Raw genomic sequence first — 116,719 nt, forward strand, 5'->3', positions numbered from 1 at the left:
TCATTCACCTCATGGTCACGAGGGCTTAAAAGAGGAATCAGACAGACCTATGCCATCCTCATAAAGGGCATATTTACAATTTCTAATTCTAAAAGAAATGCTATTTATTTACACACATATTATCCCAATCTTGTGTTTAAAACATTTAAAATTATAAACAAAATCATAATGAACAAGTGAAGGACACTATGCCGCATCCTGGCTGCATAGAGATTCAAGTCCCTCTCCTGGGGGCTGCAGAAGAACTAGGGAGACATGACTTGCATATCTAAAAGGCATAGAAATGGAACATGAATAGGAAAGCCAGCCTCACCCTACTGGTGAGAAAACCTTTCCCGAACCAGAAAAGTTTCAAGACAGACTTTAACAAAGACAGGGTCATGACTCAGCAGGCAAGGGCTTAGGCAATGTTTTATTTCCATAATGAATTAATCTCCAAAAAGGACATTTTTCACACTGGTAAATACAGTTTAAATGTCTCAAGAACTTTGTCTCATCACCCAAACAAGACTACCAGTTCCGTAAAGCATGGAATACGATCCTTATTTTACATTCATTTTAGTATATACCTCACAGAGGTAGCACAGACCTCTGAGCATTTACCAACAAGATTAAAAAATAGCTAGACATCTAAATTCTAGGCTAGGTCCACAGCCTCAGGGCCACTCAATACATTCGGTTATAGGAATAACCCAAACTTCCAACAGGGTTTGTGGAAGCCATCACAGGGCGGGACTAGATCTCCCAGGGGCAAAGTGAATGAAAGCCAATGTTCATTTTGTCCCCCACCCTAGTGAACTTAAGAGCCTGACCCAGCCTGGTTCCTACTGGTTTGAACCTAATGGGTTGAGACTCCAGAAGGATAAGAATGTCTGAGAATCTTCTGCAGCCCCCCACACTGCCAAGTCCCATAACAGACCTCTCCTTGAAATCCTATTCACAGCAGAGACGTGGTCAGCACACACAGAGGGAGTGAGGCTGGGAATCCCAAGTTCTGACTCCTCGACTGCCAATGTTATGTTTCACACAACAGGTGAGTAAGGAATACAGTGAGCTTTTTAATTCAATCATTTGCAAATTAATAAGGAAGTAATATACCAACATAATATTTTGCTGTACAAGATGACAATCTTAAAAAGAATTTGTACATGTATCATGTGGAACATTTTTATTCCTAATTTATATTTTGAAAGATATCTGACAATGTACAAAGAATACCCAGTTCTAGGTGATGACTGTTTTGTGTAATCATTTATTTACAAAATTTCACCACATAATAGGAACTACCTTTAAAAAAAAATCAGCATTGGTCCTATAAAGGCCATTAGGATAAATTCTTAAGCCTACAAAAGACGCCTTAGTACTACTGCTCCCAGGCTCAATATCATTAACTAAAATCTGACTCCAACGCCCAGGTGTAGTTTCTAGTTCCAATTCTACAGTCATCCAAAAGCACATCTAACTAGATTGACAAGGGACAGTAGAGGACCCAAGCAGTCCTATCAACCTCTATAAGAGGTGTACATAAGCCTACTGCTCATACCCTTCTAGCCATACCACCCTTTATTTATAATGGGACACCAGGTCATCCCATTATGCTAAAACATGGTTGCTCTGGGAAAAAACAAGGCTTTCTCTAGACCAGCTGGACTGGCCAGGAGGGAGAGTAAAAAGTGGCTGTCGCTAGTGAAAAATGGTTTCATTTCTTCGAACTTTTTCCTTTTCCTTTTCTGGGCTCCTTATCTTTTTCTGGTTTTGAAGGCTTTGAAGGTTTTGTCTTTTTCTGTTAGGGGGAGGGAGAAGATAACAAAATAGTTAATAGCTGTGTTTATGAGTAAATGAAATAAGTTCATCTCTACAACAAATCTAATCTTTACCTGCAACTTAATTAAAGAAGGGAGGCTGCAAACATCAAGATCTTGAACTACTGTGACCCATGAAGCGCTTACTTTCAAGCGACAACTGTGCTACTTAAAGCCTTTAAAAGCTGGCAGTAAAAACTGAGAGGGTATTTAGAATTTAGAACTAAGATCTGTTCCCCATGTAAGGCAGTTTCTTGGATTTAGAACAGAGGTATACTTAGAAAAGACAAAATAAGCAAGAGATAATTGACAAATAGGGTAATGTTTAGATGAAGAATTTCCTCTTCTTTCAGTTTCAGATTGGAGGTGTAAACACAGTCATTTTGTGAAAGCAGAAGAGAGGGAGAGAGGGAGACCACCCCTTAGGGTCTACATGAGCCACAGTGAAGAAGGCCACTATTCCCACTCCTGCATATAGAAAACAGAAACGAAGGGCAAGCAGCACCCACACCCAGCAAAGGACAGAGGAGGATCGGACGAGGTTCCTTGGCTCAACCAGCTGTAAACAGCAGGCTGATACCACAGTTGGCTTTCATCTTTCCCATCAAAAGACAAGAATGTTTTGCTCTGAGAAGCTTCTACAAAGCAGTTTAGTGGCTATAGCAAAACATACACAACAGAAGAAACTGTTTTGTTAAAAACATTTTTCTTGAAAGCATATACCAATGGCCAGATAAATAAAAATGGTACTTCTTCTAACAGAACATATGGCCGTCAAAATCATGGCCTGTTTTCTTGCCGTTTGGTTCTTCGACTACTATAAGAAACTGTTTATAAAAATGAAATCTCTACCTTCTCCACCCTCAACCATGATGAACAAAAAAACTTAGAAGTATTTTCAATTTATTCTGCCACGTGCTGAAAAGGCCCTATTATTCACCAGGCAAGGAAAGATCATCTATTTTGAGGTTCTCCTGTCAGTCGCTTAAAATACTACCTTGATCATGGCATCAGTTTCTATAGCATCTTGGTCTTTCTCATCAGATTGAGAGTCATCTTCATTTAACTCTTCATTGTATTCCGAATCCAGGGATGGGCTTGTGCTGTGTCTAGATGCCTTTATAGCTTGAAGTGAATATGGAGTAAGGTGGGCTTCCTTATTGTAAGCTCTTGTGAAGGCTGCTTTCACCTACATGAAAGGAGTAGACGGAGTTTTTAAAAATCTAAGTCCCAAACAATTATTTTAAACTCTGGAAGCCTAAAGAGACCGTGAGGGCCCCCTGCAACTGTTTGCAAAGTATTTATGTATATACATGTAAATCTAAGTATGTGCATTTTTCTATGGATAAGTTCCGTATTTTTCGTAACATTCTTAACAGAGCCCATGACAAAAAAGACTGAAGGCCGGCGGGCTCACACCTCTCCATGAGAATCTTGAACCCAGGAGGTGGAGGTTGCAGTGAGCTGAGATCGCGCCATTGCACTCCAAGTTGGGTGACAGAGTGAGATTCTGTCTAAAAAAAAAAAAAGTATTTGGGAACTTTAGGCAAACAAACAAACAAAAGGTCACTTCAAGTCATCACGTTTACCTATTCAGCATTCTCCACATTTCTACAAAGTAGTAAGCAAAGTTAGTCAGTGAATCAGTAAATCAAAAAGGGGCTTGGCTGGGTGCTGTGGCTCATGCCTGTAATCCCAGCACTTCGCGAGGCCAAAGCACGCAGATCACTTAAGGCCAGGAGTTCGAGACCAGCCTGGCCAACATGGGGAAACCCTGTCTCTACTAAAAATACAAAACTTGACCATGCGTGATGGAGCACACCTGTAATCCCAGCTACTTGGGAGGCTGAGGCAGGAGAATCGCTTGAACCTGAGAGGTGGAGGTTGCAGTAAGCCGAGATCATACCACTGCCGTTCAGCCTGAGCAAAGGAATGAGACTGTCTCCAAAAAAAAAAGAAAAAGAAAAAGAAAAGAAAAAGAAAAAAAAAAGTGGGGGGAGATCATCATAAGATATAAGTTGGCCTTTAGTTTCCACAAAACACAAGATACCTTTTCCATAATAATAGTAGTTACTTCAAAATACTACGAAACTTGAAAGTCTTACCTTCAAGCTTCTAATCATAATTCCTGAATTAGTCCATGAATTCTAACAACGGATGTCTGCTGTGAGAATTTACTGATAACCATAAAGTCGGGTCAAAATTCTGGAGAGGGCAAACTAGAGAGACTGAGTCTTCTAAACGCATTCATTACGCAGGTGCAAGAGTTGGGTACTGGATGTTACATATTCATGATGTCTCACTTTAGTTTTTTTGTGCTCATTATAAGAAAAGCAGGGATATATTATTACAGGGAAGATTATCCAACTGGAATAAATGCTGAATCCACAGATTAGGTAGGCTAAGAAAATTTATACAAATCCTCAGCCAATAAACACATTTTATTTTTACGACCCATTACCACCAGAGCTCACAGCTCAACTTTTAATTCCCTAGGCTCATCCTCTCACCCTTTATAAATAATATATTTATATTTGCTCCTCAAATTTCACTTCTTGTTTTTCTACTGAGCATAAAGCAAATATAAAAATACAAATTGTAAAGTCAAGTCCAGAAGTCTACTCTTAATACTGCATTCAAATAGTATCTATGGAAAATATAGGTCATAAGAAGCAACAAGCATTTAAGGGGAAAAAGAAGTAAATCTTTTTATAAAGCATCTAAAACACCTCTGAAGGACTGTCAGTACAAACCTGGTATTAGAAAGTGATGGAGAACCAGTGAGTGACATGATTTACCTTGGGATCCAGCTTTGAAAAGGGACTAGGTTTGCCACCCCAGCTGCTAATTTCCATGATATTCTCAAAGTCTTCTTTCATCAAATAATATGTGTCCATAAGTGCAACAGCATCCTGTACCCCGTCGACTCCTTGTGAGGTCAAGGGCTGTACAAGTGCATCCCTTAGATGTGACAGATAATCCATGTTAACGGTCCTTTTGGTGGAGTAAGTTCTGAAACCACAACAAAAAAGACATAGTCAACAGCAGAGTATCAACTCAAGTCATACTGTGCATACCAGCACTGAGTTAATCAGGCAGAGTTCAATCCAATTTCAATAATGCTGAATGGAACGCCTACTACTTGACAGCCAGCTGGTGTAGTTTGGAAAGCCCAGCACCACAGCATGAGGGTAATGGGTACACATCACATGCCCAAAGGAAGTTTTCTACTTACCCACATCAGTGACTGAAAAACAAATGTGGATTCTACCCTACTCTTAAGGCCCAGGCAACAGGATGTTTCTTTATGTTCATAAATATGACTCGTTCCAAGTTCCAAAATATTAAAAGCATCAGTAGAAGGCAATGAAATTCCCTATCTCAAGTGTGTGAATGTGTATAACACCTTTTGGTCTCTGATTATAACATACAAAATCATATATGAATGTTTCCCTCACCATTTCCTAACCGCTACTCTGAAATCTTCAGTTCTAGAACTGGTTTTTCCCCAAATCTAAGAAAATTGCAGAGTGTTCCCACAAAATCAAAAAGTGATCCACACTGGCCAGAGGAAGGTTTAGGGAAACAGTCTCTGGTCTGCTGAGAACTAGAATGTTATCATAAAATGACTTTCTTTCTCTCTTAAATGTTGTCACTTCTTAAAGACAGAAAGCTACTGAACAAAATAATATTTCAAATGCCACCATCCTAAATCTTTCCAACACAGCTGCCTCTATCTTCAAACCAGGCAATTATACGCATACTTTTTTTTTTTTTTTAATTTATTTATTTTCAGACGAAGTCTTGCTCTTGTTGCCCAGACTGGAGTGCAGTGGCACAATTTCAGCTCACTGCAACCTCCACCTTCCAGGTTCAGGAGGCTCTCCTGCCTTTAGCCTCCCGAGTAGCTGGGATTACAGGCACCAGCCACCACACCCAGCTACTTTTTTTTTGTATTTTTAGTAGAGAAAGGGTTTCACCATGTTACCCAGGCTGGTCTCAAACTCCTGACAGGTGATCCGCCCGCCTCGGCCTCCCAAAGTGCTGGGATTACAGACGTTAAGCCACCGCGCCCAGTCTGTATACATATTTTAAACAAGCAACCTCAAAAGCTGTTGGTATCAGAACCAGCATCAGAAGCAGAAAGAAATGATTCTTTACAAATTATCTATGGGTCCTGCTCCTGCCTTCAAGTAACTGAATGTGTGAACCACAAGAAGCCACAGCTTTTCTCCTGATCAGAAATCTAGACTCACCCTCGCAACTATTACCTAGACAAAGAGTATTTAAAACTCTCCTATTTCAATTTCATCCATTTCCTCTACATTGTCTTCCATAATTAAGCACGCTAGAACTTAAAGGAAGTAGTGTGAGTCCCTAAACCATACTACCACCAAAAATCATGAAACCATTTCCAAAACTGTTCTCCTACAATGTTTACAGCATCATCATTTTCTAGTAGACTCACAGAAAAGTCAAAGATGCCATTTAGTGTACCTAAACCAAGTGTTCTTAACCTCAGGAATCTAATTCCCGTAAAAGTGTTTTCTTTGTGGATCTGTGCATTGTCGGGGGCATAAAAATCAAAGCATTCAGATTCTCAAAAGCACCTATGACCCCAAAAAGGTTACGAACCAATAATAAGATCACACTTGCATTTTTTAAAGAAGAGAAACAGACCTACAAAAAAGTTCAGTGACTTGATCTGGGTTAAAAAGTAGGGAGGTCTTAATTTACTTTAAAAATTGTGAATTCACTATAATGCAGAGATCGCATTACTGCATTCCAGCCTGGGTGACAGAGTGTGACCCTGTCTCAAAAAAGAAGAAGAGGCCGGGCGCGGTGGCTCAAGCCTGTAATCCCAGCACTTTGGGAGGCCAAGACGGGCGGATCACGAGGTCAAGAGATCGAGACCATCCTGGCTAACACGGTGAAACCCCGTCTCTACTAAAAAATACAAAAAACTACCCGGGCGATGTGGCGGGCGCCTGTAGTCCCAGCTACTCGGGAGGCTGAGGCAGGAGAATGGCATAGACCCAGGAGGCGGAGCTTGCAGTGAGCTGAGATCCGGCCATTGCACTCCAGCCTGGGCGACAGAGCAAGACTCCGTCTCAAAAAAAAAAAAAAAAAAGAAGAATCCATAATATTTATGTGTATGCACATTTTCCAAGTTTCTAAAGTTCAACAAAATTGTACCAAATGCAAGTATTTTTGAACTTCCTTAAACTTTTCCAAGCACATTCGTTTTCAGTGATGTGAGCAGCCTCCTCCTATTGCATGCTAAACTGTTATTTCCAATCCCACATGACTAGGTCAGTTTACTACTAGAGAAAATTGGTAAAAAACAGTTTGTTTCTTTAAATAGTTCAATTATTTTCCGATTAATTATTCTGAAGCTGGGAAGCTATTCCCACTAGTGAGAGGCATAATAACAATAACAGTGCCATCTCAGACTTATGCAGTCTTTAAAATTTTAAATTATGACATCTACCATTTTATTCTCCAAAGTATCCTTTTAAGTGGTAAAACAAGTGTTATACTGATTATAGATGATAACACTCAGGCCCGTAAAATATAAGGAACTTATCTAGGATCATTCATCTAGTTAGCAATAAAATAAAAACTAAAACACAAATCTTTTGACTCACATGATTGTTACTGGATAAAGGCCAAATACATCAAAATCGATAAAATACCCGAAACAGAGTAATCCCACCTACCTGAGACTCATATGCAAGGCCAGGTCCTGAACAATACGATCGTGTTTGCCTGTAGACGAGTGCTTCCCCAGCCAGCTCGGGAAGGTGGGAAACTGGGTCATGAACCCTCTCATCAACTCTCCAGGAAGAACACTGGCATAAATGGCCTGAAAAAAATCAATTGCAGTCCAGAATTTATGTTCAGTACAAAGTTACTTCTTTAACAGTTACTGGCTTCCAAACAGTCTATGGAAGATAAAGCAACACTGTCCCAAATACCTACCTACAGGCCAGTCAGATGCTTTCTCTAACTCTGATCTGTTGGTACGGGAAACTTCTCCCAGAGAAAACAACAGACTGTGGTACACACCTTGATCCGACGTGTTATGGCTCACAGGTAGATCATCTCGCCAACTCAGCCTCCTCAAGCAACTAATCTCAACATACCAGTTACCTCACAACATCACGGCAAATAATTACTTAAGAGGGATATGATGGTTTTTAACATAAATGATTGACAGCATAGGTAGATTAAAGCATAGAAAGACTAATGATTAGAGTCCATTAAACTGGCACTTGAGAAAATTTTTTTAAAAATGTATCCTTAGATGTCTTCTATGTCCAGCGTTTTCACTTTCTTAAAGACTGGAATTATAGTCTACATAAATTTTGTATACTGCTTATTCTAGTAATTCCCTCACAAGCACTTTTTCCTATTAGACAATCTTTGCAAATAGTTTTAAAGGCTATAATTACTTCCTTAAGAGGATTCATCATCATCATTCTCCCGCTGCTAGACCTGGAGATTTTCTCTAACTTTTTGTTATGAGAACACTTTTGGAAGTATTTTTGTACATTGAGGTATTCCTGTGTTAAAACATTATGCCTTTGAGGTACAATTATTAAGTAAACAAAACTAAACACACAAAATATAAAAGAAAAGATTCTGGGCCAGGTGCAGTGGCTCATGCCGTAACCCCAGCACTTTGGGAGATGGGCAGACAACTTGTGCCCAGGAGTTCAAGACCAGCCCAGCCAACATGGTGAAACCCCGCCTCTACAAAAATACAAAAATTAGCTGGCATGGTGGCACACACCTATAGTCCCAGCTACTTGCAGGGCTGAGGCGGGAGGATCGTCTGAGCCCAGGAGGTCAAGGCTGCAGTGAGCCATGATCACACCACTGCACTGCAGTCTGGGTGACAGAGTGAGACCTTGTCTCAAAAATAAAAATAAAAAGTTCTGTGTCTCCAGAATGAAATTTTGTTTCTTGTTTTCAAGCAATGTGTGGGTAGAATCAAGAGAAGCATTAGGCCTTCTGGAAGTGCCTTGCTTATTTTATTACTCAGGCCAATAATCCTGTATAACTATACAAAAGTCAAAAAGAACAAATAACTCTCTTAATTACAAATGTCTACCAAATTCTGTTTTGAGTTAAAGATCTCAACCTAAATATAGTACCCAATATAAAACTGCTTTTTTAGCAAGGAAGACGAAAATCTGAATGAATGCATCAGAGACACGGCTGCTGGCCTGCCCTAGCTGCACTGCTTCTAGGAGCCGCTACTCAGTGACCACCTGAGAGAGCCAAGAATGACCAAAAATAAAAAAACAAGGATTCTTAAGTTAAAACACAGCAAATGAAACTTTTGATTCACATCTTACAACCAAAATCTAACATTCCTATTTCTATGTATCCATTTACATTTAAAAATTTTTGAAATATAGATAAATAAGGCCAGATTGGGCTGAGCGCAGTGGCTCATGCCTGTAATCCCAGCACTTTGGGAGGCTGAGGCGGGCGGATCACGAGGTCAGGAGATCGAGACCATCCTGGCTAACACGGTGAAACCCCGTCGATACCAAAAATACAAAAAATTAGCTGGGCGTGGTGGCGGGCGCCTGTAGTCCCAGCTCCTCAGGAGGCTGACGCACGAGAATGGCATGAACCCACGAGGTGGAGCTTGTAGTGAGCCGAGATCGCACGCCTGCACTCCAGCCTGGGCAACAGAGCGAGACTCTGTCTCAAAAAAAGAAAAAGAAAAAGAAAGAAAGAAAGAAAAAAGAAACATAAGGCCAGGTTAAGAAACAGACAAGAGTTACCACAGAGTACTATAATCTGTAACAGACTGTATTTTTGCCACAAGAGCCATAACATTTATCTAGTATTTAAAATAACTACAGGATGGCCGGGCGCGGTGGCTCAAGCCTGTAATCCCAGCACTTTGGGAGGCCGAGACGGGTGGATCGCGAGGTCAGGAGATCGAGACCATCCTGGCTAACACGGCGAAACCCCGTCTCTACTAAAAAATACAAAAAACTAGCCGGGCGAGTTGGCGGGTGCCTGTAGTCCCAGCTACTTGGGAGGCTGAGGCAGGAGAATGGCGTAAACCCGGGAGGCGGAGCTTGCAGTGAGCTGAGATCCGGCCACTGCACTCCAGCCTGGGCGACAGAGCGAGACTCCGTCTCAAAAAAAAAAAAAAAAAAAAAAAAAAAAAAAAAAATAACTACAGGATTAGCTGGGTATGGTGGCAGGCATCTGCAGTCCCAGCTATTCAGGAGGCTGAGGAAGGAGAATCTCCTGAACCCAGGAGGCAGAGCTTGCAGTGAGCCAAGATCGCACCACTGCACTCCAGCCTGGGCGACAGAGCAAGACTCGATCTCAAAAATAAAGTAAACAAAATAAAATAAAATAAGTACAGGAGCTAAAAGCTATTTAGTTCTCTTTTCAGTAAAGCAGAGTCTGCACTTTAGGGAGAGCTCTCTGCTCACCTGCGTAGGCAGAAGACTCCAGTTTTGCTTACTCCGGATCTGGCTGTCCACTAAGTCACCATCACATATGCTGTCTGCTGCTCTGCTTAAAAGCATCAAGTGCTTTTTCATGTCACCCCTGCAGGGAAGAATCAGTCTGGATTATCTCACTCTCCACACCCCAGGTCCCTCCTTCACGGTGCTGGGAGGATATTAACCATGCCTCTCACCAGCTCTGGACACTCACCCTGCTGCTACAGGCTTCACATGTATGTAATTTTCCTGGACAAAGAGGGGTGCTATTAAATAATCATGAAAAAAGAGATCTGACTTGTCCATAAGTGACATGTGAGCAGTCTCCTCTCCAGCTGCAAACACTTTCCGGGCAACATCAAATGGGCCCTGAAAAAAAAGAGGGACACACCTATTAGAATGGCCAAAATTCAAAACATTAACATCACCAAATGCTAACGAGGATACGGAACAAAAGGAACTCCATTCATTGCTGGTGGGAATGCAAAACTGTACCGTTTGGTAGTTTCTTACAAAATTAAACATACTCTTACCATACGATCCAGCAACCACGCTTCTTGGTATTCACCCAAGTGAATTAAAAACTACATTCACACAAAAACCTGCACATGGATGTTTATGAGCAGTTTTATTTATAATTACCAAAAGCTGGGAGCAACCAAGATGTCCTTTTAGTAGGTGAATAAACAATTTAACTGTGGTACATTCACACAATGTAATATTATTCAACAATAAAAAGAAGTGAGCTATCAAGCCATGAGAAGACATGGGGGGGCTGGGCATGGTGGCTCACCCCTGTAATCCCAGCACTTTGGGAGGCTGAGGTGGGCAGATCACTTGAGGTCAGGAGTTCGAGACCAGCCTGGCCAACATAGTAAAACCTCGTCTCTACTAAAAATAAAAAATTGGCCAGGTGTGGTAGCAGGTACCTGTACAAATCCCAGCTACTCAGGAGCCTGAGATAAGAGAATCACATGAACCCCGGAGGCGGAGGCTACAGTGAGCCAAGATCACACCATTGTACTCCAGCCTGGGTGACAAAGAAAGACTCTGACTCAAAAAAAAAAAAAAAAAGTCATGGAAGAACCTTCTATGCTACTACTGAGTGGAAGAAGCCAATTGGAAAAGTCCACATACTACATGATTCCAACTATACCACATTCTGGAAAAGGCAAAACTATAAACACAGTAAAAGGATCAGTGGTTGCCAGGGGTTGTAGGGAGGAGAGAAGAAAGGAAGAATGAACAGGTAGAGCACAGAGAATTTTCAGAACAGTGAAACTATTCTGTATGATACTATAATGATGAATACATGTCATTATACATTTGTCAAAACCATACAATGTACACCACCAAGAGGGAATGCTAATGTAAACTATGGACTCTGGGTGATAATGAGGTATCACTGTAGGTTCATCGATTATAACAGATATACCACTGTGGTAGGGGATGCTGGCAGTGGGAGAGGCTGTGCGTGTGAGGGGGACATCAAGTATATGAGAACTCTCTGTACCTTCCACTCAATTTTGAATCCATAAGCCGGGTGTGGATCACCATGTTGGCCAGGCTGGTCTCAAACTCCTGAGCCTAAACTGCTCTAAAAAATAAAGCATATAGGCCAGACATGGTGGCTCACACCTGTAATCCCGGCACCTTGGGGGCCACAGCAGGAGGATCGCTTGAGGCCAGGAATTCAAGACCAGTCGGGGAAACACAGAGAGACCTTGTCTCTACCAAAAATTTTGAAAATTTAAATAAACAAGAAAGTGTATTAACTTTTTTAGAACCTGCTTAATCATTGCTCTAACTATAAATTCTGATTAGCAACTAGGTAAAATACAACACAGAGGTAACTGACACATACCTCTAGTTTCAGAGAGGTCATTACACTAAACCATTTGACATGGATTATTCTGAACAGTGCAAAAACACTCCAAACATGAAAGTCAAACATAAGGAACTCTGGAAAAGCCATTTTATAATTGCTGAAGCATGAGTATAATTTAAAATTTATCCCTTTCTCAAAATTTATAATAGACACTGACAATCTTTGAGAAAAAATTCATTTGAATTAGAAACACTTTTAGCAGCTGTCTGTACTTCTTACTATATATCCCTGGATTCCACAGGCATATCAAGGAACTATAATAACTATTTCTATCAAGCTACCTACCGAACAAGAAGTGTTTTGACTTAAGAAAGTAACTAAGACATGGAAATTTATTTTACCATTTTGATATCCTTTTTGGCTCTGAGAGAATCAGCTTTGGCCTGGTCATAGGTTAATGCTTTACTTCGTGCACACCACATACTCAGATTATGTAAAACCTAAAAGAATCACAAATAAGACAACGTCAAGATAGGAAAATCCTGTTGCTCCCCACCCTTACAAGATTGAAAGCATTACCTAAAAATAATCAACTGTTACATAATATATATTTAATTTACCTGTCTGATATCTTGATTGGCTCCCAAAATTATTTCATTCATTGCTGGAGGGGGAATCTTTAAACCTTCTTTAAATGCAATAGACATCATAGCACCCTGAAATTGACAAGGGAGGAGTCCTCAATGATTTTAACTCATATAATCAGATATTTTAAAAATATTTATCAGGTACTTTTAAAAATTGGCCCTTAAATAAATAGGCTAGTATGATGGGAAAAAAATTTCAATCATCATACCTTAATCTGTTCAACCCGAGGTCTTTGAAAACGAAGATCAAAACAATAATGAACCAGAGAGCGAATCTTGGGATGATTTCTATCATTGCACATACAAATAATGGGAATTTTAGTATGTTTTATCAGGCCAATTAATTCCTGAAAGGCAAGTTTGCAACACAAGAATAATTATTTTTAAAATGACAAATACCACACAAGGTAATTTAGGTTCTAAAAATCTCCTCAGCAACATGCCTTGACTGCCATGAGAGAATGACAATGTTTTAAAAATCTAAATTATCAATAGTGAAACTGCAAACATACAGCACTTGAATTACCTGAATTCCTCCCCTATCCTCATTGCCTGCCATGCCATCTACTTCATCCATGATGAGAGCATGTTTCGTGCTTACTGAAGAGGCTGCTCCATCTGACCCAGGTTGAGGAGCAATGGGATGAGACAAAAACAAAATAACAATTGCTCAAAAACTGCTGCTCTGTAGAAAATTATGTAACAGATATTAAACTTCAAAAGCTACAAGAATATGCAGCACCGGGCTACAGTGTTGCTAAAGAAAAAAAAAGAATATGCAGCAAAGAGAAACTCTTCCTGCCACCCCTTCCCCTGCAGACCCCAATTCCCTTCCCAGAGACAAACAACAGTCTCTTACGTGTCCTTTAAAAGATATTCTACACATATGTGCATAAAAATATACAACTGAGTTTTTTGTTTTGTTTTGTTTTTTGAGATGGAGTTCCACTCGTTGCCCAAGCTGGAGTGCAATGGCGTGATATTGGCTCACTGCAACCTCCGCCTCCAGGGTTCAAGCGATTCTCTTGCCTCAGCCTCCCGAGTAGCTGAGATTACAGGCGCACGCCAACACACCCGGCTAATTTCTGTATTTTTAGTAGAGACATGGTTTTCACCATGTTGACCAGGCTGATCTTGAACTCCTGACCTCAGGTGATCCGTCCGCCTCAGCCTCCCAAAGTGCTGGTATTACAGGTGTGAACCAACATGCCCGGCTAGTTTTGTCATTTTATGTATTTTGGTGATTCATTCTTTGAAGATATAGAACACTTCATTTGAATAAAGATATAGAACACTTCATTTTTTAAGGCAATTTAATATTCCATCCTACACTTGTATCACACTTTACTTAATCACCATTAATGAAATATATAGGATGCTTCCAAGCTTTTTTCTATGATGTCGTACTAAATGACTATCCTTATCTATATGGCATATGTATGCCAGTTTGCACATATATAAGTAAAATAATAGCTAAATTCCAGCAATTGGAATTTCTGGCCTAACGGGTATGTGTAATTTGAGAAATATTGCCAGACTGCTCTCCAGAGTAGTACCAATCCACCCTCCCAACAGCCATGTCTAAGAGTGACATTTCCTGAGCAAATTCTTTTGAACAACGTGAAGGCACCAAAAATTCAGGTGACAAAACAACACACCATAGATGACGACTCTAAACAGGCACTGTGCGGTCCTTAACCTGAGCATCTTATTTTCCATGAACTTTGGCATACAGGACCACTAGCTACAACCTGAAACACAGTGGGCATTTGCACACTGTCTTCTCTTCTACTACCTTTGCCTGCAATGACCTCTTCCACCTCCAAATGGTTTTCTTTCTCATTCTTTGAGGTCTTTCAAAACAATTATCACCCCTTTACTCAATGCCCCAAGCATAATTACTTCTTCATCTGCTGGCCTTATTACCTCACTGTGTATTACATACCTAATTACACACGTACACAGGGTGAGGTTAATAAGGTAATGGAGTAATAAGTCACACTGTATTACATACAGCTTTTTTATTTTCTTTCTCTCTTTACAGGATTCACCAGTGAATCCTCTACAATCACATGAAAAATGCATAAATATGTGCATGTACACATTTTTATCACATTCTCAGAAACCTCCAAGACCTACGAAAGGTCTACCCCATAAGAATGATGTCAGAGGACTTTCTTATTCTCTCGTTAGCCCCAGAATTTAGTAGGGTGTTTGGCACACAACCTGTGTTCAACACTGGTTACTGAACATTGAAATGAACATATTTTTCTTATATAACAACAACAGCAGTTCAAAAAGCCACATACTTGAATAAAAGCCTTTGATGCTGGTATTGTTCAGTGACTCAGCAACAATCGCCTTCAAACTGCTCTTACTCCGGGTGTCACTTGCATTCAGTTCCACGTAGCTGTATCCCAATTCCTAATCAAAATATTGGAAACCACTGATGGCACAATACGAATTAACTCCACCACCCCCGCCAAGAAAGGCCAGTTAAGAAAGACAGAAGGTACAAACATCACATAAAAAACCATAGGTAAAAATATGAAGTATGATACTAACAGACAATGAGATTAACTATACTATGCCTTACAATATTAGACATTTTTAGAATATCATATACATACATATAACATACACATATAAATACTAATAAATTTGGTCTCAAAACTTCAGCTGACAAATCACTAATCTGGAAGAGTATATTCAAACAAGCAATTTTACTAAATTTACTTCTAAAAGTCCTAAAAAAAGAATTAAATATAATAATCCCAACAATAATATCAGACACAGAATTAATCTATTATAAGATACCGGCCAGGTGTGTTGGCTCACACCTGCAATCCCAGCACTTTTGGGAGGCCAAAGTGGATGGATCACTTGTTGTCAGGAGTTTGAGACCAGCCTGGCCAACATGGTGAAACCCCATCTCGACTACAAATACAAAACATTAGCTGGGTGTGGTGGCGCGTGCCTGTAGTCTCAGCTACTTGGGAGGCTGAGGCACGAGAATCAGTTGAACCTGGGAGGCAGAAGTTACACCGAACCGAGATCGTGCCACTGCACTCCAGCCTGGGCGGCAGAGTAAAACTGTGTCCCAAAACAAAAAAATAAAATAAGATACCAAAAAGTAATCCTAAGATAATTTATAAAGTTAAATCATTCTTTGTCATGACGCTATCCCAATAAACAATTTTCCTCTGAAATCAGGAAAATTCAAGTTATTCTGATTCATTTTCCAAAACTGATCAGCTTATGCCTTAATTTGTAAAAAATATGATAATAATAAAGGGAGAAAAAGAGTTGTGTTCACAACTGTAGGGACTAGGGAAAAAATACTGTTTTGCTTTTTCATTAATGTTTATAAATACAGTGAAAACAGATAAATTTTTATTTAAATTTTATGCAGATGCATACAACAAATACCAAAACAAACCACAAGCTTATGCAGCAGAGGATTGAGAAATCCAGCAATAAATTTCTAATCTGGTATTTCATCATTCTGATACCAACACATGAACTCTGATTTGCTCTAGCACCTAAGCAAGTCAAGTTCTCCTGTTGTCTACAGGGATTCAGCAGCAATAGAGACAACAGGAACAAAGGCAGGACCACACAGTGCTGAAGAGTAGAACCCTGAGTCGCGCCACCTGGGTGAAAACTGGGCCTCTACCCTCCTCCCTAAGCCTATTTCATTTCACATGTGTGGATGATGACAGTACAGAAAATTATTCAGTACATAGAATTATTCAAGGGCATTAAGATATTTGCAACTTTCAGAGTCTAGAATACATGTTTTTGTTATCTATAATACACCCACGTGCTTAGCACGCTGCCTCGCTCATAGGTAAGTATTGCCTATTACTTTAATTACCAATATTTTAAAAGGATTAAAATTACAAACATCACCAGAACCAAAACAGGTTCTAAAGGTTTTATTTTAGAAAAATAAACACAGATTATATATAGACACCACACACACACACACACACACACACACGGGCACACATGTGGGTACACACTTTTATCTCCTAGCCATGACCACTCGAGGTTATCTGTCCAACCACACTGCGACAAAGCACCCACCTGACACACCAGGGAAGCTGTGGTGGTTTTGCCAACACCAGGAGGGCCTGACAGCAATGCTGCTTTAAAACTAGAGCCATCATCTTTGCCGGAAAATTTACCAAACTTTGCTGCTAGGAAAAAAGAAGTTCCAGAGGGTTAACCTATATCATCTAACAGAAATTCAGGCATGGCAGGGATAGTTGTGTCTAAACTTCGCATAGACAGCCATCCTCCAGTTTAGTTCTAAATTTGCAGAATATTTTCTACAAAACATAAACAAGTTTCCAGAGTATTCAGTGAAATTCTACTTCCTAGCTCACTCCCACCCAAAATAAAAAACTAAAACTAACTCACTTTAAAACTCTTGATTTGAAAGAATAATTGTACGAGTTTCCTCTCCTGTGAACGCACAGGCCATGAAGCACGCTGCCGGGGCTCGATCCCGACCCCATCCATCCTCATGCCACCTCTCACCAGCCATGGGTACTTTAAAAGTGACTTAGCCCCTCTGTGACTGCCTCCTCCTTTGTTAGACAAGGAGAACAACAGTAAAGTTGCTACTAAGGATGTTGTGAAGACGGAATGGCTGAGCACAGAGCCATGCATGCTTCACTAAATGTTAACAAGCATAGTAGCTACATGGTCACAAGAAAAAAAATGACTTGAAGATGCTGTGTCTGCAACTATCTTGTGCCCCTCAACACTAGACTAGCACTCTTCCTCCCCTCACCACGTGAGCACCTGGCACATACATCAGGCTCAACTCATACTCAATAACTGACAGACACAATGGTTTTAAACCTACTGCCAGCAGGCATGGAGACAGGGACTACAGTTCACCTGAAGCTTTAAAACAGTCTTTTCGGCCAGGCGCGGTGGCTCATGCCTACAATCTCAGCATTTGGGGAGGCAGAGGCGGGTGGATCACAAGGTCAGGGGTTCGAGACCAGCCTGGCCAGCATGGTGAAACCCCATCTCTACTAAAAATACAAAAAATTAGCTGGACATGGTGGTGTGTACCTGTAGCCCCAGCTATTCAGCCTCCTGAACCCAAGAGGCAGAGGTTGCAGTGAGCCTAGATCACGCCACTGCACTCCAGCCTGGGCAATAGAGCGAGACTGCCTCAAAAAAAAAAAAAAAAGTCTTCTCTGGGCACATGAAATGCCTGTCTCTCTTTTAAGGGAGATTTTATGAAGTTTCAGAATGAAAAAATGATTTAACTTAAATTGAGTCCTATATCATTACACTATATTATCTGTTTAAACAAACAGGCATCATCAGCAATGGTGATCGACATCTAGTCATCACTGGTCTATGCTGAAAACACTACTAAAACATTTGTGATCTCAAACCTCCGTTTAAGAAATACTGTGGACATTAAATACATACTGGAGCTTTTCACTCTCCACAACAAATACATCACAAACAAGGACAGAAACTACAGAAGCACAGGCCTATCAGGCCTGCCAGAGCAAATTGTGCTTGCTACTGGGAGTTTAGGCTGACTGCCCTGCACGCATGCCTCCGTTATTTATTCACACCTTTCTTCCTAGTGCCCTTGCCACTCAGGGTCTTGCTGTCACATGGCTTCAGACCTTGGGACACATACTCTTTCCTACCCAACACTCACCCCTCCCTCCCTTCGCCTAGCTACCTCCTACTTTGTTTCCAAGTCTTGGCTTAGCCATCCCTTCCTCCAGGACAGGAGCACACACACCCAGGCCCTGACCACACATCTTCATCCTCACAGCACCCTGGACTTACCCCTCTAGCAGTACTTGGCACAATACATTTTAATTGCTAGTTCAGATATGCCTCCCCCACTGCCTGTGAGCTCCTGAGAGGGACTATCTTGTTCACAACACCACCAGCAGGGTCTAGTACTGCACCTGGGTTCAGATCAAGCTCTTAGTAAATGCTTGCTGACAGATGAATGAACCGTTAGATTTTCTCATACATGTGCCACTGAGCAATCACATGTTGATATACACACACACAAAAACGAGTGAGGTTGTAAAATCACCGTGTTTTTTATCTTCAGAAGAACTCTTGTGCCAGTTTCGGAGCCAGCGTAGGAGTTTGTTGGCACAGCTCTGGTCACCTTGCTGTCCAATTATGGTCTTAAGAGAGGTTGGCTTATATTTATCCACCCAGAGCAAATTTTCCACTTTGTTTTCACTGCTGTCATCAGCCAAATTCCTAGCCTTGCTGTCACCACTTGTTTCCTCGGCCACCTGCTCCTTGAAATCCAGGCCTCTCCAAAACACATCTGTTTCCTTTTTTATTGTCTTTGCCAAACTGTCCCTTTTGGAAGTCGGCTTGCTCTTTTTAGATTCCGATTCCTTTTTAGATGGACTAATTTTTCTTTTGCCTTGGACCTTTTTTTGGGGTGTTCTCTCCAGTTTGGACTCTTTCTTCATCTTAAAAAGCAGAAAAGTGAGGAAAGAAGAAACCTGATGAAACATACAGAATTTCTATCCTGCTAAACATACTACAGAGAGCAATCAGAGATATCCAAGTGGGCTATTCAACCTGGGCTGGTCTTGTCACGACAGACTTTCCTGTTTGTGGAAATCACCACCTTCTAAACTATAAAAATTAACAAACACACCAGAAACCACCAAACGCAATTTCTAAAAGTGAGAACATGTTGGTTTTTAAAAGTAATAAGTACTCCAATTTTAGTTTGAAAAAAACAAGGTATAGTGTTGAGACTTTTGTTTCAAAGTTTCCTAATTAAAAGTTAATACCTCCACAAAAACTTGTACACAAATGTTGTTCACAACCATATTATAGCTAAAAGATGGAAACAATCCAAATGTCCATCAACTGAAAAAGAAACAAAATAGGGTGTCTCCACACCATGAAATATTATTTACCCATAACAGGGAGTGAAGTACTGATACACGCTACAACCCAGGTCAACCTTTAAACCGCTATGCTAATTGAAAGAAGCCAGACACAAAATGCCATATTTTCTAATGTCTCCATTTACACATGAAATGTCCAGAATAGGAAAATCCATAGAGACAAAGCAGAGCCGTGATTGCCAGGGGGTGGATAGAATGAGTGGCTGCTAATGGGTGCAGGGTTTCTTTTTGGTGTGATGAAAATGTTCTGGAATTACACAGTGCTGATGGTTGCATACTCTGTTAATATACTAAAAACCACTGATTTGTATGCTTTGTAAGGGTGGATTTTATAGTATGTAATATCTCAATTTTAAAAAAAATTATTGCCTCTGTAGCAGCGGATGCTAAAATTAGTGGATGAATGTTTAAGAACAAGCAGTATATAAGCATAGTTTTAAAGTACCTCCCTCTCCTGCCAAGATAGTTATCAATTACAAAGGAAAAAATAGTCAGTTTGCTAGCGAAGAAACCCAGCACTAGTTTCAGTGGGATGCTGAATCATCTTAACCAAATAATCAAGGTTATCCTCACTAAAAATAAGACATATTGACATCCTGTACCTATGAAAGGATGCACTGAGGACACAAGATCACATCTATGGTGTTCTTAGAAAGAAAGGCATAACCTCAATCTAATCATGAGAAAACATCACAGATCCAAACTGAGACACATTCCACAAAACTGACCAGTACTCATTTTAAAAGTGTCAAGGTTGTAAGAAGACAAGGAAAGACTGAAGAAATGTCATCGACTGGAGAAGACTAAGAAGACACAACTAAATGCAGTGTGGGGCCCTGGAACAGAAGAAGAACTACAGGGGAAAATGTAAGGTTCGAATTAAAAATATGTAGAGAGTAGTTAACAATATGGCATCGATGTTAATTTCCTGGTTTTTATAACTATGCTATGGTTATGTAATCGAAATCATTCCCTAGATTTCTCTAACCAGAATAACCTTAGTGGACTATCTTGCCATTTAGGTGACAGAGCTAGGGACATTAAAATCTTGGAATGCTGGCAATCCTGTGTCCTGTGTGTAAAAAAGGATGGTCTACAGTGGGAATGAATGAGGCTAACTAGGAGAAACTGAGAGACGAAACTGAAGGAGTCCTCAAAGCTTTGTAGTCTGTGGATCCAGTAGTTCCTAGACCAGATCCTCCCTGCCCATAGTTTAGTTATGTGAGCCAACATTTTTCCTTTTGCAAAAGCTAATACAGGCTAGGTGTCTGCACAACTTAAAAAATCCTAATACAGTTCTAATTGAAAACAAATTTATCATGCTGATACCTATTAACATATCCTTTAAGGAACTCTTAAACAATAACCTTTGCATAAAGTCAACGTGAGAATACGGCTGGGCACAGTGGCTCACACCTATAATCCCAGCACTTTGGGAGGCTGAGGTGGGAAAATCACTTGAGGTCAGGAGTTCAAAACCAGCCTGGCCAATATGGTGAAACTCCGTCTCTATTAAAAATATAAAAATAAGTGGGCGTGGTAGCAGGTCCCAGCTACTCAGGAGGCTGAGGCAGGAGAATCGCTTGAACCCAGGAGGCAGAAGTTGCGGTGAACCGAGATCACACCACTGCACTCCAACCTGAGGGACAGAGCTAGACTCTGTCTCAAAAAATTAAAAACTAGTAATAATAATAATAATAGGAAAATAAGGAAAGTTTGATAATTAGATATGTTATATGCAATATACTGTCCTTTCTCCACTCATATTCCCTGACAAAGATAAGGAAGAACAACAAACTAGACATCTTAAAGCAGAGTCCTCCAGCTCAAAAGGAACTAAGGTGGTTCATTTGTGGTAGACAGGAATGTCAATCTTTCAGCCAACAACCCTGTATCCACCCAAGACATACGTCTATGAAATTAAAAAGTTACTATACACCAACTTAAATAAATCACATTCATTTTATACAAACCTCAGTTTCAACTGCTATTTCGTACTTGGATTTCTTGCCTGGCATAGTTCGAATCAGATTCAACAGGCCATCTTCATCAATAATTTTTGTCCCCAGGGCTGCGGCCTGTTGATGAAAAATGCAAATCATCAAAACTGCATCCTACCATGCCTTTCTGTTAAAAAAAAAAAAAAAATTCTAGGGCCTATTAGTAGGTGAAAAACCACATTTGTAAATCAGATAACACTGGAATTAAAAAAGAAAAACAAAAAATAACACATTCATTGAAAAAGTAACATTGAAAAGAAAGAAAATAACAGATACATTCCCTAAGCGTGGCAGGTTGGCACAGGAAGTGGTCCATTACTACTTTTGTGGACTGCTTTACCTTTCCTCCCCTAGGAAGGGGCAATGCCACTAGAGCCTAAGACCAGCTCTTCATACCTTCTCCCATATTGAATACATATGGCAGACATTTCCCCCACCTTCTTCCCTGCTGATGGAACTCCAATGTGTCCTTCTCCAAGTGATGAATTATGACTGGTCTAAGGCAACCAGAAACATCTTGGTTCTTCCCAACCTCCCATACAGCTCTGAGTGGCCAGGTGACAGCTCTGGCCAATGAGACTTACATGAAATTCTATAAGAGGTGTTTCTGGGAGAACTCTTGTCAGGCCAGTCACAGCTCTTATGACATCTTGCCACTGTTCCCTTTTCCTACCTTGAATAAGAACTTAAATGCCTAGAGCTGCAGCTACCTTGCAACCACAAGGCAACATTCATGAGGACAAAAGCTAACACAATAAGGACAAACGGAAGAACCACATCATTGAGATGCTGAACTATCCCAGCAATACCTCCAGAATTCTTGTGGGAAAAATAAGCAGATGATTGTTTAAGCCATGGTTAATCAGGTATTCTGTTGTTTGTAGTCAAACAAAATCCTACCCAAGAGGCCGCTGATTCTTTTTCTAAAAGCACCAATTTTAAAAAAACCTAAGATGCTATATGCGGTGGCACACATAGGAATACTTCGGACTGGAAGAAAAAGAAAACTGCATTTGTTTCTATCTTCAAAAATAAAAAAAGACTTAAACTTAAATACACTAAAAAAAAAAATCAACTAATGCCTTCCATTGGAAAACCAAAATCCTGGTGTCAGAGCCAGTAACACTTCTGTGGAGAAGAAATAATGTAGGCAATAAGTTATTTTTCTATTTCTTTCCTTCATTTAACTCTGAGTAAAGGGCAAATCACATCAAGAGTGTGCCACGGCAGGCAGGAGGTGTCATGGTGTTGAGAACACAGCAGTACCCACCTTATCACTCTTGGACTGTCCACTATCACGACCCATGACAAGGTAATTTGTTTTCTTGCTGACATTTCCTGTTACTTTTCCCCCATAACGTTCAATTAGAGACTTGGCCTCATCGCGTTCAATAGACTCCAGCACGCCTGTGATTACAAATATAAGGCCTTCCAAGCAATTTTCAGCTCCCTAAAAACCAAAATGTTCAAGCAGAGAGGAAATTACATGGTAGCTTTCCAAAGAAACATTTGTCATCAAAACTGCAGGAAGTTGATTTTTCTCATTTCACATCATAAATAACCTTGGCATGGAAAGTTTGTTAGAAATTTACAGCAAATAAGCACCACCTGAAATTAGATCCTAAGAAATTTTGATATGGCTAATATTTAATAAACTTACAAAACAAGCAGTGAAAAACATACATCCAACACTGTTAGCAAAGCTATTAAAATTACCCATTCATACTATTTTCCATTATGCCCTCTTCATATCTAAACCACTAGTTAAACTTGCATAACTGTAAATAAACAACCAAATGCAATCCATCTATAGAAACTCTTGCTGTTCAGGAAACTGCTTGTTCTTAAGAACTTTCCCAACAAGAATTAATAGAAGCAGGTATACTCCTATCATTTTGATGTTTCTGTTAATGTTTCCGAACAATGTACTTTAAAATCAGAATCACTTCTTATCATTTTCATACACTTCTGATGCTTTTCATCACATTAGTGATCAGAAATGAGGCATAATTTCCCAATCCCTGCATGCAAGAGCTAAGAAGGATCTTAAATGTCAGTTGAAGGGAGTTCTGCCCGAACTCATGGATTGTACAAGAACAAACTGCTGTTGGGTTTGATGGTCTGCCAATGGATTGTGGTGTGGCATATCTGAAGGCTACCGAATGCAACTTATAATGCTTAACAAAAATATTTACTGTTTCAGAGGAAAAAAGGAAGAAAAAAGGCAACTCTTGCTATTGTTAAAAAAGGGAAAGTTTTGATTCTAAAAAGCTAAGCCAGTGTGAGCTCGTGCCCTCCTCTCTGCTCATTACTCTATGATAGTAAATCTAGCAACCTGCTAGTAACTTAAAGGCAAGATCATATTATCTCTGGATTGGAAAGATAACTCTCATAATGTGTAATATAAAATAAGAGATACTTGCCAAAGAGAGCTGGATGGAAAAGACATTAAATCTTAATTGGAACTATGTATAGTTATATATTTTTGCAATGGTTCAATAAAATTATACAACAAAACAAAATGAAATAAAAATTGTACATGACATTCCAAGTTACTTAGTACTCTTTTAACAGAGAATTGAGATTCACAAACTTAAAACAGGCTTGAAAAACAGCAGCCAACCAAAATTCAAAGACTACCCCCATGTAAGTTCAATCCTTCACCATTCAGGTGAAGAATCTTTCTCGGAAGACAAAAAGAAACAGCTATGAATGTGTTTGGAAAGAAAAGGTTTGACTAACATCTCAGGGTCCCTTGAAGGGGTTCTTGGATTGAAATGATCTACTGTAACACCACAGGAAGTTAACTACTTCTGAACAAACTCAAAACCACCCCGGAAAAATTGCACATGCAAGCCCCTATATCCCATATCCCATGTATCTATTATCTCCCAAATTATCCCCACTATGGCTCTGATTATCTTTTTACTTATCCAGTCTTAGCACTCCTAGCCTCCCTACCAAAACTCTTCTATTCTAGAACTTATCTAAGCTCTTACTCCAGGAGCAGCCAACCACCCTCAATATCCCCAACCTCTTCTCCAACATTCCCTCCATAGCCTTGCCTTCACTGAAACCTGGTTGTCCCCTCAGGGCACCACTTTGCCTGAAGTCCTCTCAAGCAGAACTTGTTTGGTCTCTCATACCCATGTATAGGAGGCAAGACTGGCATCTTCCTGCAGGTTCCCATAAAACCCATTAGCTCCTTAAGACTGACCTTCCCACTCCCCACTCCAGTTCCAGCTACACCATCTCTCCCTCTCTTTATTAGGGGAACTATTAATCTCTATATGTACTCATACATACCAAGCAAACTGAAAATTAAATTTAGACATACATCGTATATGTTTCCACTCCCCTCCTGCCTTCTCAGAAATCTCATACTACAATTGATTCTCCTTCTCCTGCTGGTATAACTTCAATCTCTCCCTTTCTGGTAGGACTTATCCCATTAGCAAAATGCAAGCTTTAAATATCTTCTACCATAAAAATACTTACATCTCCCCCTAAATCCCACTTTCCATTCTAGCTAGAAGTCATTTCCCCTTCTAGTCCTTCTAGCTAGAAGTCCTCCCACTTCTTTCTCCTTCACAGCCAAACTTATCAAAAATATCTACTTCTGCTGTCTCCATTTTGTCTCCTCACACTCACTCTTCCACCCACTTCCATCAGGCTCTGCCTCCACCGTCCTTAGCTCTTGCTAAGGCCACTAAGGATCATTAATTCATGTTACGAAATGCAACAATTTCTGGTCTTCCCTTACCTGGAATCTTAACAGCATGACAGACTTAACCACTCAATCATTTTTAAAACACTCTCTCTTCCCTTTGCTTCTGTGATCCCATGCTTATCAAACTTCTCTCCCACATTTGTAGCTGCTGCTTCTCAGTTTCCTTTTGGTTTCCACCCTCTTCTACTTCACAAAGAAGCAGGGGCCAAGGCCCTCTTCTCTTCTTGGTCTGTACTAGTTTACCAGATGATATTCCTCACTTCATGCCAAGAATGCCCAAGTTTTTCCAGCAAGTTCTGACTTCTGTTCTAAGCTCCAGTCCCACAAATCTGCTTGTCTACTCAGCATCTCCATGTGGACATCTCACATAACCCTAATGCACAGTGTGGCCAACAACAAACTCATTAACATCTCCCCAAACCAGCCCTGCCACCAATCGCATCAGCATCCACCAAGCTGCTCATGCCAATAACAAGATCATTCCCAATACTCTTTCTTCTCACCTTCCACTTCCAATTATCACCAAGTCCCATAGATTTTGCCTCTTCCAGTGAAACCTCTCCACTTTTCGACATTTTCACTGCTCCCCCAGACAAGTCCCTATCACTTCTCACCATCTCTCCTGATGACCTCTGTTTATCTATTCCTGCCCCATCCACTGCACTTGGTACACCAGCAGCCAGAGCAATCTTTCAGAATTCAAATCTGGTCATATTCCTCCACTTTAAAATTCCTTCTCAGCCAGGCCCAGTGGCTCACGCATGTAATCCCAGCACTTTGGAAGGCCAAGGTGGGCAGATCACCTAAGGTTGAGAGTTCAAGACCAACCTGACCAACACTGAGAAACCCAATCTCTACTAAAAATAAAAAATTAGCCGGGCATGGTGGTGCATGCCTGTAATCCCAGCAACTCCAGAGGCTGAGGCAGAAGAATCGCTTGAACCCGGGAGGCGGAGGCCGCAGTGAGCCAAGATTGTGCCACTGCACTACAGCCTGGGCAACAGGGGCGAAACTCCGTTTTCAAAAAAACAAAATAAAAATTCCTTCTCTTAGACAAAAGTAAACATTAGGCCCTGTAAGATGTGACCCTATTAACTTCTTTGGCCGTTCTCATCCCTTGGTCACTATGCTCCAACTACCATAATTTTTCTTTCAGTTCCTCAAACATACCATGCAAGAACCTTCCCCCTGCGGGAACATCACACATTCTGGCCCCTCTGCCCAGACTACCACGCCATCACAACCCCTTCATACCTGTTGAATCCCTTTCATTCTTCAAGTCTCCATTTAAATGTCACATTCTACATGCCCCACTGAGGACCAGGTTCCTCTGCTATACTCCCTAAGGGCATCTTAGATTTTTCCCTCATAGCACATATCCCAATTATAATTAAATTATTTATTTAATGTCTCTTTCTTTAGGCTGTAAGTGCCATGCAAGCAAAAACATTAGTTTTGTCACTGGTATAGTCTCAAAGCCCAGCCTTTCTAGGGCTACTTGTTATTTAAAGGGAAATTTTTCTTAGTATCAAGCAGTGATTCATAACATGAATAAACATCCCTAATTCTTGAAGATGGTAACTGAAGTTTTTCTGTTGATTATTTTTAATTATTAATCCTCTGCTGCTGTAATCATAGTGAATACATACATGGACCCACAAGGCAGAGGACCTCACAGAATGGCATGCCCTCTCAGTACTCTTACCTTTGGTATTTCTTTGGAGCCCAGAGCCTTGGGACCTTCTCGATTTAAGTAGCTTCGATAAGCTTGATAATTAGTGCGTTTCTTTTCAGAATCTTCAGGACTTATAGACTATGGGAAGAGGGAAAGGAAAATTAACAAAGTCATATAAAATTCATGCAAAATTAAAAATACATATCTAGAAATAAATGTTATTTTTATTATGTCACTTCTGTGTCTGGCCGTGAAATTAACAAGTTTTAGCTACACAAGTACTTCCTAACTTACAGATAACTCACTTACGAACATCCCTGCATCAGCGCTTCTCAAAACTTTCCACTCTCTAAAGCCACACACCTCAGGGCAGATTATGGGAATAAGCCAAGTTGCCAGCTCCAAGCAAAGAAATGCAAAAAGTGTTTTACTTTAGAAATTCATCTGAATTTTAAATTCTATTCCATGATATATCCATATATCCATGTTTAACAGGAAAATACATTTTTCCCCAAGTAAACCTGATCACCCGAGAAGATATTCTGTGTTAACCCATGACCTTCCAGGCCCCTAAAGCACCAGCCTGCATCCCTAAGGATGTAAGCATTCCAGTTGGAGAATCTAAACAGTCAGTTCAAAGAAGGGACAAGCTTTACTCCAAAGAGAAGACACATTCTCTATGCTATTTCATCTCTCCCTTTCTACTTTTCTCAGGAGATTTACCACGGGTATATCTCAGAAAATCCTGGGGAACTTTTTCAAACTGTGCATCCGTAGATCCACCTCCAAGTTTCTCTTTCGGAGATATGGGGTACGGCTAGAATGTGTTTATGTGGGGGAAAAATATCCTAGATAGTTCTCATTTAAGAACCACTATCAGGTGTTTGTTATTTTCTACTTTCTATTTTACATTATTTTTAACTTGTAAGCAATCCCAAATCCTTTTGAGAGTAGACAAAATAATAACTTTTATATAAAGAAATGGCTTAACCAATAAAATAGTTTAGCTGGTTTGGCTAAGAGGTTGATAAGCCATTAACAGGCTGGTCCTAGAATCTAACCCTACTTTCTAACAATGGTTCTCCAATGTTGGTGTGTGTTCATATCACATGAGGAGCTTATTAAAACACAACTGCCCACACCACATTCCCTGGCAAACTCCGTATTTTTAACAAGTTTTGCAAGAGAGGCCAGTGCATACTAATATGGGAAAACGATTAATTTATGACACTCATTCTATGAAAAGAATTCTGAATGATAAACAGCTTATAAAATAACTTTGAAGGACACCCATTTTATGAAGTCAGAATTATTTGACCAAGACCAACTAAATGTATTAAATAGACTTTATTTGATGTTTCCAACCAAAACTGCTTAAGTAAAAGTTTTAAGTTATTTCTATTCAACTTCAAAAACTACAGTGAAGAGTATCATTTAAAGATTTCCTCTTTCTTCATAAAAACAGACCGCCTCTGTAAATGGAACATGTTTTAGTGTGCCTGAAGAAAACCATTCATCTACCAGATAAGCATTTAGTGAAGAAAAAATCTAAGACCAAAAAGTTAATTGCTCCTTTAAGCGTATTTATAAGAATTGTCCACAAACAAAAGCATTCTGAAATCATCACCATTTCACTGTTCTGCACTAAAAAATAATGGTGATGACCAGTTAAAATAGGTGATATTCTACTTTTAATCCTAAGTGCCTAAGAGGCATGAATGAATAGTGGTTTCTCATTATGAATTTAAAGTAGTTCCAAATTGGAGATTCAGAGACCGTTCGCTTCTCAAATATATTTCCTAACAAAACTTTTCAAAGATACTCATTATCTCATCATTTTTTCCTTTAAAAATAATTTCAGTATCTCAACACTGTTATATAAGAATAAAAAAGAGTAAATTCAGAACTAATCCAAATAACAATCATTTTAATAATAATAGCTAAGATGGCACTTATTAGGTCCCAGGCACTGCTCTAAGTGCTTTTACATATGAAGTCATTAGGTACTATTAATATTATTCCTATTTTACAAACAGCACCAAAGCAGACAGAAGTGACCAAACCTGCTCAGGGGCCCAGCTATAATTTGAAACTGGCTCCAGAGCCTGTGTGGAACCACTATGTTATACAGCTTCAGAGGACCTGAGTTCAAGGCTGGCCCTGCCACTTACCAGGTGGATGATCTTGGAATAAACTCTTTCAGCCTATTTCCTCGTCTTTACAAGTTGAATAATAAAAATAAATATCTCAGAGGGTTGCTGTGAAAATTATGAGCTACCACATGTAAAGTACTGGCACAATATCTGACATACAATAATAAAAAATATGGGCTTATTTAGCTATATTAATACTCCATATCCTACAACAGCTTCTAAATAAGGTATCTTAAAAATACTATGATGACTTATGGTCATTAGAAATAAAACTTGAAAACAAACCCAGACTAACACATAGCCCCAAAATACATACAGCAGTCCCCCTTTATCCGAGGAGGGTATGTTCCAAGACCCCCTAGTAGATGCCTAAAACCACAGATAGTACCAAACTCTATATATACTTACATGTACTGTTTTTTCTATCTAATAACCAAGTCGGCTACCAAGTGACTAACTGGTGGGTAGCGTATCCAGCACGGATATGCTGGACAAAGAGGTGATTCACATCCTGGGTGAAATGAAGCAGGCTGGCCCGAGATTTCATCATGTTACTCAGAAGAGTACACAATTTAAACCTTATTGTTTATCCCTGGGATTTTCCATTTAATACTTTCAGACCATGGTTAACCACAGGTAACTGAAACTTCAGAAGGCAAAACGATGGATAAGGGGAAATACTGTACTCCCTAGAAAGTTCCTACCAAGGCCGGGCGCGGTGGCAGCACGCCTGTAATCCCAGCACTTTGGGAAGCCGAGGCGGGCGGATCGCTTGAGGTCGGGAGTTCAAGACCAGCCTGACCAACATGGAAAAACCCTGTCGCTACTAAAATTACAAAATTAGCCGGGCATGGTTGCACATGCCTGTAATCCCAGCTACTTGGGAGGCTGAGGCAGGAAAGTCACTTGAACCCAGGAGGCAGAGGTTGCAGTGAGCCGAGATTATGCCACTGCACTCCAACCTCAGCAACAAGAGCAAAACTCCATCTCAAAACAAACAAACAAACAAAAAAAGTTCTTACCTCTTTTTTAGTTGGAGAACTTTTGGTTTTCTTAGGAGTTTTTGTCTCTCCTTTCAATTCAATGGCATTTTCTTTTCTTTTTGAGGCCACGGGCTCTATTTCTTTATAAACGCTCTCTTCTTTTCTTTTCATAATTGCCAGCTTAGAACTGGCCTTGGGAGAAGAGACTTCTCCTATTTTGTCAGCTGATGACTTGGAATGTTGCTGAGGTTCTTTTGAACTTTCATATTTAGTTTGCTTCCTAGGACTGTAGCTCTTTCTTTCATTTGAAAATTGTTCTGTTTTTACTAGGAAGAAAGAAAAGATTATGATTGTTGTTTTTGGAAAATGATAACCTATATCAACTTTTCTTTCATTTTTCAACTGAGTAATCTTAGCACAGAATATACCCTGAAGGCCCAAAGTCCTAAAGTGTCAAGACCATCTGTTTATAGTAAATCTATAAATGCATTTACTTATAGGACTAAGATCATGTAGACTAGCAGATGATTTGCTATCAGGACCACCGAAGAATAAAACCTACAGGCAATAAGCAAGAGAGCTGAAGATGACCTGGCCAACTATGAGTCAACTCTGAGACTACCTCTGACATGAAAAGCTCAAAACATCTAGTTCTTCATCTTTATATGTTTAAGTCCACATATCGTACTATACTTGGAAATTAACAAGAAACCTGGAGTTGTAATACATTTCTCACAGTAATCATAGAGCAGATGAGCATTCTGTAACAGCTAGTATCCACAGAGCTTTCAAAGTATGTAAGCTGAATATGCTCTAATAGTCCTATGAAATAATGTCTACCTAACAATACATAATTATTGAATAGAATATTTAAACAAGATTATCATGAATTTACTTCTATGAAGATAAGTGCTACATCTTACTTTTTTCTGCTAGTATTACCTTTATGAGGATATTTACGTTTTTCTGCTTTACTTAAATTGGCTTGGACAGATGAAAACGTTTCTCCCTCTTCTGTGTCCTTTCGAGCCTAAACAAATTTTAAAAGTGTCAAATGTAACAAATAATAGAAAAACTATTACCATAAAATCTGTTGTTAAAATCCTTAAAATTTTAAGTTTAAGGGTCACCTTTCAACTAGCAGGACACTACAATAAACTGTCATTCATTCATCTACAAAATTTCCAAGGCAAATGAGGCATGTTTTATTACTTCATGTTACAAATGAGGAAACAGATGAAAGGGTATAAAAATCCGTCTATAAAAAGTATCCCTCTTCATTCCAACCTGTAAATCTGGAAGTAGAAGCCTTATTTCTGCTTCCTTTATCTCAACTCTCAAATTGTTAGTATTAAGCAGTTAAAAACTAAAATCTAAACTTAAAAGACTAAAATAAAAATAAACAAAAGCTTGAAAGGAAAATGAGAGCACTTTCTGAAAGAGAAAAAAAATATCAATTCTTCCCACTGCTCCTTCAAAACTCCATTTTATAAAAAGTTCACAAATCAAGGTGTGTGATACAGTCTTTTAAAGTAATTACAATTTGACTGTCTTCAGACAAAGTAACACTTTTCAAATAAGAAACTCTCTACCACTCCCTACTGTCTTAATACCTGCCTGCTTAGTCTCAGCTCCTGATGTATCTAGGTTTACAACTCCCTGCTTTAAAGAAAAGAAGTAAAATCTTTTGAAGTAGTCACATACTGACACTGACAATTATATTAACAGAATGTGATTCACCAGAAATAAAGTTAATCTACTGGAGATAAATAAAAAATAAAAATAAAATAAAGTCTTGATGTTTTAAAGATTCCCCAAAATAAGGCTGAGGCAGGCAGATAGATCACTTGAGCTCAGGAGTTCAAAACCAGCTTGGGCAACATGGCAAAACTCCATCTCTACAAAAAACAAAAATATTAGTTGGGTGTGGTGACACACGCCTGTAGTCTCAGCTACTTGGAGGGCTGTGGTGAGGGGATCAATTGAGCCCAAAAAGTAGGACAGTCAAGGTTGCAGTGAGCTGAGATAGCACCACTGCACTCCAGCGTGAGTGACAAAGTGAGACCTTGAAAGAAGAAAGAAAAAGATTCTCCAACCTCAAAATATACTCATTATTATATGAGACTGTCATAATATAGATCTTAGAGTTAACTGATTAGAACTGACAAAACTGTGCTTCCTGAAAAGACAGTGATTAATATTAAAATTATTAAACTGGTGTTCCAAAGGAATTTTTATGAGCATTATTTTCTGAACAAGTACATAAGAACTCCTATAATAAAGAGTAAGGAAAAGGTAAACTGGGCGCAGAAGCTCATGCCTGTAATCCCAACACTTTGGGAGGCTGAGGTGGGAGGATTGCTTGAGCCTATGAGTTCAAGGCTTCAGTGTGCTATGAACGTGCCAGTGTAATCCAGCCTGGGCAACAGAGACCTTGTCTCTTAAAAAAAAAAAAAAAAAAAAAAAAAAAGAACTAAAAGGCCAGGCATGGTAGCTCACATCTATAATCTTAGCACTTTGAGAGGCTGAGGCAGGAGAATCGCTTGAACTCTGGAGTTCAAGACCAGCCTGGCCAACATAACAAAACCCCATCTCTACAAAAACATACAAAAATTAGATGGGTGTGGTGGCACATGCCTGTAGTCTCAGCTACTCAAGAGGCTGAGGCAGGAGGATCACTTGAGCTCTGGAGGCAAAAGGTGCACTGAGCCCAGATCACATTCGGCTGCACTCCAGCAGAGACCCTGTCTCTAAAATAAATAAAATAAAATAAAATAAAGTAAAATATAAAAAAAGAAAAAGGAAAAGATATAATTCTTTGTTTTGAGATAAAAGGTTCTGGTTTGCTTTGATGCTGTCACCCTTCTTTTAGGAAGAATAAGTTTCTCAATGAGCTTCCCCAAAAACATTTTTATAAATCAAAATAATTTAACTTCTTTCTGGAAAAGTTATTCACATTTTGGCTAGAGCCTAGAACACGCAAGTATGAACACTGATCTGTACGGTATATTCAGAATGCAAATAGCCCAACATCATGCCACCTTTTTGGTCTTGGGTTCTTCATCCAACATGGCTAATGTTCTGGCAAACTCTTCATCTTCATGCAACTGCCTCTCCAGCTGTAAAATGTGTCAGCAAAGTGAGTTGAGTTGCTCTTTTTCTTTTTGTAAATAAAAGTTTTCAATGTCAGATTCATATATTTAGAAGAAACTAGAAAAACATTTTCCAGAAAACAATTATGACATTTTCCCACTCAACATTAACAGTCAAGTATCACAGGTTTGTTTCACTAAAGCTGAATCAGATTTTGGAACACACAGTTCTGGTTTTGCAGGGATGACAGACAAAGTGAGCATATTTTTAAAGTCATATTTCTTACTTATAAAACATTAGGTCTGTACTTTTCTCTTAATGGTCCTTATGCAACACAGCTTTCTTATTTCTATTTATTGTCTAAAAAGACCTCTGAAAGGAATCTCAACCTAACAGGAAAACACAATCATCTGGGGAGCACAAAAATAGTGAATCTAAGACTTTAAGACAATTATACAGTTTTTTTTTTGCACATAAGTAAGCTATATATAAATGTAAAATCACTTTTACTATCAAACTCCTATTTTCAATTACTAATTCAAATGCATCTGTTCTCTTTTGAAAATTTAAGTCATCATATCAGGAGTTCTAACATGCTAATATAACACTCCGACGTTCTAGTTATCTCAGTTATTTCGAAATACTTTCACTTTCAGCAAAATGGAGCTCTTCCAAAAGAGACTATGTAGCAGTGGAATATCTTTCTCATTATAAACCAAATGGCTGTATACCCCCTGGTAAAATGGCCTTACGTGATATTCAATAAAAAACACCATACATTATTCAAACAAAGAAAAGGACTTCAAAATCCACTCAATCTTTTAAAAGAGAAAAAAAAGAAGGGAGGAAAAACTCTTAGAGGGATAATGAGGAAAGACATCTTCAGTCATTAACACCTAAAAGTCCTTAATCAGATTAATAAATTACCCAAACAAGATTCTGAAAGAATGTGATAAAAATGGAAAAATAGGAGATTATGATACAAAGTACCACACCTGGTTTGGAAAGGATTAGGTAACCCTCTAGTATTTGGATCAGATAAGGAGAAATCAGGATTCCTAAAAATTACTTCCTAGTTTGACCTAGGCTACCTGCGCTACCTTGAGTCATGTGGATACTTGTTTGTAGTTTATGTGATTCAGTGTGATCAAATAAGATAGAAAAATATTTTGAAAACACAAACTATAAACTGCCGAATAAAAAGTGAACAATCACAAACAATATTGTTCTCTCACAACAATACTTATCAAGAGCCCATTGTATGCCAGACACTAAGATAAGCACTGATGTAACAATGGTTGAGTGAGAGACATAAACAGTCCTGGTGAGGGGACCTCAGAGCCTATACTTTAATAGTAGCTATGACAGCGTGACAGAGTATATCGGAGGGGTTTCTAATATAGTTAAGGTAGTTTGGAAAGTGACACTTAAGCTAAACAAGACAAAGGGAGTTCAAACAGCCGGCAGCTAAGCCCGGAACCTCTGAGAGAGATGGGCGCTCCTCCCTGAAATACTTTATTTGACTTCTGTAAGATATCAACCCCTCCTATTGTTCCTACTTCACTAGCCACTCTCTTCTCTCCTTTGCTGGATCATCCTCCTTTTCCTGACCTCTAAATGTTAACAGTGGCCCAGGGCTCAATCCTGAGACTTCTTTTCTTTTCTATTTGCATTATCTCCCCAAGATCTCACCCAGTTACACAGGTTTAAATATTACTCAACTGGTAATGATTTCCAAATGTCCATCTTCAGTTTAGACTTCTCCCCTGAGTTCCTGACTCTTCTACCCAACCACCTACTCTGCATTTCCATTTTGAAGTCTATTAGACATCTCAAACTTAACTTGTCCAAAAGATTTCTCTGAACCAACCTGTTCTGCTTCCCGTGTTCCAGCCTTAGCAAATCATATCACCACTCACCCAGTTATTAAGGCCATAACTGAATATTTTTTTCCCAGAGACAAGGTATTGCTCTGTCACCCAGGCTGGAGTACACTGCTACAATCACAGCTCATTGCAGCCTGAGCCTCCCAGGTTTAAGCAATCCTCCCACCTCTGCCTCCCAAGTATCTGGCACCACAGGTGTGCACCACCGTGCCCAGCTAATTTTTGTATTTTTGGTAGAGACGGGATTTCCCTATGTTACCCAGACTGGTCTTGAACTCCCAGGCTCAAGTGGTCCTCCCACCTCAGCCTCCCAAAGTGCTGGGATTACAGGCGTGAGCCACCATGCCCAGCCTCATCTGTGAATCTTCTTCCCTCACACCTTACATCCCATCTGTCAAAAACACTTGTACCTTTCAAGGTACATTCAGATTACGACCACTTCTCACTGCCTTTTCCTATTACAAGCTGGCATCTCTCGCCTACCATTCAGTCTGCAAATTGATCTGCTTTCGATCTTGCCCCCACCATGAACTATTAACATCATCGAAGCCAAAATAATTTTCTTTTAAGATCCATCATGTCATGTCACTTCTCTATTCAAAACTCCAATGGGGCTGGGCATGGTGGCTCACACCTGTAATCCAACACTTTGGGAGACTGAGGAGGGCACATCACTTGAGGTTAGGAGTTTGAGACCAGCCTGGCCAACATGGTGAAACCCCATCTCTACTAAAACTACATAAATTAGCCAGGCGTAGTGGTGGGTACCTGTAGCCTCAGTTACTGGGGCAGGTGAGGCAGGAGAATCACTTGATTCCAGGAGGTGGAGGTTGCAATTAGCCAGATCGTGCCACTGCACTCCAGCCTGGGCAACAAAGCGAGACTCTGTCTTCAAAAAAAAAAAACTCCAATGGGTTCCATTAACATCCTTTTTGTAGGTATCAAAGACCTATCATGACCTACAGGATTTGCTACTAGCCATTTCTCCAAAATCATCTCACAGCATCTTAATTCTCCCCGGTCTCATTATTTATCTTGTATGGAAATTTAGATTTTCATTTATTAGATTTTAACTTATTTTACATGTAACTTCCAATGAGGTTCAATTCAAAGTCTGCTTGGACTAAATAGCTAGTCACAATATCAAGTTACTAATGATTCTAAGCAAAATGCCAATACCTCCGCATCTTCATCAAGCTGTAATTGCTTGGCGATGGCTTCATCATTTAATCCAGACTCATTTGTATTTTGTGAAAGCTATATTTCAAAGAAAATCAAGCAAAATCAGCATAAACCTTAAGTGAAAAATAAGGCACTTTTTCTTTACTGCTGCTGATTAAACACACCAATGAGAGATAAGTGTATCAGTAACAGCTGCAATGTACACCAGCCAGAAAGCCAAATCTATGGCTACTCCCTGACCATATCCAATTCCCTAATAAATAAATAGCCTATAGACAGACCTGTCTCACTTAGTTCTATTGATATATTCAAGAGAAGTACCAAAAATAAAAATTAAAAAAACCCAATCCTGTAGATTAATGTCTTGGCTTGACAAGTAGTCCAGAACACTGGCAAACCAATATGTGAGAATGATTACATTGTTCTATGGAGGAAGTGATCAAATCAACAAACACCCACTATGGGGCAGGCTTTCTTTAACTCAGGGGACTACTTTCACCATAATTTATCTGGTATGTCTGTTTCCTAAATGGCCAGAAACAGATGAATCCAGTATCTGTCAAAGTAGCGAAGGTCAAAAGTGTAGCATAGGTATGCTCTATTTGTAAGGACTGTATTTATTATCTCATGTGGAAACAAATTTATTTCTAATATTGACTGGCTGAGGTCAACAGTAAAATGAGTTTGCATTCTGAGAACTCAATTTAAATTCGAATAATTACAGTTTTTTCTTACGGCTTAAAAGATCTTTTCCCACTTTCAAGAATTCAAAAACTAAATATGTAACATTCTAATTTCCTCATCCTTTAAAATGAGGGCAATACATTTTATCCATAATCATAGGAAAATTATTTTAATTATTAAAACATGTTGACCTGTTTACTACATCCTAGTTTCTCCTGTTATTAATATTAGTGAATGGGTATAAATCCTGAGCATACTTGCTTACCTGTAGAACACTTACCTCTTTTCTTTTGCTTGCCACCATCTTCTTATTAGATCTTTGGACACTTCCAGTTCCAAAATAATCAAGCACTGATGTGGGTGTAAGTTTTATTGGTGATAAAGGCTTATTCTTGGTCTTAGTGTTTTCTTCATTCTTTTTCATGTTTGATGTTCCAAGATGACTATTTGTAGATCTTCCATTCTCTTTTGATTTAGAGGCCGCCGCCTTACACATAAAGTCATCTTCTTCATCTTAAATGAAATGTAACCAAATATTTTTTATAAAATATCAATTCAGTTATACAAAGCAAACACTTCTACCAGCTTTATAAAAAGTATATAAGAGGCTACACGTGGTGGCTCATGCTTGTAATCCCAGCACTTTGGGAGACCAAGATAGGAGGATCATTTGCGCTCAGGAGTCCGAGACCAGCCTGGGCAACATCATGAAATTTCATCTCTACAAAAAAACTATCAAAAAATTAGCCAGACATGGTGGTGCACACCTCTAGTCCCAGCTACTAGGGAGGCTGAGGCAAGAGGATATAAACCCAGGAGGTTGAGGCTACGGTTAGCTGTGATTGCACCACTGCACTCCAGCCTAAACAACAAAGACCCTGTCTCAAAAACAAAATAAGTATACAAAAACTTTGAGATGCTAATAACTTTTTTTCCTTCTATCTCCTAAATTCAACCATCAGCCCCACATTTACCAGTGCCAGGCCTGTAATACACTGTCTCCCCCAATTACTACCGAGAATACACAAATATTTACTGAGCACCCATTATGTACCAGGCACTTAAGATACAGCAGTGAATAAAAAAGACAAAATTCCTGCCCTCGTGGAACTTGAAGTCTAGAAGAGGAAACAGATATACAAATAAACAAATATACATTGTCAAGTTAAATGTTCTATGAATAAAAAGTAAAACAGGGTGAAACAGGGTGAAAGAATTAAAGAGTGATGAAGGCTACTCTTTGAGAAAAGGTAGTCAGGGAATGCCTCTTTGATAAACAACACTTTGACAGAGGCCTGAAATGAAGATACCTCAGGCAAGAATATTCGGGCAGCTAAAACTACAAATGGAAAAGCCGAGATGGGAGTGTGCCTGGAGTTCAATGTGGCTGCAGCGCAATGCAGAGGCGTGCCAGTAGAGTTCGGGTGAAAGAGGTAGGGGCCAAATCCTGGAGGACTTTCTAGGCAGTAGGAATAATTTTAGTCTTTTATTATAGAATGGGAATCCACTGGAGAATTTTGAGCATAGTTTGTGACCCAACTTAACGCCTGTCCTTTGGAGAACACACTGAAGAGGGGGGAAAGTAAATGCAGGGAGACCATTTAGAAAGCTACTGCAGTTCCAGATGAGATGCGGAAGGCTTGGACTATGGTGGTATTTGCAGAGGTGGTAAGTTGTCAAGTTCTAGCTATATATTGCAGGTGAACCATCTACTGATATCTAACCATTCATTTAAGATCATAAACTCTTTGTTACATTTTATTTTTCTAAAAAGATTCCACAAAACATCTGGCTTTAAACATCTTTTTAAGCATTCATGACAATGTTTAGATAATTAGAAGCTCCAAAAATGTACCTCAAAAGGGTCTCAATAAATTTGTTTGCTTCAGTGATTCACAAAAAAAAAAAAAAAAAAAAAAAAAAAAAAAAAGCTTTTCAATTTGGCCTATTAACAAAAGAAATCCGGCCGGGCGCGGTGGCTCAAGCCTGTAATCCCAGCACTTTGGGAGGCCGAGGCGGGCGGATCACAAGGTCAGGAGGTCGAGACCATCCTGGCTAACACAGTGAAACCCCGTCTCCACATAAAAAATACAAAAAATTAGCCAGGCGAGGTGGCGGGCGCCTGTAGTCCCAGCTACTCCGGAGGCTGAGGCAGGAGAATGGCGTGGACCTGGGAGGCGGAGCTTGCAGTGAGCTGAGATCCGGCCACTGCACTCCAGCCTGGGCGACAGAGCGAGACTCCGTCTCAAAAAAAAAAAAAAAAAAAAAAAAACCAAAAGAAATCCAATAAAAATGAAAATCTAAGAGACAAACATGAGGTCGGGCACGGTAGCACAAACCTGTCATCCCAGTACTTTGGGAGGCTGAGGTGGAGGACTGCTTGAGCCCAGGAATTCAAGATCAGCCTGGGCAACATAATGAGACTATCTCTACCAAAAAAAATTAGCTGGGGAGGCAGGCAGATCACTTGAGGTCAGGAGTTTGACACCAGCCTGGTCAACATCATGAAACCCCATCTCTACTAAAATTACAAAACTTAGCCGGGCATAGTGGTGCACACCTGTAGTCCCTGCTACTCCGGAGGCAGAGGCAGAGGGTGCAGTGAGCTGAAATCGTGCCTCTGCACTCCAGCCTGGGAGACAGAGCAAGACTCTATCTCAAACAAAAAAAAAAAAAGTTAAGCCGGGCATGGTGGTGCATGTCTGTAGCCCCAGCTACTCAGAAGGCTAAGGTAGGATGAGGATCGCTTGAGCCCAAGAGATGGAGGCTGCAGTAAGCCTCAATTGTACCACTGCACTCCAACTGTCTCTAAAAAAATTTTTTTAATAAAATTGAAAACAGGCTAGGTGCTGTGGCTCACACCTATAATCCCAGCATTCTGAGAGGCCCAGATGGGCGGATCGTTTGAGGTCAGGAGTTCAAGACCACCTTGGCCAACATGGTGAGACCCTGTCTCTACTAAAAACACAAAAATTAGCCGAGCATGGTGGAATGTGCCTGTAATCCCAGCTACTTGGGCAGTTGAGGCAGGAGAATCACTTGAACTGGGAGGCGGAGGTTACAGTGAACTGAGATTGCACCACTGCACTCCAGCCTGGGCGAGAGTGAGACTCCCTCTCAAAAAAGAAGAAAAAAAAAATTTTTTTTTTAAATAAAAGACAACCATGAAGACTAGGTCATGGTGGGGATGGGGAACAGTTCACTTTATAAATTTGGTGTGCAAAGCCACATATGAGTGGCTCTTATGTCCTCTCAACTGCTCCCTCATTCAACTATGAACATTTGCTCAAGGCCTTATGTCCCAGGCCCTGTGTTATCCTTAGGTGGCTGCCATTTCAAACATGAAAGTATCTAATGATACGTAAAAATTAAAAGGATTTAGCCTTACCTTCTAATTACTATATTTATATTAAAATGAAACTACAAATTTTACAACACATAACTCTTACAGGTTTCTGATTACTAAATGTAAAAAATAACCCACTATTTAAAACAAGCATGTAGTAGACATCTCTGAGGATGCCAGTGCCCTTCACTACAAGCACATTTTCTCTAATAATTTACAGCTCACCCCACCCTCCAAAGGGCCTCCAAAAACACAGATATATCCATCAGATGGCGCCACACTCTTGACCACAATCAACTAGACCAGGAGTGAGCAATTGAGCAAGGTGTGGCCAACTTTATCCTTGATTTGCTGAACCAGTATGTACAAACCAAGGTGCAAAATGTTTATTTCTACATTCAGTGAGATAAGTTAGCAGGCTCCGAATAAATTCCCCCATTTTGCTTACACTAAAGTGTTTGCAACTGAAAGACTTAAATTAAAACATATTTGTTTCACTTGTCTTCAACTATAGTCAATCTACCATAAAGTTTTAATTAAAAATTTATCCATAACTCTTTCTAAAGCACATCCAAGGTCTGATACAATTAACAGATTTCAGTTCAACCACACATTACAAAGAGTCAACAGACTAGGTTCAGTCATTCAAATATCTGTTCTCCCTACCTAACTACAGGTTCTTCTCTGCCTCTTTGTCAGACAGGAAAAAGGCTTTGCAAAAGGCTAGGTAACATCACCACTCCATTTGTAATAGCCGTGTGGATCGCCCATAATAGTCCTAGTAACTAACCATTGAGAATATAATCTCAAAGTTCTTTCCTTTTCTCTAAAATAATAACACAATGATCATGGTATTACAGAAACTCAAAGTTTTTATACTTGACAGCTGGCCAGTTATACCCAAATATATCAAATTTCTTATCTTATTAAATTTTATAATCTTTATTTGCTTTAAGTTCAACAATTGTACTTCTGGGCAAGAGGGAGTCCCTTAATGGAGAAAGAACAAACTTAAATTATCTCTGAAATGATGGTGCTCTACTAGTTTCCCACCACCGTAAAAATGCCAAAAATACTAACACTCCATTTCCACTACACCTAGCCATGCTTATAAGCAGTATGACAGAAAACCCCATAGCTGAGGGGGTGAGATCAACTACTATGGAGAGCAGATTGCAGTAGGGCAAGAAAAGGGGAAGACAGAAAGTAAGTGACCATGTAGGCAAAGATGGCCTCAACTATAATAATGGCAGTATGAACAGAGAGATGTGAGTATTGTTTATAATATGGGAAAACAAATAACCTAAATATCTATTAATATGTATATTCAACCATGTAACAAAATCTCTACAGCAATAAAAATTATAACAAATATCCATATTTACTCATAGAAATATATTCATGTTTATTAGGTGGCAAAAGCAGATGACAGTAACAGTATGTTTAATGACACTGTTTATAGATAGATACATAATTTTTAAATTCACATTCTAAAATCTGAAAAGAATCAATAAAACATTAACAATGTTTATCTCTGATTAGGGAAATATGGGTAATTTTCATGTTTTCTTCACACCCTTTGATATGGTTTGGCTGTGTCCCTAACCCAAATCTCATCCTGAATTCCCACATGTTATAGGAGGGATCCTGAGAAAGGTGAATGAATCATGGGGACAGGTCTTTCCTGTGCTGTTCTCGTGATAGTGAATAAGTCTCATGAGATCTGATGTCTTGTCTGCTGACAATTGAGACGTGTCTTTCCCCTTCCACCATGATTGTGAGGTCCCCAGCCACGTGGAACTATAAGTCCAATAAACCTTTCTTTCATAAATTGCCCAGTCTCGGGTATGTCTTCATTAGCAGCGTGAAAACGGACTAATACACCCTTTTCTCCATCTAATGTTTTACAACAAATTGACTACATCCTAGAACTCTCTGACCCCTTAGCTTTCAGAGTCAGTGCTTTAGTTTCTACCTCCTTTCCACTCTTCTTTGCTTACTTCTGTTCATTATTTATCAGCATCTCTGCTATTCTGTTGCTGGCTTCACAGACTTCATGGTATCTTTTAATTTACTATTAATAAGTTTTTATTGAGCATTAAACTACATGCCAAGAACTGTAAAATAAATTATCTTTAGTCAACTAGTCCTACCTCCTTATTCAATACATAGACCCCATTTTCCACATTTCTAACAAAAAAAATAGACTAGACTTAAATACTTTCAAAATCTAGCAATGTTAATTCACCTTCTTTCTTTAGTGAATAGCAAAATACCATACTCCTTAAGAAAGTTTTTCCTTATATTAAGTCAAAATACTTCCCTGTGAATTCCACCTCTTTCCTTAATCTATCCGCTGAACAGGGAGAAAAAGTTTATCTACTTTTTCCACATTCAGCATCTGAAGACTGCCCTTATTTCTTCCTTACATCCCCTTCTCTACAAATAGTACAACAGTTTCAAGCCACTCAACATTTAGGTTACTGGGAAGATTAAATTTTTCTTAAAGGGCCGGACATGGTAGCCCATGCCTATAATCCCAGCACTTTGAGAAACCAAGACAGAAGGATCACTGGAGCCCAGGAGTTCAAGACCAGCCTGGGCAAAAGAGTGAGACCTCATCTCTACAAATAAACTAAACTAAACTAAACTAAAATAAAATAAAATAAGACAAAGTTTTAAAGGCTAAGTGCCCAGTGTAGCACCTAGCCATGTTACAGCCATTCATTAAATAAAAGTAGTATTCTCTGGGAAAAACAATACTGAACCAGAAGTCTAGAAAACTAAAATTCTAACCTAAGTTTGACTTACTATTTTTATTTTAATTAATCATCAGGGTTTCACTGTGGTCTTCTGTAAAATGTTGGACCAAACAAACTCTTAAGATTTTCCCCTCTACAATTTTATGACTCTATGGGTAGCCATATAGATTTTTTTATATTATACACAATATTGATGAAAATATGAGTTTGTACTAATAAAAACACTAATTATACAAGTGTAAATTAGTGTGACTTTTCTAGAAAGTAATTTGGTAGAACACACCCAGAACCTTAAAGAAGTTCATCTCCTTTAGCATAGTAACTCTTGGAGATAATCAGAGGTGATGACAAATATTTACATATAAATTTAGTCTAGTCATCACACTATTAGGAGCATGAAAAGTGTAAGCAACTGAAATGCTTGAAATCGGGAAATATTTATATAAATTATGGTCTAACTATACAATGGACTCATGAAGCCATGAAAAATTAAGCCCAAATTTCAAGACTCAAAAAAAAAAAAAAAAATCATGAAAATAGCAAAATTAAGCTGTCAAAAAAACAAAATGCATCACTCTGTTCTTTTATGTGCACCCTAATGTTATAGGTATAAACATCACCCCTAAGAAGGGAGGTTCTTGTCATGAGCCTCCTCTACCAGAGATCTCTGTACAATAGTGGAGGGTAACAGAGCCATTCTCTGAATACATGAATTTGAATTGAACAATGTCTTTAAGCTATAGATCAAAAAAATGTGCTATAGCTAAACACAGGCATAAGTTTATAAACATTTTTATAATTTCTGAAAAATTTTAATTATACATGGATCTCCAAAGAAAAATATGGGAGTGTTCTACAAGATACTTTTAAGTATGTTTTCATTGGGATAAACAAAAATTGCAAATAAGGCTCCTTTTCTCTGTTAACTACAAAATAAATAGCTCTCTAAGCCCCTCAGAAGGTACGAGTAACTCTAGTAAAACACAGTTATGAAAAGAAAAAGGGAGGGTAATTCTCAAGGACTGGCTCCCTTGCTTTAATACCTATTTAGTACCCCCTGATTTGTCCATTTCCCCATACTCCTTACAGTTATGAGAATAACTTTTTTTAAAAAAAAAAAAAAGCAAATTCATGATCCTAAGCATTGAGATATTTCTCACAAATATAAAGGATTTCATATTATATGATTCATTATAAATAAATATGGTATCCTATAAGCCACAGGTATATCTGAAAACACTGTCATCTTGCCTTGATGAAACCAGAAAACTTGAAAAACAAGCAGTCCTACTGTTTCTCTACTATGACTTCTGAACTAGTCGTCTTAAAGTTCCTTTGCCTTTAACATTTTAAAGGCTACACCAATATACTATGGAAAGAAGACAAAACAGGCCAAGGGTACAACTAGCTGCTTCCCACAGTGACTTAACAGGTGTTGCTGTGAGGATCCTCATGTAAAATAAATATTTTACAATCCTACACAGTGTGTAGAGATGAAACATTCCAAATAAAGTTGTAGTTATTCTTTTTTAACATTTGTTCTTGTTTTCTAATAAGCTTAAATTGGATTCCGCCTCATCAGAAGCTAAAGGCAAACCATGTTCTCTTCTCCCCAGAAACTTACAATAAAATAATGATAAACAGATCTAAGTCAAATTGAGGAGAACTGGTTGAAAATCACGAACAATTGAACACTTAGATTTTCCCTCTAGGATATCTGTCTTCTTGTAAAAACACCATTTATTTGTATTTATGGCAACATAACCTCAAATGCGGTACCAACAACCAAGCAAACTAGCATTATCATATTATCCTACACACAGCAGAGGAACTGCGTGGGAGAGAAGATTGCTCTGACATTCTGAGTTAGACACATTCATTTATTTAGAAGAATAACAAAAGAAAAATAAAAAATGTGGGGGTCCATATAAAAATCTATTTATAAGGCAAGAAGGAAAAAAATCTAATTCTGGAATTCATACTGCTGAGAATCTGGCCTTTCCAAACAGATCTCTGAATTCTAATTATGTGATTTTCTTTTCTTTCGTCTAGAATACACAAAAAGCAAATTAATGAAGAGATCCAGTTACAGGGACTAAAAATAACTTATTTAGCAACAAGTCAAAAACTAAAAAACGAATCAAACTGTTCAAAGTCTTTTTCTATAAAGCTTCTTTTCAATATTTCCATGAGTCAAAAATCTAAACCATCATTTTGGTTTTAGAGACAGAAAAAGGTTCATGTATGAGCCAAGCCTTCAATAAATATTGGTTAAATTAAGTGGATGGAAGAGAAACTAAACATACCACTTTTGCCCATTTATATGGTATTTCAGACATTCTATACATATCGGCATAAAATAAAACTTCTAAGACTGCTCATCTTCAATCAAGAAACCAGAGATCTCATGATTCACTACAAATGAATCCTCTTAGAATCAAATAGAGTCACTTACATTTTAAAAATAAACCTTATTTTATAATTCATGGGGTCTAGTGAGGTAGCTGAGCAATAATAAATAAGAGAAAAAAGTACTGGCTTGCAATGTGATGTTATCCACCACATGGGTACCGAGTCCACTGGAATGCCTGAATAAGAAAAAGTGGGGGAAAGGCCTGGGTAGTTGCCACAGATACATTACCCAAAGCTTCTTACAATTCTAAGGCATAAAACGGGCAATAGAAGGAAACCTGCCTGGCCACAGAGCTAAGGGAGTGATTCTGCAATGCAATTTCCCCACTGCCATTCACATACATCTTCCCCACACAAGAGGAGAGAACAGTGCTGGTCTTACTATCAAAGCCAAGTATAAGTCACTTTGTATATTATTTTATTATTATATATTGTGTTGTATATTATTAGTACTTAATGATATTTTCATAACATAATTCTACTTCCTTGGCATTCTGGAATACAGTCCTATGTCCCTCATAATTTTACAAGTGCCTGACAGCAAAGTACGTGTCACCAGAACAGTCTGTTCATTTTCAAAGATGCTTCAGAACCTCAATATTTTAATGTCTCATTATTTACTGTGCCCTTTTCAAATCTCCTTCCTCTCCATATGCCACTTGATTTTTTTCAGGTCTCGTAATACACACTAATAAAAGAGAATTGAAGAACAAATTAGCAAAAAAGATTATAAGAAAGCATCTAGCTCTCATAAATATGTGCATTTGCAGATAAAATTGCTAAAGCACTATCAGTGACCTTTGAATCATCACATAAAATAGAAATCCCTGAAGGTTAAATAAATGAAGTCCTAATTGTCAAAAAAAAAAAAAAAAAAAAAAGGCAGATCCGCAACCACAGAACTACAGAAGATTACAGATTTAGTGACAATGCTATGCAGTAACACCATGAACAGGTCAGGAGCAACATATGGCACTCAACTGAAGCAGACAAGGTCTCACTGAGCATAAACTAAGGCCTAAGCCTTTATTTCCTCTGTGAGTTATCAGACTAGTAGGTGAAATGAATATTAAAAACGGTATCTGGACTTAAAGTATCAACCAAATTCTCTTCTGATAAGAGGCAGGGTTTCTAACCTCCACGTTATTGACATTTTAAGCCAAGTAACTCTCTGTCCTGTGCATTGCGGGATGCTTAGTGGCATACCTGGCCTCTGCCAATTACATGCCGTAGCATCCCCCAGTTGTGACAACCAAAACTGTCTCCAGATATTGCCAAAGGTCCCTCAGAAGGCAACATCAGCCTTGGTTGAGAAACACTGATTTATGGTAAGATAGAGAAATACAAAATAATAGTCATTACTAAGATTCATAAGTAATTAGCTATACATAAGAAACTAAACAGCTATATCCAGGGTGCTGATGATTCAAAGCAAATTTTGAAAAAAATTTTGTCCCTTAATGCCAAACAATTTTAATAATGATTCTGGAAGAAACACAAAGATAAATCTATCAAATTTGTAGAAGATATAAAACTAGATGACATTAAAAAATTAAATGTACAAGAGACATCCAAAGATCTACTCAATTCTTCTACTGGGAGGGAAGGGAGAAGGGAGGGTTAAGGCATTAAGTTATGAAAAAGCAAGCTGTAGACCAGGCGCAGTGGCTCACGCCTGTAATCCCAGCACTTTGGGAGGCTGAGGCAGGTGGATCACCTGAGGTCGGGAGTTCGAGACCAGCCTGACCAACATGGAGAAAGCTCGTCTCTACTAAAAATACAACATTAGCCAGGCACGGTGGTGCATGCCTGTAATCTCAGCTACTCAGTAGGTTGAGGCAGGAGATGCGCTTGAACCCGGGAGGCAGAGGTTGCGGTGAGCCAAGATCATAACGAGAGCAAAACTCCATCTCAAAAAAAAAAAAAAAGAAAAGAAAAAGCAAGCTGTAAGGCCGGGCGCGGTGGCTCAAGCCTGTAATCCCAGCACTTTGGGAGGCTGAGACGGGCGGATCACAAGGTCAGGAGATCGAGACCATCCTGGCTAACACGGTGAAACCCTGTCTCTACTAAAAAATACAAAAAAAACTAGCTGGGCGAGGTGGCGGGCGCCTGTAGTCCCAGCTACTTGGGAGGCTGAAGCAGGAGAATGGCATGAACCCAGGAGGCGGAGCTTGCAGTGAGCTGAGATCCCGCCACTGCACTCCAGCCTGGGCGACAGAGCGAGACTCCGTCTCAAAAAAAAAAAGAAAAAGCAAGCTGTAGAAATTTTACAGTAAGATGCTACTCAAATGTGTGTGTGTGTGTGTGTGTGTGTGTGTGTGTGTGAATGAAACATTTACTTAGGTAATTTAAAATAATATTAATTTAAATACCTCATCTTCAAAAATTCTAAATTTAGTTTCCTTTATACAGAATTTTAGTGTACAAAGCATTATTAATTTTTGAACAAGTATAATCAAAAAAATATAATACTCACTTGAAGGAAATTTTCTACCCTTATCACTCTAGGTTTCCCTGAAAACATCTAAGAGAAGCTCTCTATCATATACAGAATCTATACCTATTTGTCTCATGCACAAAACTATGTCTCTAAAAGTTAGCAAAGAGAATGTTACACACATCGCCAAGAATATTTTCTGCTACTATTTTCCAAAGTCATAAGTCACTGTTATTACATGGTAACCTGTAACCTAGAGAACACAACATCACCAATTTTTTTCCCATTTAACACTCCTCAAATAATTATAAATTCAGAAGTACTAACTGCCTCCGGAATTATGTGCACAATTAAAATTACCAGTCAAACAATTCAAGGCAGGAAAAACCCCCACCATTTTCGATCAAACAGCAGGCCCTGATGAAAGCATAATAAAAGGTCAATCTTTGCCAAACAAGACTCAAGGTCTCTCACTTCATTAAACAGCTAAAAGTAAATATATTTACCCAGTACAACAAGTATTTGGGTTTTTACCAACCTTGAAGAACATTTTACTAGAGTCAATAGTTGGCTATAAAGATATTTATAAGCAGTTCTTTCCTTTTCCTGTAACTTGGGAAATTAATGTGGTTAAATTAGTTTTTAAAAATCAATAAATCCTAGTAGAAGACAGAGCTAATCAAAGTGATGATGAAAAATATTTCTCATTGAGCAAAATGGAAAGCCTAAAAATCTGTATAACAATAATCTAAAAAGCTAGCTGTATAATAATATAAGCAAAAATACTTGAAACCTACATTTTTCCTAAATCTGTTTTTCATTGCTTATAAAGCACTATGCAACAGAAATAAAATGCAAGCCACATATAAAATTTCAAATTTTCTCATAGCCACATTTTTAAAAGTAGAAAGAAGTGAAATTAATTTTAACCGTATATTTTATCTAACCCAAGAGATCCAAATTATTAGCATTTCAAAATGGGATCAATAACAAAAAATTAATAAGGTAGTTTACCTTTTTTGTGTAGGAAGTCTTTGAAATCTGTTTTTAAAATAAATTTTATTGTATATATCTAAAGTATACAACATGATGTTAGGGGATATATAGATAGTAAAATAAATACTATAGTGAAGCAAATTAACATATCCATCATCTCACATAGTTACTCATTTTATTTTTGTGGCAAGAGCAACTAAAATGTACTAATTTAGCAGGAATCCCAAATACAGTACAACCTTATTAACTATAGTCCTCATATTATACATTAGATCTCTGGACTTGTTCATCCCATGTATCTGCTACTTTGTAACCTCTAATCAATATCTCCCCATGTCCTCCTCAACCGCCTGCAACTACTGTTGCATTCTCTATTGACTTTTTTTTAAGAGTTCGCATTGTAAGTGAGATCACGCAATATTCTTCTTTCTGTGCCTGACATTTCACTTAACATAATGTCCGCCGGGTTCATACATGCTGTAGCAAATGACAGAACCTCCTTCTTTTTTTAAGCCAAATAATATTCCATTATTACATACAACCACAATTCCTTCATCCATCCACCGTCTGACAACTTAGGTTGTTTCCATATCTTGGCTATTGTGCATAATGCTGCAATGAATATGGGAGTGCAGATAACTTTCTGAGGTGGTGATTTCATTTCCTTTAGGTATATGCCCAGAAGAGAGATTGCTGGGTCATATGGCGGTTTTATTTTTAATTTCATTGGGCTCCTCCATGCTGTTTTCCATAATGGCTGCACCAATCTACATTACCACCAATGGTGTACAGGTTCCCTTTTCTGCACACCCTGAATAACATTTGTTATCCCTTTACTCTTTAATGATAACCATCCTAACGAGTGAGGTGTTACTGCACACTGGTTTTGATTTGCATTCCCCTAAGGATTAATGATATTAAACACTTTTTCATATACCTGTTGGCCACTTTTATGCATTCTTTGGAGAATGTCTCTTCAGGTCCTTTACCCATTTTTAAGTTTGACTGTTTTTCTATTGAATTGTATGAATTATTCACACATTTTAGATATCAACCCCTTATCAGATACATGATTTGCAAATTTTGTCCCAATCTATAGGCTGTCATTTCATTTTGTTGAGTGTTTCCTTTGCTGTGTGAAATCTGTGTGTATTTCACATTCACAGCATTCTCAATTCAGACTAAGCACATTTCAGGTGCTCCACAGCCACAAATAACTAGTAGTTCCCATACTGGACCACACAAATCCATAACATAAGTGGGCCAAATATCATTTCCAAATTTCTAAAGCTCAATTACAAAATCAATAGAAAGCCCTAAGTAAGTAAACAAATACAAAATGTCTTTAAAGGCAGATGTAGGCTTATAAGAGAGTCAAAACATAAGAATAACAGTTAATACTTATTGAGCATTTACTATTTTAGATCCTAAGTCAGACCCTATTTTAAATGCTTTTCAAGCATTATCTCATTTGACTATCACAAAAGGCTGCTGATGCAGGTACTAGTGATGTCTCCATTTTACATAGAAGTAAACTAAAACACAAGGAAAGTTAAGTAAAGATTTAACCAAGGCCATGCTCTTAAACAGTATACATGCTATGCCACAAGAAAAATGCCAATAGAACCAAAGGTTTTTAAAATCAGAAAACAGAAGATAAGAAAAGATAAAGAATGCAATAATGAAAAAAAATCCTATCTTTTGGAATTAACAGGTTTTTTAAAACTGAATCATGTCATATGATACTTTTCTACAAGAAGCTCCAATCTCCAGATAAACAATACAGTTTTAGATGAGAATTTTTACTTTTAAACTATTACACAAATATTGGGAATACTCATTCTATTTTATGGAATGAGGTAATGCAATTCTATTACACACACACACACATTTTATTTAACCTTATACTGCTAATATAAAACAAAAATATTTATGACCCAATATTGAAAAGTATGGTTTTAGCCTAAAGAGTAACGAAAGTATTACTTTAAGGTCAAGGATTTTCCAGTAGAATATTAATTTGAAAAAGCTGCACTTCTCTTTTTTGAAACTCTTATATTTGTGATTTTATTATGCCAATCTTATTATGGACTTTTTTTAATAGTCTCATTCTCTTGTATGAAGGAAAAGGCTTATCTTCTTCCCATTCACCTATCATTTCAAACAATAAAGTATGAAAAGATAAAACAGGCAATAATAAAGCAAGCTTCTTCCCTACATCTCAATTCTAAGAAAAAAATAGAATGCATAATACTGAACACCACCTTAGATAAGTACATCATACCCCAAAATTTTTAGCTAAAACAAGAGGACAATGCTTACTTTCACATGTATATGCTACCAGCAAATGACACGAACACTGCCTAATGTTCATAAAAAGTTTTCAGATAAAAAGCTGGACATCTCTTCAGAAAGTAACATTCAAATATTGCTCATCTTAATGGATGACTGGATACAGAAAGAAAAAAATTGCTTGTCTGAAATAAACAGTCCAAAGTGAAAGAAACTGTGATCAGAACTTAAATTGTCTGACCTTTTTATTTACTTAAAATCACCAGATAACAACAGCCTTGATCCACAGTTGAAGGCCATGGCTGGCTGCACACTAACTTTGACGTTTTTCAGGGTGTCACTGGAAAGCCTGATCACACCACCTTCAGTTACATAATAAACCTATCACCATACTGTTCTTACTCTCCCCTCCCACCTGCTCAAAACTTCACAAAGGTAGCCAGAGCTAAGAGGAGAGCCTCTCAATTTAAGGGTTCGTTTACACAATGTGCCTGAGCAGATATTTAGCAACAGCACGAAAAGGTTAAGAGTCAGTCACCTGCCTATAACAAAGAAACATCTCAGTTTAGGAAAAATTTCTCAAAAAAATATGTTCACATCACTTACATTTTGTCTTTAATATTTTGAACAATTTCATCAACAAATGTTTCACATAACTTACGAAGTTCACCTATGGACTTGGTTTTCCTTTTTATTGTTTCCTTTGGACTGCCTACTCAATGTGTCAGGCACTGGGTCTGGCCCTTTCATGTACATCATCCCGTATTATTTCGGTTATGGTCTCCTCCAAGGGTTAACAACGTTACAATCGAAATGACTTCACCACTAACTTATCTGAGCTTTTCTTCTAGGATGACAATATAACTCTGGGATCCTTACATAAAAGAACAGTATTCATGAAACAATTATTTACACAACAAAATATTTTAGATTAGCACATAATTATTTATAAATGTCCTTTGCACTTTGATTACTCTTAAAACAGATCTAACAGAACTAAATTTAAGTACAAAACAATCTTCTTTAAAAAACCCAATACTGTAATTTTCAGTGTCACCAGAGAATACAAGGAATTCAATATGAGTGCTAAATAATAAATCACAAACGTGAGTAATCACTGTACACTTAGATTACTGACTTTGGCCTGCCAGATAAAAAGCTTACATTAAAAAAGTAGTTCTAAAACAACCCAATACTATTTTAATATATGATTCAGTACAAGCACTTAAAAAAAATTCCAAGAGCCAATTTCCCTGTAATTGGTCCTTAATCCACAGGAAATGCCAAAGATGATCCCAGCCTTCCCTGATAAATATAACTCAACAAAGCAAAAAGGCAGTAGAAATTCCATTCAAAGTGAAGGAGGTACATTTAGACACCAACAAAAAACTCAAGAACATAACACACAATGCAACCTTACCTGTTTCTGAAATGTATGTAACAGGATCCTGCCGTGAAATTTTACCAGGTTTAGAAGATACTGGCGATTTTTCTGGTTGCTTTTTGGCATTTTTTACCTGCAACGTCTCCTCTGACTCTGAATCTGTATGTGAGAGAAAAATAAAATGAAACTTGGAAAAGAACTATTATAATACAGTGCATTTTTAAAGTAGTCATGGTGAACCAATTCCTCAAGGTCTTTTTCAAGGCACATGTCTTCTGTGAATTCTCACAGGTTACTTTTACTCAGTGTTAAGACTATGTATTAGTTTCCTATTCCAGCTATAATAAATGACCACAAACTTAGTGGCTTAAAACAACTAAGCCACTAAATTTATTATCTTCCAGTTTTGGAAGTTAGATAGACGGTGAATATGGGTCTCATTGGCCCAGTCAAGGTACCAGCAGGGCTATGTTCCTTTCTGGACACTCTAAGAAAGAATTTTATTTGCCCTTTTCCAATCTCTAGCGGATGCCAGCATTTCCTGGCTCAAGGACCCTTCCTCCATCTTCAAAGCATCAAGCAGCATCAAGCGAAAGTCCTCATGTTGCCATCTCCTGGATCCTCTAACCTTGCTCCACAGTTAATCTCACTCTCTAAACCCTTTTTCTGCCTCCCTATTCCTTGTGACTACACTGAGCCCACCCAGATAATCCAGCATAATGTCCCTATTTTATTTTTCTTTTTTGAGATGGAGTCTCACTCTGTTGCCCAAGCTGGAGTGCAGTAGAGTGATCTCAGCTCACTGCAACCTCTGCCTTCTGGGTTCAAGCAATTCTCCTGCCTCAGACTCCTCAGTAGCTGGGACTACAGGCGCGTGCCACCACGCCCAGTTAATTTTTGTATTTTTAGTAGAGACGGGGTTTTACTATGTTGGCCAGGCTGGTCTGGAACTCCTGACTGACCTCAAGTGATCCACCTGCCTCAGCCTCCAAAAGTGCTGGGACTATAGGCAAGAGCCACCACGCCTGACCTAATCTCCCTACTTTTAAGGTCAATCTGATTAGCCATCTTAACACCATCTGTAACTTTTACTTCCCCTTCCCATATAACCTAATATAGTCACAGGTTCTAGGAATTAGGCTGTGGATATCTTTTGGGGCCATTATTCTGTTTACCACAGCCTAATCTCCCAGGGCACTTAAATAAAAGTCAGGAAAAAAGTGTGAGTACCTGGCATAGTGCCTGGTACAAAATAGATGTTTCATAAACTTTAGTGTCCTTCCTCTTCCCTTGCACCATGCATTTATAAATCCTGTCACACTGTAGTAAACTATATCAAACACATTTCCAGTTTCCCAACAAACAAAACTCCTGGGGAAGAGGAACACGTACTTCTTTCAAATTCTTTACAATACAGAGCAATAAAAGGCACACAGTAAACACTTAAGTACTTTCAGAATTCAGAACCTTTGATAACACTGTGAAAATCTTGACAATCCATAAATGCTTCTTTAGGCACATTTTTTATTTTAAGAATTCACACCATTGGCCGGGCGCGGTGGCTCAAGCCTGTAATCCCAGCACTTTGGGAGGCCGAGACGGGCGGATCACGAGGTCAGGAGATCGAGACCATCCTGGCTAATGCGGTGAAACCCCGTCTCTACTAAAAATACGAAGAAAAACTAGCCGGGCGAGGTGGCGGGCGCCTGTAGTCCCAGCTACACGGGAGGCTGAGGCAGGAGAATGGTGTAAACCCGGGAGGCGGAGCTGGCAGTGAGCTGAGATCCGGTCACTGCACTCCAGCCTGGGCGACAGAGCAAGACTCCGTCTCAAAAAAAAAAAGAATTCACACCAGAAGGCTGGGTACAGTGGCTCACGCCTGTAATCCCAACACTTTGGAAGGCCAAGGCAGGCAAAATCACCTGAGGTCAGGAGTTCAAGACCAGCCTGGCCAACATAGTGAAATCCCTTTTCTACTAAAAGCTACAAAAATTAGCCAGGCATGGTGGTGGGCACCTGTAATCCCAGCTACTTGGGAGGCTGAGGCAGGAGAATCGCTTGAACCCAGGAGGCAGAGGTTGTAGTGAGCAGAGGTCGTGCCACTGCACTCCAGCCTTGGTGAGAGAACAAAACTCTGTCTCAAAAAAAATAAAAATAAAACAGAAGAGACAGATCTTCTCCACAAAAGCAAAAACTGACACTTTCTGAATTCTATCATCATCTTACCATCATTTTGTGCATCATAAAAGGCATGCAAAAAAATGTGTTCCCTATTTTAAAATTACATTCAAAGAAAAGCCTTTAAATTGTGTTTATTCCTTTTTAAATGCAACCCAAAAAAGCCAGATCTTTCAATAAGGCACAAAAATTAAATTTTAGATTTTTGCTTTAAAAACAGAAATTAATACAAGTATTTTTAAAAATAACAGGGCCAGATGCAGAGGCTCGTGCCTGCAATCCCAACACTTTGAAAGGCCGAGGAAGGTGAATTGCTTGAGGCCAGGAGTTCGAGACCAGCCTGGGATACGTGGTAAAACCCCATCTCCACCAAAATTACAAAAATTAGCTAGACATGGTGCTGCACGCCTGTAGTTCCAGCTACTGCAGTGTCCGAAGCGCAAGAATCACTTGAACCTGGGAGGCAGAGGTTGCAGTGACCCAAGATCACACCACTGCATTCCAACTTGGACAACAGGGCAAGACTGTCTCTAAATAAATCAATTAAATTAAATAAAAACACATATATCCAAATTAAGTTTGACAAATGCTGCATACTCTATCACTTTCTGAAGGAATCTTTAATATAAACATTTTGGTTCTGATAAGTTCTATAATAAACTTATTTGAAATTTCACTTGAGCATACAGCACCCTTCTCACAGCACTTATTAACACCTCAGAGAGCTATGTGTCTCAGATCCTAGTTTACTTTTTTTTTTTTTTTTTTTGAGACAAAGTCTCACTCTTGTCAGCCTGATTGGAGTACAGTGGCGATCTTGGCTCACTGCCACTTCTGCCTCCGGGGTTCAATCAATTCTCATACCTCAGCCTCCCGAGTAGCTGGGATTGCAGGCGCATGCCACGACACCCAGCTAATTTTTGTATTTTTAATAGAGACGGGGTTTCACTATGTTGGCCAGGCTGGTCTCAAACTCCCGACCTCAAGTCATCTGCCTGCCTTGGCCTCCCAAAGTGCTGGGATTACAGGCGTGAGCCACCACACCCATCACTGTGCTAAGGGATATACAATAACTTTAAAACTTTAAAGCTCCTCAGAAGAAACATTACCTGAATCATAGATGATCCTCTTTTTCTTGCTTGGTTGCTTTTGTTTGAAGTCATCCTCTTTACGGGAGCTACTTACCTATAAACATCACAGTATAATCAGAACATAAATAAGCCTATATAACTATCCTTTTTTTCTCGTTAGATTTGGGCTCAGTCGTTTTAACCAGGAGGAATTTTGCACCCCCGCCCCCCACCTAGAAGACATTTTTCAATGTCTAGAAACATTTTTACTTCGTCATAAATAGGGGTAGGGAGGTTTACTGTCATCTAACAAGTAGATCAGGGATGCTACTAAACATCCTACAAAGCATAGGACAGTCCTCCACAACAAAGAATTCTCCAGCCTAAACTGTCAGTAATATACCCTTATTGGCTAAAACTAGGCCAGACAGTAACTGTACCACAATGGGAAAAAAAGAATTACAGAAAACACTATAATATTATTCAGCTCCACTTTCAACACTAACCTATGTATACAGCAAAGAATAAAAGGATATCAGATATTACAAGCCAAGTGCTTTCTGAAAATGAAAAGGCAGAAACAGGATTAAATGCTAATCTAGTGGCCTACCACTGCCAATGCCCCTTAGGAAACTAAATAAAACCGGCCATGCACAGTGGCTCATGCCTGTAATCCCAACACTTTGGGAGGCCAAGGCAGGCGGACCACCTGAGGTCAGGAGTTCAAGACCAGCCTGACCAACATGGAGAAACTCTGTCTCGACTAAAAATACAAAATTAGACAGGTGTGGTGGTGCATGCCTGTAATCCCAGCTACTCGGGAGGCTGAAGAAAGAGAATCGCTTGAACCTGGGGGGCAGAAGTTGCAGTGAGCCAAGATTGCGCCATTGCACACCAGTCTGTGCAACAAGAGCGAAACTCCATCTCAAAAAAAAAAAAAAACACTAAATAAAACCAATGCAAAAGGTATTATTTATATTTTGTAGTTAAACATCACATTTCTAACATATTCAAATTTTCTCAGAAAGCATCAAGAAGTCAGACAGTGAAAAAACTGATTATAATCAATTATAAGGTAGAAATAGAAACTATTCCTATCCATTACAATAAAACTTCAAAAACATAAGAACAATCAACTAGCTTGCAATAAAATGGATCAAATGAGCAATTATAATTTACATATACCACTGGATCAAGGACAGAGTCAGAATCAACTACAACTCAAAAGTAAGAGAAGAAGGTATCAAGGAAAGGAGAAAGCCACAGAAAGAAATCCCAAATTCTGCCTGTAAACTTTACCCAAATCTCTGGCTATCTCCTGAATTATACATATGTGGAACAACTCCTAGTGCTTAGCTAAGGTTAAAAGAATTGAATAAAGATTTCAGCTGCTGCCCATTACAGGGTAGGCAAGAGTTTAGAGCTTGAGTGCAGCCAAGATCAATGCCTGATAAACCAAAAGAATCAACACTCTTTGAAGGAATATAACAGGATCCAAAGTTCCTACACTGTATCATTCACAATGTCCAAGATAATCCAAAATAACTAGAACATACAAATAAAAAGGAAATGTGACCTGTCGAGGTTAATTTTATGTGTGAACCTGACTGAACCACAAGATGTCCACATATTTGGTCAAACATCATATTGGGTGTTTCTGCAAGGATGTTTTCGAATGAGCTTAATATTTAAATCAATAGACTAAGTAAAGCATATTGCCCTCCCTGATGGCATTCAGTCTCATCCAATCAGCTGAAAGTCTGAAAAGAACAAAGGCTAACCCTCTCCTGAATGAGAGGGAATTCCTCCTGCCCAACTGCCTTAGAGCTGGGACATCTCTGGGATATTTTCTTCCTGCCTTTGGACTCCCAATTAAAACATCAAGGTACCAATTCTTGGTAATAAATCTCTCTATGTAGACACACATGCATCCTATTGCTTCTGTTTCTCTACAGAACTCTGACTGTATAATACAGATTTTGGTACCAAGAAATGGGGTACTACTGTAAAAAAAAAAAAAAAAAAAAAAAACTAAAATACAGAAGTGACTTTGGAATTGGGTAGAGGCTAGACATTTTCTAGCATGTAGAAAAAGCCTAGACCGCCATGAAGGGACTGCTGATAGAAATATGAACTTTAGATGTAATAACAATGAGAGCTGACGAAGAAAAGAGAAGAGCTAGAGAAGAAGCCTCTTTCATCTCAGAGCATATATCATCATGAACAGAACGTTGGTATAAATATGAATGTTAAAGGCCAACCTGGTGAGGTTTTACATGGAAATGAGAAAGAGATTATTGGAAATTGGAAGAAAGGCAATTCTTACTATAAAGTGGCACAGAACTTGGCCAAGTTGGGTCCTAGTACTTTGTAAAAGATGGAACTTGTGAACGATGAAATCACATATTTAGCTGAGGAGATCTCAAAGCAAAATCTTGAAGATGCGGCCTGAGTCCTTCTGACTGCTTGTAGTCAAATGCAAAAGGGAAGAGATGAACTACAGAAGAAACTGTTCAGCAAAAAGGGACCAGAGCTTGAAGGTTTGTAAAATTCTCTGTCCATATTTCAAAAAATTATATTTCAAAATATCATATTTCAAAAAATTCCCTGTCCATATTTCAAAAAATGATAAAGCATGTTCTAGGCCGGACGTGGTAGCTCACACCTGTAATCTCTGCACTTTGGGAGGTCGAGGCAGGAGTTTGAGACCAGCCTGGCCAATATGGTGAAACCCCAACTCTAGCAAAAATACAAAATGTTAGCTGGACAGTGGCACGCGACTACAGTCCCAGCTACTCACCAGGCTGAGGCAGGAGATTAACTTCAATCTGGGAGACGGAGGTTGCAGTGAGCTGAGATCGCACCACTGCACTCCAGTCTGGGCAACAGAGCAAGATTGTTTCAAAAAAAAAAAAAGAAAAGAAAAGAAAAGAAAAAGCATGTTCTAAAGAGAATAGCAAGGATGTAGCTGGAGTATCACTGGATAAAGAGATTATGGGATTATACAAGCAAAAACACTGTCAGTTTGAATTGAAGAGCATGGAGAAAGCACAAAAATGAAAGAAGGCTGTCAGACTTCTGAGATTCCAGTGACAGGACAATGGGGCTATTTTTCAAGAAAAGGGAAGAATGGTCCCAAAAGCAATTCAGAGATCAACCATCAGAACTGCCTCTTCAAAAGATGGAGCTTGGTTTCAACAGATGAGACAGCCACCACCCAAAGCCTTGTGGGCAGGATGGCCCAGCAGAGCTGCAGAAGCAGGACAGCTGCCTATGGCTGTGGGGGTAGAGCCACTAACCCAGTGGGTCTAGAGGGCAGGGCATCAAGCCAAAGAGTATTATTTTCAAGGCTTAAGTTCTGATGGAATTTGCCGTGCTAGGTTTTGGACTTGTTTGGGATCCATCACCCCTCCCTGCCTTCTGATTTCTCCTCTTTGGAATGGTAATGTCTACCCTATATGTCTGTTCTACTATCATATTTTAGAAGCACATTCCTAATCTGGTTTCACAGGTTCACAACTAGAGAGAAATTTTGCCTCAGGATGATTCATACCTCAAGTATCACCCATATCTGATTAGGATGATATTTACATGAGACTGTGAACTTCAGACTTGATGCTGAAATAAGACTTTGGGGGCTGTTATGATGGAATGAATGTATTTTGCATGCAAGAAGGACATAAATTTTGAGTGGCCATGGATGGAATGTTATGTCCCAAATGTCTGTGTCCCCAAAATTCACATGTTGAAGCCATAACCTTCGGGGTGGCTATATTTGGAGGTGGAATCTCTAAACAAGTAATTAAGGATAAATAAGGTCATAAGGGTGGGGCTCTGATCTGACAGGATTCGCATTCTGTAAGAACAGACACCAGAGTGCTCATTCAATTTCTATCTCTCTCTCTTTCTCCACCAGAGTGCTCAATCTCTCTCTTCACCCAAATGCACTAAGAAGAGACTATGTGAGGACACAGCAAGAAGGGAGCCATGTACCAACCAGGAAAAAGGCCCTCACCAGACACCTAATCAGCCAGTACCATCTACTTTACAGTATTTTGTTATGGTGGCCTGAACTAACACATGACCCAAAGAATCAGGACAAAAGGCACTTAATGAAGACCAATCTTGATATAACCCAGATGTCAGCATTAGCAGACAAGAATTTTCAAGCAGTGCACTACTAGGCCAGGCGCAGTGGCTCATGTCTATAATTCCAGCACTTTGGGAGGCCGGGGCAGGTAGATCACCTGAGGTCGGGAGTTTGAGACCAGCCTGGCCAATATGGAGAAACCTCAACTCTCCTAAAAATACAAAATTAGTAGGGCATGGGGGCGCATGCCTGAAATCCCAGCTACTAGGGAGGCTGAGGCAGGAGAATTGCTTGAACCCAGGAGGCAGAGGTTGCGGTGAGCCAAGATCATGCCACTTGCACTCCAACCTGGGCAACAAGAGCAAAACTCCGTCTCAAAATAAAAAACAAAAAATAAAGCAGCTATTACAATTACACTCAAGAACCTAAAGGAGAGAAATTAAAGTTACGAAAAAGAAACAAATGAAAATTCTAGAACTGAAAAATACAATATATAAAATAAAAATTCACTAGATAGCCTTAACAGCAAATTGGTGATAAAAGAAGAATCAATGAACTTAAAGACAGAAAAAGAGAGTACTCAATCTGAAAAAAAGACTGATAAAAATGAACAAGGCTCAATGATCCATGAGATAATATCAAAACTTTTAATGTTTATGTAATTATAGTTCAAGAAGAGGAGAGAGAATGAGGCAGAAAAAATATTTAAAGAAATTATAGCAAAAAGTTCCCAATTTTGATAAAAGATGTAAATTTACAGATTAAAGAAGCTCAGAAACCCAAAACAGGATAAATACAAGAAAACCACACTCAGTTATGCCATAGTCAAACTGCTGAAAACCAAAAATTAAAAAATTCTTTAATGAACCATGAGAAAAACAACACACATGAGAAAACAATATGAATGACTGGAGGCATCTCATCAGACAAACTGGAAGCCAAAAAACAGTGGAACATCTTTAAAAGGCTTAAATTTTTAAAAAAACGGTCAACCCAAAATTCCATATCCAGCAAAAACAACCTTCAAGAATGAAGGCAAAATACAGGCATTTTCAGATTAACAAAAACTTAGCAGAGGTTTATCACCAACAGACCTACACTACAAAAAAATGCTAAAGAAAATTCTTCAAATTGAAAGAAAATGACGTTAGATGAAAACTCAGATCTTCAATGAGAAATGAACAGCATCAGAAATAGCAAATACGTGTGTAAAATAAAAAGAGCAATTTTTGCCTTAATTTTTTTAAAAAAATGCACATCTTTTTAAAGCAAAATTACATTGAATTGTGCAGTATTAACATATGTAGGTGTAATATATATGACAACTAGGGCGTAAAGAATGGAGTGATGGTGGCAGATGGACTTGCAGAGTTGCAAAATGGTTACACTTTACATAAAGTGAAATAATATTAATTCAAATATGCTACTGCAGCCATGGCCTATTTTCCATGTTGACATTATATCTTAGTTTCTCTCAGGCCCATAGAGAACAGGGGAAAGAATAAAGCTTTCCTCCAAAGCCTTCCGTCACCAGAAATCTCATACCATCCACCTGAGCATAGGAGTTCATGTCTCTGTGAGCAAACTTTGGTCTTAAAATGCAAAGTGGTAACAACTAAAAAGGGTTATATCTCTACATCAGGAAAACATGAAGCTATGAATGTAGTAAGTTACATTAATTAGAATTCGTGGCCAGGCATGGTGGCTCACACCTGTAATCACAACACCTTGGGAGACAAGGGCAGGAGGATCACTTGAGGCCAGGAGTTCAAGACCAGCCTGTCTAACATAATTGAGACCCCCATCTCTATCAAAAAATAATTTTTTTTAATTAGCCAAGCACAATGGCAAGCACCTGTAGTTCTGGCTACATGGAAGGTAAAGCCAGGAGGATCATTTGAGGCCAGGAGTTCAAGGCTGCAGTGGGCTGTGATCATGATACTACACTCCAGCCTGGGCAACAGGGCAAGATCCTGTCGAAAGAAGAGAAGAGAAGAGAAGAGAAGAGAAGAGAAGAGAAGAGAAGACGAAAAGAAAAAAGAAAAAAAGAGAGAGAGAGAGAGAAAGAACAAACGAACAGCCTTATTACTCTTCTTCTTCCTCTGAGTTGAAACCTGCTTCCTCTGAGTTGTTATCAAGCTTCCCAAGATATCAAGTATAAGAACTGAGGCTAGGCACAGTGGCTCACGCCTGTATTCCCAACACTTTGGGAGGCCGAGGGGGGAGGATCGCAAGGCCAGGAGATCGAGACCATTGTAGCTAACATGGTGAAACCCCATCTCTACTAAATATGCAAAAAATTAGCCAGGCGTGGTGGCGGGTGTCTATAGTCCCAGCTACTCAGGAGGCTGAGGCAGGAGAATGGCGTGAACCTGAGAGGCAGAGCTTGCAATGAGCCGAGATCGTGTCACTGCACTCCAGCCCGGGCAACAGAGCAAGACTCCGTCTCAAAAAAAAAAAAAAGTATAAGAACTGAGCTTATTTTACATTTCATACAATGCAAAATTATATCCAGAAAACTAACCTTGATTTCCTTTATTCCTTTCTTTGCTTTTAAAGTTTCTTCATCAGACTTTGTTTTCTCATTCTTCTTTACTGTTTCAGTTACAAGTTTCTTTCCACTTGGTATTACTCCAAAGAATTTCCGAATGTCCTAAAAGAAAAAAAAAAACAGGAGATTCATGAATAAACATTAACTGCATAAAATTATAATTTCAATTGTAAGATGGGACAGCTTTATATACACACTGGGTTACCCTGAGTAATTTCTCCCTATCAAGAGAGTTCCATGAATACAGTCGCTTTCTTTTCATGTGCACAAGTTAACTGATAACTTTACCTGAGTTAAGAATAATTTGTCAGCCAGGCGCAGCGGCTCACGCCTGTAATCCCTCCACTTTGGGAGGCCAAGGCAAGTGGGTCACTTGAGTTCAGGAGTTTGAGACCAGCCTGGCCAACATGGTGAAACCCCATCTCTACTAAAAACACAAAAAATTAGCTGGGCATGGTGGCAGGCGCCTGTAATTCCAGCTACTTGGGAGTCTGAGGGAGCAGAATTGCTTGAACCCAGGAGGCAGAGGTTGCAGTGAGCCCAGGTCACACCACTGCACTCCAGCCTGCCTGGGAGACATAGGGAGAGTCCGTCTAAAAAAAAAAAAAAAAAAAAAAAAAAAAAAAAAAAAAAGCCGGGCGCGGTGGCTCAAGCCTGTAATCCCAGCACTTTGGGAGGCCGAGACGGGCGGATCACGAGGTCAGGAGATCGAGACCATCCTGGCTAATACGGTGAAACCCTGCCTCTACCTAAAAATACAAAAAACTAGCCGGGCGACGAGGCGGGCGCCTGTAATCCCAGCTACTCGGGAGGCTGAGGCAGGAGAATGGCGTAAACCCGGAGGCGGAGCTTGCAGTGAGCTGAGATCCGGCCACTGCACTCCAGCCTGGGTGGCAGAGCAAGACTCCGTCTCAAAAAAAAAAAACAACAACAACAACAACAAAAGAATAATTGGTCTAATGAAAAGTAATATAAATTCTCAGAATCAGGCCAAAAATAGACCAAAATAAGCAAGTGATATTTTTGCTAATGACAGCAGAGTTACTAAAGAGGCAAGTAGCAGTTACTTATTATTGATCATGCATGCACATACACACCCACATCCACATCCCATCATCCCAGGAACAACTGGGGAGAAGACAAAGTTGGAGAATATGATCCTTGTCGGTGGAACGTATACTCCAGTCTGAAAGAAGAATAACTCTCACAACCCTAACCATTCCTGGCAACTAAAAACCTCCTAATTGTTTTCCTTTATATGATTGTTCAACATTCTGAAGAAAAAAAACCTTTGATGCTTATTACAATATGCTCTTTAATCACCCCCGTGTTAAACCACAGAATTCAAATTAATCATACTGAAACATTTACAATGTAATTGTATTTAATTACAATTAAAATCAATCACTTTTCCTAACCTTTGCATAGTCTTCCCCACCTCACTAAAATTTAGTTTAAGAAATTGCGGTATAGAGGAAAGGGAACAGACCTTAGAATCGGAAGCCTTAATTCAAATCTGTGCTCTAGTGTTTTCTACCTGTGTGATTTTGGGCAAGCTACTGTGTATTATCTGTTTTCTCCTCAGTAAAGTGGGACTAATACTGACCCTTTATGTGGATTAATTATGCATCTACCACAATTCTGACTCAGTAAAAATCTTCCCCTCATCTCATTTCTGAACTATCATCCCTTCCTATTACTGAAACACTCTGTTTATCATAATCTCTCCTTACAGAAAAGGGTATAAGGAAGAAAAAATAATGAGAACGTAGGATCTGAATTCCAAAGAACTGGGTTTAAGAACCACCTGTATCATTTTCCCTCTTCCTATCCTTGATGGTTGTAATCACCAGTTTTTATCACTTTTTATCCCTATAGCCTACCTCTCTTTATTGCATGAGAGAAATGCCTACAAAAGTACTTTGTAAAGTTTAAGGAAAGTTAGCAATTATTTCCTAGATCCTGACAATAATTGTTACACTCTTACAATGTCAAAAATCCCAAATAAGTGTGAAACACACACACACAAATAACTTTGTGGCTAAGCCAATAAACAAAGCAGATAATTGAGGTACATAGCATGTTAAATAATTTTTTTAAAAGATCAGGCAAGGCAGCTCATGCCTGTAATCCCAGCCACTTTGGGAGGTCGATGCGAAATAATCACTTGAGGCCAGTTCAAGACCAGCCTGGTCAACATGGTGAAAACCCATTTCTACTAAAAATCTGAAAATTAGCTAGGCATGGTGGCGCATGCCTATAATCCAACTACTCAGAAGACTGGAGCACGAGAATCGCTTGAACCTGGGAGGCAGAAGTTGCAGTGTGGTGAAATTGCACCACTGCACTCCAGCCTAGGTGACAGAATGAGACTTTGTCTCAAAAATAAATAAATAAATAAATAAATAAAAATAAATTAAAAAAAAGATTAAAGACTTCTCTGGCTTTATATATATCCTCTTTTGTAAATCTCCTAGTTACAAATCCATCCTAATTAAATCTAAGTTTAAAAGATACTGCTTACAGAATGGGTGTCTCAGCTATGAAACTGAGACATCTGTGTCAGATGCTAAAGGGGAGAAGAACAATAAAGAAAACCACCGTCTTTCTTATAATTACAGAGAATCAAGTCTGAGGCTGACAACTACTTTATTGCTTCTGGAGTAAATGAGTTTCACATCAGTTTCACTTTTTTGAAATTACACAGTGATTCTTCACTCAAACAATCGTGACTGTTCTAAGTGAGCTCATAGATGGAAACATTTTAAAAATAAAAATAAAAAGTAGTGATTGTTTAAACACACACAGAGAAAGACAGTGATAGTTCATGTGCGCCATGGAAATAACCAAACTGTAAATTAATAATCTGGTTAAAGCAAGTGGTGGTTTTCAACCTGTTTTCAGACCAAAAATGCTTAAAACTGAGAAGAGAAAGAAAACAAAATGTAATTCAGGACATCGAGCTACTGGTGACATTGAGTTGTCTGGGTTTTGTCTGCACAAAAATCTGCACTGCCACTCCTTAGCACTGTTACACCATTTCCTCCCCACGTAATTATTTCCACTCACATCCTCCTTTCTTTCCTTTTGCATTACTTTACCCTACTCCCCTAAACTACCCCATACTCTGATGGCAACGTAAGAGTTAAAGAAATTGCAGCATCCTAACTCAGTATACATCAAAAATCAAAGTTTTTAGAAAATAATTTTCATCAGAATGGAAGACATTTTACTCATACTTTTTTAGAACTATCTCCAGTGTGAGCAGTTGTCTGGGGTGTAAACATCTAAGAGGCAAAGGTCAGCAATTTGTCCTTAATTTAAAGCATGTGACTTCACCTGACTCTTCCAATTAACATTTGCTGTCCAGTGTTCTAGACCTTCAAAGACTTCATGAAATGCAGAAAAACAAATCTAACTCCCAAATAATGGATCTAAACATTTCTCTTGCCTGCATAGAATAATTCTTGTTGAGCATATGAGTGGAGAAAAGAACAAGTGTTTATATTTATTTTTCAATCTTGGCAAGTGGAAGGCCCTCAAAGCAGAACATCAAGGCCAGAAACCATCCCTAAAGAAAGGTAGATTTTACTACACAAAAATAAAAGTGCCATAAACAAAGTTAAAATGCAAGCAACAGAGCTGGGCAGTGTGGTGCACACCTATAACCCCAGCTACCAGAGAGGCTGAGAAAAGAGGATTGCTTGAACCCAGGAGTTCAAATTCAGCCTGGACAACATAGTGAAACTATCTCAAAAAAAAAAAAAAAAAGCAACTAACTTAAAAATAGCTACAACAGGCTGGACGCAGTGGCTCACACCTGTAATTCCAGCACTTTCGAGGCCGAGGCAGGTGGACTGCTTGAGACTAGCAGTTTGAGACCAGCCTGGCCAACATAGCAAAACCCTGTCTCTACTGAAAATACAAAAATTGGTCAGGTGTGGTGGTGCACGCCTGTAATCCTAGCTACTCAGGGGGCTGAGGCACAAGAATCCCTTGAACCTCGGAGGCAGAGGTTGCAGTGAGCCGAGAATGCCCCTTTGCACTCCAGTCTGGGCGACAGAGTGACACTCGTCTCAAAAAAAAAAAAAAAAAAAATATATATATATATATATATACACACACACACAAAAGGCCAGGTGTGGTGGCCCACACCTGTAATCCCAACACTTTGAGAGGCCAAGGCGGGAGGATCATTTGAGCCCAAGAGTTCAATACCAGCCAGGGCAACACAGGGAGACCCCCATCTCTACAAATTTAAAAAAAAAAAAAAAATCAGCTTGGTGTGGTGGCACATGCCTGCATGCCTGTAGTCCCAGCTACTCAGGAGGCTGAGGTGGGAGGATCACTTGTGCAGCAAGAGTTTGAGGCTGCAGTGAGCCATGACCATCACACCACTGTACTCTAACCCAGGCAACAGAGCAATACCCTATCTGAAAATACACACACACATACACACACACACACACACACACACAACATGTAAAAAAGGGTTCCTACAAATCAATAAAAGATAACCCAACCAATAGAAAAATAAATAAAAGCTCTAATAGGCAAAGTATAAAAGAAATGTAAAAAGCCAACAAACATAAAAAATGCCAGATGTCACAAATAAGCAGATACATTAAAACTTGATCATTTTCCCCTAAGTTTTAAAAGACTGATAATGCCCATATCTGTCAAGGATGTGGGGAAACAGATGCTCACACACTCTACTGCTGATAGAAGTAAAAACTGGTATAACCTCGGTCGGATACGATGGCTCACGCCTGTAATCCCAGCATTTTGGGAGGCCGAGGCGGGTGGATCACGAGGTCAAGAGATCGAGACCATCCTGGCCAACATGGTGAAACCCCATCTCTACTAAAAATACAAAAATTAGCTGAGCATGGTGGCGCACACCTGTAGTCCCAGCTACTTGGGAAGCTGAGGCAGGAGAATCGCTTGAACCCAGGAGGTAGAGGTTGCAGTGAGCTGAGATCATGCCACTGCACTCCGGCCTGGTGACAGAGCGAGACTTCACCTAAAAAAAAAAAAACTGGTATAACCTTTATGGAAGGCAATCTAGCCACACTTATCAAAATTTTAAAGGTACATACCCTTTGCCCAGTAATTTCATTTCTAAAAGAAATGGTAGGCAGGGCGTGATGGCTCACGCCTGTAAACCCAGCACTTTGGGAGGCTGAGGCAGGTAGATCACAAGGTCAGGAGTTCCAGACCGTCCTGACCAACATGGCAAAACCCCATCTCTACTAAAAATACAAAAATTAGCTGGGCGTGGTAGTGTGTGCCTGTAATCCCAGCTACTCAGGAGACTGAGGCAGGAGAATCGCTTGAACCCGGGAGGCAGAGGTTGCAGTAGGCCAAGATCATACCACTGCACTCCAGCCTGGGGAAATAGTGCAAAACTCCGTCTTAAAAAAAAAAAAAATTCATTGAACACATGAACTGTTATTTCTCAGGCCACTGACCTTCACAACTGCCCTCAGAAAGAGAGGTTCTTGATTATGTAAAACAAAATAAATGGTAGATTTGTTTTTAAAGATTATGTATTAAAAGAATCTTTAATTGGGATTAACTTTGTGCTATGACTTTACCTAAGAAATGTTAAGAAGGTATTAAATCGATGCTGATTATATAGTATTTCTGAGTTAATAAAATTGAGCTTCTATAACTGATTTTCTGTTACTCTCATATTACAATATTGTGGCTACAAAAAACAAAAATATACTTTCACTTTTATTAGGACATTTCCTCTTCTTCAAAATTTGTTTTAAGCCAAACAAATAAGTTTTTTTAAAGAAATCAGAAATATCTCTAGATGTATAATTGATGTTACTAATTTAACAGTCTAGCATGAGTCTCAAAAACGTCTCTGAGGAAAACACTGGTGAGTGAAATGTAAGTGTGGTCTGAAAAACCTTTGAACAGTAACAAGTTCTAGCTAGGAAGAATTTTAAGAGCCCGCATCAACTCTTTTCATTCAATCATTCATTTATCCATTCAAGAAATATTTACTCAGAGCCTTTTATGGCCCAGGAACTATTCTTGATGCTTGGGATCAACAAAAGCCGCTAGGTCTCTGTTCTTGTGAAGCTTTCATTCTACTTTCTGTTCCTAATCTTTCTTTAATCTGTCTTTAGAAAACAAAGCAGAGCACAGAAAAGAGAACAGATGAAATAAAGCACACTGAGGGAACAGAAATAGAGAATGGAAATTACTTCCCCTACTCACCCCAGTATCTGTTAAGTCTACCTGAGAGGCCACTCCCATGAGAGCAAAAAGACCCATTTCTACTGCTGTTGTGACAAGGGGGAAGTATAAGATTCTGAAGTCAAAATATTTATTATCATTGAGCTTTAGACTACGCATTCAATGAAACACTCTTATCACAGAAGTTTCCAAGTACCTGATCCAAAAATACAAACCGACACAGGCATATTAAATAGCAAATTGAAACAATTACCTAAATTAGGTTTAAAAAAATAAGTTATGTTTTCATACCTGCATAACTAAAGCATTTGAGACTGTTTATGCCTGATCGAACGGTTTATTTCAGAATTTTGACATTTTCACCAGGGCTAATGTACTCTGATTATGGTTTTTATTCATCCAGGAGCTAACTTTTTTTTTTCTTGATACAGAGTCTCCCACTGTCGCCCAGGCTGGAGTGCAGTGGGGCGATTTCAGCTCACTGCAAGCTCCACCTCCCAGGTTCATGTGGTTGTCCTGCCTCAGTCTCCCGAGTAGCTGGGATTACAGGCACCCACCACCATACCCAGCTAATTTTTCTGTATTTTCAGTAGAGACAGGGTTTCACTATGCTGGCCAGGCTGGTTTCGAACTCCTGACCTCACAATCCGCCTCCCAAAGTGCCAGGAATACAGGCGTGAGCCACAGCGCCCAGCCCAGAAGCTAGCTTTCTACAACTGACTTCTGAGCCAAAAAAATCAAATTTAAACTACTTAAATAAACACAGAAATTAAGTCCAACCGGGCCGGGTGCGGCGGCTCACACCTGTAATCCCAGCACTTTGGAGGCCGAGACGTGTGGACCACCTGAGGTCAGGAGTTCGAAACCAGCCTGACCTACATGGAGAAGCCCTGTCTCTACTAAAAATGCAAAATTAGCTGGGCATGGTGGTGCACACCTGTAATCCCAGCTACTCGGGAGGCTGAGACAGCAGAATCGCTTGCACCCAGGAGGCAGAGGTTACGGTGAGCTGAGATTACGCCATTGCACTCCAGCCTGGGCAAGAGCGAAATTCCGTTTCAAAAAAAAAGAAATTAAGTCCAAACTGAAAAGAAACCTACAACATAATAAAATAACTGTATTTCTCTAGGCTATATTATTCGTCAGTAAGTGTTTTAATAGCTTAGATATAAAGTCATGCAACAGTGCTAGAGATGTTTTTATACCAGGAAGTTTTACCTTCTAGTTTATTTACATTTTTAGTGGAAATATAAAGTTTACTTGTACTTATCCATTCCTCTAATATTTGTGAAAAACTCACCGTGAGCCACACGTTATACAGCAGTTCCCTCTCCTTGTGGCCCCTGCCATTACAGAGCTTATATGCTAGTGAAGGAAGTTGTCAATACCTGCAACAAGTTGCTCATTTATTAAAATAAGCCAAAATGTGTGCCAAGGAAACAAAGCAGGTGCTCTCCCACTCATCATGCCAGTTGTTTTTATGCTTTTGTGGATGAAAGTACATATATTTTCCACAGATACATGAAAAAACAAACATTTACACAAAATTTTGTATCCAATGTTAGGGGTTTTCCCCTAAAGCCCATTGGGAATCCCAAGTCAAAACTCCGGAACCACACACTCACACTGTGCGAACTAACTCACGCCTACTTAACCCCAGTACCACTTATGTACATACTGATACTTCCTAAATCTTGTGTCTGTTTCTCCAGACCAGCTCTGAACTCCATATTTATGCAGCCAACATGCAGCCAAATCCATCTCTGTGCAAATCCCCCAAAGGTACCTCCAACTAATAATGTCCTCAACTAAATTTATCTTCAGCTGGGACTTGCTTCTCTCCCTTTATTCCCCATCTCCATGCACAGCACCACCATTCACCCAAAACAGAAACATGGCCACTGCTTTTCCTTCTCACTCTGACCTTCCACCTAATCATCCAACCTAAACTATCTCCCAAATACTGCTGTCTTCTCCCCTCTATTCCCACTGCTACTGCCCTGATTCAGGACTTCATTTGTTTACTTAACACACCTTTCTAGAGGCCTCACTCTGTGCCATGCAAGGATTTGAGCTCTTTTAAAATATTAAGTCATTCAGCCCATCAATCAACAAGTAGATTAAAAAAACTGTGAGATATATATATATATATATATATACACACACACACACAATGGAATACTACTGAACCATAAAAAGGAATAAATTAATGGCATTCGCAGCAACCCAGATGGAACTGGAGACTATTATTCTAAGTGAAGTAACTCTGGAATGAAAAACCAAACACTGTATGTTCTCACTCACTTATAAGTGGGAGCTAAGCTATGAGGATGCAAAGGCATAAGAACAATACAATGGGCTGGGCGCAGCACTTTGGGAGGCTGAGGTGGATGGATCACAAGGTCAGGAGATCGAGACCATCCTGGCTAACACGGTGAAACCCCGTCTCTATCAAAAATACAAAAAATTGGCTGGGCATGGTGGCAGGAGCCTGTAGTCCCAGCTACTCGGGAGGCTGAGGCAGGAGAATGGGGTGAACCAGGGAGGCGGAGCTTGCACCACCTCCTGGAGCCGAGATCACCACCGCACTCCAGCCTGGGCGACAGAGCAAGACTCCCTCTCAAAAACAAAATAATAATAATAAGAATAATACAATGGACTCTAGGGAGTCAGGGAACCGGTGGGAAGGAAGTGAGGGATAAAAGACTACAAACTGGATTCATACATACTACTCAGGTGATGGATGCACCAAACTCTCACCTGTTCCCCAAAAACCCATGGAAATAAAAAATTTAAAAATAATAGTTAATAAATAAAAATGAAGGCAACACAAAAATATTTTCTTTTTTTGGCCGGGTGCAGTGGCTCACACCTTAATCCCAGCACTTTGGGAGGCCAAGGCGGGTGGATGGCTTGAGGTCAGGAGTTCAAGACCAGCCTGGCCAACATAGTGAAACCTCATCACTACTGAAAATACAGAAATTGGCCAGGTGCAGTGGCTCACCCCCATAATCCCAGCACTTTGGGAGGCCGAGGCAGGCAGATTGCCAGAGGTCAGGAGTTCGAGAATAGCCTGGCCAACATGGGGAAACCCCGTCTTTACTAAAAACACAAAAAAATTAGCCAGATGTGGTGGCACATGCCTGTAGTCCCACTTATTCGGGAGGCTGAGGCAAGAGAATCACTTGAACCAGGGCAGCAGAGGTTGGCAGTGAGCCAAGATCACGCCACTGCACTGCAGCCTGGGTGACAGGGCAAGACTCCACCTCTATAAAAAAAAATAAAATAAAACAAAATTCAAAAGTCAGCTGGGCATGGTGGCAAGCACCTGCAGTCCCAGCTACTTGGGAGGCTGAGGCAAGAGAATTGCTTGAACCTGGGAAGCGGAGGTTGCAGTGAGCTGAGATTGTACCACTGCGCTCCAGCCTGGGCAACAGAGCGAGACTCCACCTCAAAAAAAAAAAAAAGAAGAAGAGAAAGCAAATTATGTGTTCATTTTATCTCTGAAGAGTACACAGTTTTATGCAAAATAAGTACCGCAGTACACTGCAGAGTGGTTGACAAAATACTGTATTTTGGTTTTACTTCTCTATTTTGAAAGTAATAAAGAAATACAAATATTTCTGGTTAATATTTTTTAAAAGTCCATCAAATCCATGAGCAGAAATTGATTATCATCAACATACTTCACAAGTCTATCTAGGTATAAAAATATTTTATCCTAAAAATCACTAAAATGCAAAATCATATATCTGAATAAATTATAAAATGATCTAACTAGTGGGAGGACAGAAAAAAAAAATCATGAAATAATTTTAAAGTATTTAAGCCAGGCACAGTGGCTCACGCCTGTAATCCCAGCACTTTGGGAGGCTGAGGCGGACAGATTACCTGAGGCCAGGAGCTTGAGACCAGCCTGGCCAACAGGACAAAACCCCGTCTGCTAAAAACAGAAAAATCAGTCAGGTGTGGTGGCACACGCCTGTAATCCCAGCTACTTGGGAGGCTGAGGCAGGAGAATCGCTTGAACCTGGGAGGTGGAGGTTGCAGTGAGCTGGTATCATGCCACTGCACTCCAGCCTGGGTAACAGCGAGACTCCATTTCAATCAATCAATCAATAAACAAATAAACAAAATATTTAAAATTATATTAAGGCCTTATACTTTGCAAGCAAGCTTTCCCCCTAAAAACAGGAAAAAGTATGTCTGCTCTTGCCACTTGTACTCAATGTTGTCGAGTTTCTAGCAAAAGAATTAGGCAATAAAATGAAATAAAAGCCACCTACATTGAACAAGAAGTAAACCCATGTGTTTTCAGATGAAACAATCTTACAGAAAAACATAAGAAATCCACTAAACACTTTGAATAATGAGTTCAGCAAGGATACAAGATCAATATACAAAAATCAATTGTATTTCTGTATACTTTTGCAATAAACGATCCAAAAATGAAATTAGGAAAGCAGTTCTGGCCGGGCGCGGTGGCTCATGTCTATACTTTGGAAGGCCGAGGCGGGTGGATCACGAGGTCAGGAGATCGAGACCATCCTAGCTAACACGGTGAAACCCTGTCTCTACTAAAAATACAAAAAATTAGCCAGGCATGGTGGTGGGTGCCTGTAGTCCCAGCTACTCAGGAGGCTGAGGCAGGAGAATGGCATGAACCTGGGAGGCGGAGCTTGTAGTAAGCCGAGATTGTGCCACTGCACTCCAGTGTGGGGGACACAGTGAGACTCGGTCTCAAAAAAAAAAAAAAAAGAAAGCAGTTCCATTTAAAAAATCACCAAAAAGAATAAAATACTTAGGAATATATTTAACAAATGAAGTGTAAAACTCATACTATGAAAAACTACAAAATACTGTTTAAACAAACTGAAGACCTAACAAATGAAGGCATCCCACATTCATGGATAGGAAGATTTAATATTGTTAAGATGGCAATATTCCCTAAATTGACCTACAGATTCAATAAATTTCCTATCAAAATTCCATGTGGTATCTTTGCTGATTCTAAAATTCATATAGAAATTCAAGGAAATGGAATAGCCTAAACAATCTTGAAAAAGAACAAAGGTGGAGGACATACTTCCTGACTTCAAAAATTATTACAAAGCCACAGTAACGCAGTGTGTTGCTGGCATTCAGATAGATATACAGATCAATGGAATAGAACTGGGAGTTTAGAAAACAACTCTCACATTTACAGTCAACTGATTTTTGACGAGGATGCCAAGATAATTCATTGGAGAAAGAAGAGTCTTTTCAAAAAATGATGCTGGGACAACTAGATGTCCACATACAAAAGAATAAAGTTGGACCTCTATACTTCACACAATATATAAAAATTAACTCAAAAATGGATAAAAGTCCTAAATGTAAGAGCTAAAACTACAAAGCTCTTAAGCATAAATCTTCATGACCTGGGATCAGGCAAGAGAAACTTAAATGATGAAAAAAAGGCAGACACTCAAGGATGTGGAGGGAGAGTATTTCAAAGAGAGAAAACAGCAACAACAAAAGCTCCAAAAGAGAAACAGAACCAACCTAACACACTCAAAAGACAGAGAGAGGCCGGGCGCGGTGGCTCAAGCCTGTAATCCCAGCACTTTGGGAGGCCGAGACGGGCGGATCACAAGGTCAGGAGATCGAAACCATCCTGGCTAACCCGGTGAAACCCCATCTCTACTAAAAATACAAAAAAGTAGCCGGGCGAGGTGGCAGGTGCCTGTAGTCCCAGCTACTCGGGAGGCTGAGGCAGGAGAATGGCGTAAACCCGGGAGGCGGAGCTTGCAGTGAGCTGAGATCCGGCCACTGCACTCCAGCCTGGGCGACAGAGCGAGACTCCGTCTCAAAAAAAAAAAAAAAAAAAAGACAGAGAGAGAAAATCAGAGGTAGGTAGAGGCCTTAGAGGCCAAGTTCAGGTACATACGCATGGCAAAAGCATATCATTTGGCAAAAATGATATTATAACAAAGTCAAGCACTGCTCCAGGGAGAGCATTCCACATAGTAAACCATGATGTGAAAGCTGCCTCTAGGAGTGGAGCAATGAAACAGTTCAGACCACAACTTATTTAAACTGACCTCACAGCTCTTCATAAGGCTGTTCCTTAAGTCTCATGTGTGTTTAGTTCAATCTTATGCATATTTTCAATAATTATACCAACCAATTAATTGTATATGCTGACTTCTTAAAAATGGCATCTGTCAGGTTTTATTCAAGTTTTGTGCAAACAATTAAATCTCAATGAAATTCAAATGTCCACATGGCTTCTTTATTTTTAATTTTCTTTCTATTCCTTTAGTAGATAATATATTCACATGGTTCAAATTTCAAAAGGGTAAAAAGTCTCCCTCTTATCCTGCCTCTCAGACACATACTTCCCATCTCTGGAGGCAACAAATGTTATCAGTTGGTTCCTTCTGTATCTTTCCAGAGAGATTTTTATTTTGGCAATTGTTTCATATCAGAGTATAAAGTTTTCTCAATTTTATAAAGGTTGCACAGTATTCCATTGTGTGAATACATACACTTTATTTCTTTATTGATAACTTTTAATTAGAATTTTTGTTTTCACTGCAGCTTCCAAGGCAAGAGCTGTCTATGGATGGGCTTCAGAAGACAAGTGAATAGGCCAGGAACAGTGGCTCATACCTGTAATCCCAGCACTTTAAGAGGCCGAGGCAGGTGGATCAATTTGAAGCCAGGAGTTCCAGACCAGCATGGCCAACATGGTGAAACTTCATCTCTACTAAATATAAAAAAATAAAATAGCTGGGCATGGTGGCACACACCTGTAATCCCAGCTACTGGGGAGGCTGAGGCATGAGAATCGCTTAAACCTGGTAGGCAGAGGTTGCAGTAAGCCAAGACTACACCACTGCACTCCAGCCTGGGCAACACAGCAAGACTCTCAAAAAAAAAAAAAAAAGAAGAAGAAGAGAAGTGAATATGCCAGGCACAGTGGCCTCACGCCTGTAATCCCAAAGCTTTGGGAGGCCAGGGTGGAAGGATTGCTTGTACCCAGGAATTAGAGGTGGCAGTGAGCTATCATCACACTACTGCACTCCAGCCTGGGCAACAGAGCAAGACCTTGTCTTAAAAAACAAAAAAAAAGAAAAGAAAAAAAAAAAAGAAGATAGGTCAGTGCCTTAAAATGGTGTGTATGTGCCTATATGCATTTCTCTGGGCAGAAAATTTGCATATCATTCCCTATATTTATCAAAGGAAACTGTAACTAAAACAAAGATTGAGAACTACTGTCCTTCATACCCAATGACACAATTTGAGGGAAAGAAAAAAAAAAACAACTACTGTCTTATAACTTTGCACAGGTGTTCAATAAACATTTGTTGAATCAATTTTAGTCTAGGGTTTTGCTAATTGTTGCACTAGAGACTGGAGGGCTAAATTAAATATCAATATAATACAAAATTCTTATCTACCTCATAGAACGTTTTCCCATTAACAACAAAACTGACTAATTTGGCCTATTTCTTTTCTGAGAAGAGGTCTATTTTTTATCTGCACCATGAACAGGAGTATTAAAGAAAAGAACCAAAAGTAAAAGGACCCGAATGATCAAAAGTTGACCACACAAGCTATGTTCACCATAAATGACAGAGGAATCTACCATGCCTCTTAAAATCTATGTAACTTTCCATAGAGTCCTTTCTGAGAAAATAGATCATTGGTAGCTGTGTAGTTGCCTAACATGCCAGGCACCAGAACGGAAGCTTTACCTATACATCTTGCTTAATTCCCAAAACAATCACTATGGCAGCTATTATTTTCCCCTCTTACAGATAAGGAAATAGAAGCTTAAAGAGATTAAACGTGGCCGGGCGCGGTGGCTCAAGCCTGTAATCCCAGCACTTTGGGAGGCCGACACGGGCGGATCACGAGGTCAGAAGATCGAGACCATCCTGCCTAACACGGTGAAACCCCGTTTCTACTAAAAAAAATACAAAAAACTAGGCGGACGCCTGTAGTCCCAGCTACTCGGGAGGCTGAGGCAGGAGAATGGCGTAAACCCAGGAGGCGGAGCTTGCAGTGAGCTGAGATCCGGCCACTGCACTCCAGCCTGGGCTACAGAGCGAGACTCCGTCTCAAAAAAAAAAAAAAAAAAAAAAAAAAAATTGATTAAACGTAAGCTATTTACTTGCCCAAGACCACGTAACTATTAAACTAGACCATACTAACATAGTAATATAACAATAAATTAATCTATAAACCATTAAACTAAAACATTACCACGTTCTTCATCTTCAAGACTCCAAATCTCATCAAGCTTCCAAAATACCACAGTGCCTTGACCTCCAAAATGTAATGATGATCATTATAGGGAGGTGGTATAGCATGGTGGCCAGAAACACCAAGATTCTAATTCTAGTTCAACCACCTGCTAGTTGCATGACACACTGCTTAAATTCCAGAAAGATGCTTGTACTGTCTGTAAAACTGCATCGATGTGGGTTGAAATGAAAAAAAAAAAAAAAAAAAAAAAAAAACATGAAAAACCAACAGTTCACATACTGACCTAAAGAAGATGGTTGGTACAAGGCAGCTACTCTCATTACTGTTGCCCTTTTTTGAGAAGAAACACAAAGGACTGCAACGTTTCCCAATGTGGCACAAAATTTTCACCCCCTAGAATGTTGTCTCTGTGACAAGTTGAAAAAAATTATATTGGATTGTTAAGTATCTTCTAGCTTAATGGAACATTTTAAATTGTCCTTTAAAAATATTTCAAACACAGAGCCATATCCATTGCCATACCATCAGGAATGTCTGCTTTGCTGGCTGCATAATTATTTCACTTTCAATTTGTCTGAATGTTTTATCCAGAATTATGCAGTGAGGTTTGGGTTGTTTTAAGATTATTTTTAACACCAGGTGATAAGAGGATGACAGCTGTCAAATGTCTTGCATCTGTTTCTATTCGCTGCACTTCTTTTTCCTAGTAAGCCGTGTTATCCTTTTGACTCTTATGAACTCATCTAAACAAAATAAAATATCCTCTCCATGCCCTCGGTCTCAGCACCGCTAAGGTAATCGTTAATGACAAGTGGAGATGAGACGAGCTGAGCTGTTAATGATAAAAGTTTAAGGCCCTACACAATATATTCCCTAAGAAAAGTTTGTTACATTCTTCTCCCTCATGACCCAAAGCTTGAAATCCACGCCTTAGGCAGTACTCAAACTGTGGTTCGAGAAAGGCCGAACAAGAAAATAACTTTACCAATGCGTCCCAAAACCACCATCCATCCTTCCTCTGTCCCTTTCTCCCTTCCCCCAGGAGTGGGGGGGGGGGGGGGGAAGTGCAAATACACGTAGCAACAAAATCCCTGCGCGCTAGCTGCCGCCCAGAGCTTCAGCCGGCGGTGCACGGAAAGTTTTGCGTCCAGTACCCAGTGTGCGGCCCCTTCTCTGCCTTTGCTCGCCTCCGGAGCCACCCACCGCCATCGTCCCCCACCCTGCATACCAGGAGTGCCCCGTCCACACCAGGCCTGCAAAGCCTCCCCAGACCCCGAGCCGCACGGACCTCCCCCAGCGGCTCACCATCGCAGCCCCAGGATGAAGGCGCTGGCTGGCTGGCCGGCCGGTTGATGAATCCGTTATCGGGGTTCAGGATCCATTCGCGCCAACAACTTCTCCCGCGAAGTGGAAGAAGGCGAAGATAGCGGCGCGCGGTGATGACGTCAGGAGGCGCGAGCTTTCCTTCCGTCCCACCAGAGGCGGGAGGTTCGACGCCTGCCCAGGTGCCGCCCGGAGGGCAGGCGGGCCGCTGCCATCGCGAGGAACCACGGTGCTGTGGTGTGAGCTCGGTTTTTGGCACGGGCACTAAAGTAGGTGAATCCTATATTGGTTTCTTTGGAAGGCGGGGGTACCCAAGTACCTCCCGATTACACGTCTGGATAGTGCACTTCCCTACAGTAACTTTCAAAAGTTTTTACTACTAACTGCAGTAAGATAAACGTTTTAGCTGCGCATTTTACATATTATGTATAAATATCTATTCTGTAATAGGTTTCATCAAGCGGCCGGACGCGGTGGCTCACCCCTGTAATCCCAGCACTTTGGGAGGCCGAAGCGGGTGGGTCACCTGAGGTCAGGAGTTCGAGACCAGCCTGACCAATAAGGTGAAACCCCGTCTCTACTAAAAATACAAAAATTAGCCAGGGGTGGTGACATGTGCCTGTAGTCCCAGCTACTCGGGAGACTGAGACAGGAGAATTGCTTGAACCCAGGATGCAGAGATTGCAGTAAGCCAAGATAGAGCTACAGCCCTCCAGCCTGGGCAACAGAGGGAAAGTCTGTCTCAAAAAAAAAAAAAAATACCGAAAGCTTTGGAGTAAACCAGTTTTATGTGAATAGATAAGCAATTGAATCGTGGAACAGAATGAAACATTTGCATACGATTTCAAGAGAAAAATGAGACCATAAAGAGTTCAATGGAGAACGCAGTATCTCCAGCTTTGGCTCTAGCTACACTTTTGAAATTCTCACCCATCCACCCCCTGTTGGGTCTTGCACTCTATGATACCAACATCTCTAGGACGAAAGATATCAGAGCCTGGAATACAACAGAGGCTGAACATCGACAGCTTGTATTTATTAAACATTTATTGTTATATGTGCAGCTCTGGACTAGCCTAGCTCATTTTATCCCCATCATGACACTGAGTACCCTTATTCCCAATTTACAAACAGACTGTTACTTATTAACAGGACCTCACTGCACTGGTCCCTCTGAAGCCAGGATGCTAGGTCTCCATCCCCACCACGTGCTATTTATCTGACCAAGGGCAAGTTACTGTGCCTCGGTTTTGTCTTAGCAGACACATCACACAAATTTTTGGCCATAATTTTAGAGGACCTACGCCAATTTATAATGTTCATTGTGTTATAAATCAATAAATGAGTAAATAAGACACGTAAAAAGTTGTACGTATCTTTTATATTACATTCCTCTTAATTTTTGCTTTTTTTTTTTTTTTTGGCATTTGAAGCCTTCCTTGAGTTTAAATGAGACTTAAGTCAGGAGCCTGTAACTTCTTTGTGAGAGTGTTTTCTTTAGGAATATTTATTTACTTGAAAATACTCTATCTCAGAAATATACCAGATTTAAAATGACTGCATGTGCTTTGAAACTCCTCCCTTGAACCTGGACTGACCTGTGACTGATTTGACCAAAGAATACAATGGAAGTGATACTATGCCAATTCCAGACCTAAGCTTTAAGAAGACTGGCAGTTCCTGTCTTGCTCTCTTGGAGCACTATGTAAAGCCAGGGAGGTGGCCTGAGACCAGCCTTATAGCCGTCTCCACCAGGCACCATGCATGTAAATGAAGCTATCTCTGACCCAACATCCCAGCAACCGATGGATTTTCACTAGCTTTGTTGATTCCAGTCAACACCTGGGAGAGCAGAAAAATCACGTAGTCAAGGCCTGTCCAAATTTCCTGACCCACAGTAGTGTGAACATAATGAAATGATTGCTCTGTTAAGGTAATAGGTATTGGAATGGTTTCTTGTAAAGTAATAGATATCCAGAATGGAAATATTTTTGAAAACCCCAGAATAGGACTCTGAGCATGGTAGCACATGCCTATAATCCTAGCACTTTGAGAGGCCCTGTCTCAGAAAAAAAAAAAAAAAAAGTGAAACCAATCAGAAAAGAAAAGATATTCCTGCTGATTCATGCCTTTTTGTTAGCACAATAATGGAATGGAAACAAATTCACTCAAAAAAAAAAAAAGAAAAAAGTGAAACCAATCCGAAAAGAAAAGATATTCCTGCTGATTCATGCCTTTTTGTTAGCACAATAATGGAATGGAAACAAATTCACTCCTTGAAAACAGTAAGGGTATGAGCTTTTGCCTATCACAGCAAGTTTACATTTATGGATGCCTGCTGCACTAGCACATGTCAGCACTGTTATTCCATCCTTCCCATCCTTAATTCCTTTATGGGCTAGCTCATCAGCTGTAGTTAGTATCTATCTGGGGCAATAACACCAAAACAGTGATGTTTCAGCAATATTATAGACTTGGTCTGGTGTCGGATTTTCATGAGTGATAATATTGGCAAATTCATCAACAGATTTCTCCACTGCTTTGTGATCAGCAGATGCTTTATTGCCGCAGATTTTTTAAAAATGTAACAGCCTGTCTTTTCTTAAATTTATGCAACCAGCCTGTTGAATATTCACAATTCCCTTCCATTTGTAGTTCATTGTAATAGATCTTTGTTTCATGATCAGCATACCATTACATGGCATGTGTTCACTATGGTGCTTATGAATTTATGCTTTCAATACATGATTGAGTTTTTTTTTTTAGTTTTATGTAGTTTTGGGGTTTTTGTTGTTGTTTTTCAGACAGAGTCTTACTCTGTCGCCCACACTGGAGTGCAGTGGCACGGTCTTAGCTCACTGCAACCTCCACCTCCCGGGTTCAAGCAATTCTTCTGCCTCAGCCTCCCGAGTAGCTGGGATTACAGGCATACACCACCACAGCTGGCTAATTTTTGTATTTTTAATAGAGACGGGGTTTTACCATCTTGGCCAGGCTGGTCTTGAACTCCTCATCTCATGACCTACCCATCTCAGCCCCCCAAAGTGCTGGGAGGGTTTTTTTGTTTTTGTTTTTTTACTTTTCATTAACTTCTGTTCATCACTTTCAGCATAAACCTTCAACAGTTTTTCCTTCTGCTTCTTCAGGTCATATATGGTGGTTATTCCAATTCCATACTCTTTTTGTAAGATTTTGACACTTATACTGCTGTCCAACTTCTCTAATAGCTTGACTTTCTTTGCCACAGATAAACATAAATGCTTCCTCTTTTTCTTATCACTATTAGCCAAAGGGGTATCTGCAGGCCTTTTCGACATTTTCAGCAATATCTTTATACCACAAAGCAGAGAATAATCAAAAAACCACAGATGGCCAGGCACAGTGGCTCATGCCTGTAATCCCAACACTTTGGGAGGCCAAGGAAGGAGTATTGCTTGAGACCAGGAGTTCGAGGCCAGGAGTTCAAGACCAGCCTGGATGACAGAGCAAGACCCTGTCTCAAAAACAGAACAAAACAAAAACCACTGTGAACAATCTGAATGTTAACTATAAAGAAAATTGATAAATTAAAATATATTCATACAACAATAAAAATCAATGAAATACAGATCGTACATCATACAACACTATAGATCAGTCTTATATACCTTTTTTTTCTTTTTTTTTCTTTTTTTTTTTTTTTAAATGGAGCCTTGCTCTGTCACCCAGGCTGGGATGCAGTGGTGCAATCTTGGTTCACTGCAACCTCTGCCTCCCAGGTTCAAGCAATTCTCCTGCTTCAGCCTTCCAAGTAGCTGGGATTACAGGCACCCAACACGACACCTGGCTAATTTTTGTATTTTTAGTAAAAACAGGGTTTCATCGTGTTGGTCAAGCTGGTCTCTAACTCCTGACCTCAAATGATCCAACCACCTTGATCCCCCAAAGTGGTGGGATTATAGGTGTGAGCTGCTGCACCTGGCCCAGTCTTATATACTGATATGGTTTAGCTCTGTGTCCCCACCCAAAACTCATCTTCTAGCTCCCATAAATCCCATGTGTTGTGGGAGGGACCCAGTGGGATGGCAGATGATTGAATTGTGAGGGCAAGTCTTTCCTATGCTGTTATCATGATAGTGAATGGGTCTCATGAGATCTGATGGTTTTAAAAATGGGAGTTTCTCCACACAAGCTCTCTCTTTGCCTGCTACCATCCATGTAAGATGTGACTTGCTCCTCCTTGCCTTCTGCTATGATTGTGAGGCCTCCCCAGCCATGTGGAACTTTAAGTCCAATAAATGACTTTTTTTGGTAAATTGCCCACTCTCAGGTATGTCTTTATGAGCAGCATGAAAATGGACTAATACAGTAAATTAATAGAGTAGAGTAGGGTATTGCTAAAAAGATACCCGAAAATGTGGAAGCAATTTTGGAACTGGGTAACAGGCAGAGGTTGGAACAGTTTGGAGGGCTCAGAAGATAGGAAAATGTAGGAAAGTTTGGAACTTCCTAGAGACTTGTTGAATGGCTTTGACAAAAATGCTGATAGTGATATGAACAATAAGGTCCAGGCTGAAGTGGTCTCAGATGGAGATGAGGAACTTGTTGGGAACTGGAGCAAAGATGACACTTGCTATGTTTTAGCAAAGAGAACTGCAGTACTTTGCCCCTGCCCTAGAGATTTGTGGAACCTTGAACTTGAGAGAGATGATTTAGGGTATATGGTGGAAGAAATTTCTAAACAGCAAAGCATTCAAGAGTTGACTTTGGTGCTGTTAAAGGCATTCAGCTTCAAAAGGGAAGCAGAGCATAAAAGTTTGGAAAATTTGCAGCCTGACAATGCAATAGAAAACAAAATCCCATTTTTGAGGAGAAATTCAAGCCGGCTGCAGAAATTTGCATAAGCAACCAAGAGTCCAGTGTTAATCGCTAAGACAATGGAGAAAATGTCTCCAGGGCATGTCAGAGATCTTTGCAGCAACCCCTCCCATCACAGGCCCAGGGAGGAAAAAGTGGTTTCATGGGCCAGGCCCAGGGTCCCAGTGCTGTGTGCAGCCTAGGGACTTGGTGTCCTGTGTCCCAGCCACTCCAGCCATGGCTGAAAGGGGCCAACGTAGAGCTTGGGCTGTGGCTTCAGAGGGTGCAAGCCTCAAGCCTTGGCAGCTTCCACGTGGTGTTGAGCCTGCAAGTGCACAGAAGTCAAGAACTGAGGTTTGGGAAACTCTGCCTAGATTTCTGAAGATATATGGAAATGCCTGGATGCCCAGGCAGAAGTTTGCTGTAGGGGTGGGGCCCTCATGGAGAACCTCTGCTAGGGCAGTGCAGAAGGGAAATGTGGGATCAGGGCCCCCACACAGAGTCCCCACTGGGGCACCACCTAGTGGAGCTGTGAGAAGAGGGCCACCGTCCTGGAGACCCCAGAATGGTAGATCCACTGACAGATTGCACTGTGAACCTGGAAAAGCCACAGACACTCAATGTCAGTCCATGAAAGCAACTGGGAGGGAATCTGTACCCTGCAAAGCCACAGGCAGAGCTGCCCAAGACCATAGGAACCCACCTCTTGCATCAGCATACTGGATGTGAGACATGGAGTCAAAGGAGATCTTTTGGAGCTTTAAGATTTGACTGCCCTGCTGGATTTTAGACTTGCATGGGGTGTATAACCCCTTTGTTTTGACGAATTTCTCCCATTTGTAATGGCTGTATCTACCCAATGACTGTACCCCCATTGTATCTAGGAAGTCACTAACTTGCTCTTGATTTTACAGGCTCATAGGCAGAAAGGACTTGTCTTGTCTTGGATGAGACTTTAGATGGTGGACTTTTGAGTTAATTCTGAAATGAGTCAAGACTTTGGGGGACTATTGGAAAGGCAGGATTAGTTTAGAAATGTGAAGATTGATTTGTTTTTCTAAAGACCACCAGAGCGGGCACAAAAGAACCAGCGAGTAGGCAAGGGTAGGAGCAAAACTGCAAATTTATTTTTGGTCACCTAGCTTCAGGGAAAGAAGGTGGGTAGGGAGAGGTCTGTCGGCCTCTGGCAAAGGAGGCCGACAGAGTCCCCCAGTGGGGCTCTCAGGCGGAGTTCCTGACACAGTCCCGACATCCCGACAGGAGTGGGGTTGGGAAGTCCGCGCGTGGCGTCCGTCCGGAGTGGCTTTTCTAGGAATGGGAGGGCAATAGGCGGGGCATGGGCGTGTCGGGGGGCGTTCCGCAGGTGCGACCAGGTAAATCTTAGTCTCCTCGGATTGACGTCACCTGGCGCATGCCCGGTTGGTCTGCACCTTCCCAGGCGCCGGCTGCATTTTCGCGCGCGCGGGAAAAGTTGGTGATGAAGAACCCGGAAGTGCGCCATCTTGCCTCCCTTCGTCCAAACAGTCCAACCTTTTATTGATAATAGTGATAAGGGGGCACCATGGTCTATCTGGCTACTTCCGGCTGTTAAGGGGCGTCGTTAAGGTCAGGGCCTATGGTTGGTATTTGGACGTACAGATGAAGAATAAAATAAGGCATAGTATTAGTATAGGAATGAGGAATGGAAGCATTTGTTGGAATATGGACAAAACCCAGAAGGATAGTCCTGGCAAGGCTGGGGAGTATGAGATAGTTAAGAAAATTTAGTAAGTTTGAGGCGAGTGGGGGAAAGTTGAACTGATTTCTCAGCCTAGTAAGGGGGTAGGGCATGAGGATATAATGAGGAATGAGTGCGCAAAGTAGTTGTTGGCCAGGCAGCAATTAAGGAGTGGAGTTTTTGTGGAGTGGATGGCTTTCCATCTACTCCTACTACAGAGATATTGGATGGAAGGCTAGGTCCAGAGAAGGACGGCAAAACAGAATAGGTAGCCTCGCTGTTGATTAAAAAATTAATTGTCTTACCCGCTACCAGGAGAGTTACCCGCGGCTCGGCGAGGGTGATGGGGGTCCCCGAGTCTCGGCACCTTCAGTTGTCATCGTCCAGATGTAGGAGCTGGAAGGAGCTCCCAGGATCCTGGGAAAGGGGGTCACGTGGAGACGCAGCACCTGTTCTCAGGGTGGGGCAATCAGACTTCCAGTGTCCTCCCTGCTAGCAAGCAGGGCAGGGGGTTGCTGGTGGACGAGGGTTAGGACATTCACTGGCCCAATGTCCTGACGCCTTGCACTTATAGCAAGGCTGCGCTGGGACTCGGGGACCTTGCGGACACCTGTTGGCATAGTGTCCTGCCTTGCCGCACTTATAGCAGGCTCCTTTTGTAGCCTTGGAGTCTGCGGGGTGTGGGCAGAGATAGGGGACCCTAGGTGGCCGGCTGAGGACGTGGAAGGGGGCACGGGTGCGAGTGGGCTACTAGTCGATGAGGAGCAAGGAGGAGGAGTCTGGGCAGGAAGGGAGGGGGTGGAGAGAGTGGGGAGAGAAGGAGGAGTATAGGGCAGGTCGGGAGGAGAGCTTAAGGCCCAAAAGCCTTGTAAGTAATTAATTTCGGACCACTTGCCTAGCCGCTGGCAGAAATTGCTGAGGTTGATCACGCCACAGTGGAAAGGAAAATTAACCGCTTCCTCCTAAGGTCTTGTTCGAGCTGTAAGCTAGGAGGCACCCTAAGGGGGTGCTCTTTGGAAATTTGTACTGGGGGTTTCCCATTTGTTTCCTCTTTACTTACACAATGGACACAATGGAAATGGAAGTGGATCTCTGCCGGGCTTCACAGTGTCCTTTGGAACCACCAGAGACAGACTGGAGGCTCATGGAGCCAAAGTGGAGATTACCTTCAGGCGGACGTCTCCGTCCTGAATGGGTCTTCCGAGCCACTTGGTGGCTCAAAAGTGGGCCTCGGACCTGCGCAGGATTTTTGGCCGAGGGAGGTAAAGAGGAGACAAGGGCACTTACCCCAGAGAGGCCGTGAGAGTGAGGGAAGCGGGTCTCAGATCCTGGTCCGTCTGCGGCGTGGGAGCAGGAGGAGGTTCCTCAACCCTTAGAGGCCTGAGTAGGGGTCTCCTCCTGGGTCTTCGGCACCAACTGATTTGTTTTTCTAAAGACCACCAGAGCGGACACAAAAGAACCAGCGAGTAGGCAAGGGTAGGAGCAAAACTGCAAATTTATTTTTGGTCACCTAGCTTCAGGGGAAGAAGGTGGGTAGGGAGAGGTCTGTCGGCCTCCAGCAAAGGAGGCTGACAGAGTCCCCCAGTGGGGCTCTCGGGCGGAGTTCCTGACACAGTCCCGACATCCCGACAGGAGTGGGGCTGGGAAGTCGGCGCCTGGCGTCCGTCCGGAGCGGCTTTTCTAGGAGTGGGAGGGCAATAGGCAGGGCATGGGCGTGTCGGCGGGGAGCGTTCCGCAGGTGCGACCAGGTAAATCTTAGTCTCCTCGGATTGACGTCACCTGGTGCATGCCCGGTTGGTCTGCACCTTCCCAGGCGCCGGCTGCATTTTCGCGCACGGGAAAAGTTGGTGATGAAGAACCGGGAAGTGCGCCATCTTGCCTCCGTTTGTCCAAACAAAGATATGAGATTTGGGAGGGGCCAGGGTTGGAATGATATGGTTTGGCTCTGTGTTCCCACCCAAATCTCATCTTGTAGCTCCCATAATTCCCACATGTTGTGGGAGGGACCCAGTGGGAGATGACTGAATCATGGGGGTGGGTCTTTCCCATACTGTTCTCATAATAATGAATGGGTCTCATGACATCTGATGAGTTTTAAAATGGGAGTTTCTCTACACATACTCTCTCTCTTTGCCTGCTGCCATTCATGTAAGTTGTGACTTACTCCTCTTTGCCTTCCACCATGATTGTGAGGCTTCCCCAACCATGTGGAACTGTAAGTCCAATAAATTTCTTTCTTTTGTAAATTGCCCAAGTCTTGGATATGTCTTTATGAACAGTGTGAAAACTGACTAATCCATAAACCATTGAGCAAAAGAAGCATCTATTCCACATGCAATATATTTTGCTGACTGTTCAGGCTGAATGAAAAGATCAGTAAAAATTTTCCCCACCTCAGTGAACTTTATGAATGAAATGAGGATAAAATATTTACACAGCACACACACAAAAAATAGCATCTGTATCTCTGTGAAGTAGGTAACAGTGGCATAGGTTGCATTTAGCAGATAGAGAAATAATTTTAGTATGTCATAAAGTTATCAGTAGTTGCTAATAATACAAAATTTCTTTTAGTTTAAGTCTATTACTTATTCAATTATTTTTAATTACCTATTCACCTATAATTTTCAGAACTTTTGACTCCAGTGGAATTTTATTTTATTTTTTCTTTATTTTATTTCAGTTTTGTAGAGACAGGATCTTGCTTTGCTGCCCAGGCTGGGCTCAAACTCCCGGCCTCAAGCAGTTCTCCCACCTTGGCCTCCCAAAGTGCTGGGATTACAGGCAGGAGCCACTGTGCTCGGCCTCCAGTGGAAATATTAATAGCAGTATTTAAATGCTACACAAACCTTTAATGCAAGGCGTGCGAATGAGGAAACTATGACAACTTCTAAATAGGAGATATCCTATTATACATCTATACATATCTATTTCTTAGAGAAATCTCTAAGAAAAATATTTCTTTAATGTGTAGAGATTTGCTGACAACTGAACTATTCTTTGTCTTCATTTTATGCAATTTTAATAATCATTCTTGGTACTTAAAGTCAATCAGTGGGAGAAGGGAAAAGAGGTGAAATTCAACATTAGTAGTGAGTTTCAATTTATAGTTTTGCAAATAACACTTTTTGTTTGTTTGTTTGTTTGTTTGTTTGTTTTGAGACAGAGTCTCACTCTGTGGCCCAGGTTGGAGTGCAGTGGCACAACCTCGGCTCACTGCAACCTCTACCTCCCAGGTTCAAGCAATTCTCCTACCTCAGCCTCTGGAGTAGCTGGGATTACAGGCACCTGCCACCACGCCCAGCTAATTTTTGTGTATTTAGTAGAGTCAGGGTTTCACCATGTCCGCCAGGCTGGTCTCAAACTCCTGACCTCAAGTGATGCACCGGCCGAGGCCTCCCAAACTGTTAGGATTACAGGCGTGAGCCACCATGCCTGGCACACACTCTTAAACTAAAACATTTTCTTTTTTTTTTTTTTTTTTTTTTTGAGACGGAGTCTCGCTCTGTCGCCCAGGCTGGAGTGCAGTGGCCGGATCTCAGCTCACTGCAAGCTCCGCCTCACGGGTTTACACCATTCTCCTGCCTCAGCCTCCCGAGTAGCTGGGACTAGAGGCACTGGCCACCTTGCCCTGCTAGTTTTTTGTATTTTTTAGTAGAGACGGGGTTTCACCGGGTTAGCCAGGATGGTCTCGTTCTCCTGACCTCGTGATCCGCCAGTCTCAGCCTCCCAAAGTGCTGGGATTACAGGCTTGAGTCACCGCACCCGGCCCTAAAACATTTTCTTACAAATGTCTAGAGAATCGGCCAGGTGCGGAGGCTCACAGCTGTAATCCCAGCACTTTGGAACGCCAAGGCAGGCGGATCACCTGTGGTTGGGAGTTCAAGACCAGCGTGACTGGCATGGAGAAATCCTGTCTCTACTAAAAATATAAAATTAGCAGGGCGTGGTGGCACATGCCTGTAATCCCAGCTACTCGGGAGGCTGAGGCAGGAGAATTGCCTGAACCCGGGAGGTGGAGTTTGCAGTGAGCCAAGATCGCACCACTGCACTCCAACCTGGACAACAAAAGTGAAACTGTCTAAAAAAAAGTCTAGAGAGTCTCAGGTATTAGTGATAAACTGTATTTACTTTATCAAGTGCTTACCACCATCCAGAGCTAATGATAATATTTATATGAAGTCATCAAACCAGGTGTAATATTTTAAAATGTAGAGTCTAAAGCACTTACCTTATTTGTACTAAAACAAATTAGCTCTCTTAATAGCAACTAGCAATTTAAATGGATATGTTAAAAGTATTGCTTATATCCTCTTGCGGTCATGAACCAGATTTTATCTCAGTAAGATTTTTGCCATATACTTTATAGAAGATGTGAATGTATTGGGATTCTTTTTCATGCCTTTCCTACTTTAATCTGTGTTTATTTGTAATATTTTATTTATTTATTCATTTATTTATTTATTTATTTATTTATTGAGACAGTCTCTCTCTGTCGCCCAGGCTGGAGTGCAATAGTGTGGTCTCGGCTCACTGCAATCTCCACCTCTCAGGTTCAAGTGATTCAAGTGATTCTTGTGCCTCAGCCTCCCAAATAGCCCGGACTACAGGTGTGCACCCCCACTCCCGATTAACTTTTGTAAGTTTTGAAGAGATGGGGTTTCACCATGTTGGCCAGGCTAGTCTGGAACTCCTGACCTCAAACAATCCGCCCACCTTGGCCCTCCAAAGTGCTGGGATTACAGGCGTAGGCCACCATACCGGATGTATTTGTAAAATTTTAAAACGTCTAATATACACTACTCTGTATAAACTGATGATCATATTTAATTCTGTTTAAACTTCATGTCAAGAAAGACAACATGTGAGATTTCCACGAAAGTTCAATTTTTTTTTTTTTTTTTTTTTTTTTTTTTGAGACGGAGTCTCGCTCTCTGTCACCCAGGCTGGAGTGCGGTGGCACGATCGGCTCACTGCAAGCTCTGCCTCCCAGGTTCCCGCCGTTGTCCTGCCTCAGCTTCCCGAGTAGCTGGAACTACAGGCTCCCACCATCACACCCAGCTAATTTTTTGTATTTTCCGTAGAGACGGGGCAGAATGTATTTTATCACAAACATTGCTGAAATATGAATGAGAATTCCGGGCATACCTTCTCACAGCATTTCAGGTTTTCAAAGGTCCTAAGGGTCTGGAACATCCAGGTATGTGATCATCCTTAATATAGCAGCAGTTCTCAAGTAACTGAGGGTGGTTTTTTATTTGCTATGCCTCACATTATTTCTACAAAACAACAACAAAAACAACAACAAAAATCCTGGAATTACTTTGACTTGTAGGACTAAAAAAAGATTAATCATAAAATCTACTATCACTACAAAGTGCTGATGGAATTCCTGTCACTCTGTTCATACATACCCATAATAAAATTGCCAATGAATATTTTAGGAATTAATCCATGACTTGAGATACATTATATATGTAATCAAATGTATATGTCAACAGTAAAGTTATATGGTTTTTGTTAAATTTACTATTTTAAATGTAAATGCTGCCTCTCACCTAAGTGAAGATACTGATTTACTTGGCAAAAACTTTCTGTTCTTTCAGGCTATAAAAATTATTAGGCAAGTTTACATAAACTTAGCTTAGTCAAGCATAATCATATTAAGAAGGTTAAAGGGATATCACCCAAGAATTAAGATAAATGACATAGTGCCCAGTTTCCTAAATTATAATATGTGCACTTTAATAGTGACAAATTATGATTTAATGATTATGTTCATAAATGGATTATAAGGTCAACATTACCGGCCGAGACCTGCAGTCATCACGAGTACAGAAAACAGTAAGCTGCTTAACAGACTGTTGTCTATAAGGAAAATGTTCCAATAAACTCTGACAAAGCAGGACATGCTAATATTTATCCAGAGGGCAGAAAGTCACATTTGTTGTTGCACAGTGAAAATTCTATTGATTTCTGTTGACTTTCAAAAGTCTAGTGAAAGACAATGTGATTATTGTGCTTCTGAAAAAGATTTCAAAAGTGACTTTAAGAGTTACGTCTATCACACAAGTTAACAGTTTGCTTATCAGGCACATCAACTAAGGCACCTTCCCCCATGCTAAGTTTCTCCTGGATATATGGAAGTTGGTTGTTTCCCAGTTTTAAAACTTAAACTAATATTACCTAAGAAAACCTGAGCCCATATTGTTTTTGTTTTACTTAGCTAGAATCTCATAGCATGGGTCATATCCTTATCCTCACTAAAAATAACTGTGTCTATGTGAGAGGAATATTGTATGTAGGAGCTATATTAAATATTATTATAGGTGTTACAGAATCTTTAAATAAATGGACATGGACCAACCTTCCATCTAGTAGTGTACTATCTATATAGTGCATGTCAGTAGCACAAAATGCAGTCTTAGTTAGCATTAGCCTGTCTAATCTGAATAGTTTACTCAAAAGTACTTCTTTGTGTTAATTATTCAGCCATTGTTTTTAGATCTAGTTAATAGGTTCTATTTAATTTGCTGCAACATTTACTGAATGGTGGAGTGAAAGAACTGACTCGTATTGGGAAATATCTTACCATTTTTTAAAGACAGTGTTACATTCGGAAAAGAACACTTTTAAGGAATTTATAGCAGTGATGAAATGAATTCAGTCTGTATCAGATACACCAAACTGTTGATGGTATTTAAATGTGACTTCAAGTTAGTATTTCTGTATATATTATTGATTACTGGTTTGTTTTTAGATATGTAAGTCTGTTCTAATCTACAGTTCGCATATCAGTTGTTCGCAATCTGCAGTTGCTCTGGTAATAATAGAATGTTTGTGATGATCACTTGGTGGTGGTGCCTGTGTTTTGTTTTGTTTCCTACTCTGGATACCAAATAGGTGTATGCTACTTTTTTGGTGAACTTATTTCTTGGAAGATTTGGCTATGCTATTCAGGGTTTTCATTCTTATGTTTTTCTTCTAAATTTAAGTAGCATCCTGCTGCTACCATATTAAAGCTAAAATTTGACTGTTGTTGGAGAATCAGCCAATTCAGGTAATCCAAATATTTGTGGAAAAACATCTGGATAATTTATTGAACACATTAGTATTGTGTAGACAGCTTTGATCATTCCCATTGCATAGGTTTTTACTGTGGAATAGTCAACTTAATATAGATTCACTTTTAATTTGCATGAATAAAGTATATGCAATAAAAATTTTTTCATTTATTTTTCAAAAAAAGAGTTGTGTCTATCACATAGATAAGTTAACTAAGCCAGATATATTAACACTGAGCATTTACTTTGACCATTTCAGTTGTTTTTCACTTACATACAGTAGGAGTTAGACTGTAAGGAAGGACCAAAATTCAGATCTTGCACTTTCTGAATAATACACAACTTTTAGTCATTTCAGGAAGGCTATGATTTGTCTCTCCGTATATGCTATGGAAAGAGCCAATTACTATAAGCATAATTTAATTATTCTCATGTTTAGAAACATACTAATAAAGATGTGAATGTAAATACTCTAAACTTGGGGGTAGAGTTTTCATGGAATGTAAACTATTCTTCCACCAGTGGTATATTTTTAAGGGTGGAGGGGCATGAAATAGATCCTACTTTCACAAAATTGGCTTTGTTGATAAAGTTTTCCCTGACAACCTCTCTCTTTTTTTGCCCATTTTTTTGCATGTCCTCAAACATTTGACCTTTGTATTACAAACAGTCTAATTACACTATTTTAGTTATTTTAAGTGTACAGTTATTATTGACTATAGTCACCCTGTTGTGTTATCAAATACTAGGTCTTATTCATTCTATTTTTTTGTATCAATTAACCAACCTCACCTCTCCACCACCACCCACTACCCTTCCCAGCCTCTGCTAACCAGTTTTCTACTCTCTATATTCAGGAGTTCAATTGTTTTGATTTTTAGATCCCACAAATAAGTGAGAACATGTGATGTTTGTTTTTTGTTTTTGTTTTTTTTTTTTTTGAGACAGTCTCACACTGTTGCCCTGGCTGGCATGCAATGGCATGATCTCGGCTCACTGCAACCTCTGCCTTCTGGGTTCAAGTGATTCTCCTGCCTCAGTCTCCCGAGTAGCTGAAATTACAGATGCCTGCCACCATGCCCGGCTGATTTTTGTATTTTTAGTAGAGATGGGGTTTCACCATGTTGGTCAGGCTGGTCTCGAAATCCTGACCTCGTGATCCGCCTGCCTCAGCCTCCCAAAGTGCTGGGATTATAGGCGTGAGCCACCACACTGGACCATTATGTTTGTATTTCTGTGCCTGGCTTATTTCACTTAGCATAGTGACTTCCATTTCCAACCATGTTGTTGCAAATGACAGAATCTCATTCTTTATCATGGCTAAATAGTACTCCATTGTGTATAAGTACCACATTTTTTTTATCCATTCATCTGTTGATGGATACTTAGGTTGTTTCCAAATCTTAGCTATTGTAAACAGTGCTACAACAAACTTGGGAGTGTGGCTATCTCTTCGATATACTGATTTCCTTTCTTTTGGGTATACACTCAGCAGTGGGATTGCTGGATCATATAGTAGCTCTATTTTTACTTTTTTGAGGAACCTCCAAATGGTTCTCTATAGTGGCTGTATTAATTTACATTCCCATCAACAGTGTTTGAGGGTTCCCTTTTCTCCACATCCTCACCAGCAATGGTTATTGCCTGTCTTTTGGATATAAGCCATTTTAACTGGGGTGAGATAGTATCTCATTGTAGTTTTGATTTGCACTTCTCTGATGATCAGTGATGTTGAGCACCTTTTCATATGCCTGTTTGCCATTCGTATGTCTTTTTTTGAGAAATGTCTATTCAAATCTTTGGCCCATTTTTAAATCAGATTATTAGATTATTTTCCTACAGAGTTATTTAAGCTTCTTATATATTATGGTTATTAATTCCTTGTCAGATGGATAGTTTGCAAATATTTTCTCCCATTCTGTGGGTTTTCTCTTCACTTTGTTGTTTCCTTTGCTGTGCAGAAGGTTTTTAACTTGATGTGATCCCATTTGTCCATTTTGACTTTGGTTGCCTGTGCTAGTGGGGTATTACTCAAGAAATGTTGGCCAATGTCTTGGAAAGTGTCCCTAATGTTTTCCAGTGGTAGTTCCATATTATGAAGTCTTAGATTTAAGTCTTTAATTCATTTTGATTTGATTTTTGTGTATGGCGAGGGATAGGAGTCTAGTTTCATTCTTCTGCATATGGATATCCAGTTTTCCCAGCACCATTAATTGAAGAGACTGTCTTTTCCCCAGTGTATGTTCTTGGGACCTTTGTCAACAATGAGTTCATTATAGGTGTGTGGATTTGTTTCTGGTTCTCTTTTCTGTTCCATTCATCTATGTGTCAGTTTTTATGCCAGTAACATGGTGTTTTGGTTACTATAGCTCTGTAGCATAATTTGAAGTCAGGTAATGTGATTACTCCAGGTTTTATCTTTTTTGCTTAGGATAGCTTTGGCTATTCTGGGTCTTTGTGGCTCCATATAAATTTTAGGATTGTGTTTATTTCTGTTAAGAATGTCATTGGTATTTTGATAGGGATTGCATTGCATCTGTAGATTGCTTTGGGTAGTATGGACACTTTAACAGTATTAATTATTCCAATCTATGAACCTGGACTATCTTTCCATTTTTTTGTGTCCTCTTCAATTTCTTTCATCAGTGTTTTATGTTTTTCATTGTAGATGTTTCTTACTTCTTTGGTTAAGTTAATTTCTAGGTACTTAATTTTATTCATGGCTATTGTAAATAGGATTCCTTTTTTGTTTTTTTGTTTTGAGACAGAGTCTCACTCTGTCACCCGGGCTGGAGTGCAGTGGTGCAATCTCGGCTCACAGAAACCTCCACCTCCTGGATTCAAGTGATTCTCCTGCCCCAGCCTCCAGAGTAGCTGGGATTACAGGCACCTGCCACCATGCCCAGCTAATTTTTTGTAATTTTAGTAGAGACAGGGTTTCACCATGTTGGCCAGGCTGGTCTCAGACTCCTGACCTCAGGTGATCTGCCCACCTTGGCCTTCCAATGTGCCCAGTGAGCCACTATACCTGGCCTGTAAATAGGGTTACTTTTTTATTTTTCAGATTGTTCACTGTGGTATATAGAAATGCTACTGATTTTTGTATGTTGATCCTGTATTCTGCAACTTTACTGAATTTGTTTTATCAGTTCTAACAATTTTTTGGTAGAGTCTTTAGGTTTTTCTGAATATAAGACTACATTGTCTGCAAATAAGGATAATTTGACTTCTTCCTTTCCAAATTGTATGCCCTTTATTTGTTTCTCTTATCTGATTCCTCTAGCTAGGACTTCCAGTATTATGTTGAATAACAGTGGGGAAAGTGGGTATCCTTGTTGTGTTCCAGAACTTAAAAGAAAAGGCTTTCAGCTTTTCCCCATTCAATATGATACTAGTTGTGAGTCTGTCATATATGGCTTTTATTATGTTGAAGTATATTCCTTATATACTGAGTTTCTTGAGGGTTTTTAACATGAAGGGATGTTGAATTTTATCAAATGCTTTTTCAGGACTGAGATGATCAAATGGTTTTATCCTACATTCTGTTGATATGATGTATCACATTGATTGATTTGCATATGTTGAACCATCCTTGCATTCCAGTAATAAATCCAACTTGGTCATGATGATCTTTTAATGTATTGTTAAATTTCATTTGCTCATATTTTGTTGAGGATTTTTGCATCAATATTCATCAGAGATATTGGCCTGTCATTTACTTTTTATTTATTTTTTTTTTTAATGTGGCTTTGGCTTTTAGTATCAGGGTAATACTAGCCTTGTAGAATGAGTTTGGAAGTATTCCCTCCTCTATTTTTTGGAATACTATGAGTAGGATTAGTAATAGTTCTTCTTTAAATTTTTGGTAGAATTCAGCAGTGAAGCCATTAGGTCTCAGGTTTTTCTTTACTGAGAGACTTTTTATTATGGCTTCGATCTTGTTGCTTGTTATTGATCTGTTTGGGATTTGGATTTCTTCCTAGTTGAATCTTGGTTGGTTGTATGTGTCTAGACATTTGTCCATCTCTTCCAGAGGTCCAATTTATTGGCATATAGTTGCTCATAACAGCCACTAATCCTTTGCATTTCTGTGGTATCAGTTACAATATCTTCTTTTTCATCTCTGATTTTATTTATTTGAGTCTTCTCTTTTTTTTTTTTTTTTTTTCTTCACTAGTCTGGTTAATTTGTAAATTTTGTTTAACAAAAAAAATTTTGTTTTATTGATCTTTTGTATTGTTTTCTTCATTTCAATTTCATTTATTTCTGCTCTAACCTTTGTTATTTCTTTTCTTCTATTAATGAGTTTGGTTTGCTCTTGTTCTTCTAGGTCTTTAAGATGCATCATTAGCTTGTTTATTTGAAATTTTTCTTCTTTTTTCTTCTTTTTTAGCTATAATCTTTCCTGATAGTACTGCTTTTTCTGTATCCCATGTATTTTGGTATGTTGTGTTTCCATTATCATTTGTTCCAAGAATTTTTTTCAGTTTTCTTTTTAATTTCTTCATTTACCCATTCAGGAACATACTGTTTAATTTCCATGTATTTGTATAGTTTCCAAAATTCCTCTTGTTATTGTTTTCTATTTTTATTTCATTGGGATCAGAGAAGATGCTTGGTATTATTTCCATTTTCGAATGTTTAAGACTTGTTTTGTGACCTAATATATGGTCTGTCCTTGAGAATGATCCATGTGCTGAGGAAAAGAATGTATATTCTATAACCATTAGATGAAATGTTCTGTAAATATCTATTAGGTCCATTTGGTCTGTAGTGCAGATAAGTGTGTTTTTTTGTTGTTGATTTTCTGTCTGGAAGATCTATCCATTGCTACAAGTGGGGTGTTGAAGTCTCCAGCTGTTATTGAATTGGGGCCTTTCTCTTTAGCTCTCATAATATTTGTTTTATATATCTGGGTGCTCCAGTAGTGGGTGCATATATATTTTATTTTTTTTAATAAAAAAAATTGTATTTACTGAGAAGCATTCAGAATGTCAACAAAACAGCTGCAACTTTTTTTTTCTTTTTTTGCAATTACAGAATGGTATTCAGTTAACAGAACAACAATTATTTCGTATAAGCTGCATCAGAGACAACTGAAGATGAAAAAACTACCATCCCCATATATAACTAATTTGTGCTGTGCACCAACAAGAACCTGCTTTAAATTTCCATGCCAATTTACAACCCCCATACTGTACCAGGCAAGGTTAGTGGCTATTGAAAATACCACCAGGACAGGGCTATCTAAAGACACACTCGGTAGTGTGTTAACTATATAAAAAAAGACACAGTACAGTTTAAAAACAAATCTTACACAGCCTTACATTTCAATTTTTTTCTTTAAAAGGAGTGAGTTGTGTACAGGGGGGTTACATGCTTTATAGACAAGAAAAAAAAACTGCGCTAGAACCAACTTATTCATCATCATCTTCTTCTTCATCTTCATCTTCTTCATCTTCCTCCTCCTCCTCATCCTCTTCATCTTCCTCATCTTCCTCCTCTTCCTTCTTTTTCTTGCTTTTTTCAGCCTTGACAACTCCCTTTTTTGCTGCATCAGGCTTTGCTTTAGCTCGATATGCAGCAATATCCTTTTCGTATTTTTCCTTCAGCTTCGCAGCCTTCTTTTCATAAGGCTGCTTGTCATCTGCAGCAGTGTTATTCCACATCTCTCCCAGTTTCTTTGCAACATCACCAATGGACAGGCCAGGATGTTCTCCTTTGATTTTTGGGCGATACTCAGAGCAGAACAGGAAGAAGGCCAAAGGAGGCCTCTTGGGTGCATTGGGATCCTTGAACTTCTTTTTTGTCTCCCCTTTGGGAGGGATATAGGTTTTCATTTCTCTTTCATAACGGGCCTTGTCCGCCTTTGCCATATCTTCAAATTTTCCTTTCTCTTTAGCAGACATGGTCTTCCACCTCTCTGAGCACTTCTTAGAAACTCTGAGAAGTTGACTGAAGCATCTGGGTGCTTCTTCTTATGCTCCTCCCGACAAGTTTGCACAAAAAATGCATATGATGACATTTTGCCTCTCAGCTTCTTAGGATCTCCTTTGCCCATGTTTAGTTATTTTTCCTCAGCGAGGCACAGAGTCGCCCAGTGCCCGTCCGGCTCTCACTTGCCCCAGCGCTGTCTCTATGGAGCTCAATGTACTGCAATGGCTGTGAGAGAGCGTATATATTTTAAATTGTTATATCCTTTTGCTGAATTGACCCTTTATCGTTATATGATGACCTTCTCTGTCTCTTCTTATAGTTTTTGTCTTGAAATCTATTTTATCTGATATAAGTATAGCTACTCCTGCTATATTCCTGTCATCTAGGTTTTAAGCCCTGCATGCATTAGGTATTTGTCCTAATGCTGTCCCTCCTCTTACCCCCCAACCCCCAACAAGCCCCAGTGTGTGATGTTCCCCTCCCTGTGTCCATGTGTTCTCATTGTTCAACTTCCACTTATGTGTTTCTCTTTAATCTTACGTATTGTCTATGTCTTGAAAAGCTGTTGTAGTTATTTTTGATTGGTTCATAATTAAGTCTTTCTACTTAAGATAAAAGTTTATACACCACAGTTACAGTGTTATAGTATTTTGTTTTTCTGCATACTTACTCGTGAGTTTTGAACCTTTAGATGATTTTTTATTGCTCATTAACATCCTTGTCTTTCTAAATGAAGTATTCCCAGTATTCCCTTTAGCACTTTTTTTTTTTTTTTTTTTTTTGAGATGGTGTCTCACTCTGTCACCTAGGCTGGAGTGCAATGGCATGATCTCAGCTTACTGCAACTTCCGGCTCCTGGGTTCAAGTGATTCTCCTGACTTAGGCTCCTAAGTTTCTGGGATAACAGGCATTCACCACCGTGCCAGCTAATTTTTTATATTTTTAGTAGAGACAGGGTTTCACCACGTTTGGCCAGGCTGGTCTCAAACTCCTCACCTCAAGAGATCCACCTGCCTCAGCCTCCCAAAGTGCTGGGATCACAGGCATGAGCCACCACCCCTAGCCTCCCTTTAGCATTTCTAGAACAGGTCTGATGAAAGCTGAGGGTGAAATCCTTCAGTTTTTGTTGTCTGGGGAAAACCTTTATTTCTCCTTCATGTTTGAAGAATATTTTCTTTCTACATACTATTTTAGGGTAAAAGTTTTTTCCTTTAGCACTTAAAATATGTCATGAAACTCTCTCCTAGCCTGTAAGGTTCCCACTGCAAAGTCTGCTGCCAGACATACTGGAGCTCCATTTTATGTTATTTGTTTCTTTTCCCTTGCTGCTTTTAGGATCCCTTCTTTATCCTTGACCTTTGGGAGTTTGAGTATTAATTGCCTTGAGGTAGTCTTCTTTGAATTAAATCTGCTTGGTGTTCTAGAACCTTCTTGTACTTAGATATTGATATCTTTCTCTAGGTTTGGGAAGTTCTCTGTTATTGTCCCTTTGAATAAACTTTCTACCCCTATCTCTTTCTCTACCTCCTCTTTAAGGCCAGTAACTCTTAGATTTGCCATTTGGAGGCTATTTTCTAGATTCCGTAAGCATGCTTCATTGTTTTATGTTCTTTTTTTCTTTTGTCTTCTATAATTGTGTATTTTCAAATAGCCTGTCTTCAAGCTCATTAATTCCCTCTTCTGCTTGATCAATTCTGCTATTAAAAGACTGATGCAGCCAGACATAGTGGCTCACCCGTGTAATCCCAGCACTTTGGGAGGCCGAGGCAGGCGGATCACCTGAGGTCAGGAATAGGAGACCAGCCTGACCAACATGGTGAAACCCCGTCTCTACTAAAAAAATACAAAATTAGCCAGTGTGGTGGCACATGCCTGTAATCCCAGCTACTTGGAAGGCTGAGGCAGGAGAATTGCTTGAACCCGGGCGGCGAGGGTGCAGTGAGCCAAGATCATGCCGTTGCACTCCAGCCTGGGCAACAAGAGTGAAACTCCATCTCAAAAAAAAAAAAAAGAAAAGAAAAAGACTGATCCATTCTTCAGCATACCAATTGCATTTTTCAACTCCAGAATTTCTGCTTGGCAATCTCAGCCTCCTGGGTTCAAGCAATTCTCCTGCCTCAGCCTTCCTGAGTAGCTGGGATTACAGGCATGTGCCACCGCGCCCAGCTGATTTTGTATTTTTAGTAGAGACAGGGTTTCTCCTTGTTGGTCAGGCTGGTCTTGAACTCCCGACCTCAGATGATCCACCCGCCTCAGCCTCCCAAAGTGCCAGGAGTACTGTGTGAGCCATCACGCCCAGCCCCTATTCTTTTTAATTATTTCAATCTTTTTGTTAAATTTATCCAATAGAATTCTGAATTCTTTCTGTGTTCTACTGAATTTTGTTGCGTTTCCTCAAAACAGCTATTTTGGATTCTCTGTCTGAAAAGTCACATCTCTCTATTTCTCCAGGATTGGTCCTTGTGTCTTATTTAGTTCATTTTTTTTTTTTTTTTTTTTGGAGACGGAGTCTCGCTCTGTCACCCAGGCTGGAGTGCAGTGGCCGGATCTCAGCTCATCGCAAGCTCCACCTCCCGGGTTTATGCCATTCTCCTGCCTCAGCCTCCCAAGTAGCTGGGACTACAGGCGCCCACCTCGCCCGGCTAGTTTTTTTGTATTTTTAGTAGAGACGGGGTTTCACCATATTAGCCAGGATGGTCTCGATCTCCTGACCTCGTGATCCGCCCGTCTCAGCCTCCCAAAGTGCTGGGATTACAGGCTTGAGCCACCGCGCCCGGCCTATTTAGTTCATTTGGTGAGGTCATGTTTTCCTGGATAGTCTTGATGCTTGCAGATATTCATCTGTGTTTGGGCATTGAAAAGTTAGGTATTTACTTGTAGTGTTCTCAGTCTGGGCTTGTTTGTACCCATCTTCTTGGGAAGGCTTCCCAGACATTCAAAAAGACTTCAGTGTTGTGATCTAAACTGTATCTGCTTTAGGGGGCACCTCAAGCTCAGTAATGCTGTTGTTCTTGTAGACCCACACAGGTACTGCCTTAGATGGTCTTGGACAAGATCCAGAAGAATTCTCTGAATCACCACACAGAAACTGTTGTTCTCTTCCCTTACTTTATTCCAAACAAATGGAGTCTCTCTCTCTCTCTCTCTCTCTCTCTCTCTCTCTCCCTCTCTCTCCCTCTCTCTCTCTGTTCTGAGACACCTGGAGCTGGGGGTGGAGTGACAAGCATCCCTGTGGCCACCATCACTAAGACTGTGCTGGGTCAGATCTGAAGCCAGCACAGCACTGGGTCTCACTCAAGGCTCCCTGTAGTCACCCCTTGGTTACAGCCTATGTTCACCCGAGGCCCTGTGGCTCTACAATCAGCAGGTTGCAAAGCCAGTTGGGCCTGTGTCTTTCCTTTCAGGGTGGTGAGTTCCCCCAGGCAGGTCCAGAAGTGCCATCTAGGAGCCAGGGACTAGACCTAAAACCCTTAGAAGTCTACCTGGTGTTCTATTATACTGTGGCTGAACTGACACTCAAGCCACAGGACACAGTCCTTCCCACTCTTCTCTCCCTTCTTCAAAGGTAGAGGAGCCTCATCCCATGGCCACCACCACCACAGGCCCACAGGGAGTACTGCCAGACTACCACCCTTAAGGCTCAAGCGTTCTTTAGTCAGCTCGTGGTGAGTGTTGCCTGGCCTAGGACTCACCCTTCAGGATAGTGAACTCCCCCTCTTGCCCAGAGCAGGTCCAGAAATGCTATCCAAGAGCTAAGTCCTAGAATCAGGGACCCCGAGAGTCTGGTTGGTGTTCTTCCCCACTGTGGCTGAGCTGGTACCTAAGGTACAAGATAAAGTCCCCTTGACTTTTACCTCTGCTTTTCCCAAGTGGAAGAAGTCTCACCCAGTAGCCACCACAGCTTGGAATGTGCTGGGTCTCACCTAAAGCCAGCATGTCTCAGAGTCTCACCAGTGGCCCTTGACCTAGTACCTGGGTATCACTGCTGGTTTTTGAGGGCCCAAGGGCTCTTCAGTTAGCAGGTAATGAATACTGCCAGAACTGGGTCCTTCCCCTCAAGGCAGTGGGTTCTCTTCTGGCACAGAGTATGTCAAGAAATGTCCAGAAACTAGGGCCTGGAAAGGAGATCCCATGACTCTGACCAGTGCCCTATGCTGCTGTGGCTGAGCTAGTATCTAAGACGCAAGATAAAGTCCTCCCGACTCTTCCCTCTCCTCTCCTCAAGTAGAGAGAGGGGGTCTCTTTCCGGGCCACGAGCTGTGCAGCCCGGGGCTAGAGGAGGGGCAATGTCAACACTTTCTTAGCCGGGTACCCTGCCTGGTATCTCAGTAGGTTGCATGCCCCCCAGTCCACTGCCTCTGGGCCCAGTTCAGCACTAGGACTCACCCAGCAGCTGTAGTCCTTGTGGCCTAGCCGATCTTTCAAGTTTATTCAAGGCTGCAGAGTACTTCAGCTCGAGATGGCGGGGCTTGCGGGAACTCACATTTAGACTGTTGAGATTGGCGATTCCCCTCTGGCTAGGGCTGGTTTAAATGCTCCCTCAGTGGTCAGGCATCGGCTGAGTTTGGTCTGGTTTTGTCTCTGTTATAATAGGGCAGTACTGAGTTCAATGCCTCACAATTGCTGAACTCTCACTCTCCTCCACACACAGAAATGCTCTCTGCACCACATTACCGGTGCTGGGGGGTGGGGGAGGGGTGATGTTGGTAATTCAAGACTGTTTTTCTTAGCTTCGACCTGTTTGGTGCCTCTTTCAGGGATATGAAGTTAAAAGCTGGTAGTGTGAATGCTCACCTGAGTTTTCATTCTTTAAAAGGTGCTTTTTGATGTGTGGATAGTTGTTAAACTGGTGTCCCTGCTGGGAAAATGATTGGTAGGGCATTCTATTCTGCCATCTTGCTTTGTCCCCTCTTCCCCGCCCCACCGTAAGAGATAGGGATTTTGCTCAGCTCTGTCACCCAGGCTGAAGTGCAGTGGCATGATTATAGCTCAATGTGACCTCAAGCACCTAGGCTCAAGTGATCCTCCCATCTCAGCCCAAGTAGCTGGGACTGCAGGCGTGTGCCACGATGCCAGCCAATTTTTTTTTTTTTTGAAACAGAATCTTACTCTATTGCCCAGGCTGGAGTGCAGTGGCATGATCTTGGCCCACTGCAACCTCCACCTCCTGGGTTCAAGCGATTCTTGTGCCTCAGCCTCCCGAGTAACTGGGATTACAGATGCATGCCACGACACCCAGCTAATTTTTTGTATTTTTAGTAAAGACAGGGTTTCGATCTCCTGACCTCGTAATCTGCCCATCCCAGCTTCCCAAAGTGCTGGGATTACAGGCGTGAGCCACTCTGCCAGCCCAGCCAAATTTTTAATTGCATTTTTGTAGAGATCAGGTCTCGTTGTGTTACCCAGGCTGGTCTTCAACTCCTGGGCTCAAGCAGTTCTCCTTCCTGGGCTTCCCAAAGTGCAGCATTACAGGTGTGAGCCACCGTGCCCAGCCCTGTTTTTTAACTTTTTGTTTGATTGTTTGTTTGTTTGCTTTTAGAGACAGGACCTCACTCCATCACCCAGGCTGGAGAGCAGTGGCACTAGCATAGTCACTGTAGCCTCACACTTTTGGGCTCAAGCGATCCTCCTGCCTCAGCCTCTCTGGTAGCTGGGAATACTGCACATGCCACCATGCCAGACTTGCTTATTTGTTTATTTATTTTTGTACAGGCAGGGTCTTGCCCAGGTTGGTTTTAAAACTCCTGGCTTCAACGGATCCTCCTGCCTCAGCCTTCCAAAGTACTGGGGTTACAGACATGAGCCATCATGTAGGGCCTGTTGTGTTTTGTTTTAACTTTTATTAAAGTGTAATACATATGCAGAATAATAGTTAAGTCTTTTTTTTTTTTTTTTTTTTTTTTTTTTGAGGCAGAGTCTCACTCTGTCGCCGGGGCTGGAGTGCAGTGGCCAGATCTCAGCTCACTGCAAGCTCCGCCTCCCGAGTTTACGCCATTCTCCTGCCTCAGCCTCCCGAGTAGCTGGGACTACAGGCGCCCGCCACTTCGCCCGGCTAGTTTTTTTTGTATTTTTAGTAGAGACGGGGTTTCACCGTGTTAGCCAGGATGGTCTCGATCTCCTGACCTCGTGATCCGCCCGTCTCGGCCTCCCAAAGTGCTGGGATTACAGGCTTGAGCCACCGCGCCCGGCCTGTTAAGTCTTAAGTGATTTCCATTCTTATTTACCTCTGTGGGTTTTCATATTCACTTAAGTTTTGGACTTATAATTCCCTTCTGTGTCATATTTTTATTACTTTCAATAAAATTTTAAATAGTTTATGAAAGATTAACTCCAATGTTGAATTGAAATTGGGGGATATGAATTTTTTTTTTTTTTTTTTTTTTTTTTTTCTTGAGATGGAGTCTCGCTCCGTCTCCCAGGCTGGAGTGCAGTGGCGCCATCTCAGCTCACTGCAAGCCCCGCCTCTGGGGTTCACGCCATTCTCTTGCCTCAGCCTCCTGAGTAACTGGGATTACAGGCATGCACCACCACACCTAGCTAATTTTTGTATTTTTAGTAGAAACAGTGCTTCACCATGTTGCTCAGGCTGGTCTCTAACTCCTGACCTCAGGTGTTCCATCCACCTCAGCCTCCCAAAGTGCTGGGATCACAGATGTGAGCCACCGCGCCCAGCCGAGGATATGATTTTTAATAGATATACAGATCAATTGATTGATAGACATAGAAATAAATATGAATGTGTGTGTATGTGTGGGTTAATATACATACTTATATTCCTTAGCTCTTAGCTCTGTCCACTACAAGGTCCTAGGAGCAATGACATCCCAGTAGCAGCAATGAGCATATCTAAAACCCAGATTTTTTTTCTAAGTACTATTCTCCAATAAAAGGAACTTGGAGAAGCAGTTGATTTCATAACTGGGAAAGAAAAAATACAGAAGAGGCTGAAACACCTTATGGTGCCAAAAAACGAGAAAGTGATCAAGGATGGGAGTATGTGAAAAAGACATAGTATCCAAACTAAAGGAGCTCCTGATGACCAAAATTAGAACAATTTGAACAACAAAATAGCTAATAATACTTATTATATGAAAATGTGTGTATATATATAAAGATAATACACATATTTGTGCTAAACCCATATAATAAAATATCTATAAATTCATAGTGAAATAAGTAATTGAATAAATAAACAAAGGACAGCTCTTTCTTACAGAAAAATTTTAACTAATATATATAGAAAGAATGAGGGAAATACAAAATCACCACTAGGAAAACACCGCAATAATAATTATTGCAGGCAAGAGCTACCAATTGACGTTAAAATCAATGGATGAAAGTTTGAGGAGAGGCCGGGCACGGTGGCTCATACCTGTAATCCCAGCAATTTGAGAGGCCGAGGTGGGTGGATCACGAGGTCAAGAGATTGAGACTATCCTGGCCAACATGGTGAAATCCCACCTCTACTAAAAATACAAAAATTAGCTGGGCATGGTGGTGTGCGCCTGTAGTCCCAGGTACTCCGGAGGCTGAGGCAGGAGAATCACTTTGACCCCAGGAGGCGGAGGTTGCAGTGAGCTGAGATCGCACCACCACAATACAGCAGCCTGGGGAGAGAGTGAGACTCCATCTCAAAAAAAAAAAAAAAGAAGAAAGTTTGAGGAGAAAGAGGATTATTAGCATGGTCTAAAAGTATTGCCTCCAAGGGCCGGGCGAGGTGGCTAACGCCTGAAATCCCAGCACTTTGGGAAGGTGAGGGGCCAGATCACGAGGTCAGGAGTTTGAGACCAGCCTGGCCAACATAGTGAAATCCCGTCTCTACTAAAAACACAAAATATTTGCTGGGCATGGTGGTGAGTACCTATAATCCCAGCTACTTGGGAGGCTGAGGCAGGAGAATCTGTTGAACCTAGGAGGTGGAGGTTGCAGTGAGTGGAGATAGCGCCGCTGCACTCCAGCCCGGGCGACAGTGCAAGACTTTGTCTCAAAAGACAAAAAAAAAGTATTGCCTACAAGATATTTATCTATTACAAAGGGGAAAACAGTCACAAGATATTTATCTATTACAAAGGGGAAAACAGTCATTTTCTGTCACTTTAACAGTGACTATTATGAAGAAAGCAGGCAGATATCATCAAGGTTGACGTCACCAGTAATTACACATGTTAACATCATGTATCCCCTGGTATAATGTATAAAGAGGTACACAACATCACTTCTATGGTATTCTTGCAAAAAAAAAATGCATAATCTAAATCTAATAATGAGAAAACAACAGATAAACCAAAACTGAAAGGCATGCTACTAAATAACTGACCAGGATTCATCAATGTCAAGATTATGAAAGACAAAGAAAGATTGTCTTTCCCTGACTTTCATTGTCTTTGCTTGTCCAATCTGTCACAGATTCAAAGCATGACAATTAAATGCAATGTGTGATCCCGGAACAGAAAAAAGACACAGGTGGGAAGACGGTAAAATTTGAATAAGGCCCATACTCTAGTAAATAGTATCATATTGATGTTTATTTTCTGTCTTTCATAATTGTATATGATTATGGAAATTGTTAACATGAAGCAAAACTATGTAAAAGATATAATATTAACTCTCTGCACTGTTTTTGCAACTTTTCTATGACTTTTTAAAAATACAAACAATAGGTAATCCAAAGATGGATGATGTACTTTTGACCAAATAGGATTAGGATTGGAGGTAAGAGATAAGAGTTTGTGTTTTGGAGCCAGATGTGGTGGCTCAGCCTGTGATCCCAGAACTTTGGGAGGCCACAGCGGGAGGATCACTTGAGGCTAGGAGTTTGAGACCAACCTGGGCAACATAACGAGACTCCATCTCTACTTACACATATACAAAGGAAAAAGAGGCCAGGTGTGGGGGCTTAAGCCTGTAATCCCAGCACTTTGGGAGGCCAAGGCAGGCGGGTCATGAGGTCAGGAGTTCAAGACCAGCCTGGCCAATATGGTGAAACCCCATCTCTACTAAAAATACAAAAATTAGCTGGGTGTGGTGGCGTGTGCCTGCAGTCCCAGCTACTTGGGAGGCTGAAGAATCGCTTGAACCCGGGAGGCGGAGCTTACAGTGAGCTGAGATCGCGCCACTGTGCTCCACCCTGAGCAACAGAGTGAGACTGCGTCTCAAAAAAAAAACAAAGAAAAGAAAAAATCGTCATGAGAAGAAGATCAGAAAATTTGTATTATTTTCTGTCTAATGTATAGTATGCTTGTGAAGTTTCACTAAATATTTAAGAAAGATCCTTTGCAAAACAAAAAGTATAACTACCAAATTGTTAGGCCAGGTGCCATGGCTCACGCCCATAATCCCAGCACTTTGGGAGGCCAAGGTGAGAGGATCGCTTAAGTCCAAGAGTTTGAGACCAGTCTGACCAACATGGTGAAACCCCATCTCTACCAAAAATACAAAAAAATTAGCCGGGCGTGGTAGTGCATGCCTGTAGTCCCAGCTACTAGGGAGGCTGAGGCAGGAGGATCACTTGAGCCTGAGAGGTCGAGGCTGCAGTGAGCCATGATCATCTTGACACTGCATTCCAGCCTGGGCAAGAGAGTGAGACCCTCTCTCAAAAAAAGAGAAAGTTGCTAATAATCTGGAATTTAAGTCTCTATGATTTCAACAAAACACTTCTCCATGTGAACTGAAGATTTTCTTTTCTTTTTTCAGAGACAGGGTCTCGCTCTGCCACCCAGGCTGGAGTGGTGCAGTGGCATGATCCTAGCTCACTGCAGCCTCTAACTCCTGGCCTCAAGCGATCCTTCCATCTCAGCCTCCCAAAGTGCTAGTATTATAAGCATGGGCCACCACACCCGGCCTGAGAAATATCTCTTGATGAAATACTTTTTCACTAAGTTTCGAGGACGTCAATGGGTTGGTTTTCTTCTTTGATAACCACTCCTTCTCAGATGGTCATGTTCATTGTTCCTGATTTTCCTGTCTTCTTAATACTTAATTGCCCTAGAACTCGTTTCTACACTCACTACCTAGTGATCTCATCCAATCTGATAGCATTATATATCATCTGAATACTGACATTTCCAAATTCCTATCAACTGCTGATTTTTTCCACAAAATTCAGACTTACATATCCATTTTCCAACTTCACATTTCCATTTGGCTGCCTAATAGATATATCAAAGTTATATGCCCAAAACTAAACTCCTGATCTTCTTTCACAAGCCTGCATCTCAGCCCAACTGATAACACCTCCATCCATTTTCTCAGGCTGAAAACTTTGAAGTAATCCTCTTCTCTCCTCTCCTCTCCTCTCCTCTCCTCTCCTCTCCTCTCCTCTCCTCTCCTCTCCTCTCCTCTCCTCTCCTCTCCTCTCCCTCTCTCTCTCTCTCTCTCTCTCTCTCTCTCACACACACACACACAAATATATGCACACATTCATATTTAAACCATCAGCAAATTCTATTGGCTGAATCTCCAAGACACAGCCAGAATCCAACAATTTTCACTGCCTCCAATATTACCTACAGGTCCAAGCTACCATCCTCTGCATCTCGTTTTCATTTCTTTACTGATCTCCCTGATTCTGCCTTTGTTCCCCTTACAGTACACTCTGAACATGGCATCCAGAGTGATTTTTATAAAACGTAAGTTAGTGGCCAGGCACGGTGGCTCATGCCTGTAATCCCAGCACTTTGGGAGGCCGAGGCGGGTGGATCACGAGGTCAGGGGATTGAGACTATCCTGGCTAACATGGTGAAAACTGTCTCCACTGAAAAAATATTTTTAAAAATTAGCTGGGCCTGGTGGTGGGCACCTGTAGTCCCAGCTACTTAGGAGGCTGAGGCAGGAGAATGGCGTGAACCCGGGAGGTGGAGCTTGCAGTGAGCCGAGATCGCGCCACTGCACTCCAGCCTGGGTGACAGAGCAAGACTCCATCTCAAAAAATATGTATAAATAAATAAAATATAAGTTAGATCATATCACTCTTTCGGCTGAAAACTCTCCAGTGCTCTTCTTCTCACTAAGAGTCTAAGTCAAATTCCTTCCCTTATCCCTGTACCATCCAGCCCGTTACCTCTCCAAACTTACTGCCTGCCATTCGCTCATGCCACTGCAGCCACACTGACCTCTTACTTCCTGAAGGTACCCAACGTGCTTCTACTTCAAGGCTTTTTGCTCACTCCTCATTATTTCTCTACTGTGATCTGTACATATCACCACCACCTCCACCACTGCAAAATCTACTCACAATAAATACGACCAAGCACCAGCACCATGAGACTCAGCAGAAACAAACAGACAAAACAGATTTAGAGTCCAAATCATTAACAATTCAGAATATGGAATAGCCACATGTACATATTTAAGGACGTAATCACAAACCGAACATTATCTGTTGACCTTCAGCACAGGAAACAGAAATCACGCCAGGTATTTCATTCAACAAAGTGTTTTGTTTTTGTTTTGTTTTGTTTTCGGGAAATTTGGTACTTAATATGGTGGGGTGGGGGGCAGGAACAGAAGGAACAATGCCAGGCACCATCACTAGACTTCTGGCTTTAAGGTCACACTTAGAAGGTACAACTGCTGTTGCTACTGTCACTGCCACTGCCACAGCTTCTGCGCACTCATGAATCTGGAGACATTCCATGGGATGTGGAACTGGCTCCTGAAAACTCTCAGGCATACCAGAGAGAACCCTTCAGCCTCCACCACCCAGGAAGCATCTCTGTTTCCCTCAAAGGTTTATATGAAAATGATCCACAATCTAGAACCCTAAACCCAGCCAAACAAACAAACACACGTGTGGGAAGAAAAATACATTTTTTTGTTTTTTTTGAGACTGAGTCTGACTCTGTTGCCCAGGCTGCAATGCAGTGGCGTGATCTCGGCTCACTGCAACCTCCACCTCCCGGGTTCAAGTGATTCTTCTGCCTCGGCCTCCTGAGTAGCTGGGATTACAGTGCGCACCACCACACCCAGCTAATTTTTGTATTTTTAGTAGAGATGGGGTTTCACCATGTTGGTCAGGCTGGTCTTGAACTCCTGACCTCGTGATTCGCCCACCTTGGCCTCCCAAAGTGGTGGGATTACAGGCATGAGCCACCGCACCTGGCCAAAAAATACATTTTTTTTAATGTGTTTCCTCTGCAATTTTTCTCAGGAAGCTACTGGAAAATATGCTTTATCAAAATATGGGGTAAACAAAGAAGAGGCAGATATGGAAAACAGAAAACAGGCAAGCCAGCACAGGAGAAAAAGGAAGGGAATCCCCAAATCACAGCTGTGCATTAAGGGGAGAGGGCAAACTGTCTGGACTACAACAGTGTCACTCAAGGGACAGGCACAGTAATACTTGTCGCCACTATACCCTCTGGACAAAGCTACTGGGACATACGCTCCATGAAAATGACACACTAAACCAAGAAAAATGAAATCATTCAAAGAACAGAATTCAGATTAGGAGGATGGTAAAAGGAATTCCTAACATGCCAGCAAAGGGAAGTCTCAAGAGGACGAATAGGCAACTGAGAGCAGGCATAGGACATTACTAGATAGAGGGGAACAAAGATCTCCAGGAGATAATTAAAACGAATATTGTATTGAGGAGATGGACCTTGTGGGAAATTGTCCCAAGAGCTATTGGCAGGTATGGGAAGATTTAGCAATAGATGTAAATATGACTAAGCAAATCAAAAAACAAGGTAATTGGCCGTGTGCAGTGGCTCACACCTGTAATCCCAGCACTTTGGGAGCCTGAGGCAAGTGGATCACTTGAGATGAGGAGTTCGAGACCAGCCTGGCCAACATGGCAAAACCCCGTCTCTACTAAAAATACAAAAATTAGCCAGGCATGGTGGTGCACACCTGTAATCCTAGCTACTCAGGAAGCTGAAGCAGGAGAATCACTTGAACCCGGGAGGTGAAGGTACAGTGAGCCGAGATTGCACCACTGCACTCTAGCCTGGAAGACACAGTGAGACTCTGTCTCAATTAAAAAACAAAAACAAGGCTGGGCGCAGTGGCTCAAGCCTGTAATCCCAGCACTTTGGGAGGCCAAGACGGGCGGATCATGAGGTCAGGAGATTGAGACCATCCTGGCTAACACGGTGAAACCCCATCTCTACTAAAAAAATACAAAAATCTAGCCGGGCGAGGTGGTGGGCGCCTGTAGTCCCAGCTACTCCGGAGGCTGAGGCAGGAGAATGGCGTGAACCCGGGAGACGGAGCTTGCAGTGAGCTGAGATCCGGCCACTGCACTCCAGCCCGGGCGACAGAGCAAGACTCCGTCTCAAAAAAAAAAAAAAAAAAAAAGGACAATTATTAAACTATAGGACAAACAAAAAGTAAAAAATGAGACAAAGTACATTATAATACTTAGCATTGAATAATGCTTATATAAACATAATTTAGAGTCTAAATATTGATTTAACTACAAAGGTAGATTTTTTTTTTTTACCAATATGAAATGGTTGTATAAGAAAGCCAAATCTTTATCTACAATAATAGGAAATCAATTGACAAAATCTAAAATTGATGAGTTGAGGCCGAGCGTGGTGGGTCACGCCTACAATCCCAGCACTCTGGGAGGCCAAGGCAGGTGGATAACTTGAGGTCAAGAGTTCAAGACCAGCCTGGCCAACATGGTGAAACCCTTTCTCTACTAAAAAGCAAAACTAACTTGGCATGGTAGCACATGCCAGTAATCCCAGATACTCGGGAGGCTGAGGCACAAGAATCGCTTGAACCCAGGAGGCGGAGGTTGCAGTGAGCTGAGATGGCGCCACTGCACTCCGGCCTGGGTGACAGAGCAAGACTTCATCTCAAAAAAAAATTTTAAAAATAAAAATAAAATTGATGAGATGAAAGATGATATCTGCATATTACATAAAGTATAAATATGGAGATATTTGATTGCACAAAACTAAAAAAAACTTTTGCACATGTAAAATATTAAAACAGTTAATAATGTTCTGTTTAAATTCTGTTAATATTAAAACAGTTAATAATGTTCAATAATAATAATAATTGATTGGTGATGGTAGTGCAACTCTGTGAATATAGTAAAAAACATTCAATTTAACACTGTCAGTGGATGAACTGTTTGGTTTGGGGATTATAACTCAATAAAGCTGTTAAAAAACAAGTTATTGGGAGAAAATATTTGCAACATGTACATCAAACAACAGATTTAATCATCTATATCTATCTATCTATATATAAAAAACTCCTTCTAAGATACAGAATCAACCTAGGTGTCCATCAGAAGATGAGTAGATAAAGAAAATGTGGTACATGTAACATGAAATACTATGCAACCATAAAAAGAATTAAATCCTGTCATTCTCAGCAATATGGATGAGTCTGAAGGTCATTATGTTAAGTGAAATAAGTCAGGCACCAAAAGACAAATGCCACATGTTCTCACTCATATGTGGGAGCTAAAAATTTTTTTTTTCATCTCACAGTAGCAGAAAGTAGAATAGTGGTTACCAGAGACTGAGAAGGGTAGTGGGCAGAAGAGAGAGGGAGAGATTGGTTAAAGTATACAGAACTATAGCTAGGTAGGAGGAATAAGTTCTAGTGTTCTATAGAAATGGAGGGTGACTATAGCTAAAATAATTTATTGTCTATTTTCAAATAGCTAGAAAGGAGGATTTTGGAGGTTCCCAGCATAAAGAAATGATAAATGAGGTGATGGGTATGCTAATTACCCTGATTTGATTATAACACATTATATACATATATTGAACTATTATTCTGTACTCCATAAGTATGTACAACTATTGTGTATCAACTGAAATTTTTAAAAAAGAAAATCAAGCCAGCACAGTGGCATGTGCCTGTAGTCCAAGATATTCAGGAGGCTGAAGCAGGAGGATCACTTGAGCTCAGGAGTTCAAGTCCAGCGTGGGCGACATAGCAAGACCTCATTTCTGAAGATAAAATAATTTTTAATTAAAAAAGTTAAGAAAAAAAAAAAAAAAAGAACTAGATGATGTCCAAGATCCCTTCCAGCTGCAAAATTCTGTCATTGTACAAAGCACTATGAAGTAGTGCTTTGAATATAGAATTCCTAGAGTATGTAGGTCTGCCCCACTCATTTAATACTTGGGAGATACTATTTTGTATTCTTAGACTTTTATAATTTTCATCATGTTTTCTTCGTAAAATGTAAATTCTGGCTGGGTGTGGTGGCTCACGCCTGTAATCCCAGCACTTTGGCAGGACAACGCGGGCGGATCACTTGAGGTCAGGAGTTTGAGACCAGCCTGGCCAACAGAAATTAGCCTGGCGTGGTGGCTGGCACATATAATCCCAGCTACTCCAGTGGCTAAGGCAGGAGAATCACTTGAACCCAGGAGGTGGAGTTTGCCCTGAGCCAAGATCATGCCACTGCACTCCAGCCTGAGTGACAGAGTGAGACCCTGTCTCAAAAAAAAAAAAAAAAAAAAAAAAAAAGCAAAGAAAAAGAAGTGAGAGAACCCTCTCTGGAGTCCTTTTTTTTTTTTTTTTTTTGAGATGGAATCTTGCTCTGTAGCCCAGGCTGGAATACAGTGGCATGATCTCAGCTCACTGCAACCTCTGCCTCCTGGGTTCAACCTCCTGCCTCAGCCTCCCAAGTAGCTGGGATTACAGGTGCCCACCAGTTAATTTTTGTATTTTTAGTAGAGACGGGGTTTCACCATGTTGGCCAGGCTGGTCTTGAACTCCTGACCTTGTGATCCACCTGCCTCGGCCTCCCAAAGTGCTAGGATTACAGGCGTGAGCCACCTCGCCCGGCCTGGGTCCCTTTTATAAGGGCACTAATCCATTCATGAAGGCTCCATGCTGATGACCTAATTACCCGCCCAAAGACCCATCTCCTAATACTATCACATTGAGGGTTAGGATTTCAGTATATGAGTTTGCCAGGAACACAAGCACTCAGTCCATTGTAGCCCTCAATATAGTAAAATATTCAATAAATATTTAATAATCATTTAGAAAAGATGAAGTCCCTATCCTGATTCACTAAATTGTAGTAAATATTTCATAAATTCATCATCTGTTTTCATAAATATTTGAGAATTCTGTAAGCCAGAGTAATTTTTTCTTTTTCCTTCTTTATTTCTTCTTTTTTTTTTTTTTGAGACACAGTCTCAGAAACAGTTACTTTGTCACCCAGGCTGGAGTTCAGTGGTGTGATCATGGCTCATTGCAGCCTTGACCTCCAGGGCTCCAGCGATCCTCCTACCTCAGCCTCTCAAGTAGCTGGGATTACAGGTATGTGCCACCACACCCAATAATTTTTGTATTTTCGGTAGAGACAGGGTTTCACCATGTTGGCCAGGCTGGTCTTGAGCTCCTGGACTCAAGTGATCCACCCCCCTTGGCCTCACAAAATGCTGCGATTACAGGCGTGAGCCAACATACCTGGCCTCCAGGTAATTTTTGTATTTTTTGTAGATTTTGTATTTTTTGTAGATTTCACCATGTTGCCCAGGCTGGTCTCAAACTCCTGAGCTCAAGTGATCCACCCACATGGCCTCCCAAAGTGCTGGAATTACAGGTGTGAGCCACCACGCCCAGACTAAGCCACAGTATTAAGTCATCACCATCATAAATATGTCTTCATATGCAGGTTTTTCTTATTGATTGATTGATTGATTGAGGCAGGGTCTCACTCTGTCAACCCAGGCTGGAGTGCAATGGTGCAATCTGGGCTCACTGCAACCTCCACCTCCTGGGTTCAAGCAATTCTCCTGCCTCAGCCTTCTGAGTAGTTGGGATTACAGGCATGAGCCACTGCCTCCCAAAGTGCTGGGATTACAGGCATGAGCCACCCCACCTGGCCTCATTTATTTTTTTAAAAAGAAATGTTTTATTATGGTAAAATATTCATAACACAGGCCGGGTGTGGTGGCTCACACCAGTAATTCCAGCACTTTGGGAGGCCAAGGTGGGTGGATAATGAGATCAGGAGTTCAAGACCAGCCTGGCTAACACAGTGAAACCTCGTCTCTACTAAAAATACAAAAAATTAACTGGGCATGGTGGCACACGCCTGTAATCCCAGCTACTTAGGAGGCTGAGGTAGGATAATCGCATGAACCTGGGAGGCAGAGATTGCAGTGAGCCGAGATCGCGCCACTGCACTCCGGCCTGGGCGACAGAGCAAGACTCTATCTCAAAAAAAAAAAAAATCGTAACACAAAAGTTATTATTTAGCTATTTTTAGGTATACAGGTCAGTGGCATTAAGCACATTCATATTGTTGTGCAATCATCAGTACTATTTATCAGTAAAATTTTTTTATTCTTTCAAACTGAAACTCTACCCATTCAACACTAACTCTACTGCCCATTCCCTCCTCCCTCCAGCGCCTGGCAACAAGCATCCTAATTTCTGTCTTTATGAATTTGACCCTCTAGGTACGTCACATAAGCAGAATCATACAGTGTTTGTCCTTTTGTGTCTGTTTTATTTGACTTAGCATAATGTCTTCAAGGTTGATCCATGTTGTAGAATGTGTCAGAATTTCATTCCTTTTTAAGGCTAAAAAATATTTATTTTATATGTATACCACGTTGTGTTTATCTAATCATCAGTCATTGGATATTTTAGGTTGTTTCCACCTTTTGGCTACTATGAATAATACTGCTATGAACATGAGTGCAAAAATTTCTGTTTGAATCCCTTTCTTTTTATTTTATTTATTTATTTATTTATTTATTTATTTATTTATTTATTTATTTTTGAGACAGAGTCTCATTCTGTCACCCAGACTGGAGTGCAGTGGAACGATCTCAGCTCAATGCAGCCTCTACCTCCTGGGTTCAAGCAATTCTTGTGCCTCAGCCTCCCGAATAAGGATTACAGGCGTGCACCACCATGCCCAGCTAATTTTTGTATTTTTGATAGAGACAGGGTTTGGTCATGTTGCCCAGGCTGGTCTCAAGTGATCTGCCTGCCTCAGCCTCCCAAAGTGTTGGGATTACAGGTGTGAGCCACCACGCCTGGACGTTTTTTAAATTTTTGATAGAGACAGAGTCTTGCTATGTTGAGCAAGCTGGTCTCCAATTCCTGGGCTAAAGCGATCCTCCCACCTCAGTCTCTCAAAGTGCTGAGATTACAGACATGAGACATGCTCCTGGCGAAGTCCCTGCTTTCCATTCTTTGGGGTACTTACCCAGAAGGAGAACTACTGGATCATATGATAATTCTGTTTAATTTTTTTAGGAACTACCATACCCTCTTCCACAATGGCTGCACCATTTTATATTCCCACCAGCATGGTACAAATATTCTAATTTCTCCTCATCTTTTCCAACACTTATTATTTTCTGGGTTTTCTAAAAAAATAGTCATCATAATGGATGTGAAATTACGTTATTGTTATCTACATATGTTCTTATTTAATCAGCTTAATGAACTTGCTCTGACAAATATTCATTTCTTATATTTTCTCATGAAATCTGAAATCATTTAGTGATACATTATTGTTCACTAGCAAATAAATATTCAGTACATATTTATTTTTATTCCTTTTATTTTTTAAGAAAAAGGTACTTCAATCCTAGAGTACCCTTTTTTTTTTTTTTGAGATGGAGTCTTGCTGTGCTGCCTAGGCTGGAGTGCAGTGGCACCATCTCTGCTCACTGCAACCTCTGCCTTCCTGGTTCAAACGATTCTTCTGCCTCAGCCTCCTGAGTAGCTAGGACTACAGGTGCATGCCACCATGCTTGGCTTATTTTTGTATTTTTAGTAGAGATGGGGTTTCACCATATTGGCCAGGTTAGT

The 116,719-nt window shown here is 40.4% G+C and overlaps 1 protein-coding gene and 1 pseudogene across 3 annotated transcripts; both read right to left on the reverse strand.

Moving 5' to 3' along the window:
• Positions 1-393: 393 nt before the first annotated feature.
• On the reverse strand, positions 394-78,537 carry RFC1 (replication factor C subunit 1). Of its 2 annotated transcripts, none has more exons than XM_010384428.1 (25): positions 78,380-78,537; positions 62,579-62,707; positions 56,004-56,079; positions 52,753-52,875; positions 37,368-37,600; positions 36,401-36,478; positions 33,284-33,361; positions 31,185-31,272; positions 30,282-30,568; positions 27,137-27,244; positions 22,972-23,151; positions 21,675-21,779; positions 18,855-19,251; positions 16,850-16,959; positions 15,070-15,184; positions 13,287-13,378; positions 12,970-13,107; positions 12,734-12,829; positions 12,515-12,613; positions 10,500-10,654; positions 10,274-10,391; positions 7,523-7,668; positions 4,601-4,814; positions 2,800-2,991; positions 394-1,783 (listed from the first exon to the last, which is right to left on the reverse strand). In XM_010384428.1, exons 1-25 carry the CDS (start codon positions 78,380-78,382, stop codon positions 1,700-1,702), a joined length of 3,444 nt encoding a protein of 1,147 aa, XP_010382730.1. In that variant the 5' UTR covers positions 78,383-78,537; the 3' UTR covers positions 394-1,699. The 2 variants fall into 2 exon arrangements, with proteins under 2 accessions (XP_010382730.1, XP_010382725.1); XM_010384423.1 differs by having other exon boundaries at positions 16,850-16,962.
• Positions 78,538-96,961: 18,424 nt separating this feature from the next.
• On the reverse strand, positions 96,962-98,179 carry LOC104678987 (annotated as a pseudogene). The gene has a single exon (XR_750259.2). The product of XR_750259.2 is annotated as a high mobility group protein B1 pseudogene (transcript).
• Positions 98,180-116,719: the final 18,540 nt, after the last annotated feature.

Source organism: Rhinopithecus roxellana, chromosome 2 (genome assembly GCF_007565055.1).
Source record: "Rhinopithecus roxellana isolate Shanxi Qingling chromosome 2, ASM756505v1, whole genome shotgun sequence".
NCBI classification, from domain to species: domain Eukaryota; kingdom Metazoa; phylum Chordata; class Mammalia; order Primates; family Cercopithecidae; genus Rhinopithecus; species Rhinopithecus roxellana.

Bases quoted from the DNA above. Each gene is read 5' to 3' on its own strand.
- RFC1 (XM_010384423.1), bottom strand. The intron at 13,379-15,069 runs GTATGTGGCTTT...AACCTGGGTCAG, and splicing joins CATCAAAGGCTTTTATTCAA to ATGGAGCAGCCTCTTCAGTA. The intron at 10,655-12,514 runs GTAAAATAAATT...CTTTTTTTTCAG, and splicing joins CCAAAAAGGATATCAAAATG to GGCCCATTTGATGTTGCCCG.